Source organism: Protobothrops mucrosquamatus, unplaced genomic scaffold, assembly GCF_001527695.2.
Source record: "Protobothrops mucrosquamatus isolate PMUCROS unplaced genomic scaffold, P.Mucros_1.0 scaffold1018, whole genome shotgun sequence".
In the NCBI taxonomy this organism is placed as follows: Eukaryota; Metazoa; Chordata; class Lepidosauria; order Squamata; family Viperidae; genus Protobothrops; species Protobothrops mucrosquamatus.
The window spans coordinates 150,967-295,145 of record NW_015387254.1 but is presented as its reverse complement, the minus strand read 5'-3'; the positions used below and the strand labels follow the sequence as shown (position 1 = coordinate 295,145).

Below are 144,179 nucleotides of genomic sequence, written 5' to 3'. Positions count from 1 at the left end.
AATTCCTCAGCCAGTCATGCTGGCTGAGGAATTCTGCGAGTTGAAGTCCACAAGTCATAAAAGGGCCAAGTTTGAAGACCCCTGCCATAGATGCTTCTATCTTCATTGCCTACAGATAGGTTTGCCATCTTCAGATGCTTCATGTTATATGATCTTCTGGTCACCATCAGTTTCAAAATTGGATTGCAAATCTTTGCAATAATCCATAGTACCCTTACATATATTTTTACCTTTAGATATTGCAGCTATTTTTCTTACTTGAACTGGGATTTTGTTGCTTATTTGCCCATTTCCCTTTACTTATCAGTTTCCATCACTTCTCTCTCCCACCATCATGAAGTTGGAGATCTGGTTACCAAGCAGCTAGTTGGTTTCAATGTATTCATGCTACTGAACTTGGTTAGCTGCACAATCATGTCAGAGCTATGTCCTTCCTCTCTCGAGCTATTTCTAGTCTGGATTCTTCCCATGTGTCTCTTCTTTTCACATTATTTAATTTGGAAGACATCCATAAATGGTGTGGGATGACAAATCAGTCTGGAAAACCCCCAGAATTCCAAAATCACCTGTCCCTATTCCTTCTTTAGTATCCTGTTGAGTGAATGTTTTTTTCTGAATGGTGGTTTGCTTTGGGTTAGGACAGGGTGATATTGCAAAAAAATCCAAGAACACCAATTGCTTTGCCTGTAATAATTGGCACACTCACAGATCAAGATAACATTATTACCTAGTGACTTGAAACAAAGATGTAATAGAATCAAAATATGGATTGGCAATGCGGACAGCCAACGTTATGGTGGCAATATTTTGTGCCGATTCAAGAATGGATGCGTAGTACTTTAAGGCAGTGATGGGGAAAGGACCTGTAAAGGGTGAAACTGGCAAAAATCATTGTATAAACATTAAGCAAATGTCAAGGCTGGGAGAAATAGCCCAAAGTCCAGTCTTTAAAAAAAGCTGTGGTTAGCATGTACTTGATTTCTATGTGCTGCAGCAAGGAGATATTCTACATAAGGATGACTTTTTATTTTCTGCAACAAAGCATCTTATCTGGTTACACTGAGCCCGGGAAGCTCCTGCTGTTAGCTAGTTTCTGAATGAGCAGCTGAGTTTCTGGAGGGAGAAAGATTTATTGCAGTGCCTGTGTGAAAGCTAACAGGCCCTCAGAGCAATGACAGAGCAATAGCCAAAGTCAGGTTAAAACAATGCTATATCCCTGCTGGAACAGAGCTGTATTTTTATTGGAGACGATTTTATCAGTGATCATCACTATGTGAACCTGCTGCCTTTCCCCGCGTACTGTTTATATATGCAACTGCACAATGGATCCAGACCGCTTAATCCTTTTTCCGGGTCCCATGAATTGTGCTCAAACAAAAGCTGCCCTTTGTCTATTGCTGGCCTTACAGTTTACTTCGCCACTGAAACCCTTTTATATCAGATCTGCTAACGTTTGCTGACAGGGTGTTATTTGGAGGGGAAGTGAGTTCTTTTTGTTGAGCATGGGAACTATGCAAAATTAATTAAGGTCAGCCCCTTGTCTAGATCTGTTGGATATCAATACTTAAGAGACCAGTGGTGTAGTGGTTACGTGCCAGACCAGGTGTGGGAAGACCTTGATTCTAGTCCATCCTTAGTCAAGGAAGCTGACTGAATAACTTTGGATCAATCATTTTGTTTTAACCTGGCCTATCTCATAGGGCCAGGCTGTGGGGAAAAAATAGGAAGAAGGACTGGTGTGTCTGCTATTTTGAGTTCCAATACAAAAGGCGGGATTAAAATAAATTATGGAAATTGGTCTAACACAAAGATCCCCAATCTTTTGGGCACCAGGGACCGGTTCCGTGGAGAGAGGTTTTTTGTATGCTGCCTGCATCCTGTGGATGGGGCTTTGCTTGTTTGTGCGGACCGGTTGCTGGCATGCTGAGGCCCGGTACTGATCCACGGACCAGGGGTTGGGGGGTCTGGTCTAATAAATCTCTTAAAAGAGATCCAGATGATAAAAATATTTTAAAACCTACAAATGCGAGCATTGAAAAGTAGTGAGCATATACACATTTTCTTTTTCTTCTTGTGCCATATCCGTTATTGGACGTTGGCGATCATGTTGGCGATTCTGTTTTTAGCAGCAGCCGCACGAAAAAGTGCTGCAGAGTTTTATCCAAACCAGGCCTTTAGATTTTGAAGCCATGATGTTGTTCTTCTGCCTGGACCTGCATGTACAATTTCCTTAGATATACAAACATTAATATATTCAATATTTTTGCCCAGAAATACATTTTTATGAACAAACAGGACCAATTATGAACTTTCTTGATATAACTAGTCTTGAAAAACAGACACCGAATCACAATTAAGTAACCCTTAACTGAAAAATTCTCAAGAACCTTTTTCGTTCTAACTTTTCAATGATGTTTTCCCTTCATATGTAATAAGAATATTGTGCATTTGTTCTAGAAAGGGGATAGATCTTGATAGGGCTTTTTTTGTCATAGAACACCCAGAACGGAGTTCCGGCACCTTTTTTGGATGGAACCTTATAGGGTAGGCAAGGCAGGTTGTATGACGTGTGTGAGTTCCGGCACCTTTTTTTTTTTTTTTTTTTTTTTTACAAAAAAAGCACTGGACCTTGAAGTTCTATGGCCTCCACAGTACCACTAGGGATTACATAAATAAAATTATAGTTCTGGTTTACACAACAGTAACAAGACTAAAAAAAGAGCGATACACTAAAATTTTAGGGAGGCTGCTTATTCTTGTATTTCCAGATGAGGCTGAAATCTACTAAGTTCCCAGTCTGTTCTCGTTCTCTATGAGAAATTAAAGCTAAAGCCATTTGTTCTTGTACAACTGGGATCTGCTGCCCTTTCCCCTGAATTCCAGCGTGAAATATCACTATTAGCGAGGGCATGCTGCATAAAGGTGCTATGTGCCAGTTACCAAAAATAGGAGGAGGGATGAGTTTGAAAAACAAGACAGAGCTGAAGGAGAGGACAGCATGGCCAGAAAAATGTCAGCTGAAGTCAGAGGAGTTGGAGCAATGGAAATAGGACTGTTTCTCCAAGGATTTCATGCTTGAGCAGGAGGTTGGACTAGAAAACCTCCAAGGTCCCTTCCAACTCTGTTATTCTGTTATTCCGTTATTCCATGGTGGATTGCAATATGCTTCCATAAGGCATATCAGCCACTTTCTCCAGCTGTGCAAAACAGTGAACAGCTGGAATTATGTGCCTCATGAAGTTAATCAAGCCAAGAGCTATAACTGAAATTACTCTTTTGGCAAAGAAAAGGACAGTATAAAAAATTGTGCTCATTTAATAAGTTAACCATGTTACTGTTATTGTACATATTCAAAAGTGAAAAGCTTGCCATGAGCAAGATGGCAGCGCAACAGAAACAACAATAACAATGAATCCTCAAATATACAATATTTGCTTTAATTTCTAATTCTGTTCGAAGGCCCTGACAGTTTGAGAACAGTCAAAACTGTCAAGATGGGAGAAATCCTGAAACTGCTTAACATGCTGGCAACAGTATTCCCAAATTAAAATAATCTTCAATTCATCCTTTTCTAATGCTTTTATTCAATTTGACATCCTTTTACTTTTCTTATGCCAACTTATTAAATGTAATATACTTAACTACAAAAAAGAAACATTACTCCTAATTTTAAACAGTTATTTTGTCCGTTTCAGAAAATCTAATACAAATTATAGATTACCAAATAATTTTAATTTTAATTATTTAATTGTTTTATCACTTGCATCATTATGGGTGAGTCCTCAGCTAATGGCTGATAAAAATTCACTTAGCAACAGCAACAGGGTTTGCTGGAATTGTGGTCAGTAAGGAATGCTGTCACAAATTCTGATCTCAATTGTGGTCATAAGATGAAGACTACCTGTTCTTATTTTATAAATACTTAAGGACTTTATATTCCAGGAATGTTTATTTTCTCCTGGACTACGGTATGTTAAATGGTGATTACACAATCATGCAACATTTCCTCGACCCATCCCCAATTAGATGTAGGTTAAGACATTCTAATCTTAGCTGCATTGTTTGAATAACAGTCAAGAACACTCTTGCATAAAATATAATAGAAGGGAGGATGCTATGTACATCAGCCATTCACATGTTTTGTTAGCTATCTGAGGTTGGAACAATGTGGTTCAGATTCATGGGGTAGATGAGCTATATGTCCTACACCCAATATAATTGCATTAAGATGGTCTCTTTGATTAGACCAAACTATTGGTGGAGGCAAAGTAAGCTTGCCAATTTCACACACTTTCCTATGAGACAAAATAATCAGAACAATATAGTGTACAAAGAAGATGGTCTGTGCCAGGTTGTATGGTTTAATTATTAGGCAGATCAAAAGTTCTGAAACAAAAGACAACCTTTGCAGTAAGAGAGAGCTGATTTATCAAAACAATTAGATCAGATGTCTAGGAGCATCATTGTTTAAAAAAAAAGAAGATGAAAATCAGGATACTAGATAACTCTATTAAAGTTTATAGCAATAATGCATCAAGAATCAATGCTTTACATTTTTCTTAGATCACTCTCTTAATGCAAGACCAATTTTATGACTTGTGTTGTAATGACATGTAAAGAAAAAGATCAATCATACAATGCCTTTATTTTTAATATTCTGATTCTAGTGTTGTATACTGTAACTGTATTTTGCTCAGATAACTTGAGATAAAAATAATGATCAATAGTCTTTACATGTGCCCCGAAGAATTCAACTGCTATCCAGTTATATTTATATCTACTAGGTCTAAACTTTTTCTTTAAGAAAAAGGGTAGGCGTGTTTATATACCTTGTTATATACCTTTAAGAAAACCAGCCTGCAAGTTATATACCTCGTCCAATGACATGACCAGAGATTAAGGCTCTACTTAATGCAATTAAGAGTGCTAAACAGGAAATGAAATCTTTTTAGTTCATTTATAGACAACATTAATGAATTATAGTGTAATTCTATTTTGGTTGGTAGTGACAGATTTTATCTTCCTGGGCTCCAAGATCACCACAGGGGGGCTGCAGCCAAGAAATTAAAAAACGCTTGCTCCTGGGGAGGAAAGCTATGGCAAATATAGACAGCATACTAAAAAGCAGAGACATCACCTGCCAACAAAAGTACATATAGTCACAAGGCCATGGTTTTCCCAGTTGCAATATATGGCTGTGAAAGTTGGACCATAAGAAAGGCTGAGTGCCAAAGAATTCAGGCCTTTGAATTATGGTGCTGGAGATGGCTCCTGCAAGTCCCCTGGGCTGCAAGGCGATCAAACCGGTCAGTCCTAGAGGAGATCAACCCTGACTGCTCTTTAGAAGGCCAGATCCTGAAGTTGAAACTCAAGTACTTTGGCCACCTAATGAGAAGCAAGGACTCACTGGAGAAGAGCCTAATGCTGGGAAAGATTGAGGGCAATAGAAGAAGGAGACGACAGAGAATGAGGTGGCTGGATGGAGTCACTGAAGCAGTAGGCATGAGCTTAAATGGACTCCAGAAGATGGTAGAGGACAGGAAGGCCTGGAGGAACGTTGTCCATGGGGTCGCGATGGGTCGGACACGACTTCGCAACTAACAACAACATAAAATCATAGCATCATAGAGCTGGAAGGAACATTGGAGATCTTCTAGTCCACCCCTCTGCCCAAAGCAGACAAAAGGTTGTCCAATCAACCAGTCAACTATTAAACTATATTTAAATAAACCATGGCTTAGTATAATATGTGAACCTGGCCATATCATTCAACAATTTTCCTCTGAATTCAATTGGCTAATTCTCTGGCTGGATTCATATTTTACTCTAAGTCATGATTTTGCTGAACATCGTTTGTTGAATAAATCAGATTCATACATCCTATTAAGCCATAGCTCATAGCTCATAGTTTACATACCATAATGATTAGGTTCATTTAACAGGCAGAGATAAATTTAAACAACCTTATTATGGCTTAGTTGATATCTGAACACAATCTCTAATTTGTCCAAATGGGCTGAAAATTTTACTTATTAATCTGGAAGTAAGCCACATGGAATCTTCATTTTAAAATTATTATTTCCACTTTAGTTAATGTAGTCTCTTCTAGCTGCTATATAAGGATCCTGTGGATTAGATATTTTCTGAAAATACATGTTAATACAATAATTTCCATACACTATCAATAAAAAGTTATTTTCCAATTGAGGATCCGGATCAATTAACATCTATTTAACATTTTTTTTATAATTTAATGTCAAACTTATATCACTACAAACCACCAAGACTAACAATATGTCTGTTAACTCTGTAAGCGCCTTATATCTAATAAAATACTACTATAAATTATCAGCAAGTAGCTTTAAAGAACTTAAACAAGGTACAGACATCATGCAAAGAATGTCTTTCAGAATTCTTTAATAGCATCAGCTGAGCTCTAGGTCACATGACCTGGAAGGAGTGAGCTTAAGAAAAAAACAGTATGGGGTGCTGCCCACCTGACTTTCCCATAGGGATGCATTGGGTTTTGGGGTTTTTTTTGTCCTCAAAATTCCCTGACTAGATCTACCCATTTTTTTAAAATGCAATCTTTTTCTTAGAATTTCCTGATACACCTTCCTCCTCTATTTTAATTTCAATGGGTTAGAAAGAATAAAAAGAATAGAGCTATTTTAAATGAGCTGTAGAGATCTGGATGACCACTAGGTGGCAGGAATGAATGTAAGTTTTTCTGGATATGTTTGCTCTGCTATCTAGTGATAGTTTGGGATTTTGCAGCCTAGATCTGGCAGCTCTGAAAAAAGAAAACTTTAGTATAAAAGATCATGCAAAGAGTAAGGTCACCCTAGCTTAGTGAAGACCGAGCATGATCAGTGAGCATTGAATGCCAGCTATTGTGAGATTGGGGAAATGAAATGGAATTGAGTATCGTGGAAGAGGAATTAGGTAGTTTGTGTTAATCCTGAACACGAGCATATTATGCTACAGATGTCACTTGTTCTGTCATTTCCTATGATCTCAGGGGAATAGAAGTGAAACTTTGCAAAACGTTTAGATCACGGGTGATAAACTCGCCACGTCATGTGACGTGTTGCAACATATCATGACTTCTTTTGCATTGCTGGAACTGCGGTGGGTGTGGCCTCTGTATGATACAACCGGCCCGCAGGCCGGCATTTTGACACCCCTGGTTAGATCATTAAAGCTTGCTGCTAATAAAGCTTATTTTATGGCTCTATGCCACTGATTTTGATTATGTAATTTTACTAGATCTCAGCCAAGCAGCTTGTTGGAAACTGATAAATTTGGAAAGATACTAGATAATTTAAAAAACAAAGGCTGGGCTCAGAATGTAAGTTGCTAACCAACAACAGTTTGTTTACAATACAATGCATGTTTGCTTTTTATTGGTGGTGTTTACCTTTAAAGAAGCAGGGCCCCTAGTCAATCCTTGCATTATATCAATATTTTGAAGTATAAAAAGTAATACAGTTTTTTAGAAAAGAGACCTTGTTTTGAATTCACAACAATCGTATGCATGGCTATCTGGAAACAGAACTAGTTAGACTCTGAAAGAATGAAATTACATTTAAGGATAATGAATATATGCTAGCACATTTTTAGAAACGAGCAGATCTGAAACTGAATTTGGCAACAAATGTCATACGTATCCTTAGAGGGTGAGTTGAAACACGAGCACATGCTGTATGCATTGTCTCATATGCCACTCAACCTCTAAATCATGTTATCAATGAATACAAGCTACAAAAGCCTGTGGTCCAATTATTTCAATGTTGAGTTCATGCAGCATCCATGTGCCAGAGGGGTTTTTTTAATCATGGTTTATGGAATTAACGACACAGAGAGTTAGAGTCCATATAATATTCTAAATCAGAAATACATACTATGGTTTAGCACACTAGGTATGAATATCATCCCTATATTAAAACAGTGTATTTTAGCCATGATTTGATTTGAACAAACAAGCATGGCCTAGGCCAGGGGTAGGCAACCTTGGCTCTTTTATGACTGGCTGGCTGGCTCAGGAATTCTGGGAGTTGAAGTCCACGAGTCATAAAAGAGCCAAGGTTGCCTACCCCTGGCCTAGGTCTTATATAAACTATAGGAACTCCCTCTTTGTGCTGATTCTAGACTCCTATGCAAAAAGAAATTATCAAAAATTATTTATTTTATATCCCACCTTTATTATTTTTATAAATAACTCAAAATGATGAACCTATACAGTATTCTTTCTTCCTCCTATTTTTCCCACAACAACAATGCTGTGAGGAAAGTTGGGCTGAGACAGAGAGTGACTGGTCCAAAGTCACCCAGTTGGCTTTGATGTGTAAGGCAGGAGTAGAACTCATGGCCTCCTGACTTCTAGTGGTGGTGCCGTAACCAGTAGACCAAAGCAGATCTTAAGAGCTGATTCATTCTTCAAAGTGCTTTTTGTGGGCCTTCCTCACAATCTTCCACATGTAACATAAAAAGAAATGCAGGTAGTTCTCAACTTACAACCATTTGTTTAGTTACAATGGCACCGAAAGGAGTTATTTACTATATGACTGCTTTTCATGCTTATGGTCACCGCAGCATCCTTGCGGTCACATGATCAAAATTCGGACACCTGGAAACTGACTCGTATTTATGACGGTTGCAGTGCCCTGGGATCATGTGATCACCTTTTGCAATTTTCTGACAAACAAAGTCAATGGGGAAGCCAGATTCACTTAGCAATTGTGTTACTAACTTAATAACTGCAGTGATTCACTTAACAACTTTGACCAGAAAGATTGTAAAATGAAGCAAAGCTCACTCAACTGTCTTTGCCTAGCAATGGAAATTTTGGGCTCAATTGTAGTCGTATGGCAAAGATTACCTGTAATAGAGTTTACTATTTTCACAGGGAAGACCTCCTTCCCACTGGATCTTGCTTTCAAAAAAAAAGCACATACAACTTTGGTTAGAGGCCTCTTTGGACATTAATGGGCAATTTATCATAGTCATTTATTAAACCTTGTTCTCTCAAGCGTATCTTAACCAATGGAGTAGAATATCAAATGCTTATTTTACTCAAAGGAACTTTAAAAAAAATCCACCAAAACTATGCAAAAATTTGCAAGGTGTTGCCAACTGAATTAAATTGCACTCTCCATCCATCTAGTTCAGAGGTTTCCAACCTTGGCAACTTTAAGACTTGTGGACTTCAATTCCCAGAATTCCTCAGCCAGCTGAGGAATTCTGGGAATTGAAATCCACAAGTCTTAAAGTTGCCAGGGTTGGGGACCCCCAATCTAGTTACTCTTAGGTTTTTATCAGCAAGTTGAAACAAATAAAACTAAACTTGGAAAAGTGGAAAAATCTCCAATTGTCATTGCTAGGAAGAATAGCCACAGTGAAAATGAGTGTCCTGCCGAAATTACTCTTTTTATTCCAAACGATTCCTGTAAAACTGGGAAAGGGGTTTTTTGATGACCTAAATGCAACAATATTGAAATTTATTTGGCAAGGGAAGAAAGCACGAATTAAAGCGAAAATGTTACAAGAAGCTAAAGACAGTGGAGGATTTGGACTCCCAGACTGGAGACTATATTACCAAGCAGCTATTTTACCATGGCTTAAAGAATGGATAACGCTGAGAAATAAAAGGTTGCTGTACCTAGAGGGGCATGACCTACAAATGGGTTGGCATGCCTTCCTATGGTACGAGAAAAATAAAACACACAGATATTTCCAAAACCATGCTATAAGGAATGTACTGTTTCTAGAATGGGAAAGAATAAAACAAAACATTTATATTAAACTACCTGAGTGGCTTTCAACAATGGAAGCTTTTGCTTACCCAAATTTAATTAACTATGATAAAATCGTTACCTATAAAGATATTTTGGACAAGAATGGAAAACTGAAAGATAGGCAAGACTTACAACAACAAGGCATTGACTTAGCATGGTGGCCTTATTTGCAAATTCAAACAAGATATGAAAAAGATATAAAGACAATGGGATTTTATAAAGAACAGATAGAATTTGATCAAATACTTTTAAAAACAGATGAAAACTTGATTAAGAAACTTTATAGATTTCTTTTAAATTTGAAGATGGAAGAAGAACAAGTAAAAGAGACGATAATATAGGCAAAAAACTTTGGATATTCTATAGACTTAGAAGATTGGCAAAAGTTATGGGATAGAAACATTAAACTGACTAAAGCAGTTTCATATAAAGAAAATTTGTATAAAATGTTTTATAGATGGCATATGACACCAGTAAGAGTAGCGAAAATGTTTAAAAATGTTTCGAATAACTGTTGGAAATGCAAACAAAAACCAGGTACCTATTACCATATCTGGTGGGTATGCCCTAGTGCGAAAAATTTTTGGCTTAAGATTCATATATGGTTGGAAAAGATGACTAAAATACAGATAGAATTTAAACCAGAACTGTTTTTGTTAGGAATACTAGGAGCCAAGTATGAGAAGGAAAATGAGTATTTAATATTGCATATATTGACAGCAGCGAGAATAGCATTTGCCCAATATTGGAAGAATGAAAATCTACCATCTGAAGAGATCATAATCAAGAAAATTTTAGAATGTGCGGAAATGGACAGATTAACCTTAGAGATTAAAGAGAAACATGGGATGTTTAAAACATGGAATAACTTTTACCAATGGTTAGTAAAATGAGCTAGTGAGAAATGATTGATATTTAATGGCAAATATACTTTAATAAGATGAAGGATATCTATTGATTAATTGATATTGTTTATGATTATTGTGTCTCATATTTACTATAGCTATTCACTATTATATTAATTACTGTTATTGAATATATGTACCCGGACAATAGTCTGTTTGCTAAAGCTTGAAAATGTTAATGGGGGTAACCCCATTGTTCTTCCCACCTGTTCCAACCCCAACCCTGATTCCTACCCCGAACCCCAATTCCCATACTGATCCCACCCCTTCCCTAACTTTATAAAACTCAATAAAACTTTATATAAAAAAAGATTTATGGACTTCAACTCCCAGAATTCCTCAGCCAGCTTTGGCTGGCTGAGGAATTCTGGGAGTTGAAGTCCACAAGTCTTAAAGTTGCCAGGGTTGGGGACCCCCGATCTAGTTACTCTTAGGTTTTCATCAGCAAGTTATTTATTTATTTATTTATTTATTTAGTTATTTATTTATTTATTTATTCATTCATTCATTCATTCATTCATTCATTCATTCATTCACTCATTCATCTACCTACCTACCTACCTATCTATCTATCAAATTTGCTTGTCCCAATTTCAGTCATTGTCCTTCTAATAATAAATTGCATAAGCCTCATCTTATGCTGTTGTTAGTTATTACTTTTTTGCCCAAGTGAACCCCAAGTGGTGTGTGCATGTGATATAGTTTAAAATGTCAATAAAAAGAAAGATTGAAACGTGCAAAACCACCACAACCATGACACCAACTAGGAACTGTTTCTGCACTAACAGCCAGCAACGTAAAATCAGCTCCATAAATTTGCCTACATTCCATAATGTTTGTGGAAAGGTAAAGCCAGTGATAATTGCATCAGAACATGGAAGGAAGTGGTTTTAAGTTGTAAAGAAGTAAATGGACGTTTCCAAAAGACACCTGATTAACCTACCAAATAAGTATAGAGGAACAGTCTATGTGCTTGATTCATTGTATTGTCAAATTGTTATGCAGATAAAAGTAACTATTGTGCAAACACGCAATCAGTTCTTTTACACAGCTACTGAGAGGTATCAAAAAGGATATATAAGAGTAACATTCCCGCTGAAGCAAATACACAATGAACCCTGTCTGAATGTGGGATGTAAGATAACCTCCACCCTCTGCCACCACCCCAGAAGAAACTAGTATGCCAAAAAAACCCCCAACCGATCCATCTTTGCATTGGCTCATATATGAAGTCTGTTAGTGAATGTGTGGATATGCATGAAGGGTTCTGTCCATGGGACAAGAATTCTCTCTGAATAAATAGCCTTGGTACATGGGCTATCAGAAGAGCCAGTCTGGTTTTAGTAGTTAAGACACCAAGCTAAAAACTGGGAGACTCTGAGTTCTAGTTCCGCCTTAGGGATGAAAACCATCTGGGTGACTTTGGGCCAATCACTCTCTCTCAACCCATGATATCAATGGTCACAACCAATGGATCAACACTTGGTTGATCCCCCTCCCCAAAAAGCAGACCTCGTACTTGCAGGGAGAAAAAAAAAAGCTGTAAAAGTTCTCTGTCCATGGAGTACATTGTAACACTGACATTTATAATTTCTGGCACACCAAATAGAGGAAGAACAGGCACAGAGCATTATAGCCACTATGCAGTTCTAGATTACCTTCAAAAAACTGCACTGCATGCAGGGCGGCAAGAGGGTATCAACTCATTTCTCAAAACAAGCATCTTTATAGAAGGCAGAACCTTCCTGAAAGGATCTTTGTTAAAGCACCAAAAGAATTCTGATTTATTAAGTACTGTATACAGTAATAGCAAATGTGAAGGGAGAGCTCTCTATTCAGGGAAAACTGTTTTTGGGTTTGGGACATGAGCCTTAATCATTATTTAAATATGATTTAATTTAATGCATTAAATTAATAGAATTTATATAAATGTTTCTCAACTAAATTCCACATACTGTATCTTAAAGTTGCCAAGGGTGGGAAATACTGGTTTATATGCCTCTCAAACCAATAAGGCTCAATGTGATTGATATTTTTTTGGGGGGTGTCTTTGAACCAGTTAACTTCTAGTGGCTGCCCAAACTAGGACCTGCATTTTCTTGGCAAGGGTTTTCAGAAGTGGTTTGCTACTGCCTCCTTCCTAGGACTAAGGGAGAGTGACTGGCCCAAAGTCACCCAGCTGGCTTTGTGAGTTAAGTCAAGAGTAGAACACTACACTACCTTAAACACTACACCAGATTGGCTCTCCAATGTGAGTTACAAAGAAATAAAACCCAAAACATTAATAAAAACCATCACAAAGCATACGAAAAACAAAATAATGTCATGGCAGTTCTTCCTGTGGCTCAAAAAACAGCTACCCCATCCAGGCCTATAGTAGGTGGGTCCCTCTAATCATCTAGAAAGGGACAATTCTAGAATAGCCAACTTGACGCAGGACAATTCAACAAATACAAAAGTTAAATTAATTTTGACGGAACTGTACCAATAATAATAAAGAATATCAATCTAGAAGTACAAGAGTTACAATAATTTTGACAAAAACATGATCACCAATAATAAAAGTAACTGAATGAAACAATACAAAGCTGAATTGTCACGTGGCGAGTTGTCCTGTGGAATGCTGGCCGCAGTGAGTTGGCCACGGAGAGTTGTCCTAGACTCCAGTTTTTCTCCAAGGCTCTATGGCAGGGGTGTCAAACTCGCAACGTCACGTGACGTGTCACGACGTATCGTGACTTTTTTGCCATTGCCGGCAATGGGGTGGGCATGGTTTCACTATGATGCATCCGGCCCGTGGTTCGGCAGTTTGACACCCCTGCCCTATGGAAAAGCCAGTAGGGTGGGAGCTAATCTAATCTTAGGAAGAATCCTGTTCCAAAGAAGGGGACACTGAATAAGAAGTCCCTGAAGGAGACATTCCTTAGGTAAGGGACTCAAACCCACCCTTCCCAAACTTATTGGGTAGACAGAAACAACTAGAAAAAGTATATCCCGTAAATATCCAAGTACTAGACATGTAAACCTTTAAATATGTCAATCTTTAATTTAATTGCACTCAGAAGGAAACAGGTACACATAGTATTATGACAGTTTGTTTTACCACCATTTGCATTTGCAATGGCCTTGGAAGAGGTGCTTTATGGCCCGTAAAGCACTCTTGGCTATTGTCAATGGTTGCACTGCTGCTCCCTGTGGTCATGTGACCACATTTAGGGCACTTGGTGACCTGTTCAATTTTACAACCAGTAGCCAAGTGTCCTGCAGCCATGTGATCACCAATCTTCTCTGCTGGCTTTCTGAGAAAGTCAATGGGAAAGCTAGCAGGGAAGGTTGCAGGCAGAGAGCACAGAGTATTTGTGGTTCATTCCCCCAGTGCACCAAAGGATTATCGTGATGTCGTGGGGCTATCGCAACTTTTTCCCCATTGCCAGCAATGGGGTAGGTGCGGTTTCTTTGTGACACATCTGGCCCGTGGGCCGGCAGTTTGACATGCCTGCACTAGAGAAACAAACTTTAAATCTGGAGAAAATAATAACAAGCCTCCAGAGGCTTTCAGAAGGCTGGCATTTGCTATTGTTTTCTTCTCCCCAAATACTAGTGAAGGCCAGCTTTCTGAAAAGCCCAGAAAGCTGGGTTTTGTTAATGTCTGGGAGAAGAGGGAGGAGGAAAGTAAGCCATCCAGAGCACTGGCATTTACTAGTATTTTTGCCAGATTTTATTTCCATTCCTCCAGCAGGTGAATGGACCTCATATCTAGCAAAAAAAAATAAAATCCTAGCAAACACCACTGTTCTTGCTATTGCTTGGGAGGCCCCTTTTCCAAATTGCCTGAAGGAACCTTCCAAACCATTGTGAGAATGGGGCCCGCTTGGAGGATGGAGCAGGTGGCCTTGGTAGTCAGCAACTGCAGAACAATGCAAAAGTGGACCCGGGTGTGGTGGGGTGAACAGAGGGCCCGGCCCATCTTCCCAGTGCTCCGCTTAATGACTCACATGATCAGTTAACAACTGCAACTGGAAGAGCAGGTATTGCGGTTATTGAGCGAGACAGTGACATCACCCTTAGCTCAATACCGACATTTCGGGATCAATTGTGGTCATAAGAGGAGGACTAACTGTAACCAGTTAGGCTCTTGTACCATTATATGTATTGCTACATTAATCTTTCTACTGCCTTTCAGTATTTCATGAAGTTGAGTTCTTTAAAAAGTTTGAAGGGAAGTTTTTGTATAGTTCTGCCAAGCTCCATTCTATTGGTACCTCTCTCTTGTGCACAGTAGCAATGTAATAAGGAACTTTCTTCCTGTGAAGTTGGAAATGGAACATAAAAGGATAATAATAATACAATTTCTTTCACAGTATGCTTGACTAGTTATTGTTTTTGTACAATAAAAAAAATGACATTTTATAGAAACTTTTCAGTAGGAAATGATCTTTCTCCTACTTTGTTAACCAACCCACCTTGACTGCGTGATAGTAAAATCAAATAGTTTTGCTCATCATTTGTTCCTACCATCTTGCATTATTATAATGCTTAAACTTATTTCTATTTGTCTGTAGAATTTCTAAAAGGGCTTTCTGGTGGTGCTGGGTTATTGTTGATTTGGGTAAAATAAATTTTTTTGAACCTCAATTTGAATAAAAGTAGTGAGATAACGTATTTTTGAGGCTAAATCCGATAAATAATTTTGTTATGTTAACTCATGTTTTAAACAGTTACATTTAAGGTTCATCACATAAACATGATGCTTGGATCATTTCACATTCAGTGTGCAAGTTGTTCTTTTACAGATCTTTATCGTCTTTTGTTAAATATACCTAAATGTCTAACGGGTCATTCTGTCCTGTTGAATTTGCCTTTAAAATGTCCCTGGATATTTTTTATTCTTTTTTTGCTGCCTATTTCTTTTGGACCCTCTCTTATTTTTATAAAATAAATCTATATAATTAATAAGTATATTCAGTTCCAGTACAGAATGAGCTGCATTGGAAAGATGTATAAAATTACCCTCTGCACAAAGATTATGTTTATATTTTCTATTATTCTTTACATTCACTTTTTTCTTAAGCTTTAAGGGAGAGAGAAGAAGAGATAGAGATCAGTCATAAAAATTCAGACTAACTCTATAAAATTTGTACAAAGTTATAACTTAAAGGAAAATTGGTACAAAATGTTTCACAGATGGTATACAACTCTATCAATAATATCTGAAAGATAAATCATATAGTAATAAATGTTGGAAATGCCATGAAACAGAAAAAAGGTTTTATCACCTGTGATTAAGAAAAAACAAAAGAGGAAGGAAGGAAGGAAGGAAGGAAGGAAGGAAGGAAGGAAGGAAGGAAGGAAGGAAGGAAGGAAGGAAGGAAGGAAGACAATGCTCTAAAATTTCTAATTTATTTTTTTAAAAAATTGGAAATGAAACCACACATTTTCTTACTAGGTATGACATCAGAAAAAATCAACAAGAAACATCACAATTTAATGAAATTTATGCTTACTGCAAGAATAAATGTCACTCAATACTCACAGAAAGTTACAATATAAGATTTTTAAGATGTATAACAAAATAATTAAAAGGGGGAGGAGAATATTATTTACATGAATAAACATTTGTTTGAATATGGCTAAAAGAACAGAGAATTTCGAACATAAAGGCTTTATAACAAGAAAGATAATGAGATTTAAGTAATATAGTATGTTTTATAATATATTAAATGTTAAAATAGTAGGTTGATGTAACTTTTATTAATATATAAATAAAATATAAACTGATTAAAAAGGATGTTATATCTAGATACTATAAGACAGATAAAAAGTATACTATTTTTATAATGCATGACATAAAATATTGGGATGATGTACCTAAATAGGAAAATTTAGACAGTTAGATGACTAATATGAAGAAATTATGACTGATAAGAATTGGATTGAATATAAGGGAATTTAAGCAAACAAAAATTATAAAAATAGGATGTATGCTGAACTAATGAGATGATGGTTATGAGAATAATATAAGCTGAAAAAAATGTTATATAGAGAGATTATTATTATTATTTGTATAAATATAAAAAATGCCTATACCTAATCATTTATACATTGAAAATATTAAGAATTATATTTTGGCTAAGGTTGAAGAAGGAAAATACAAATGGGAGAAGGGAAGATCAAAGAAATGTATTATTAATTAATATAATAATTATGGCATTATCAAATTTAATCATTATTGATTGTTAATTAATTATTACCATCCTTTTTTTCTTGTTAAAATATAAACCAAGACAACACGCTGTACACCAGGCACTGGAGATTGTTATAGTTAAAAACCAATAAAATATCTATTAAAAAGGGGGGGGGGAGAAAGATAACACGATTAGTGACATTGTCTTTATAAAAAATGGACAGATGAAGTGAAACCTATTGAGCACTCAAGAACAATTTGGAGAATAAAATGGAATATTCCACACAGTTTATTAGTTCTCTAGAAACCAGTGGTTTTTTTTCCCTACAACTCAAATTTTAAAAAGGGTCAATTTTAATATTTTTAAGAAACATACATTCAGCAGAATCACAAGTGGAAAATAATGCAAATATTGAGTATTGTATGCCTTAAAACTATATGGAAATCAGAAGAGAAATATCTAGTGCAGAGTTTCCTAAATTGGAACTAATTTCTAATTAATTTCTTATTTAATTAATCTCTGAGGGAGATGGGCAGTTTGGAAACAGAAAATATAAATAAATACATTTTCTTTTAAAATGCAAAGTTGACAATTTCTTATAAAGTTATTAATAATAACAGCAAATAAAATAAAGGGACACACACTAAATAATGTTAGATTATATCTGCAACCTAGATTATATCTGGAATTGATCAAGTAATTTAAAAACTTCAAAAATATAATTTTGCCAAATAAGGAACATATACTAAAGGGGAAGTATTATATATTGAATGTAATCTTCAAAGAAGAACTAACAGTATGACACATTCATTCCTTAAATTTTTTTTAAAAAATGAAGAGAAAAAGAGAATTTTAAAAAGCCAGTTTACAAACAACATATTAATAAATGCAAGCATCTCAAAACATTCAAGAAAGCATCCAGGAAAAAATGCTACTTTTTATAAGCATTCTCTTTATCAAAAAGTTGCATTCAGCACATATAAATGCTGAACAATTCAACTTATTAATCAACAGTCTTACCAAGGACCTAGCAGCCTCTATTTCACTTTGCTGCTACCCATTCCTGGGCTGTCCTCTCCTTTTTTCATCTTATATAACACAGGATTTAGATCATAGGCTCCACCTCTTGTTCAACTGATGAAAACAAAATGAAATAACCTTTGGAGTTGGAGAAATCTTGCCAAACGTATGACTGCCTTATTGAATGGTGAAGTCAGGTGGATCCAAGCTGAGATTGAGCTGAAAGAACAAAAATCATAGTATGGGTATGATATGGACATGATGGAAACAAGGATATTTTGCAAAGATAGAAAGAAATGGAAGGTTATAGTAAATTATGTGGGTGTAAAGAAGATTTAGCTGTAATTCTTTTTTTTTTTTAATCTCATGCCTTGATTTCTTTGACTTACTGTTTTCTGAGCTTGGCATAATATTTGTTGCCATAAAAGGCAACCACACAATGGCTATTATCTGTAGGTAGTGATGTAATACTCAGGAAATTATTTTGATGTAAGGAGGTTATCACAAGTTTTAGAGTAGACTACTTTCTAGTTTCCCTTTTCAATTATATATTGTAGCTCACTCAACATGTAGTCCTTAATGGAACTGCATCTACATGGAGGGAAGTATGCAGTGGGGTACCCCAAGGCCTTGTCTTAGATCCAGCACTCTTCAATATTTTCATAAACGATTTAGACAAAAGGATAGAGAGCAAACTCATCAAATTTTCAGATGACATCAAGTTAGCAGGAATAGCCAACACTCCAGAAGATAGGCTCAAGTTACAGAAGGAACATGACAGACTTTAACGCTGAGCCCTATGTAACAAAATGAAATTCAGTGGTGAGAAAAGCAAGGTTCTGCATTTAGGCAAGAAAAACAAAATCCACAGATATAGAATACAGTATGTAGTATCTGGCTTAATAGTAATAACAGTGAGACGATTCTTGGAGTTGTAGTGGACAATCACTTAAATACGAGCCAGCAGTGTTCTACAGCTACCAAAAAAGCCAATGTAGTCCAAGGCTGCATTAACAGAGGGATAGAATCAAGATCATATGAAGTGTTAGTATCACTTTATAATGCCTTGGTAAGAGTACATTTGGAATATTCCATCCAGTTTTTGTTGCTATACAAGAAGTCCTTCGCTTACGACTACAATTGAGCCCAGAATTTATGTTGCTAAGTGAGAAATTTGTTAAGTGAATCACTGCAGTTGTTAAATTAGTAACCCGATTGTTAAGCAAACCTGGCTTCCCGATTGAGTTGTCAAGCATCCGAATGTAAATCACATGACCGTGAGGATGCTGCAATGTCATAAGTGTGAAAAAAGGTCATAAGTCACTTTTTTCAGTGCCATTGTAACTTCGAATGGTCACTAAATGAACTGTTGTAAGTCGAGGACTACATGTAGTATAAAAAAGACATTGAGACTCTAGAAAGAGTGCAGAGAAGACCAACAAAAATGATTAGGGGACTGGAGAATAAAACATACAAAGAACGGTTGCAGGAATATATCCAGTTTAATAAAAAGAAAGATAAGGGCTGACATGATAATAGTGTTTTAATATCTAATTGAGGGGTCTTTGGTGCTCTCTGAGCTTGCTTGTTTTCTTGCAAACATTTATTACTCTAACTAGTAACGTCATCAGAGGTAGTGACTAGCACTAATGATATTACCCAGTTAAGATAGTGAAATGTCTGCAAGAAAACAAGCAAGCTCAGAGAGCACCAAGGACCCCTCATTTCAACCGTGAGCTACAAATATTCTCCTTCATTAATATCCAAAGTGGCTGCCACAAAGAAGGGGTGGTGGTGTCAAGCTATTCTCCAAAGCACCTGAAGACAGAACAAGAAGCAATGGATGGAAACTAATCAAGGAGAGAACCAACATAGAAATAAGAAATTTCCTGACAGTTAAAACAATCAGTGGAACAACTTGTCTTCAGAAATTGTGAGTGCTCCATCACTGGAGGTATTTAAGAAGAGATTGGACAACCATTTGTCTGAAATCTTATGGGGTCTCCTGCTTGAGCAAGGGATTTGACTAGAAGATCTCCAAGGTCACTTCCAACTTTGTTATTCCTGTATATGTAAAATTTCATCCTAGCTTTTGGTCCAAAGCCACTTCAATGGTGGGCGAATCTTTTTCTTGACAATGATAGAAGGATGACATGATTCAATTCATCTTATTAGATTAACTCGTTGGAACATTTGGTGGTTATGGTGTGGAAGCAGGGCCTTTATGATTCCTCTGATATTATAAAATGAGATACTAGGTTGAGAAACCATTTTAACTGACACTTTCCCTATCATGCTGATTAAGGGTTATGACTTGATTTAGGTAATTTTGTACTCAATTGTTGCCTTTCATTATCATATACGTGTGTGTGTATGATATACGTATACATATACAATATACACACACAAATATGCAAACCACATGTAGTTTATCTGAAAGCAACCTATATTTGTTTTAAATAAACAAATAGTCCTGCATATTTGTAAGTGTTAAAAGTTTCCATATGGTGACATGAGCAATTAGCGCCCAAAGTAATCAGAGCCAATATAAAAACAATATCAAGTGAATAACTCTTTGTATCGGTAGCACTTCTGAAGCAAGCATTTCAAGTGCCAGATAATAATTATACCTCAGAAAATAGTGGTTTTATGGCTGTTTTTCCTGAAGATGGGGTTCTATGGGACATAATTATTCAACATACAACTGATAGATTTTTTTGTAGTTAAGATGTAATATCTTATGTTCATGACAGGTAAGTAAGGATGGACCCAAGCAACTGAGCCCAGAGGGTATACAATAATTTACAGCTTTTTTCATAATCATATGATGGATGTCTTCAATAACAGACAAGTTTTATCCTAATCACGTTTCAACAGATGAACTAATTCTGTCAAAATCTGACTGTAGATGTTGCTTGTCAAGAAAAAGAAGCACATTTTCTCTGGACATCCCCAGCTCCAAATTCTCAGTTCAGTGGATTTTATATTTGGGCTGCTACAAATGTTCCTTGTCCAAGCATTGTTAAAACCCATGTTTACAGGCTTCATTTTTATTATGTGATGATCTAATTAAACAGATCCCGACTCTATATTTCCTGGCTTTTTAGCCCAATGAGGGGTCAAAATATTCAACTAACTCCCTAGTAGATTTGTTCATACCTAGTGGGTTTACCAGTCATAATGTTAGAATATCTCCTCCTTCTTCATAGTTGTTTAAGATGGATGGTGAGTCTCAGCCAGTGGTAAAATTTAACTGGTCTTTGCTGATCTCAAAAGCTAAGATCATCAAAGAAGAAAAATAAAATCACACAATTTTTAAGTAAAGTAGTAGCATATCACAATTTAGAATAAAAAAAAATCAGGTCTCAAATTATTATTACTAGGAAATCTAGTTAATTTGAACTGAAGTTGAGTAGACCATTCTAATTCAGATTACAGTTCCTATAATCCCTGAGGCATGAAAACTATGATTTATGGAGGTAGTAGACCAGTCTACTTGGCTGGCTATCCCTAATTTACATTTGGGATTGCATGATATTTTTCATACAAAACAGTATTGAAACCGAGAATACTGAATGCTAGGAATTTTCACTTTTTTTGTTTTAGGTCACTATATCTCAGTTTGATGCCATTCAAACATTTAGTGCTACTATTTTTGTACTCCCCAGTAGTGTATGAGAGAGAGGATATAGCACAGAAATCTAAGGAACAGTATACAGATAACAGTATTTATATTTGTGGTTAATTTTGTTATTTTATTTGTTGTAACTGGTGATTTTATTGTACACTGCCCAAAGTCATGTTTGTGAGATAGATAGTTTTGTATATATATGTATGTGTGTGTCTATCTATCTATCTATCTATCTATCTATCTATCTATCTATCTATCTATCTATCTATCTATCTATCTATCTATCTATCTATCTATCTATCTATTTATCTATCTATCTATCTATCTATCTATCAGGGGGGAAGAGGGAGGTTGGGAAAACCTGATTTACATAAAACATATTTTTGTCCTGAGGAGTACATTCAGCCAGCCATGTACTCACAAAATAGCATGGCATACAGTGTTACATATTGTACTATGTACTGTACTGTACTAGTATCTAACAATGGCAATAACAAGCTCTGACAATGTATTTTTTTTCCAACCACACTGGTACCTTCATATCAGACAGGTTTAACTCATGTTTAACAGATTTTAAAAAGTGTTTAAAAAGGATTTTCTCCATTATCTGTGTACTGTTCAAGGATATCCTCATGATCTATGAAACTTATCATCCATTGTTTAGAGAGAAGTCAAGCAACTGTGATGAAAGGGAGTCGAAGTATCAAGAGAAGGATGGGTAATGAGAAGAGCAAAAGTTATGCTGGTATATGACTCATGATAGGTGGGTAGCACTTAAACTCCGTAGCAGGAAAAGGCTATAATTGAGAGGAGAGTTTTCCTATCTCAGTTGCAACATGGGTTGCAACTATCTAGGTTTAGATTTCTTGAGACTACTGGGACTTAATTAAGAACCCAAGAGGTACTAATGTGTGCCGTTGTGCCCACAGTAAAAAATGACAATAAAGGTTAAAAAAAGGATTTGAGTTAGGGTAACAACTATCATTCTTCCTTTTCTGTCTGAGGCCATGTCTCCACTTGTACCTAATTGTAGCAAAATCATTCCTTTCCCCCTTGCCTTCATGATATTGCCTTCATCTCATCCCATCTCAAGCCATCTATAAAACAGTCTTAAATTGTTGCTAGTTGTACTGTGCTAAAGTAGTATTTTCCACTTTATTGCAATATTCTCCACTGATAGTGTAGCTTCAAAACCAGCAATGTCCACAGAAAGGTGTGTCCAAAATCTACAAGATAGCTGGTACCTATTGTTCTGCCAAAATAATTGCAACAAGGTCAGGCTTAATATTGCTTCAGGTGATGGCTAAATGATGCAAGACACTATAAATCACTAGCAGGAAAATGGCCATTAATAAGCGGGTAGCATTTGAATTCAGTACTAGAGAAGATATTTTAGTTGAAATTTTTTTAACTGGTCAGCAAAATGATTAAAACACCACTGATTACACATGTAGAACTGTATATGATGAAAATGAAGGAAAAAGTCATATTTCTTTGGGCCTAGATAATACATGCATTATCTTAGCATGCATCTAAAAAAAGCATTTCTTCCTGTTTAGGAATTTTTCTTTTCTACGTGCAATTTTTATACATTCTTCATGTTGTTGTTTTTTTAAAAAAAAAACAGATTAATCGAGGATAGCTTTTAAATTAATGTAGAGTTTAAGTATTGCTGGATTTTTTTAAAAAAAATATTGTTTCTAATCTATTCTTGTTGTGGATATGGAAAAATCGAACCAGTCCCACACCTCTTGAGCTCATATGACACGTTATGTTGATTACAAAAGCAAATGATAGCAGTGGCTGTAGCTATCCTGTAGTAAATACTGCTAAGCATTTACACAAAGATAGTTGCAGTGCACTATGCTATATTCTAGATTCTTTTTAATTTCTCAGCATCTTGGAATAGAACATACTTCCTGTTTATCATATATATAATTTGAAATAAATAAATATTTGATAAAGAAAAAACGTCTTTGAAGTTTATTAAAAAAAAGAACACAGTGCCCAAAAACTCTCAAAATACGCATTTACTGAGGCAAAGTTGTTACAAATTCTTAATTTAAAAAGAGAGCCTTATTACACATTATAAAAGTTGAATACTGTGTATTGTGCCATTGTTTATTATCGTGTTTTCTTTAGTTTTTTTTGAATGAAGTGTGTTTACATTGATGGAACATCCAGTTCCAGAATGTCTAAAAATGAAGCTTACTTCCTTGCTTTTTCAGATTACTAATATCTATAGATATGTTTGCTATTAATATTGTGTTTTCTCATAGAAAGGTTATGCACACTTACATTAGCATCCCCTCCAAACATAGTGCTTAGATTGCCACATTTATCCTGTGTTTATCCCAACCTTTGACAACAAAGCAACTAACATAAATTCAACAGTAGTTTAATTTTCTTCCATATGTGCATTTTTTTCCTGAATTCTTAAGAACTCAATAAAGAAAATATGACAACTCTGTTAGAATACAGACAGTCTTCAAAACTGGGAGAATAAAACCCTTAATGTAATTTAAAAATAAACAAATGAAAATGTGATATGACTGACTGCTCTCGCAAATAAAACTTCAAAATTGTATGAAGCCAATGTTGCTGTTAAAAAAATTCCCTTCTTGCCCCTGTGCGTAGTATGTATCTTCCTCAATCCTGAGTCCTCTACCAGAGGCCTGGGACTTTGAGGGTTCTCCACCTATCTTAGCTGTTCCTAGCACTGCATCCTTCTAGACAAAGAGATCTGATGTTCCTGAAATCTGTTGGAGTCACTCTCTCAGTTTAGGAGTCACAGCTCCATGTGCTCCTACCACCATTGCAACCACTTTGATCTTTACTTTCTACATCCTCTCTACCGTGTTTCTCCGAAAGCCCTCCCCGAAAGTAAGCCCTAGCTGCAGTAGGATCGTCAGCCAGATGGGGGCCATGGCCAGCTGATGTTGGGAGCGCTTATGGGGGGGAGGAAGATTTCTTCACACACACCCCTTACCTTTTCCCCAAGCAATTCCACTTGGCTCTTAAGGGACCATAGAAGGGCTAAAAGGGAAGAAAGTAAGTCCATTCTTCCCTGGATTGATTTCAGAAGCTGCCGCTGCTGCCATCTCACCGGCGCCAAAGCTGGGCTGCTGGGCCTGCTGCACCTGCTGGTGCTGGGGGCTGGTGGTGCCCAGGCCAGGCTGCTCTTCAGCCAGGCCGACGGGCTGTTGCAGGAGTTGCTCCCTGTGTGGGCCATGTAGCTGCTGCGCGACCTGCCACTGCCCTACCTGACCTCAGCTCTGGTCGCAGCTCTGCTACTGTTCTAGCGGCACCTACTGGCCAAACACTTGGTGCGCCCCGGTCTCCATCCACCTTGCCTGCTGGCCCTTCTGCTCCTAGGATACTTATCAGCTGTGGCAGGTGCCAAGCGGCTGCCTGTGCTGCTTTTGGCCTCATGGGGGCTCTTTGCCCTCCTGGCTGCGCTGCTCTGGGTTGCCCTGCCTGGCGCAGGGTGAGTTGGCCCAGATTTTCTGGTCAACCTCCGCTGCCCTGCCAGGGCCCTTTCGCCAGTGGCCACTGGTGAAACCATGCCGCCCGTGCCTCTGCCTTTGGGCTGCTGAGTGCCAGCCTGCACATCTATTCATTGCTGCAGGCACTGGGCTATGAGCTGAACCTGGCGCTCTTCGGATCCTGGTGGGGGCTGAAGCTCTCATGCTGGCTGTGTGCTTTTGGCCTCTACCGGCTGCTGTTGCCGACTCACCTTCCGCCTGGTCGGCTGCTGCCACTGCTATGAGATGGCAGGGGGTGGAACTGCTTCCCTCGCCACGTGTTTGTGGGACTAAAAAAGTTCAATCAGACCTTCCAACTTCGCAAGATCTCGCCAGAGGTTGGAAGGTCTGATTGAACTTTTTTTTTTTAATTCCACAAACATGCGGCGAAGGCTGAGAAACGGAGATAGGCAATGCAGCTGAAAGGCAGGTTATGAAAAACATTTGGGGAAGGTGAGGGCATCTGGGCGGAGTGTGTGTGCGGCAATATTACCCTGTGCGGCTTCAGCAGCTGTCTGGCAGATGGAGGGAAGCAGCTCCACACCCCTGCCACCTGCTGTGCCTTATCTCATGGCGGCGGCAGCAGCTGGCTGGGCGGAAGGCGAGCTGGCGGCAGCAGCAGCCAGTAGAAGCCCAAAGCGCACAGCTCGCATGAGAGCTGCAGCGCCCACCAGGGCCCTAAGAGTGCCAGGTTCAGCCCATAGCCCAGCGCCTGCAGCACTGAGTAGGTGTGCAGGCTGGCGCTCAGCAGCCCAAAGGCAGAGTGCGGGTGGCATGGTTCCACCGGCGGCTGCTGGCGAAGGGGCTCTGGCAGGGCAGTGGGGGGAGGGCATTCCGGAGGTTGACTGGAAATTCTGGGCCAACTTGCCCCGTGCCAGGCATGAGCAGCTCAGCAGGGCAGCCCAGAGCAGCAAGGCCAGAAGGGCAAAAAGCCCCCGGGAGGCCAGAAACAGCAAGGGCAGCCACTCAGTAGCCACATAGTACCCGACATGGCCGAGAAATATCCCAGCAGCAGGAGGGCCATTAGGCAGGGCGGGCAGAGGCCGGGGCTCACTGAGGGCTTGGTTCATTTCGGCTGCAGCAAGCAGAAAGTGGGACGGAGAGAGTGGGGCTGGCAGTAGCAGCACTCCTACTCCCGTCAGGCCCCGCCTTCTCCGCCTCCTGTACATGAAAATAATACGCCCTACCCCGAAAGTAAGCCCTAGTGCTTATTTCAGAGTCCAAAAGAAAGTAAGACCAGGTCTTACTTCAGGGAAACATGGTAGTTCCTCCTTCTCCACTTCTCCAGTTTCTTATACTCTTGCTTCCGGATGTTGCTATCACTTGGCACTGCTATATCTATCGGCACTGCTATATTTATCACCACTGCTGTCTTCTGGTGCTTGGCTATTACCACATTACCTGGTTTATTGGCCAGTACTTGCCTGTCTATATGGATCTTGCAGTCTCAGAGGACTGTAGCCCCGTTATTCTCCATGACCTCCTGTAGAATCTTCCTTCTAGATTTGATAGGTCTACCCCACACAGTTCAGGTGTTAGCTGCAAATCTGGTTGTTCTTCCAGGTCTTTTTGAGTCCAGAATGTAATGTGTAGTTGGTCTACTTAAAACTGTGAGCGTAGCTGCTTCTTCACTATGTTGAGATATTGGGTAACTAGCTATTTCTCAGTGAGTGTGGATGTAGGTCTCCTGTCCATCCACAGTTCCCTCATATATTTCATATATCTCTTCTCATTAGGTCAACTGTTATACAGTAGTAGCATTCTATCAATCCTACTTCATTTTTGTAAACATGTGTGGTTTTTTCCAGTAGCTCGGTTATCCTCAGATTGTCCTAGTTCCCCAACATTTGATGCAGTCCTTGTTAATCTGGGTGATGTACAAGTGGGCATGACTCTTCTAGTTCATGTGAGTCTCGTATCTGAAGTAGACACTTGAAGCGTTAGGGGGTCTTTGCCCAAGGTTCGTTACTGGTAAGAAGGGTACCAGCCAGGATTTGAACCTTGGTTTCCCTCATCAAAGGCTAGTGCTCTAATGCTATGGATATCCAGTCACAAACAAACCAAACAGTCATTCTTACCAGGATTAGAGTCCTGTAGTAGGATGTCAAGCTATGGAAAGTGCTCAGAAAAATGGAAATCCAAGAACATCTCATTGTCCTCCTGAGAATCTTATATACAAATCAGGAAGCCACAGTAGGGGACAGAAGATGGTGAAACAGACTGGTTCCAGGTTGGCAAAGGAGTGAGACATGGCTTTATATAAAGCTAAAATGTTGGATTACAAACTGGAAAAGCAGCTTCCAACAATCAACTGTGAATGTTACCAAGTTTGTGTCAATCACAACATCTGTCTAAGTTACTTTACTAATGAAGAATCGGCACCTACTTGATGCCATTCAAGCAAACAAACAACCCGACCTCAAACAGATTAAATTAATTAAAGAAAATGGAGGTATCTCACCCCTACAACACGATGTCTGTCCATTAAGAGCCTTACATGAAACTTCCGGGAAGAGCGAAATTACCTTTAACAATAACACATTCAGTGGAACTTATTTTCCAGGTTTATTGGGGAAAAAATATCATTGATTACAGTTCACAACAGAAGGAAGATTAGTTCTTCTGGGGACAACAGGCCCACAACCTTCCGAGCAGTTAAACTGGAAAGCGGGGTGTCTCCGCGAGAAAACCGCGCTTCACCCAGGCCCTTCGGCGTGAGGCTAGGCGCTCTCCCAAGCTCTGCCCCTTTAAGAAGCGTCTCTTCTCGCTAAATTGCATCAGGCACGCGCGCGGCCTCCGAGCTCGGGCCGGTGGCCTTTCTCCCTCCTTCTTCGAGGCGCGCTCGCTGCCGAGACGAGCGTGCACGCTCTCAGCTTTTCTAAGGCGGAGCTGGGCTGAGGGGCGCGCGCTCTCGCTGGCCAGTCGCGTGGTCTCCTTGCTTCTCCATATTGCTGCGGCGGCATCAGAGGAGACGGGGGAGGGGGGACGTCGGGGTTGGGTTTCCAGGGTGGGGGGAGGAAGCCGGCGGCTCGACCCCCCCTCGCTTTGGGTGCAGACTTACCTGAGCCCAGACTAGCGGAGGAAAAAGGGGGGATAGGGCTGGGCTCGGCGGTTCGGGAAAGGGGGAGTCGGCAAAGTTTGGGGCGGGCGCGTGTTGTCCGGGAGAGCCTGGAGGCGGGCGAACGAGGCGGCTCTGCGGGGGTGCAGATGGCTACCCAGGTGGAAGCTCTACTGCCCGCCAACCCGCTCCTGCCTGCCGAGGAACACGGGCTGGTTATCAAGAAGCCTCAAGAGAAGGGCGAGCACCTCATGCACCAAGGAGAGAAGGCCAACGCCGATGAGGGCAAGGGGGACGGCCCCGACAGCTGCAGCAAGGAAGAAGGCGGCGGCGGCGGCGGCAACGTGGGAGACCATCTGCGCCGAAACGGGGCCCTGCTGAAGCCCCCCAGCATCAAACAGCAGAAGGAGGACAGCAACCATCAGGAAAAGGAGAACCTGCTGCACCAAAGGAGCGGTTGCATAGAGTCAAACCGACTGCCCGGAGAAGCCAGCAGCAGCAGTAGTGGCGGCGAGGAGGGCGGCGAGCAGGGAGGAGTTGGCCGCAAGGAATTCATCGAGGCCCCTCCACCCAAGGTGAACCCTTGGACTAAGAACGCCCCGGTGGCGTTAGTCACTCTCAACGGACAGTCCCCTCCAGGTGGGTAGGTAGGATGAGTCCTTTGGCGGCTGAGGTTGGTGGGGCGGGGGTGGGTTTGTGGGGTGATCGGCTTATTCTGATACGGCAAGCGGGAGTCAGTCATTCGAGGTGGGGAGTCCTCCCTCTGCAATATGGTGACATGCTCTCCCCCTCCTTAATAGAACTCCACCCTGTCTTTGTCCAATGTACGCCCACCCGGTGCTACTTCACCCGGCACTCGGTGAGCCTCTTGGCAAAAACTGATTTCGGGGGGGGGAAAAAGGGGGCTAATGGAGGTCGGTGAGAGTGTGCTACGGGGCATTCAAAACCAAGCATGAGATATCTTTAGACCTTGGTCGCTGCAAAACGCGCCCGGTGAACTGTTCCCCGCCCCTAGCAAACCCTTCTCCCTGACCGCATGCTTGATAGGAATTTGCTTTTCCCTTGTAAAGTTACGGCCGGGGGTGTATTGGATTCGTCCACATATTCACTTCCTTCCAGTTCACAGGCGAACTCTCGGTATTGCGATATGTCGGATTGTAAATGTTTAATGGGCTTGAGCGGGAGACCCCACGCCGCTTCCTTTCCTAAATAGGCCTAGTAGAGAATAACGCGGGGCTGGGTGAAGTCTAAGAATATCTGGCGATGAATGTAGACATGCCCGAGGTCTTTGGTCTCAGCGTGAGTGGAGAAGGGAGGGGGGAAAAGAGAAAAAAAAACTAAGGGGTGGTAACTGGAGCCATCCTTTATCCTGGGCACCGAGGACTTTAAACGCGTGCTGATATGTGTGTGTGTGTGTGTATTTAAAAATCCGTCGGCGTTTTGATTTGCTTGAACGGGGGGTGTGGTGGGGAGAAGCAACGAGCTACCGACAACTGAGCCCCCTTTGAAACGGAGGAGGGCATCCAAAGCGCGTGTAGTGGAGGAGGGCAGACCCGAGTGCTGACTTAAGCGAGGCCAAGGCGGCGGCGGCGGCGGCGGCGGGTCATGCGGCTCAACCGGGGCGGGGCACTGGGAAAAGTGCTGCATTTCGAAGGTTCCATGGCGTTGTTGCGGCGTTGTAGGCCCCAGCGCAAAACGTGCCTCTGGCGACGGTTTGAGCGTTCCGTCGCCCAACGCCTCGCCGCCCAATGGCTGGGCGTGTGTGTGTGTCGCCCATTCGGCGTTTCCTCCCTTTCCCAGCATTCCACTGCAGTAAAGGCAACGTGGTTTTCTTTGGGTGCGAGCATGTGATTTTCCCGAACTCGCTCCGAAGCCTTTGCTTTTGGACTCCCTTTCCGGCCGTGTCGTAGCACGTCTGTTTTTAGCTTGGGCTCTGGGGAGAGATTCTTATAAGGCCCCTTCGCGTAGTACTCGCGACAATGAAGCCTACGCCTAGGACGGAAGGCAGAAAAATAGGCCTCTCTGCACCTGTATGATTACTGTAGTGTAATGTATTGTCATTTATTTGCGAAAAGGGCACTTCCCCTCACGCCTAACTTGGTGCACGCTGATGGTGCAAGAAGGTCCCTAAAGTATGTGGGGCAAAGGTCTTTCAAATGTCCACGTGTGCTTATTCCTTTCTACTGTAGTTATATTGAGTGCAGATGGGCTTTTCTGTTGTAGTGATAGGCATTTAGGCCTTCAGTTTCCTAGCTGAAATGTGATCTAACATTTATCCTGGGAGGAGACTGAAAAAAAAGGAAAATCGTTCATTTCCTTAACTAAATTGACTTTGGGGATGACAACTTTGTCTCCCTCGTGTGATGTAAATATATAGCATTAACAAAATTAAAAACAGTACTGCATAGTTGGACAAAAGCTATGGAAAGCTATGTGGTACATTTTCTTTGCAAACATATGGTTTCGAGTGAGATAAAAGATTTAATGTAACTATAGGTTGGTACTTATGAATTTGAAATCTGATCTTTTCAGCTTTTTGAGTAGAGAGTAAAAGACTAGCAGACAAATAATTTGGAGTAAATGTCAAGCCCTCATGGTTGTTAAATAGCTTATGAATATTGACTATTGTTTATTGATGAATGTATGCATATGTAATCTTAACATGAATTATTCAGTTTCATTAATATATAGATTGCATACCATCTGGTTGGAAAAGTGCTTTCTTTCTCCCTCCAAAATTGGGGAAAATACATTTACATTTTATAACATAACAGCATAGTGTTAAAGTGGCTTTAAAATTACAGGAATCAGTGTACTTAAGTGTTTTATCTGATACAGTAAAACTGGAAGACATGTAATAGTGCTGAGGCAGTTTAATTTGTTCAACAGAGAGATCCAGGTTCAGGTCGACTTTAAGCCATAGAAATTAGATAATTCACTCTCAGTTCCACCTACCTCATAGGGTTGCTCTTTGGGGGAATAAAATGGAAATAATCTCCACAATAAGTTTTTGTAGCTTTTGGAGGAAAGGCAGAATATCAAGCAAACAAAGTAGACTGCTCTGTAACCTGTTTACAGGAACACAGGTAGGTAGGCAGGCATGTTGAGCAACTCATGTAAATCTTGGCTTTAATTGGGAATTATTTGTTTTACTTTTATCTCTCCTTTATTTTTTTCTTAAGTCAACCTAAATGTTCCTGTCTGTTTTCCCCACAACAACCTTGTAAGGTGAGTTGGCCTAAAGAGAGTAATGGCCCAAAGTCATTCAGTTGGCTTTCGGTCCTAAGAAAGGATTAGAATTCATAGTCTTCTGATTTTTAACTCAACATCTTAGTTCCTACAACAAATATTTAAGTTCTTTGTGGGCTTTTTGTTGAAAAGTACATGTTGCTGATTATGAGAGCGCATATTTAAACCAAAGTGCAATACTATTTATTGATAAACACTTTTCCTCTTTTTTCTATGCTAGGTTCTTTGGGATTCTAGAAGCAAAATCAGAAGAAATTTTGTTTCAAGATATTTTTTAGATTTGATTAGGCTTCAAACTTAAACTCGTGAAGGGTGATTCATAATGGAAACCTGTTCTATCATCACTGCTGTTGCCAGTTCATGTACCCATGGATAGTTACGGCAACACACTTTCCTTATTCCTTTCCTTCTTTGTCTCATACAGAGTACTCCCAATACAACTAATTTAACAATAGAGAGAAAAGAAACATGGGTGTGCTCATACATTCCCGGATTGGATTAAGCAATTGCAGATTACCAGCATGGATTAAGTGGATTGAATTGATATAGTTAACCAGAACTGTTTTTTTTTTTAAAAAAAGCTTGCTGTGTTATGCTATTTATTAGCCAAAGATGTACATGGGCAAATGTGATAGGAACATTTATATTTGTGTGATACTCAACATCTGTCTCTACAGCATTGAAAACCAAAAGTGCTTTTACTGCTTAAGAGTTTATTCTTAAACTACAAATGTGTGTGTTACAAGAAAGCATATAATATTGAAGTTTTACTTTATATGAGAAATGTTTACCAAAGTGGATTGTTGATAAAAGGGGGCATCCAATTAGACCCAATCTGATATCAGAGCTAAATCAGATACCTATTGTTGAAGTACAATGTTCTAATAGAATACTGGACTGAAAGTATTGGAAGTGATGATAGAGATCTCCTAAGTCCATTCCCCTGTCCAGGCAGGATTCTGTTACTGCAGCATCTGACATGGCCATCAAGCTTTTATTTAAATACCTGCTGTGAAGGAGAGTTCCCTACCTCCTGAGGCAGTTTGTTTTCTGTTGAAATTAAGAAATTAAAATATGATACAGTAGATGTTTATTCAATGTCTTTCAGAAAAACTGAAGTCACCTAAGGGGAAAAATTATCTTGAGATTTGTTTGATCATCTACTCCTAATGCCTTCACTAACTGCATTTATACCAGTGTATATAAAAACAGCTTAATTTCTCACTATATGTTACAGCAGTCTTTCATCAAGGCCCTGCTTAATTTCAACAACATTGTTGCTTCATTCTCAAGCTATGCCTTGGTTTAAGTGTCATATACTAAGCTTATGATTCTTTGACAAGGGGTGTCAATATTGTATGGATTCAGCCAATTAAAGAAACTGACTAAATATAATGCATGTACTCAGCCTATCTCCTAGTAAAATAAAACCAAATCAAGGTTTGATGCTGCATGTTTTTTTTATATATTTTCCCCCTGGTGCTTTATTCAGTACAGCTCTTCTTAAATTTAATGTCCCCTGTTAATACAAAACTAAAATAAATTTAGAAATTAATGAATACTAGGAAAGAATGAGTTTCCTAAAAGCCAGTATGATATAGTAGTCAAAGTACTTAACTTAGAAGTGGATTAGAAGCCAGATTCAGGTCCCATTCAGTTAATTGTTCACTGACAGATATTAAGTTCCTCTCTACCTTGACCTAAAATAGGTTGCATGGCTGTTGGGAAAATAATACAGATAGTCCTTGACTTACGACCACAATTGACCCCAAAATTTTCATTGCTAAACAAGACATTTGTTAAGCTAGTTGTTCCCCATTTTACGATGTTTTTTGCCATAGTTGTTAAGCGAATCACTGCAGTTGTTAGGTGAATCATGTAGTTTTTCATTGAGTGGCTTCCCCCATTGACTTGGCTTGTCGGAAGCCAGCTGGGAAGGTTAAAAGTAGTGATCACATGACTCCGGGACACTGCAACTGTCATAAATACACACGAGTTGCCAAGTGCCTGAATTTTGGCAAGGGCCGTAAGTGTGAAAACGGGTCATGAGGCACTTTTTTCAGTGCAGTTGTAACTTTGAATAGTCACTAAATATATGGTTGTTAAGTCGAGGAGCTGGAGGGTGGGAAGGGAAATTTTGTAGGATATCTGTTGTAACTGGAGAAAGGCTGGATATAAATATAATGGACATCTGTTTTTTGTTGTTGTTTTTTTCCTTCCGAAGCATTGATTTTTTTTCTGGTACCACAACACAATCTCCAATTCAGCCTTATACCTTTGCAGTATCACAACACAGTTACACCTGATCAAAGTTACATTAACAGATATTTTGCAATCAATTCCATTGGCTGAATAAGTAAGATTAGGGTGCATAATTTACAGTGCAAATACTGAAAGAAAGGTGGGTATCTCTGACAGGCCTGCACTAGAATATCCTTTGCCTTGCGTTACCTTTAAGGGAAATGTTAGATTAGGGCCCCCATAAAATATGAAAAAAAATAGATTTCTTCAATACAGGTTAATTGTGCCAATTGTTAAAATATCCTTGTGCACTGTTTTAAAAATAGTCCTGAACTTATGATGGTTCGTTCACTGATGTTTGATGTTACAATAATGCTGAAAAAAGTGACTTAGGATGTTCTTGCATTGATGACTGTTGCAGTATCTCTGTGGTCACATGATCAATTTTTGGGCAACTGGCATATCTTTATGATGACTACAGATTCCCAAGGTTCTATTATTGCCATTTATGACCTTCCTAGACATCTTCCCACAAGCAAAGTCAATGAGAAGCCAGATTTGCTTAATGACCGTGGCAAAAAAGATTGTGAAATTGCATGCAACTTAATGACTGCATTGCTTAGCAACAGAAGTGCTGGTCCAAATTGTTATAAATCAAGAGCTACCTGTATAATATTGACAAGATTTTGGGAAGTTAGGCCATATCTTGTCAAGTTAAATCTTAATCATTGCTGTTCTGCAAAATAACTTTTTGTGTAATTTAATTCTACAAAAGATTATGTGCAATATTTGGGATACTGTTGTTCTTGAAAGGAACCATTAGTTCACCTGGTAATATGTGGCACTGGATGTATGAGCCTGTAATACTTGCCTAATCAGTTAGATATTAATTTTAAGATCTCATTGTTCTAATATTGTTTTTCATCATGAAGAATATTATGGTACAATTATCGCTGAAAAGAAGCTAGGCCTTTTAATGCTTATAAAGCTCCAGGTGCTGAATACCTTTCCCCCACCCTCAGTAGTTTTATAGGATAAAGTTGTCTTTCATAAGATGTACACAGTGTTTCAATTTGCCTGAATCTGTTTGCTATGATTATGCAACAGAAAAATGAGAATTGAAGAATAGTTGATAGTCCTTGTTGCTCTCTGAGCTTGGTTAGCCTTGCACTGATAATGTTACCTAGTTTGGGTAATGAAACGTCTGCAAGAAAACAACCAACAAAGGAGAAAACTTATATATATATATATATATATCCTAAAAACCTACAAAAAACCTATTGTGCTTGTGTATTAAGAAGCTTTAGAAGTAGTAGCCAGAAAACTCTTTTCACTGTTCGGTTACTGTTTATGAGCTATTTGTATCTGTTGTTGCTGGGGTTAGTTTTATTCACTGCTGTTTGTGCAGTAGGGATGTTTATTACATTTAATTCCTTTTAAGGAATCATATTTAGGCTAGTTTTTCTGCAAGCTAGGTGATAAATATTTAGCATGTACTACTCCAGCTACTTAGAACAGAAAGTGAGGGAAAGAGGTTCCCATTGTTTTGATGATGGAACACTGAAAATATTTTGAATTATGTTTTGCTGGAAGAGAACCCTTTTGGAATGTTCTGATTGAGGGTTTTGTTCCAAGTTTGAAACTATAATCATTTTCCCCCTCTTCATATTTGTTAACTGCAGTTTCATTTGTACAAAAGGGATGATGCTTCCAAAAAAAAGAGTTTTATATTATTGTCTTTTTAATTCATCATTGTCCAAGCAAACAGTTTTTGACTTAAGGGAGATATATTTGGAGTGATTCATATAGAGTTTTTTTATATGTTGCTTTTATGCAAAGGCTTTTGAGGTATGTAACAAACTGATAAAACCTGTTTTACATTTTTCTTAATTCTTGTTTTATTAAATATAAAAGTATGTGTTTAAATTATTGAGTAACATTTAGTCTTCTGGAATATATGAGTAATAATATATAATAAGTAAGTCCCATATTTTAAATACTTCCCTAATTGAACCATGAAATGTTTATACAACTATTCTAATTCAAGCTTAATTTATTTTAAATGATTTTTTATGCAATCAACGGAAAGAATCAAATTGCATAATATTTGACACAAGTAAATTCAGAATCAAATGTCATTTCCCTTCCACTTTTCCCTTAACTTTCAGATTAATTTTAGGTATTTTCTTTGTGCATGAAAAATAAAGTAATATTGGATGAAAACATTAATAGGATATTGTTTGGGTTTCTTTTGTATTTTTTTTCAAATTATACAAAATTTCTTAACTTACATACACCCTTCTATTTCTGTTGTGTTCTTTGTTTTGTTTTTGTAGTAAAACTGCCTTAACATTTGTATGCCAAGTTAAAATGCAAATAAAAAGGAGAGAATGTGATTGCAGCTGATATATTGAAGTTGTGATTCTTATAAAAGAAAAGGCTTTAAGGACCTTCCATCCTTTCAGGAAGGATTTGATGACTGATTTTAAGAATTAAAAGGAAACAATAGGTAGTTGTAGAGAACTAGATATGTTTGGTAAAGTTGCAGGTATAAACAATTGGGTATAAGAAGAATATACTATGTTGGAATACTCAGTTTACTGTAGCATGATAAATTAGTCATTCTTACTGTCAAGCTGTCATTTTTATAAAAGTCTTCAATCTACAATCTTTCATTTAGTAACTGAAGCTAAAATGGCCCTGAAAAAAAAAGTGGCTTAATGACCATTGTAGCATCCCTGTGGTCACATAATCAAAATTTGGATACTTGGCAACTGAGATATATTTGGCAGTTGCAGTATCTCATGATCACGTGATCACTTCTGGAACCTTCTGACAAACAGTCAATGGGGAAGCCAGATTCACTTAACAACTGTGTTACTAATTTAACAAACTCATTTGGTAAAAAGCATCCATGTAAAATTGAAATAATGATGATGATGATGAAGAAGAAGAAGCTTGTTATTCTGTCTTCAACTTTATTTTTCCCTACTAGTTAAAACTGGGGAAAAAGCTTTCTTATTCTGTGGCAGCTTATTGGCTGATTTGTAATGAATATGCTTAAAGGTACTTTAAATCAGAAGACATTTTTTATTTAGTAATGCCTAACATTATAATGTTAATAAATAAAGCCAGGCATACATAATGCATTTTCTTGAGGTAGAAAATTAGTTTAGATCACTAAAGGGTTTTGTGGAAATCAATATTTAGCATGTTTAGTATAGTATTTCAGTTTTCAGATTTTTTTCTGAAAACCTCTTAAACATTCCCCCTGGGTTTTCAAATTCCTGGAAAGTTTACACTTGGATATTTTATTAGGCTTGATGGTGATGGAAGAAGGGACAGAACTTGCATTTTTATATTAAAGATGGAAATAAAGCCTTCCCACCACTAGCACACTGCTTGGGTTTAGGTATTCAGTGCAAGAGAGATTTTTGTCAGCCTTTTTTGAGCATCTTTTTGTTTTACATAGAATTCAATATTGCCTATGACCATGAAATCCACTATTTAAATATAAAACTGGACTAGCTGCACTTGAAAGGTTCATAATTGTGGATGCCACTCATTTTGTCTTCTCAAACTGGTTGCTAATTGGATCGTTGTATAGTATGTGGTAACTTGCAGATTTATAAATTAAAAGGTTACACACAAAATGTTCCCATACAAAACAGTTTGGAGTGGTTTCAACTAGAAGTGAAACTGAATGTTTTGTTTCAGATACAGACCAGAACACTATTGTTCTGAGAATAAATGTTTGTCTGTAGAAGAGCAGGAGAAAGGCAAATACATTGATGGTGATGGCAGTTGAAAAGAGAGAGGGAAGGGACGAGAAGGTGCTTGGAAGATTGGTGAAAAATGCAGACTGGTGAAACCTGGAATATCCAAAGCATTCCTCTTCTCCCAAACTGGAACCAATATTAAATGGCTCAGCAGAAATCCACTGTAGGATGGTTTGTTTAGAATTAAACCAATACATTTTCTGTTTCATGCAGAAACTGAAAATTGGTTATGCTAATTGTTTTGAGGAAATAGGAACATTTTGATCTGGTAGAATGGAAATGGCTGAAGATGCTAAATGAAGGGATTGATGTCTAACAATTGACTTTCTTTGCTTTCTGTGAAAAATTAGATATGTGATATGGCAAAGTGAATGAGTAGAATCTGATTTTTGTGTAGTTTATGAAATGTAAATCATTTCAGTTTATTCTGACTAGGTATTTTGTTTTTCCACTTATCCACTTCATGGTCACAAATAAAGTATTATTGCAGTTTAAAACTTCAGGAGATCATCAGACTGTATCTTTGGTCTCATTACTTATTTGAATTATTTTTGTAAGGTGGGATGACTCTTAAGAGTAGAATAAAAACAGAATTGAAAAACAGTTGGGTCAAGAAAAGAACAACAATTACCTTGGAGGGAATAGCCCACAAACAACAATCTCAAGGAACCCTCCACTCTCTAGTCCAAAGATTGGAGAAAACCAGGTCTTCAGGGCTCACTGGAAACAAGGCATTCGAATCTCTGGGGTCATTCGAATCTCTGGGGGTCATTCGAATCTCTGGGGGAATGCTGTTCGGTTGTCACTGGTTATATGATAATGAGAAATGTCATGTGGTTTCAGACATGTTTCTTTGAAAGCTCAATACAAACATAATGTTTATAGATTTTACATAACATTTTATATATGCAAGATGAATTCAAATATATCAACTCATGGCTTGCTTAACTGTAAACCTCAGGTCTGTTTCTTCACACCTCACTCTAAGCATAAGCCATATTACTAAGCACATGTTTTGAGTTCATACATGACACTAAGTCAAAGTCAGGACTTCTGGTAGAGGCGTGGCAATTAAACATGTATCCACTGAAAGTTAAGTTAACCATATCAAAACCCAAAGAACTTAAGTAGACCACTTCTTTGAAACCTCTCGAGACAAGAAAAGGATGGGAGATCATTAATATGTGCTCCAGATGACTGCTCTTCATGAGGAGATTGCAGTAAAGTGGTCTGTGGATTTCAGTGCTGGGAGATGAGATTAATAACCAAACAACAGTGGAGCCCTTTAAAGGACACTAAATTTGCTAGCTTTACTTTTAATACTTTTGGAAATGTATTAATGCTATTAGAGGTTTTTGAAATGACAAGTTTGAAAAGCTACCTGGTAAATCTATCTTCATTTCTGAATAAAAGAACAATTAATTACAGGGGACTTAAAATTAATTAAAGGGGTTTAAAAAATTCAAAAAGTGGCAAAGAGCTAAATAAAATTTTCAACCAAGAAAGTTGTAGAAGGCTCAGACAAATTTGGAATTTTGAAACTTTTACTGTAAGACGGGTGTCAAACTGCCAGCCCGTGGGCCGGATGCGACATGCCAAAACCGCGCCCATCCCATGGCTGGCAATGGAAAAATAGTCGTGATATGTTGCGACACATCACATGGCGTTGCGAGTTTGACATCCCTGCTATAAGATTTTGGAACTAACAACATAAAATGGCTTTTCATGGGAACCAGAATTATTTTGTCTACTGTATGTCCTAACAGTTTAGAGAGTATATGATTTCAGTAGGACCCTACAAGGGACTAAAGTCCAGAGTGGAAAAAAAACATGCCTTTAGTTTTGATTAGAATTTGGATGTATGACATGATATGCAAAACATTGCAACATTTGAAATACTAAAGATTTTGGAAGAATGGAGCCAGAAATTAGTTGCCCTTATAAAACAGCGTCTGTAATGATATCTGCTTCTATGGATTGACGCTGTTTAAAGGATGTTATGAAGAAATGACAGAGATGAAACAAAACTTGTTTGATGCAGAAAAAGTGGAATTAGAAACATTGGATTAAAATATGGATCATAAGACAGATGGTATTTAAAGTAGAAATAGAAGTAACAGGCCAAGAGAATGATTTGAATGGAACTTTTTTCTGGATATGCAAAAAAACTGGCTGAAGTTATAAAAATTAAAGGGGAAATGCAAGTGATAAATCAAAGGATAATATGTTTTATTGGATTTATAAAAGAGTCTTGTTAAAGGCTTGAAATCTATGCAAAGGACAAAAAGAATTTAAGGGATATTTTACAACAATATTTGAACTAAAGATTAAGGTTTTCAGAGATAAACAGAAGGAATATAAAGATGGCTTATTTGATGAAGGTTAAAATAAGATGTTTTTATGAAATTCTAGGAACCCTTTACAGACTAGCTGACACCAGGATTGAAAAATTAATGTCCTTTGGATTTGCTCATAGATAGGGGATAGATTATGGGAAGAAGAGAGATTTGTTGGTAGTCTTGAAGAGCTCCCAAACTTGTTTATGACTAAAACATGTTGGGTTTGGTTTCTGCTTACATAAGACTGATTCAGTATAGTTGAGTATAATTTTTGTAACACAGTGTATTGAGAAACCATGCTTTATGTTTTGTGCATGTTTCTAGAAAATTGGTTTAGAAGTTAATCCTCATTGAATGACCACTTTTCTAGTTACCTTGGTCAAACAACAACTATCTGTACTTAAATCTAACATTCTTCTGTGGGGAGAAATTCTGAAGTCAAGAGATCACTTACAAAAATGTTCTTTTCTTGGTTACATTTTCTAGATCAATACTTTTCAACCCGTGGTATGCGTACCACTGGTGGTACTTCAGCATCTTGCAGGTGATACGCATATGATGGGTTGAAAAATCACTGTAAAAAGTGAAAAGTGTAGCGGGGATGAGCTGAAGCGATGGCAGCACCACACAGGCCTGTGGGAGAGTCAGCTGCAGTTGCACCGAAGAGAAAAGGAGGAGGAGAGAGTAGAGGATATAAAAGGAAGAGGTTTTGGTGGGAGAGGGAGAGAAAAAAAAGATGACAGGGAAAGAGAAGGGGGAGGAGAAAGACGTAGAAGAGGAGAGAATTCTTTGAGACAGGCAGAGGGAGAAAAGGGGATAAAACAGTGCAAAGATTAATGTCAGAGAAACATGCACAAGTTTCCCATTAAAAGTGTGGCGAGTGGGTGTACAGATAGGACCACGATAGAGCCCAAAATTTAGGTTTGTGTCAGGATATTGATTTAAAGTAACCACCTGATGTAATGTAAGGTGAATGATGCAATGTTAGGAATGACTCAGCAGGAGTCTGTATCTCTTTAAGAGCTTGAGTATAAAAGGGAAGGCCTTGCTGGAGTCTTTCTCTCTTGTCCATTTCCTGCTGTAACTGCTGTGTGTTGGAGTTTGCTGTATTACCACATGTATGTATTTTGTTCCTAGTGTATATTTGTAGATAGTGTAATATAAACCACCATTTAAATACAAACCACTGTTTACTGTATTTTCTCCTGGGTTACCTCAGTGCAATAAGACTGCATGCTCTGACATGCTAAGTGAGACATTTGTCCCATTTTACGAATTTTCTTGCCACATTTTTTAAGTGAATCAATGCAGTTCTTAAATTAGTAACACGGTTGACTTTGCTTGTCAGAAGTTTGCAAAAGGGGATCACATGACCCTGAAACATTGCAACCATCATAAATATGAATCAGTTGCCAAGTTTCCGAATGTAAATCACATGACCCTGAAGATGCTGATGTCAACACTGCTAATATTGAATATTCTTGCTTTGACAAAATATGCAGAACTGGCTGGGACTTTTAGAGTTAACTCAGATGAGAATGAGAGAGGGGAGAAATAATGTAGAGAGAGAGAGAGCAATTTGTGCGGGCTTCAGAAGGAAGTGAACCTTTGCCCCCCAGGCTGGTTGGTGAACGTGACTCATGACCGCAAAAGAGGGAGGGAAAATGCTAGCAAAAATAACTGCTCTTGGGTGGAGACTTCAGATCCATGATGTGCCGTCAATCTGTAACACAGTTAATAAAGGCTTTTAGGATAAACAATGCCTGGAAGTTCTTTGAAGTGTTTCATTAGTTGGAACCATGACATCATGCCAAGATCTAAAATCCTTTTCAAACGACCTGGGGTCCTGAACTCCATCCGCTGTCTCTAGGCTTGAGAGGAGCTGATAAAGATTCAGGGAAGAAAAATCTATCATGGAAAAAGTGAGTTTGCTTGAAGACCCAGCAGCTGCTGATAACCCAGAGGGGGAAGCAACAGATAGCATGCTGTGGGAAGATGAATTCTAGCAGATCTCCCAGCTGGGAGCAAACGAATCGCCTGCTACTCAAACTTTGGGTGAGTCACTGGAAAGATTTCAAAACCCAGATGTGAAAAGCAGAAATCAGTTCCTGCAGAGAGGAGCCTATAGCCCTTCCCTTGCAAATCAGAAAGCCTTACAGATCCTGTCTTCCCCTGCCAGGGACTCCAGCCCTGAAGAGAGAGGGAATCCCAGTCTGAGGCCTCTGCAGCAATGGGCAGATTGGCACCCCTCACAGGTAGATGATCAGCAGCATCTGAGCTTGCCACAGCTAATAGAGGCCTTACAACAGCTTGGGGTGGTGCAGAAGCCAGGAGATCAGCAACTGGTGGGAGGACGACCACAGCAAGGAGATTGGTCACCGCCCTCGAACGTACAGCAACGGGGCATGGCCACAGCCCCTGAAAGTGCAACCCCTGTGCATGAACCAGCAACCAGGATGGGGCCAGCAGCAACAGCCACAGTGGGGACCCCAACAAGCTATAATTGCATCCCCTTTCAGAGCAACCTTCGATGGGGACCCGGAGAAACTGATTTTCTTCCTCAACCAAGTACGCTCTCATTTGAATTGCTGGGCCTATCTCTGCCCAGACCTAGGTGCCATGGTCAATGTGATAGCATCCAACCTAGAGGGAGAAGCATCCGAATGGCTAAACAATTTATACAATGAGCAAGCCCCCGAATTGGAGAACCCCCACCTCTTCCTCCTAGGGCTGAGAGAAAGATTTGAGGACCCATCTCTTGACCTAAAGGCAAGAGAACAAATCCACAAAATAAAAGAAGCCGGCAGGCCTGCCCTGGAGTACATGCGAGAATTTCGCAAGTTAGCAGGTCGAATAGAGGGGTGGCCAGAGCAATCCCTAATCCATCACTTCATAGAGGGATTAGACGATCAGCTCTCTCAAGCCTGCATCTATCAAGGAGTACCTGATCAGCTGCAAGAATGGTACCAGGCAGCAGTGAAGCTAGACGTTCAGCTCACCTGCTATAAGAAGCCTCCTCCACCTGAACCCGAACAGCAATCATCCCCACGGAAGACTCCAACTACTGCAATGGCTGGGAGACCCAGGCCACCTACAGGCCCATCAATTAAGTGTTTCCGATGCAGACAGGAGGGACATCGAGCAGCAAACTGTCCAGTCCCCTACCCCCGACTACAGAGCAGACCAGAACCAGTGGCAAGAAGGAAACCTGCCCAGTGGCTGACGAGAGAGAAATCCAACCGGGTCACACAGGAACCTGTTGCCCAGATTACACCCCCCACGCAGGAGAACGTCGGGACTCCGGGTGGACCCGCCCCTGCTCTACCCTTCTTTGACAGCGACGATGAAGGAGAGAACGACCCGATGGTGAGTTGATAAATCCTGCCTTTTTCACTGGCCGCCAAACTTATAATCCCTAAGTCTGGGGCACAAATGGGCTTAAACGTGCTAATTGACTCTGGATGCACCCGCTGCATTATTAGGCTGCCGTTTGCCATGAAAATGGGCACATGGGCAAAACAGCTTTCCAAACCTGTGAGGTTTGAGCAAGCCGATGGCTCCCTGATGGGAAGGACTCTTGTCACACAATTAACTGAGTCCTTAAGCCTAGAAATAGGTGCGCACTGGGAGTTTATTCGCTTCCTAGTGGCTCCAAAAATGACTGAGACTGTGATCCTAGGGCTAGCCTGGTTGGACAAATGGAAGCCATTTATCTGGTGGGAGAAAGGAATGAGAACTGTGAAACTACCTATAGGGCCTAAACCTCCCACTGATTCAATCGATGTTGCGGGACACCTTAGGCCAGGGCTTTTCAACCAGTGGTACGGGTACCACCTGTGGTACATTGGCACCTGCCAGGTGGTACACGACCATCCTAGAAAAGTAGCGGGGGAGGGGAATGAGCTGAACCGGTGGCAGGTCCGCATAAGCCTGAGCGAGACGATGGCTGGAGCTGCAGGGCTCAGCGGAAGCACAGGATCAGTGCCGCTTTCCAACTGATCGGCGCTTCTTCGGGGCTGTCAAATCTCAGCAGGAGCGCCAGGATCAGCTCCAGGCTCCAGCTGGAGCTCAGTGCTGATCGTGGTGCTTCTGCTGAGCCCAGAAGAAGCGCCAATCAGCTGGAATGTTGCAGCATCTCTAGGGTCTTGTGATTTACATTCAGATGTTTGGCCACTGATTCATATTTATGACGGTCACAGCGTTCCAGGGTCATGTGAAGTGACCAAAACCTGCTGCAACCACCCAACAGACGGAATAAAAACCAAACACCGCCCCACCCCACCCCCGCTGCCAATCTTCAACAGAAATGCTCACAACAATGAAAACCTCGGACAGGAGGAAGAAGGCCGCCGGGCGCTGTCTTGCTCGGCTATGGCTTGGGGGGCATTTTTTTCAGTGCCATTGTAACTTCGAACAGTCACTAAGTGAACTGTTGTAAGTCGAGGATTACCTGTACTTTATCACCTTTTTCCTTTTTTTTTGGTCATCATGTTTTTGACACCTTGCTAGGCGACTTGTGGTACTCGGATGTTGCTATATCCTAAAAGTGGTACAATGGGTGAAAAGGTTGAAAAGCCCTGCCTTAGGCCACCCAATGAGCGAGCGCACATGGCTGTCTCATCGCCGCCAGGCGAACCACCCATCCCCAATGAATACCGGGACCTGACGGAGGCATTTAGTGAAAAAGAATGTGATGCCCTGCCCCCTCACAGACCAAATGACTGCTCTATCAAACTGGTGCCAGGAGCCAAACTCCCACACCCGAGAATGTATGCTATGTCCCCCTCGAAATGGAGGAGATGCAGCGATACGTGAACAAAAACCTAGCGAGGGGGTTCATCGAACGGGCCAAATCTACCGTGGGAGTTTCTGTATTGTTCAAAGAGAAAAAAGATGGGTCGCTTTGTCTCTGTGTAGACTATAAGGGTCTCAACGCTGTGAGTGTGGAAAATAAATATCTCCTCCCCCTCCTAAAGGACTTATTAACCCATCTGGCTAAGGGGAGTGTTTTCACTAAATTAGACCTGAGAGAGGCTTATTACCAAGTGAGAATAAAAGAGGGAGACGAGTGGAAAACTGCCTTCAACTGTCCTATGGGGAGCTATCAGTTCAAAGTCATGCCATTTGGACTACAGGGGCCCCCAGCCGTATTTATGCAGTTGATTAATGAAGTCCTACATGATCACTTGTACAAGGGGGTTTTGGTGTATCTTGATGATATCCTGATTTTCAGCACGAATATGACTGATCACATAAAGCTAGTGAGAGAAGTGTTAAAGAAACTATTGAATGCCAAGCTTTATGCCAAATTGTCGAAATGTGAATTTCACTAGACCAGATTAGATTATCTTGGCTACAGAATTTCCAACGAGGGTATTGAAATGGATCCAACCAAGGTGAAAGCTATAATCGAATGGCAGCCCCCAAAACTCGCAAACAGCTCCAGAGCTTTCTGGGTTTTGCCAACTTTTATCGTCAATTCATCCCCTCTTTTGCCGAGATTGCCCTACCCCTTACAGAACTACTCAAAACAGGCAAAGGAGGAGGGAGGCCGCGACCGGGCCAACCACTAACATGGACGATGGGCTGTCAAACAGCTTTTGAGAATTTAAAGAGACTATTTGCTGCTGAACTGCTCCTAAAGTACCCCTGCCCAGGGGAGCCCTTTGTGATTCAAGCCGATGCCAGCGATGTGGCAGTTGGAGCTGTATTACTGCAAAAGAACAAAAGTGGGGTCCTGCAACCCTGCACCTACACTTCTAAGAAATTTACTGAAAGCGAGCGGAGATGGGCAATCTGGGAGAAAGAGGCCTTCGCGATCAGGTGGGCAATCTTAAACTGGTGACACTATCTAGAAGGGAGCAAGGTGCCATTTGAAGTATGGACAGATCACAAAAACCTAGAAGCACTGAAAACTCCCCGCAAATTATCCCCAAAGCAAGTGCGGTGGGCACAGTACTTTAACCGCTTCGACTTCACTCTAAAGTACATACCAGGAGGAAAAAACTTCCTAGCTGATGCGCTATCCCGGTTACCCCAATACAAAAGCGAACGGGAGGAAGTTAATGAAGCAATTATCCCCAATCCACAAACTGCCGCTCAACCTACGCCTCACAGGGTCCCCAATCCTGATGACCCTGGGGTAAAGAAAATAAAACGAGAGCTCCTCACCGATCAATGGTTCAAAGATAATCAAACCTCTCTAACGTGCAGGGATGGGGATGGCTTGGCTTACAAAGGGGGGAAACTATATTTGCCTGAAGCCCTCCGTCTTAATGCCCTCAAACACAAGCCATGATGTAAAACAGGCTGGACACTTTGGATATTTAAAAACTCTACACCTCACCTGCCGGCAATTTTGGTGGCCGGGGCTGAAAAAGGATGTGGAAAACTATGTAAAAAGTTGTACTGTATGTGCCACAATGAAAAGAATCCCACGGAAAACCCTTGGGTTACTGCAACCGGTGGCAGACCCTTCTCAACCATGGGAAGAAATAGCTATGGAGTTTATAGTAGACCTACGTGAAAGTAGAGGAAATACTGTCATCTGGACTGTGATAGACCTGTCCTCAAAACAGGCTCATTTCATTGCCTGCAAAGGACTCCCATCTGCCCAGTGGCTGACCAAACTGTTCCTGAAACATATCTACCGGCTGCATAGTGCCCCTAAGTGAATAATTTTGGACGGGGGTGCAGTTCACAGCGAAGTTTTGGCAGAGTTTTCTTAAATTAATTGGATCATCTCAAGGCTTATCATCTGCTTTTCATCCGGCCACCAATGGGGCTGCAGAATCTGCTAACAAAATGGTGGAGCAGTATTTTAGATGCTACGTCTCCTACCAACAGACAAACTGGACTGACCTCCTCCCTTTCACGGAGGTGGCGTACAATAATTCTGTGCACAGCAGCACCGGCTACATGCCTTTCAGAGTAGCCACAGGAAAAGAGTTCAGCCCAATACCTGAATACCCTCAGGTGCCCTCTGCTTCCCAGACACTTGACCAGTGGGTGAGGGGGTGGGAAGAAGTTTGGAGAAACACAAAAACTGCTTTGAAAAAGACTTTTGAAACCTATAAAAAGCAGGCTGATAAGAAGAGGGCTCCCCAAAGAACATTCCAAGTTGGGGAATAGGTTTATCTGTCAACTAAATATTTACACCTCAAATTGCCCAGCAAGAAATTGGGACCAAAATTCTTGGGGCCTTTCCCCATAGTAAGGATCATCAATCCAGTCACCGTAGAACTAAAACTCCCTAGACTTTTAGGGAGAATTCACCCAGTCTTCCATTGCAGCTTGTTGAAACCTTATCGGGGCTCCACTTTAAGACCTCCCCCTAAGGAGGCACTCGGGCCCCTCATAGTTGCGGGACAGACCCATTATGAAGTGAAACGTATTCTTGACTCTAGAATTTTTAAAGGGAAATTGCAGTACCTAGTACAATGGAAGGGATACCTGTTGTCTGAAGCCACCTGGGTGAAATCCAGTGAGGTGAAAGCTGACAGACTTGTCAAAAGGTTTCATGCAAAACACCTCAACAAACCAAGAAATAATCCCTGACCTATGCTTTTGTTCACATACAGGACCTATCCTTTTTGTAAGGGGGGCTGGATGTCAACGTTGCTAATATTGAATATTCTTGCTTTGACAAAATATGCAGAACTGGCTTGGACTTTTAGAGTTAACTCAGATGAGAATGGGAGAGGGGAGAAATAATGTAGAGAGAGCGAGCAATTTGCGCGGGCTTCAGAAGGAAGCGAACCTTTGCCCCCCCAGGCTGGTTGGTGAACATGACTCATGACAGCAAAAGAGGGAGGAAAAATGCTAGCAAAAATAACTGCTCTTGGGTGGAGACTTCAGATCTTGGCCTACATCCATGATGTGCCGTCAATCTGTAACACAGTTAATAAAGGCTTTTAGGATAAACAATGCCTGGAAGTTCTTTGAAGTGTTTCATTAGTCGGAACCATGACAGCTGTAATGGTTATAAGTAAGTTTTCAGAGCCGTTGTAACAATCACTAAGCAAATTGTTGTAAATCGAGGACTACTTGCACTTTTATCTCTTGTTTTTTGTTTTGGTCATGTTTTTGACACCTTGCTAGGCGACTGGTGCTATTCGAATATTGTCATATCCTAAAAGTGATACAATAGGTGAAAAGCCCTGTTCTAGATCACTGACTTGAAGACTGGAAGATGTTATCTTTCTGGCATTCCAGGCTGTATAGTCCACAAAATACCGTAGTTATATACTATGGGAGACTACTATTTTCTGAGTCTGCTACAGGTTCTAGATTATCTTCAAAAGTGGCTTTTGAGAGATTATTAAGTCTACAGCCTTATTTTCCAGGAACAGAAATCAATTGTACTAGATTAATCTAATAAAATAAAAGGAATTCCAGAAGGATGGTCTTGTTTTAATTAAACATTATGCCCTGCAGACACTGTTGGCTGCCTTCTGTAGCGATTCTGTATTTGCAAAGAAAAGGTTGCTGTTAAATCTCTGTAGTTTACTTTGGTGTAAACTTTTATTTAATTAAAATTATTTACTTAATAGTAAGCGTTGGTAAGTTACCGTGAAGTAAGATGTGTTCCTAATACATTTTACAAGTAAATCAGCTATATAGCTTCTATAAAACTGGTAAGTATGATTTGTTAGCAAAAATGGCTGATTTTGAGCAAAACATTTTTAGGGACAAGGGGATAAATAAGTGTATTAAACCACTGCAAAACATAAGCTTTCAGCAAAATAATTTTGCAGTCTCCATGTTCCACAAAAGAGTAAATTGTTTTGACCTTAACCAGCCATGCTTCATGTGGTCTTTCAAGGTAAATTCTTTTGACTGCATCCCTGTTGGAAAAAGGTTCCCCCTTACCAAACATTTCCATTGTGTGGGAGTGAATTTTTCCTGGGTACTCAGTTTATCAATTTTATGATAGACTAAATGTCCTCAGGGTATTTGTTATCCTGTTAATATGAGAAGAAAAAGCATCTGGTGGAACTAGTACTTGGTACAGCAATATCTAGGAACATACGGTACACTTCGTGTGCATCCAGTATAAAGTTTGGATAGCATTGGCACTGAATGAGCTACTGTGCTTGTTCCTTTTCTTTTGCCTTATGATATTTTTATAATGAGAAGAACATGAATACAAGACAAAACACTGGAAGGCTTGTGAGCTGGCACAGTCATGAAAGAAAATAATGTTTCTTCTTTGTAACTGAAGCTCTTAAAATAAGCAATGCAAAAATAATTTCTCTTGTTTGAATTCATTGCATTTTTTCACTATAATACTATCGGTAGGTTTAGTTTAAACTCTTTGACAAGCTTGTTGTCTTTTTGTATCTTACAGTATCTATGTTTGATAGGCAAGCAGTGGCAGTATTTAGTTCTGGCAGAGTGGGTGTACTCCAGTTCCCCCTTCTCTGGAACAGCATCTCCCCAGAGATAAGACTTTGCCCTTTTTCCTAGAGTTACAGAAAGCTTTGAAAACAAGGCCTTGGTCCCAGGCTTGGGATTGATATTTCATTATTTGGCTACGGGTTTTTGTTTTAATTTTGCTGTTTATAAGATTATTTGAATCTGGACTGTCTGTCTTATTTGATGTTTTTATGTTTTTTCTAGTTTTGTATGCTGCCCAAAGTCCATTGGACTTGGACAGCTAATAAATTCAAATGAATAAATAAAAGAAAATTTGTACTTTTAATGTAATAGTTGGAAACCATTACATGCCAATAGCTATCTTGTATTTTTTAAATGATTATTCATAATATAGTTTAACTTTTGAACTATTTCCCTAGCTATCTTAATTTCCTGGAATTTTTTAGCTGGTTTTTAAACTGTAGTGTTTTTCTTCTTCTTTATCAAATTCTGACATGTACGTATTATAATGCATAATATTTAAGCCGTGTGGTAAGATGGGTGGCTAAATTTTACAAATAAAAATATGTGATATGGGTTAGATCATTGGGACATTCTCTGTAGACTCTGGATATTGAAATCAATGGGTAAATAATGTAACAGTTAGGAAAGAACAAAACTGCTTATCAAGTGGTATTCATTTAAACAGATCTTGACCGAAGAAGATTGAAATCACAGTCAAGGTATTTTATTAAAAATTGTTAAAAAAATTAAAAATTATTCCTATCAAAATAATTTCCTGATGATTGTGGCAGTGACATCCAAAATGATACCATGCTTCCAATTTAATATTGTCTTCTAAATCGTGTCTATCTTGCCATATTTAATGTTTAAGCATGAATAATAATATTGTAGAAAAGCAGGCAGAGCTGAGGGGTAGAGTTAAATACATCATTAGCTTAGAGCAAGGGTATCAAACTCAATTTCATTGAGGGCCACATCAGCATTGCGGTTGCCCTCGGGGGGCGGGGTGTGTGGCCAGGTTGGGTATGGCCTACTGGGTGGGCGTGGATGGAATGGGTGTGGCCTACTGGGTTGGCATGGCCAGCTCTACATCGTTCGCATCAAGGGTACCTGTGTGGGCCTGGGCAGGAGTGGGACAAATCTGAGAGTCTCTGGCAGAAGGGGGTGGGACCAGGGCAAGTGCCAAGGCATGGTCCACTGGAGGAGCCTTACTGTTCCTCTCAGGCCATACAGGGGGGGCTGGATGGTGGTGCGGGCTGCCTGGAGCCCTGTGCAACAGAGATCAAACGCCCAGCCTGGCCCTCGAGCATCTGTGGCACCCGTGGCACCAAGCCCAGCCCCAGTTCCCCAGTGGGGCGCCCAGCTGCACTTACCTCCTCTTCAAGGCTGCTGTTGCTGTGCTTGTTCTCCTTAGCCAGGTTGCTCATGATGGGTATGAGGGCAAAGTCAGAGGGAGGCCCATTCCCTCTCCATGGGAGGAGACCCGGCTTTGTATCCAAAGCTTCCTTAGCAATAGGATGGGAGACCCCCAGGATAGGTCAGGAGGAGGGGGCAAGGGGATGATGAAAGGGCAGCAGGGCAGGACTTCCCTCAGACCCTTCCTCTTCTTTCCTTCTTTCCTTCCTTCCTAAGTACAGAGTGGTGGGAAAATATTTGAGATGAGGGAGGGAGAAAAACAGGCAAGAAACGCAGCTGGGGAGGTGTCACCTTTCGTGAGGAATGAAGAAATGCACCATCGCCTGGAAGTGGCCAGCACATGGCCCTCACCTACTTCACATATCTGGCTTGGTTGGCTCTAGGGGAAGGGATGCCATCAGCAATGTGAGAGTCGACGTTACCTGCGCAATACCGCCCAGCCTCCAGCCTGCCCGGTTTCGGCAGGCAGCAAGGCGCTGTCCTCACAGCGTCGAGAGGCTGAGCCAGGTGGCGCAAATTTGGAAAGAAGCGCGATGCCGCCCAGCCCCCAGCCTGCCTGGTTTCGGCAGGCAGTGGGGCATTCTCCTCACAGCACCGAGAGGTTGAACTGGGTGGCGCAAATCCAAAAAGAAGCGTGATGCCACCCAGCCTGCCCGGTTTCGGCTTGAGCCGGGCGATGTGAAGCTCGCCAGCTTTGCACCTTGCTGCCTGCTGAAACTGAACAGGCTGGGGACTAGGCAGCATTGCACTTCTCATCAGATTCGCGCCATCCGGCTCAGCTCTTGGCGCTGTGAGGAGAGCGCCCTGCTGCCTGCCGAAACTGGGCAGGCTGGAAGCTCGGCGGCCTCGCACTTCTTTTTGGATTCACACCGCCCAGCGCTGTGAGGAGAGCGCCCTGCTGCCTGCCAAAACCCCTCCCCCAGACCCCATCAAGCCAGATATGTGAAGTAGGCGAGAGCCATTTGCTGGCCACTTCCAGGCAATGGTGCATTTCTTCATTCCTCACAAAGGGTGACACTTCCCCAGCATGCACCCAGGGGGCAGGGCCGACGCGGCAGGGGCTGGTTCCTTGCTTTTTCTAGACGGCCTTGTGGAGCTAAGACTGAATGCATTTCAGCATAGATGGCCACCACAAAATTGTACATTGGCTCCTGGCTGGCCTAGGCCAGGGCCCAGGCAGCAGGGGCCGTTCCCTCACTGTTTCCAGGATGCCTTCGTGGGCCACATGAAACCACTTCGCGGGCCACATCTGGCCCCCGGGCCTTGTTTTTGACATGTCTGGCTTAGAGTCATTATATTCCAACAAACAGTCCAAGTCCATCCATCCCTGAATTCTGTTGATCCTTATCTGGTGCCAATTCAATGTTAAAGCTTAGTTGACTAGATTATTGTGTATAGCAGGCATGTCAAACTGCCGCCCCGCAGGCTGGATGTGTCACGCCGAAACCGCGCCCACCCCATTGTCAGCAATTGGGGGAAAAGTCATGATACATCGCGCGACGTCATGTGACGTCGCGAGTTTGACATGCCTGGTTTATAGGGTTGAATAAATCTGTGCTACAACTTAATAGATGGTCCTGATCCTTTGCGCTTGACAATTATAGTTTTTAAATAACAAATTTTCTCTCTGCATTGTTTCAAATATTGTAGTTCTTAAATGCCTGATTTTATATATTTCTCCTACAGTAGATAATCTCATGAGCCTCTAATGTTAACCTATTAAGTTTTAAAATCTATCCCCTTCCAAAAAAAGGAAAATCCATAAAGTTGCAGTTTATTTTGTGTAATTTCAAAGTTTAATTAGCACATTCCTTTCCTCCATCAGCTCCGTTGCATGATGAAATTCTTAGTGACCTATGGCTAGGTTAGTTAGTATTAGCCTTGGACCTCTGTAGGATTATTAAACAATAAACCTTATTAGAGCTATTTTGTATTGTTAATCATACATGAGCTAGAATTACTTGGCATCTTGTAATTTGTGTTGTGTTTTCCTGTGCTATTTTCATCTGTTTCCAAAGACTTCTCTCTTGTTTTCTTTCATAAGTGTCAGACCCGTTTTTCTTGTTTTTCACAATCGATTATTGAACAAGGTAACACTGACATTAATATATTACCTTGTTGTATTGGTTGGTTGGTTGCCATGTTCTTCATTGCAATATACTTCTTTTCTACAGTCAGTTTCACTGCAAGTGGCAAACAATATGATATGTTAAATATGTAGAAGGCAGTTTGTTAATATAAATGCGATCTGGATAGTAAAAGACATGTTTGCTACATTGAAATAACAGAAGTAGAATGAGGCTTGATGCTGAATTAATTTTTTCTTTTCTGGTTGTGTGTAATCAAGCTGTGTAATGAATTTGGTATTACTGGGAGTATTTGTCTGATTATATACATTTATGTTTTAAAATGGAGCAGTTGTAATTGAAAATTATTCCTATTGTGAATGTTATGGGGGAGGTCCAAAATGAAAAAAAAAGTTTAATTAATAAACAAAAAGAAAAAAAATCAGATTAGTTTATACTGAATTCCAAAAGCAAGAGAAATGGGATTCTGGGATAATAATACACGTAGTCCTCAAGTTATGATCACATTTGAGCCCAACATTTCCATTGCTAAGTAAGTCAGTTTTTAAACGAATCATGCCCCATTTTATGATCTTTTTTGCCACAGTGTTAAGCGAATCACTGCAGTTGTTAAGTGAATCATGTGGTTAATCTAGCTCCCTCATTGACTTGGTTTATCAGAAGCTGGCTGGGAAGATTGCTATTGGTGATCACATGATCCTAGGACAGTACAACCATCATAAATACATATTAGTTGTCAAGTGCCTGAATTTTGATCATGTGACCATGGGAATGCTACAATGATTGTAAATGTGTGAACCATTCATAAGTCACTTTTTTCAATGCTGTTTTAACTTTGAATGGTCACTAAATGAATGGTTGTAAGTAGAGGACTACTTATAAGTAAATTCCTCCAAAAAATTTTACTTACATCATTTCAGGGATTGTTCCAGATTTTCCCTCTGTTTGCTTTTCTATTTTTCCTTTAGTTATGATAGATCTAAGAGAAAGTGCTATCTCATATAGAATATTGCAGTTGTTGGTACTTAGGAAACTAATTTTATAATCTTACCCTTGCAGGGGTTTTGTGAAGGTGTGTCCTAGTTTTTGAACAAGAAAAAACTGTTCGGGCTATATTTATTTATGAAGTGGAAGTATCTTATTAACTTAAACTTAATATCACTGTTTTCTTGACTTGGACTTGTTTATTTCTGTAGCATTTTCAAGACTCCTAATCAGAGTATTTTAATTTCTCTTTTGGAACTGGGAAAAAAGTTCTGGGAAGAATTTAGAGTTACTAGGAATGAACTGAGAAATAGGAATGCTGTATGATGTAGAATTGATATTTGTATCTCCTTTATCTTTGTTTTTGCAAATGTAATAACTTACTAACGTGTTCTTTTAATTCTTCATCTCAGATGGTGTGAAAATTAAAACTGTACTAGCCTTGTTAAAAATATGAATATTTGATTTCCCAGTTGTTAAGAAGAGAAAGAAATATAGGTCAAAATACAAACTAGAAATTCACACCAGAGTGATCTTGAAATAATCTAGTTTACATTTCTTTGCCAGTTATGTCAAAGCTTTTACTTCGAAGTAAGATACTAGGCTAAATAGCATGGCTGCAATGGCAAGTTTATTCTAATAAGAAGTCATTGTAGGTCATATTGGCTGCTACTGTTAAGAATCAGAGTTAAAAATAATCACTAGGGTACAGATTTGCATTTAGCAATTCAAATATAAAATGGAACAGTATTTTAAATTCTAAGTACTATTTAATTCTGGACATCCAATATACATAAAATAATTATCCTTATTCTAGAGCAGGTCATGAATGTACAGATAGTCTTCGGGATACAACAGCAGTTGGCACTGGAAACTCCATCTCTAAGTGACATGAGCAAAAACTATGATGTCGCATGACTTTGTTACTTACCAATGGCAATTCCATCAGTCCCAGTTGCTGCTGTTAAATGAGGACCAGACAGGTTGTTAAGGCCTCCTGTGATCATGGCTTTCTTATTAATTTTGCTTGTGGGAAGTCAAGCAGGGAATGTCAGAAATCGCAATTACATGACCACAGACATTAATGGCAGGAATTATGAGGATCTATTGTAAGTGCTCCTTGTTCAATGCCATGATAACATTGAATAGTCACCGAAAGCATGGTTATAACCTGTGGGCCGCCTACAAAGTGATTGAAATTCCCATGGAAATTCCCATGAATCCCCCTGAAGAGAAAAGGGGTTCTCATTAATAGGCTCTATCACTTGTGTTATCCTATCCCAAATTGGCTGAAATATTACAAGGTTGAAAAGTTCTGCAAGATTTCATTGCAAAGAATTGCAAATTCTTGACAAGAATTACAAATGTTTAAGTGATTTGTGCCATTATTATGATGCCAATTCTTATTTAAAATTAGAGTGCAGTAGATGCTTTTGCATTTTTGGTGATAGGCTGTTGATTGTTTCCGACAAGAATACTTTTAGTGCTCTATACGTGAGTTTGTTACAAGGGATCAGAACATTGCATAACTCCTTTCTCTAGCACGATGAGTGGAGAATCCACAGATGGGTTGATCTTGTCTTCCTGCCCTAGAGACTAAGTCAATCAACCTTTGCCACGCCTCTCTCCTTAGGCTAGGAAACCCCAGTCATGACTTAGTCTCGCCCGAGAGAGACGTGGTAAACTTGGCTCTTAGTCTCTAGTGCAGAAGCCCATTGTGGATCAGGTTGTATTTTTCCTTTTCTTTCAATTCCCCTCGCTGCGTTGAATTCAGCGCGGCGCTAAACCGCTCGGATTCCCAGCGTCTCTACAGGCTTTGGCTGAAGCCTCCAGCCCCTTGCGATGTTCGGCAAGCTAAACAAACAGAGGTCGCGATTTTGGACACCACGTGGGACTCCCTCAGCCTGGGGGGGGGGAATCCTCTCTTAGCAGGCCATCCAGCAAATTTTCAGCAAAAATTTCAGCCTTTTCGGCAATTGCAGTGGTGGCAGAGCTAGGCTGGCCACAACAACACAGGCCGGCAAATTAAACTGATCTTGCGGCCACCATTTTTGTAGGCCGGGAAATTCAAATGGATCAGGCAGAAGCAGCGATCGCTTTGGGCCGCTCAGTCAGCTGGCCACATAGGAATAACCACACCTGCCCTAACGCCAGTATCAGCCTCGGGAACATCTCGCTGCACATCAGTCGGAGCAATTTCATTGTTCCTGGCTGTGACTCTGAGTGAGTTGTAGGCCTTTGTGCAGGATCTTAAATGGCGGCTGTTGGAATGGGCCTAGTCACGGCCGGGGGTGACTGGGGTTTCTTAGCCTAAGGAGAGAGGCGTGGGAAAGGTTGATTGACTTAGTCTCTAGGGCAGGAAGACGAGATCAACCCATCTGTGGATTCTCCATCATCATGCTGAGAAAAGGCGTTCAGGTAAGACAACACCCCTTTTCTTTCATGTTAAGTTCTGATTAGTTCTTACTATAATTCTAGTATAGTATCTGTCTGTATATTATACCCAAGAGAGAGAAAATGAACATTGTTATTGCTTTTNTTTTAATCTCACATATTGTGAACAGATAACTTTTTGGCTCCAATATTATACAAATTAGTGGAGGGGGAAATTACATGTATATATAGCTTTAGCTTGATTGAAATAAAATACATAGCTAGAATCACAAATATTTAACAAAAAAACCAAAACACGAGGTATATTTTAATATAGGAAAGTATGGTTTTACCTTGTGCCAAGCCATGATATGGCTTCTTTCATTTTGTTTTAGATTTGTGAAATCAGCCAGTGACTTATAAAGTATAATTTACGACATCACAAGTTGGCAATTCAGCCAATTGCAGCTTATTCAACATCTATTGCTTAGCATAATTGGTAAATCATAATATTTGAACATTTGTAATTAGCCATTATATTATTTTGATGCATCACTATATTTGTTGTGCCAGTTTGTTTTTCCACAGATAACGTGCTGCAAGCAACAGTATAATGGAAACATTTTTTCAAGTTACAAATTGCAATTTGAAAAAAAAAATAGCTATGCAATAACAGTGGAAGCATAATAAAGATTAAGGAAGTGAAGTTTCACTCCCCTGTAATTCTATCATGAACAATATTAATTTAACTTTCCATTTTTGACTACTGTAAATGATAAGAACTGATCAACTCTCAGATAGTCAAGTTCAACAGTCGAGTAATGCTTTTAAATTTTTCCTTCATACATGCGCCCAAATGCCTTCACACTTAAATTTTTTTTTCCTTCCCAGTGACCCATTGTAGATTATTGGACTTTACTGTCAGTTGAAACAGAAAGCTAGTATCTTGCCATCTAGCTGAACAGGTTCTTTGTATTCAAGCATAAATTTTCTGCTAAACATCTGATTTTGCTGATAAGCGAGCAGGGGAGATTACCAACATGCGTTGTTTACGAAAAATCTAAATGTGTTCTACTATTTAAAAGTTTAGAAAATGCAGTGTATAAGAAAATTTGATCTAGTACTTTGCACAAAAGGATCTTCATCTTTACATGTTCCATTCTTTATGGACAACTTGGGCTGCTTATAAATTCAAATAAAATTGTTCTCATAAAGAGATTCTGTTACTATTGTTAAAAAGATGTAAGAGATGATCAGGCTGATGTGTCAAGTGTATCATCAATTTGAAGTCCCTTTGCACCCACAAGAGATACAAATCCAGCCCCCTTGAATTCTTTGACTCTTAATCTACCGCCAATTTGCCTTGACTGCTAGTAGTTTAGATTCTTGTTTAAAGGTAGCCTGGAAGGATCATTTGAATAACCCTGGTTCTTGATTTCTTGTGCCTGACAAAAGTAATGACAATATATTCCATATGGTTTTAGCAATAATAACATATTTTCTCCAGCAGAGGGTGGTGTAGAGTCCACAGAATGGGTTAATATAGCTTTCCTGCTTAACAGACTAAGATGAAAAAAAGGTTGCCATGCCTCTCTCTGGCTGTGTCTCCCCAGTTTTCATCTTAGTCTTGAGCTTAGCAGACCTTTTTTGGCAAGGCTCCAGGATTAGGCCAAATTGTCCTATTTGTATTACTTCTTTTCAAATTTCATAAAATAATCGCATTCGGCTAATTGGCTATTTAAAAAAAATAATAATAAAGAGAAGGGTTTTTTTTCCTTTCTGGGTAAAAAGAAAAGTTTTTTCTTTTTTCCCTGCTGCCCCTCGGGGCTCGCGAAAGAGAGGCTGCAGGTCCGTTTGAGGCCTGCCGGACGGCAAGCCTCCACGATCTGAGGCCTGTCTGGGCACCGAGATCAGCCAGGACCAGGAAGGCATTTCCCCTCCCGTGCGGACGCGCGGGGGGAATTATCCGGCCTCCGGATCGTTGTTTCGGCCTCTTCTTCGACGCTGGGGATCCTCGGCCGTCGTTTCAGCTTCTTTCAATCGCAGCGGCTGCTGCGCTCCTAAATGCAGTTTCCTGGGAACGGGGGAGGAAAGCAAGGAGGTGCCCTTGCCAGCCCCTAGATCTCTTCCCAGGGCCTTCATTTTCTTCAGGACCGTCGGGGCCAGACTGAGCTCTTGCGGTCGGCCATTTTGAAGCGCGTGCTTCAGAGAGGGCCCTCTTCACCAGACCACATGGCGGACGCCATTTTGTGGGCCTGGTTCTCTTTGCCCGTATTGCATTAATTAATCACGGAAGGTCATTTTACAACGGGACATAAAATTAGAAGTAATAATCAATAATACACAAAAATACAAATATAAAGGATATTTTACTGTGCTATTTCGGATCGCTGGACTAAGGCCACGTGGCGGACGCCATTTTGAAGGCCTATTTGATTTGTACCTGTGTGCTGCCTGAGTGCCTTGGCCTGTTAGCAGGTCCGTTTGGGGGGAACAATGCCTCTTTCAGACGCTGTAAAATTAGAGTGTTGTTCACAATTGGGACTTGACTGCCTTGTCCAGTTCAAGGTTTGTCTTTTGACTTATATCTAAGGAGAGGATTGAAGAGTTTTCCTCAGCTCTCCCTACTTTGGTGGACTTCATCCGCCTTATCCAAAGGTACTTTATTCAAGGAACCAACCAGGGTTACTTTGACCACAGACGCCAGTCTGTTCGGCTGGGGGGCTCATATTCACAATCACCTGGCTTAGGGCCGGTGGTCCCAGTTAGAACTGACCCACAACATCAATTGGCTAGAGCTGAGGGCCATTCATCTGGCCCTTCAGAAGTTTTCTCCTCTGGTCACGGGGAGACATGTACTGGTCCTGACGGACAACGTTACGGCCAAGGCTCACATAAACAAGCAGGGAGGGACCAACTCTTGGTCCCTCATGCAGGAAGCCATGGCGTTGGGACTCTGGGAGGAATCCACCCTGAAATCCATAAGAGCAGAACACATTTCGGGGGAAGACAATCAACAGGCGGACTCCCTGAGCAGAGCCACCATAGACCATTCAGAATGGAAACTGGATCCAACCTTGTTCCGGGAGGCAGCCCTCAGGTTCGGACAGCCAGTCCTGGACCTCTTTGCCTCCCCGGCGAACGCACAGACCCCAAGGTTTTTTTCCAGGTTCCGATCGGAGGGGGCGGAAGGGATAGATGCCCTTCGGAGCACTTGGCCCAGGGGCGTGCTCTATGCCTTCCCTCCTCTCCCACTGCTCCCAGCAACTATTCGCAAGCTCCTGCAGGAGCGAGCGGAGATAATCTTAATTGCTCCATTCTGGCCACGTCGGCCGTGGTTTGCAGATCTGGTGGATCTATCGCTCTCTCCACCGTGGAGAATCCCTCCGGACCAAATAGCTCTCAGCCAAGGGAATCTCCGGCATCCGGACCCTCAGTGGCTCCAACTAGCCGCTTGGCACTTGAGCGGGAGGGTCTATCTAGATTAGCATATTCCTCTGGGGTGATATCTGTTATGCAGGCTTCTAGACGCCCTTCTACCAACAGGATTTACGATGCCACCTGGAGAAATTTCTGCTCCTGGTGTAAGACACAGGATTTATCCCCGCTGTCTGTCACTATTCCGCACATATTGGAATATTTGCTGGAAGGACTCAACGGGTTTGTCAGTCAGCACAATACGTAGACAGGTAGCGGCATTGTCAACTGTTTTCACTTGTGAGAACCATGACTCCCTGTCTCACCATCCAGCGGTCGGTGCCTTTCTGAAGGGCGCCGCAAACACAGGTCCTCCCACGACTCATCGTTACCCGTCCTGGGATTTGCCCTTGGTTTTACAAGCGTTAACTTCTTCTCCCTTTGAACCTTTAGGTTCATGTTCTCTACATTTCCTCACCCTGAAAGTTGCCTTTTTGGTGGCTATTACATCGGCCAGGAGGATTTCAGAGCTAGCCGCTCTATCTGTCAGGAAGGATCTCTGTTTGTTCCACGAGGACAGGGTGGTCCTCCGGTTAGATCCGACATTTATTCCAAAGGTTAACACAGGTTTTCATCGTTCTCAAGAACTAGTACTACCGAACTTCTGTCCCAACCCTTCCCACCGTCTGGAGAGAGGGTGGCACACCTTGGACGTGCGCAGGGCTCTGCGTTACTACCTCAAACGTACCTCGGCCTTCCGCAAATCGGAAGCCCTGTTCATCTCCTTCCATCCTTCTACTATGGGGAGGAAGGTTTCTTCTTCCACCATCGGACGATGGATAAGGGCCTGTATCACAAGGGCTTATGCCTCGCAGTCACTTCCAGTCCCTTCTCATGTTACTGCTCATTCTACACGCAGTGCTGCGGTTTCTGCAGCCTGGTCCACCCAGGCTTCGCTTGAGGAGGTTTGCAGGGCAGTGACTTGGTCGTCCCCCTCATCCTTCATTAAACATTACAAAATTGACCGTTTTGCTGCTGCAGATGCAGCCTTCGGGAGGCGGGTACTGCAGCAAGTAGTCGTCCCTCCTGTCGAGCATGCCTAGACTCCCTCCCTTCAGGGACATGAGCGGCTTTGGTATGTCCCATTCTGCGGACTCTACACCACCCTCTGCTGGAGAAAGCGGCGTTGTTCTTACCTGAACGCCTTTTCTCAGCAGGGTGGTGTAGAGTCCACATCCCCCCCTGCTATCTTTGTCTAGGCATGAGTTTTTTTGTACCTTTCTTTTTTTTCCTTCTTACCTTTGTTTGGAGCCTTGCGTCTGCCTTTTCGCCTCGACATGTGCCAAAAACTGGGGAAACACACCCAGAGAGAGGCGTGGCAACCTTTTTTTCATCTTAGTCTGTTAAGCAGGAAAGCTATATTAACCCATTCTGTGGACTCTACACCACCCTGCTGAGAAAAGGCGTTCAGGTAAGAACAACGCCGCTTTCTTGTTATAGTGTCTTTAAACATTCCTAGTAAATATTTGATATAGAATGTGAAATAGAAATGCATTAACCCTAGTTCAGGGGTCGGCAACCTGAAACAGTGAAACAGCTACTTGGACCTGTTTCCCTCACACATGCACACGCGCAAAACAAGGGGCTTGATTGCAGAATGGAGCTTAAGGCGAGACAAGGGGCTTGATTGCAGAGTGGAGCTTAAGGCCCTGTCCCCCCCATCCAGCTCTGGTATGGACGGCTGTGCCGTCCTGGCTTCTCCTCCTCCTCTCGGAAAAGACTGCTCTCCCCCGCCCCGCGCTCTCCCTCTCTGGGACTTTCTTCTTTCCGCCTTTTGGCACGAAGGTTCCCAGGGAGCGGAGGAGGAGGCCGACGGGGGGAAGGAGCTGCTGCCGCAAATCTTCCGAGGCGGCAGCAAACGGCTACTTGGGCTCGCCTATCTCAGCCTGCTGTGGGAGGCTGGAGTTGAGGCTTCTGGCTCGCTCTGGGAGGGGGCTTGGAAAAGAGAGGACGAGAAGCGGAAAGTGGGAAAAAGGATTTCTTCTAGCTCTCTGGGGTTCTTTCGCTGGGAGGGCGAGGAAGCAGCAATTCTGCTCCATGGGAGGTGGGAGCAGGGGGCCTCTCCTTCAAACTTCGCCAAGTGACTCCAGGAGCGAAGTGAGCTCCGGGTCCCCGGAATGTCAACTTTGCAAAAGAGGGAGGCGGTGGTGGGATTAAAATAAAACGGGGGGGAGGTTGAGGAAACCCAGCAGACGCCTCTATCAGAGGGCGAGCAAGAAAGGCAAGATCAGGGAGAGGAAGAAAGCTTTCAGGCTTGTGCACAGACATAGCTGACTCCTCGTCTCCTGCCCTTGCTGCATCTCCCGTGGAGACGCGTTTACGTCTCTCTGTGTCTCTCTCTCCCATTCAAAGCCATCCTGCAGCTTGATCCTTGAAGCAATTTCAATCGGCCCCTTCATTGCCAAGCGTCCCCATGGAAGTCAATGGAGGTCCGCGGCAACTTGAAAGGCCAGCCACGGCGCTTCCAAGTCCATTGGTTTTATCGGCGAGCCACCCCCTTTGCCTCCTCGGCTTTGGCATCAACACAGATCACTGAGCAGGAGGATTGATTAGTGCGGGTCTCTCCTGGCCAAAGTAGCAATGGTTGGAACAGGGCCTTGCCAGATCTTTTGTCCAAACTCAGCCAGGTGGGTCCCCTGGCCTTTCGAGTCGCCGCGGACCTCCATTGACCTCCATGGGGACGCTTGGCAATGAAGGGGCCGATTGAAACCGCTTCAAGGATCGAGCTGCAGGATGGCTTTGAGTGGCAGAGACACACAGAGAGAGCCGCAAACGCGTCTCCACAGGAGATGCAGCACAGGCAGGAGACGAGGCGGCGGTGGCTCGCTGGTAAACCAACGGATTTGGAGGCGTCGTGGCTTTCTGGGACACCCAGCCCGGGGTCTTACAGGAGACCCAGCCCAGGCCCAATTCCCTGCCTTCCCATCTGGAGACCCCACCAGAATCCCCCCTGCAAACCAGCCTGCAGGATACTCGGGGAGGGGGAAAGCCCAGCACCGGGCCGTGGGGGGAGCCGGGCTCCCAGGATCCCCTGCGCCAAGGAGAGGAACTCCTCCGGTCAACATGCGGGCTCTGGGGCTCTACAGCGCCTGGCTTCCTCTCCACCCCAGCCTCGAGCCAGGCTCCCCAGGAAGCCGCGGGGCCTCGGCAGGTGTGGGGATGGGCTGGGGAGGGGTCCTCCCGCTCCAGTTGGGTATCCCCCTCTTCAGAAACAGCACCCGAAAGGAAAGGAAGGACGGAGCAAACTTCCCCCACTGGGATCTGGCACTCGTTGCCTACCTTCCTTTCCCGGGCGGGGATTGCCAGCCCCAGCAGATCCACCTGGCTGGCGAGAGGTCCCTTTAGAGAGCAGCTGCTGTCGCCTCCCCTCCCATCTCCCGGTGGGTTTCAGGGGAAGTGCGGGACTTCGGGGGGCTGTTCCTGTTGAAAGCGAGCTGTGCGCCTTCAGGGCTTGGGACCCCTTTCCTGGGGCTGCAGCTTGCGGGAGGGCTGGCCTGCTCAGTGGAGGCTCCAGCGGGCTGTTCCCAGGGGGGATCCCGGGGCTGCCCTGCGCGTCTCCCTGGCCACGTGCGCCTCGGACAGGGCCAGCCCAGGAAAGGGACTTCCTGGCTGCACTTCTCCCAGGGGGCGGGGTGCCCAGGCACAGGGCCAATCACTAGCCCCACGAGGGGGCAAGTCCACATGAGACAGAGAGAGAAGGGAAGCACAAGTGCCTCTCTGTCTCTGTCTCTCTCTCTGCAAATGGTGGAGGAAGCTCCGGAGCCACAGGAGAAGGCCCAAAGAGCCGCGTGCGGCTCCGGAGCCGTGTGTTGCCGACCCGTGCCCTAGTTGATTATGCATTTTGACTGTTAATGAAAAGCCTGAAACTGTTTTGACTTCAAGTGGCCACTGAGTTACATGAAGGAAAATTGAAGGGGGGGGGAGTTAAATATGGCTATAAGTTTTTTGTTATGTGATAAAAATCCAGGTGTAAGTAATGATGATCCTTCGACCAAATACTGTTTAATGCACTCAATAATACTTAATATTGGGAGTTTGCTTTGAGGTCAGAAAGAGTTGACCAAACCCATTGAGATTAAAACAACTCTTTAAAATAAGTTTTATGCATTTACATTTCATATGCATTTTAGTTCTAAGAATGAATAGAATGAGTAACATGGGACAAATAAATCATAAATAATGTCACATCTCATTCCTGCAGTCCTGGAATTGGTTGGCCTTCATCTACTTGCTTGCAAGAAGCACTGTGATGGAGAAACATTGTGATGTTTCACAATGCCAGAAAGAAAATCACCATCTTCCAAGGATGAAATACTTTCTCTGTCATGTACACAGAAAAATATGCTGGCCTTTTTGTCTGACAAAAAAAATATCTTTCAATTATTTTAAATCCTGAGGAAGAATTGGAGAAGGAACAGATGAATACCAAAAGAATGCTGGGGTTTATCATCTCCTCAGTAGGTTCAAAATTGAAGCATACTGGAATTCTCTGGAAGCAGGAAGCCCAGGAAAAGTGAAGCAGGGGACAGATGCTTCAGGTAGATTTTTTGAAGAAGTTGGTAAAATACAAAGTCTAGTAAGAATTTATGTTAGGTGGTCTAGTCTTGCAATTAGGTTTTGATCTTTTAACTGCCAGAAAGGCTGGGCAGACTACTAGAGACTTGTCTCTCGCACATTGCAGGGGTAAATGAAGGAGCCAAATCAAGTGTCCCCTAGAAAATAGGTTGTGGCAACAGGAACTGCTGAGTTGTTGGTGACAGCCAAGACCAGGGTATAAAGACCCAAAATTTGACAGGGAGGGCTATCCTGCAAAATAGTAGTTACTTATTAAATGAAATGTACTATTCTCTTTATCATTTTCACTGGATTTGTAAAAAAATCTGCTTCTCTAACAATTGGCATTTGCAGGGCTCTATATATCCTGGAATCCAGCTATATAAATTTCATCCACTCCAGGGTACTTCCTTAATTATTACTCAGAACCATTGACTCAGATCAGAAAAGTAAATGTAATCCACATACTTTATTAAATCACTTTTTTTACTAAATCTTTCTGTGTTCATCTGTACCTATGGCTTATTTAAATTTTGCAATTTCCTATCTTTTTGGCTGCTCCTTAAGCTGAAGTTTTTTTGTGGCTACATCCATATGACCAGCTTTATTATGATGTGGAATAACTAGCTTAAATAATCTGATGTCAATTTTAAATACATTTCTGATATTCCAGTTTATGTATTTAACATAGATTTGTGTAATAGGCTGTTTTAAATCAGCTAACAAGGTGTTAACTAAATATAGTGAGAAATACTTCATTTACACTGTAAGAATAAATTATTTTTGTCATGGCTTTGTGCCAGTGTGAAATTATTAAAAGTTTTTTGTATTTTATATCATCTGAAAGACAATTGTAATTTAAAATAATGTGTTTCAGACTGTACTCTAGCTGGAATTTGTTTGTTTTGCTGAAATTTAGCCTCTGAACAATTCTTTGTTGTATTTATATGAGAAAATATTTCTTCCTTACTTTTATGCAAGGAATATGCTGTGTAATATGCAAAGTAGATGTGCCCCTTGTCATTTTTCTTTCCCAGAAAACAGAACAGTGCCAATACCAGCTTAACTAATAACTGGTTTAAATATACTTTTAGTTCTCTGGGAAAAAGCACCTTGTTTATACAGGTGGGCTGATCAATCAATTATATTAGAATTGGATTTTAAAATATCACACACCTTCTTATTTCTAGATCTTTTTTTCTCCATTCTTCTTAGCATGCATCAATATTAACCTGAACTTTGTATTGTATGCTTCAATAACTGACACTTTTGAGTTTTGTTTGGTCAGAATTTTTGAAAATCAATTAACACTGAAAGAAAAGACCGGTTAAAAAATGCAAGTTTATAATAGTTGCAGCGTACTGTTTTTCTACAGCTAGTCTTATTAAGCAGTATTTTGAAAGCTCACAATAAATGGATTCTGGTTAATACCACCCTTAAAATTATTTCTGTCACTTTGTAGAGCAATTTTTCTGCTGTCTTGTAAACTAGCTCAGTGTGGTGATTAACTTGGATTGGGACAATGTTCAAGTTTTTATTGCAACTACAAAACTCGCCTGGAGACTTTGGCCCAATGGTGCTCTCTCAACCCAACTTAATTTACAAGATTCACAAAGTATGGTATAATAATTTATTGTAGTTAATTAGTAAAAATAATAATGAAAATAGTTTAGGTTTTGTTGTGTTAAATCCCAATCCAAGCTTCAATTTGAATACTGCCTGAATAACTGTAAGAAAGTAAACATTAATGGGCTTTGAATTTCCTTTTAATTTAAGGAAAAAATATTCTAATTTGGATTATGAGAAAAATATATTGTGGGTTGTTGTTGTTTTTTGCTTCTTTTAAAAGGGGGCTTTTTTTGTCTTGAGGAAATTAAATTTCCAGTGGAAAACAGCCTAATTAGGACACCTTGTTGCCAAGTCAGATCCAAATGGTTGGAAAACTTTAGAAAATGATCTTTTCTCCAGCATGAGGATGGAGAATCCACGAATGGGTTTACTTCATCTTCCTGCTCAATAGACTAAGTCTGACAAATTTGCCACGCCTCCTGCTGGGCCGGTATTATTACCCAGTTACGACTTAGTCTCTTGCCCAGCAGGACGCATAGTTGTTGGCTCCATTGTCGGACTCCGCAGGTTGTATGAACTTTCCCACTCGTGGACTTTCCAAACCTTTTCATTGCAGCGCTACAATCAGCGCTGCGATAATCTTCCCAGCTGCATTCTTCCCCTCCCCACACATTGCAGACATAGCTGCCTCAGGCTGTTGTCAGCGGCTAAAATTCAAGCCGCTCTGATGAAGATTTCTAACCGACTGACTTCAGAACCGCTGACTTGAGAAAAGGCTTAGGGAGGGCCGTCCGCAGCACAGCTGAGCGGCGGGAGTCGCGACCGCCATTTTGCGTGCCATGACGACAGCCGCCCCCCCCCTTCGATTTAAAGCGTGTTTCTCTGTTCCCTTTCGCTTCACCGGCAGATCAGTTAAGGCCAAGGCTCCTACTGCCTATTGCATCAGGTATCCTATTATTATTTAAGCCGGCCTGTCTCTGGAATTCTTGTCCTGACTGAGACCACATTTCTGAGGAGGCAGGGCGCTCCCAAAAGCCCTCAGTAGGCGGATGCCATTTTAGATCGTTGGCTTGCTGGGTGATTTGACAATGGAGGGATTCAATTTCCCTGCCAGGCCACAGCAAGCCTTATTCCTCAGGGAGTCTAGGCCTACGGTTGCCTCAAAGGAATACATGAGAAATTAAGTCAGAGGCCTTTCCTTTGTCTTTTATCCTTTTGCCTTGTACAGCAACCCTCAGCCTAGGTCTGCATTACTGTACTGGTTGAGATCAGAGTCTAACAAAAATTATTAAACCTCTTTTAAATCACACCACACGAAGTGGCTAGCCCGCCTTTGGCACTGCCGCCACCACCTAGGCCAGTGCGCAGGCACTTATCGCTCAGGTGATTTGCTGCCACTAACAGTGACATGTGTGCTGGCGCTTGCCAATTGTTTTGGCCGCCACCGTCAGCCTGACCACTGCGCCATCAGTGCGCTCTCAGGCATTGATAGCCATCAGGAGCATTCTGGTGTGCAAGAGGCCAATATTTGGTCCAGCGGCCACCATTGTCTGGAGCAATTACTGGCTCTTTCCAGTATCTGGGATAATAACCACCCAGTGCTCAGCTCCTATACCTTGAGATCCTTCTCAGAACAGCACTGAGGGATCTCTACCGTGATGGCAGACAACGCAGCTCCTCAGACTGTGCACGGTGCTTCTGGCACTCCTGCCAAAAAGAAGCGTAAGTCCTCCAAACTAGAGGCTGCAGAGAAGCTTAAGGCCAAAGCCAAGGCTATCTCGAGCAAAACACCCTCTAAGGCGGCTGAGAAGGAGGCCAGTAGGAGGCACCTTGCCTTGGAAAGACAATTCTCCAAGGCTCAAAAACAAAACGCAAGCGGTACGGTCCAGGCCCGGAACGAGCATGGTCCCCGGAAGGGGAGACCAGACGGGGAGGTGAGACCCCTTAACCAGGGACCATGCCCTCAATGGGTGGCTCCTTCGCCTAGGACTCAGGGCCGGAAGCCACATTTATGCCCACAGCGCCTGGACTCCGTCCCTTTGACTCTCACGGGGTGTGGCCAGAGCAGTTTCAAGCCTTAATTGCCCAAGCTTTTGCCCAGGGCATGACCTCCTCATTTCACCAGAGGCCCGGGCCCGAATCTGCGCCACCAATGACAACATCTTACTACCAAATAGACCCCATTCCAGAATATCCGGGTTCTGTTTCCTCCGACCGGTCTTCTCAGGACAAAGAGTCATACTCGGGGGAAGAAGTATCAAGGGACATACAATTGATGGAGGATGAAGAATCATCTCTGGACCCTTCCCCCTTCGTAGGCTTATTTGACCCAACGCTGTTTAGGTCGCTATTGCTCAAAGCAACCATTTCAGCCAAGATTAGCCCTGATCAGGAGCCTCCACCAGTTCCTTCCATCAGCCAAGACCCAAAACCACTGTTCTCCGAGCCTACGGTCACCCAGAGGCATATCCCTTGCCCCCCCTTTTTTCTAAATACCATTAAGAAACAATGGGGATCTCTTGGCACCCCCCCACACCAGAGGAAACGGACACGAATCTCTTTAATGTCGCCTCTGCCTTATCCGAAATCCTGGAGGTTCCAGCTGTGGATGAATTCCTAACCGCTCTTTTCCTCCTCCACCGTATCAGGGGACATGGCTGAAACCTTAAGAGCTGAGGACAGAAAATCCGAGTTTTCCCTACACAGGTCTCACCAAGCCTTGGCATGGTCAGTAAAGGCATCCACATCCACCTCCTTCGCCAGAACCTCCATCATATGGCTCCGAGAGCTCCAGGCCATGATTCCCCAGGAACAGGTACGCGCCCACCAGAACCTGGGTAAGTTACTGGCGACATCGGAATACATGGCAGATGCATCACTACACGCTGCCAGGTTCTCATCCCGAGCCATAGCCTCCAATGTAACAGCCCGCAGGCTCCTATGGCTTAAGCAATGGCGAGTGGACTTAAAATCAAAATGGCGCTTATCTACCGCCCCTTACACTGGCGGACAATTGTTCGGAGAGGCCCTCAACCCTTATCTGGTGGAGAACTGAGACAAGCGCAAGGTGATGTCCCACCTTTCCAGACAGGCTGACAGAAAGTCTAATCTGTACTTCTGCAGACAGCCATTTCGTTCGGGATCAGGATCGGAGTGGGCGCAGCCTCCCCGTTCCTTTCCTCCCAGGCCTGACCACCAATTGGAATGTTCTGGTCCCAGGCCCAGGCAACAGTTCCAGTCCATGCGCCCTTTCGAGGCACGGGAGGCCGTCCCTTTAGAAGAAATAAGTGACTTCAGGGAGGGGCTCCCCATAGGTGGCAGACTTTCCCTCTTCATCCACAAATGGGAGGCCACCACCACAGATACTTGGGTACTCAGCACCATCAGGGGCGGCTTGTCCCTGGAATTCTTGTCCAGACCCCCAGACCGCTTTATTCCTTGCCCAGCTCCGCGGAATCTGGCCAAGAGGAGCCTCATGAACGAGGCCATACGTCACCTCTTAGAGATAAGGGCCATAGAACCAGTGCTGGCTGGACAGTTAAAAGAAGGCTTTTACTCCATCCTCTTCATGGTACCAAAGGCCTCAGGAGGATGGAGAGCCATACTCGATCTGAAGGCATTAAATTCCCATTTAATCTACAAAAAATTCAAGATGCAGACGCTCCAATCCATTTTGGCCGGCATCAGGAGGGACAACTTCCTGACGTCCATCGACCTCACGGAAGCATACTTGCATGTCCCCGTCCTTCCCGACCATCGCAGGTTCCTCAGATTCTGCTACACAAACCATCACTATCAGTATAGGGCCCTACCATTCAGCCTTTCACAAAGATCTTGGCAGCCCTGGCCACCCACTTAAGATTAGTTCCGATTCGGATCCAGTGCTATCTGGATGACATCCTCATCCAGTCCACCTCCATTCAGACAGCTCAATCAGACCTGACCTTGTCCATTGGGGTCCTCCAGGACCACGGGTTCTCGGTCAACTTTCTGAAGAGCCAGATAGCTCCCTCCACTCGCCTCCTCCACCTGGGCGCGATCATAGATACGAGGCAGTGCATGGTCTATGTGTCGCAGGAGCGCCAGGACAGCATCCGAACCCTGATACTTCAAGTCCAAAGGGAGCGTGTCGTTTCTCTCTCCATCCTTTCCCAATTGTTAGGAAAGATGGTATCTTGCATGTCCATAGTGCCATGGTCCAGACTGCACTCCAGGAGCCTGCAATGGTTCTTGCTCCCATTTCAGAGACTGGGCACCAGCTCCTCCAACCAGAAGGTCAAGGTTCCACTTCAATCCCTGAAATCTCTTTGCTGGTAGACCTCCCGAGCGGTAGCCAGAGGCTCATTATTCAAGGAGCCAGTCCGGCTCACTCTGACTACCGATGCCAGTCTGTTCAGCTGGGGACCTCATCTACAATCACAATTGGCTCAGGGCCGGTGGTCCCGACCGGACCTGAAGCACAACATAAACTTGTTGGAGCTCAGAGCCATACATCTCGCCCTACACCACTTCAAAAACAAGGTAGCGGGACAACACGTCCTAGTCCTTACGGACAATGTAGCGGCCAAAGCCCATATGAACTGGCAAGGGCGTACCCGGTCCAGGCCCCTCATGACCGAGGCCCAGTTGTTGGGTTCCTGGGCAGAGGCCAACCTCTCCTCAAGGCGGAGCACATTTCGGGAGAGACAAATCGACAGGCGGACTTTTTAAGCAGGTCGACAGTAGATCACTCAAAGTGGTGCCTGCATCCCGAATTATTCACGGAGATAGCGAAGAGGTTCGGTCACCTGACATTAGACTTGTTCACCTCTCCAGCGAATTCCCAGCTCCCTCGGTTCTTCTCCCGGTTCCCTGCACCAGGGGCAGAGAGAGCTGACGCTCTCCGCAGTCCATGGCCCAGGGAACTGTTATATGCCTTTCCTCCTCTCCCTCTGATCCCGGTAGTCATCCGCAAGATACTACAAGAACGGGCAGAGGTCATACTAGTTGCTCCACACTGGCTGAGACGGCCGTGGTTTGCTGACCTTGTGGTCTTTCCATCTCTCCCCCGTGGAGAATCTCTCCAGGTCGCATTGCTCTCAGCCAGGGAGCCCTGCAGCACCCAGAACCCCAGTGGCTCCAACTAACCGTCTGGCACTTGAACGGCGACTCTTGACCAGGGAGTCCTATTCGATGGGCATAATCTCCATGATTCAGGCATCCAGACGCCTCTCTACGAACAGGATCTACGATGCCACATGGAAAAACCTCTGCCTCTAGTGCACAAAAAAACAGTTCGGTCTCTCCTCCATCACCATCCCGGGAATCCTGGAATATTTGTTGGAGGGGCTCAACAAGGGCTTAGCGCCCAATACCATCCACAGGCAGGTGGCGGCTCTGTCAACGGTGCTTGCATGCAACAGTTCAATTCCTTTAGCTGAGCACCCCATGGTGCGCTCCTTCATCAAGGGAGTGACCAACACCAAACCACCTGCGGTCCATAGATATCCCTCTTGGGACTTGTCACAGGTCTTACAGGCCCTTACCTCACCACCGTTTGAGCCCATTAAGACCTGTACACTGCAGCTCCTAACCATGAAAATAGCCTTCCTAATAGCCGTCACATCAGCCAGACTATCGGAATTGGCAGCTCTCTCAGTCAGAGAGAACCTATGTGTTTTCCACAATGACAGGATGGTCCTTCGATTGGATCTGTCATTTGTTCCCAAAGTAAATACCCTGTTCCATAGGTCACAGGAAGTGATACTACCAGACTTTTGCCCTCGTCCGTCTCACAGCTTAAAACGCCAGTGGCACACTCTGGACATATGCAGGGCACTACGCCAGTACATCAAGCGGACCTCTGCCTTTCGCAAGTCAGAGGCACTATTTATCTCCTTTCAACCCTCTTCCATGGGGCAGAAGGTTTCATCATCAACTATAGGCAGGTGGATCAAAGCTTGCATTGCAAGGGCATACCAATTGCACTCCCTATCCATTCCAAGCCTTATCACTGCTCATTCCACCTGCAGCGCTGCAACTTCGGCAGCTTGGGCAACACAGGCGTCCATTGGAGAGATCTGTAGGGCGGCGACTTGGGCTTCACCTTCCCCATTCGTAAGGCACTACAAGATAGACAAGTTTGCCTCCGCGGATGCCTCATTTGGCCGGAGGATGCTACAGCAAATAGTGTCATCAAGTGGGACACAGGCCCAGACTGGTTCCCTCCCATAGGGACAGGGCAGCTTTGGTATGTCCCATTCGTGGATTCTCCATCCTCATGCTGGAGAAGGGGCGTTGCTTACCTGAACGCCTTTTCTCAGCATGATGATGGAGAATCCACACCCACCCCTTCAGTGTCCGTCAGGTCCTGTGTCGGGGGTAGGAGGAGCCAACACGTCAGACTTTCGTCTGTTGCTTCGCCTTCATCGTAACTGGGTAATACTGGCCCAGCAGGAGGCGTGGTAACTTTGTCAGACTTAGTCTATTGGGCAGGAAGATGAAGTAAAACCATTTGTGGATTCTCCATCATCATGCTGAGAAAAGGCGTTCAGGTAAGACAATGCCCCTTTTCATTCAACAAGCTATGGAGCTACTTAGGAAAGAAAGATACCTGAAGCACGTAATCATCCCTAGCCAAAGTAAAATATCCAGAGATGTTGCATTTTGACATAGAGAAATTTTGATATTTTAATTTTTTTCAAGGATTTTACTCGAAAAAAGTGGAAAAATTGCACCTTTGTAGAATGACAGCAATCTGTATATGCATATTGCTTTAATGCAATTTTTAGCGTTTAGTTTTTAATCAGAGATACAATACAACTTAAGTGGAGTTGATCATTTAATTGCTGTTCTGACACAGACATGGTCATTTCTATTTAGTTACACCTATAAGAGTTACATGGGAAAAAGGATCAAGAAAAGTATTACTCTAATTTTGCTTTTATTCTAATTTCTGTATTGTTCCTGTTGATTAAATTGATACAATTTAATATTGCACTTATTTTTTCAACTGTTTGAACTGTTCTGAAACAAATATGCCATACTTCTCAGACAAGGCTAAATGCAGTAATTATTATTCAAGGAATTGCATGGCCTTGGTTCTCTAAATTTCAGCATTATTAAAATCCTAATAGTGTAGTAATTGATACTTTTCACCTAACATCTTACAGAAAGTTTCTTATGAAATACAATCTACATTGGCTTGTGTATATTTTTTTCTGAGAATTGATTTTACTTGGTTGAAGATATTGGGATTCTGATTCTGCATGCTTCACATGATGTTTGCGCGCAGTATTGTTGAATCTGAATATTTTCCTTGGCATGGAATGGTTGTGCATTATAACTTAGGTCTGTAAGGATAGAAACATTTCCCTTCATTTTAATTTTCCCTTTTAAAAGTATTGTTTAGAAATATGTAACAAACAGATCTTCTAAATGCCCCCAAATAAAATATTAAATTTATTGATACAATGGTGAAACAATATGTATACTTGGCCTTGAATTAGGTATTTGAATATAGTGTTTACTTACAGATGATTCATTATCCAACTAGGTAAGGGCATGATGTCACACTGATATTATGTAATTGGAGAACAGCAAACAACCAAGCTCAGAGAGCACCAAGGACGCCACAATTCAGGCCCGAGTTACAGTGCATTTAGAAAGTATTCAGACCCCCTTCACTTTTGTCAATTTTGTTATGCTGCAGCCTGATTCTACAGTTACTGAAATTCATTTTTTCTCATTAATCTACACTTAGTACTGCGTAATAACAAAGTGAAAACAGAATTTTAAAAATGTCTGTAAATTTATTAAAAAGAAAAAAATTGAAATATCACATAGGCATAAGTATTCAGACCCTTCACTCAGTACTTCGTTGAAGCAACAAACTTTGAATACTGGATTGGGGGATTTTCTGCCATTCTTCCTTGCAAATCCTCTCAAGCTCAATCAGGTTGGGTGATGACTGTTGATGAACAGCCATTTTTATGTCCCTCCAAAGATCTTCAATAGGGTTCACTAGGGCTGGGCCCTAGTGAATGGCTGGGCCATTCAAGGATATTCACAGAGTTGTCCTTAAGCCACTCCTGTGTTGTCTTGCCTGTGTGTTTAGGATAGTTATCATGTTGAAAAGTGAACCTTTGGTCCAGTCTGAGATCCTGAGCGCTGTGGAATGGATTTTCATTGAGGATATCCCTATACTTTGCTCCATTCCGCTTTCCCCCAGCCCTGACCAGTCTCTCAGTCCTTGCTGCTAAAAAATCACCATGCTTCACTGTTGGTATGATATTGGGCAGGTGATGAGTGGTACCTGGCTTCCTCTAGACATAGCTTTTAGAAATGAGGCCAAACAGTTCAATCTTAGTTTCATCAGACCAGAGAATCTTGTTCCTCACAGTCCGAGAGTCCTTCACATGCTTTTCTACAAACTCCAAGTGGACTTTCATGTATTTTGCACTGAGAAGCTTCTGTCTAGCCGCTCTGCCATATAGCCCAGATTGGTGGAGGGCTGCAGTGATGGTTGTCCTTCTGGAACTCTGTCCCATTGCCACACATGATGTCTGGATATCAGTGAGTTCTTGGTCACCTCTATTACTAAGACCCTACTTATCTGATTGCTCTGTTTGAATGGGCAACCAGCTTTTGGAAGAGTCCTGGTTGCGCCCAGCATTTGAGAATTATGTGCTCTTAGGAACCTTCAGTGCAGCAGAAATTGTATTGTAGTCTTCTCCAGATCTGTGCTTTATAATAATCCTGTCTCTGAGTTCTTCAGGCAGTTCCTTTGGCTTCATGGCTTTTGCCCTGCTTCATTGTGCATTGTCTGCTGTGAGGCCATCCACAAAGAGGTGTGTGCCTTTCCAAATCGTGTCCAATCAATTTAATTTAATTGACTCCAATCATGGTATGGAAACATGTCAGCAACTATCAAGAGAAATGGGAGGCACCTGAGCTAAATTTCAAGTCTTGTTGCAAAGGGTCTGAATATTTGTGCCAATGTGATGTTTCCGTTTTTTTCTTTTTAATAAATTTACAGACCTTTCTTAAATTCTGTTTTCACTTTGTCATTATGGGGTACTGAATGTAGATTAATGAGAAAAAAACAAATTTCAACAACTGTAGAATCAGGCTGCAGCATAACAAAATTGATAAAAGTGAAGGGGGTCTGAATACTGAATGCACTGTATATACATTCTCTTCTATTGAAAAATAAAATCATCACCTTTTTCAGTCTATTTGAAATTCCTAGAAACCATGGCCATTTATCTATATTGATTGAAATTGAAGCCCAAAACATCTGGAGAGCACTAGATAAACATGGGTATCAAATTATTATGTACAGATAGTCCTCAACTTACAGTATGACCATGGGTTGTTGCAAACATCTGTAAATTTGGGTCACTTCGCTGAGTGCCCAAAATGTGATCATGTGACTGGGGAGGCGGCTGCCAGAACTTCAAATCGAGGTCATAAGTACCTTTTGGAGGGTCCATCAGTACTTTGAATGGTTGCTAAGTGACATTCAAAAGTTGAAGATTGCCGTATTTAACTTTCATGGCTGTTCAACTCAGATTGATTCAGGACAACATGCAATGTCCAAATGAAAAGTTACTAAAATACATATCAAAATCATAGAATAAATTTGGGTTCTGAACAGAATTTTTATAAATGAAATTTTGGTGTATTCACCTCTACTTACAGGCACATCCACCCACCCACAAATATACATACTAATCTGCATGTTGCTCTCAATATGGCCTCCTGCAGATCACATTGCTCTGATTTCCATTGTGGTTTGTCACTCAATTGAAACTTTGCATTTTCTGCACAGTTGTGCCGTTGCACCTTAGTAGAGATGCAAGATGCAAAAGGAAGATTTCTCCGGTAGAGATTGGTGGTTGTCATGGAAGAAAGAGCAGAAATGAAGCATTATTAGCATTGTGATATAGTTGACTCTGCTTTAATAGAGAAAGATCGTTCTTGGCTTTCCTTGACTGCCAGTCTGTTCAGAGATCATGTATTTGAATAGGTAATAATTAACTGTTAACAAGTTTTTCATTAGAGGCCAAGCTGCATATGTGCACGAAAACAGCCAGGATTGTAGGAAGAGATTTTGTTCACTTTTTTTTCTTAAAAAATAGTGTTCTTAGGCAATAGTAATTTCTTTTGAATATTTTAGACTTTATTCTATCACCAAATAGTATTGATTCAGTTATTCCTGTATTGCAGCATTGTTTGAAGTACTGTACTTGTATAGCAATTAATGAGACTTTTTTTTTTTTCTTATCAGTACAGTAGCCTGTGAGGGGAAAATACTAACGTGCATGGTTTGCATGCAGAATGCTTCAGTCCCACATTGTTTCAGATAACACAGGGATTGCAAACACAATGTGCCTAAACCTGTAGAAATGCTGTCAATTATTTTGCAGAGTATTAAACTAGATGAAACAATAAGTCTGATTCTATAGAAGTTAAGTTTTTATGGCTTTATGTGATACTTAAATTGAGGCATTGCTCAACTTACATATAAAGAAAATTTTTGACAATTATTTTAGGTACTTTTCAGGGTGACAAGGTAGTACAACTATTAGCGTTCTCTGTATTTCTCTGCATGGTACCAAGGAAAGATGTTTCTTTAAAAGGTACAACATTTATATTTCTGCATGCTCTGAAATGAATTGCACAGCTCAACTTCCATTTTTGCTTAAAGTTCTGGACAGATGGTCCCATAAGGTTAAATTTTCAGAAGGTGGTTTGCTTTATGTTCCTGGAAGTGCCTTGTGACAGCTGAAAAAAAATATGTAGATTTTCTCAAGAGTTCTAATCCAAGGTTATGATAGACAAACACAGGTGGAAGGATTAATATGGCTTTCAGCTGGGAACTCTCTTCAAAAACCAGCCCACTCCTGAGTGTACTTTTCCTCCTCCCCCTTTCTTCTGTTAATAATTCTTTTACTTTTGACTGTATGCTTGAGATTGGATTAGAAACTTGGACACTCAAAAGCTAAGTGTTCATCTGAGCTGCCAACTGATTATTTTTGACATATAACTTTCTTAAAAGGCAGTCAACTTTTGGATTTTCCCGAGAATCCTTTTCTTCAGTTTCACATACTGCAAATGAGGAGGTACAGTTAAGATTTCTTTTTTTCTCTCTCTTCTCTTGTCTTTGGAGTGGTTGGAAAGACAGAGTGACCTAGCTGTTTGTGTTTCTTTAAAACAGGGACTGGGATGCCCTTTGAATTAGAATGAGAAGTATAATCTTTTGAACAAATGACCTTGAATATGTAAATCATTACCTTGCACTTTTCCCTATCCAGCACAAAAAGCATTTATACGTATACAACATTAGATGCATTCTGTACTATTTATACTAATACCAAATTTATAGAGAGAATTATGACCATTCTTAGTCTTTTTTTTTTAAAGTGACATGTTAACATGGGATTTATGCAGAAATAAGAAGGGTAATAGCAGATATTTTTCTGTTAGTTGATAAATCCTTTATTGAAAGATTGTATTTTAACTGCGTGCTAAAGTTTTAGAATGGTGGTAATACTGCAATACTTAAAAAAAAAGAATTCTCATTTTGCAGAAACCTGATTGTAGAATTACTTATATTGCAGGATAAAGAACTTTCAACTTCTTTCATAAAATGCCCTCTTATTTACAGTTTTAGCACACTATAAATACTCTGTATGTGTATTCTTCTGTACTAGAATTCTGTAAGTTTTGATCCTCCAAACAGGTCAGCAGTGGGATTCTGAGACTGGAACAAAATAGGAATCTTAAATTATAATTAACTCTATGTCTTGTTTCCATTTGTGGTTGCATCTGATATCTTATGAAGCATCTTGTTTTTATATTTTTATGTAATTACATGTATTATACACTATATCTTGAGGCTTGATTTTTTTAAAAAATGAATACTTTTTCATGGGAACAAGCAAATGAAATTTACTCTTACACGAAAATGTATTCTATGGGTTAGAAGATAAATTGCAATTAAAAGGATAAAAACTAACGCAAATTAACAAAAATGAATATATGTCACCTTCTCTTAAAACAACAATCTGTCCTTCCCATACTTCATCTTGTATCTAAACAAGCAATCTTGATGCCTTAGAACTTGATTTCATTTCATTTTATCTTTGTATCTTCTCACAAATTCCTCAAAGCTTTAACAAGTCTTTTTTTGTAAATGCAATAATGGAAAGTTATCCAGGTCACTCTTTGCTAAAAAAAGTTGTAACATGGGACAAACCTCACTTAACAACAGTTTCGCTTGCCAACAAAAAATTTGGGCTCAATTGTGGTTGTAAGTTGAAGACTGCCTGTATTATTATGTTGATTGACCTCTTCCAACTTCTGGGCCACTGTACTGTTCTCCAGCATGACAGTGGAGAATCCACCAATGGGTTTTGCTTTGTCTTCTGCCCATAGACTAAGTCAGCCAAATTGCCATGCCCTCTCTTCCTGGGGCCTCCTCCCAGTCTCGACTTAGTCTAGCCCAAGAGGACACACATTCAATTTGGCTCCAGATCAGATCGTATTTTTCTGTATTTTTCTTGCTGCTTTTAAGGGGGGGGGTTGCAAAATGAACAGCTGTGCTGATCTGTCCTCTGTTACTAGAGGTTCTTGTAAGTAGTATCTTGGATGTTGACATTTCTATAGTAAAGAATGTTAATATGCTGTTTAATCTTTGTTTGATCTTCTTTGAATCTGTTTTATTGGTGTTGATGTGCTTTAGCATATCAGTTTGAGGCTGGAAGCTCCTTCTGAGTTCAGAGTTCTTTTAGAAGAGTTTTCTTTTTTCTTTTTCTATATCTATTTTCATCTTCAGTGTTCTAACAGTGATCTCTGAAATTCTTTGTTAAGTTCCTTCCTGCAATCTTTGTCTTTCTTGGCTTTGTCTTCTGTTCTCTTCTTGGCAATTTCTGTAGTTTAGTCTGACACCCAATTTGCTTTTTTCTGTTTTGTGCTCTTTGGCAGTCCCCTTTCACATTTATCCTTAACAGTTTCTTTGAGTTCATTCCACAATTTCTCTAATTCCCTGTAATGAAGTTTAGTACTTCAAAACAATTCCTGCGGTTCTCCATGAAAATGAGTATATGTTCAAGATCATATTGTAGAAGGCTGTTGACATTCTTCATCTTTAGCTCAACTTGGAAGTTGCACATGAGCAATTTGAGATCTGTTCTGCAATCAGCCCCCGGTTAGGTCTTTGCTATTATAACTGAGCTTTTTTCCCCCTTGTACATAATATAGTTAGTTTGACTTTTGTGTACTCCATATGGTGATCTTATATGGCCATCATATTAGTTTTTGAAGGTTGTTAAAGTGGGGAAATCATTTAATTGGCAGAAAGTAATGTCATTATCCTGCTTCACTTGGTTTCCATACAATTTAACTACATTTTTCTCCTTAATATTTCCAACTTTTGCATTTCAATCTCCAACCTCAAGTAGCACATCTTGATTGCAGTTCTGTTGATTTCAAATTGCATTTGATCATTTCTAAATGTGATATATGAATAAATAAATTATAAAATGCAACCACCTCCTCCTCTTCTACATCAATAATTGGAACATAAACTTGGATATTTTTATTATTAAAAGGTTGTCCACAAAATCTAATTCATATCATTTGGTCATTAAATGCATAAAGTATTGTTTTTGTTATCCTTCCTAACTAAAGAAAGCAGTGTTGTTCCTTTTTTTTGTTTTGTTTTCCATATTTTAAGCAATAGACAATATGATCTTTAACTGAAAGTGACAAATTTCAGTCTGCTGAATTTGCTAATGCCTATTATGCCAGTGTCTGGTTGGTTCAGTTCTTCTTCCAATATGTTGAACTTTCCAACATTCATATTTCATAGGTTCCACTTTCTCATTATAATTGTCTTGGCAGCTTCAAATTTTCTTTTCCTGCATAATAACAGAAGCAAATTAGATGTTCAGAGGCTTTATCTACTTTTGTAATAAACACTAAGACAGTGATGGAGAACCTTTTAGAGACTGAGTGCTCAAACTGCAACCCAAAACCCACTTATGCATCGTTGGGTGCCGGGTGGGTGTGGCCCATTGGCTGGGTGTGGCCAATTGGGGTGTATGGCCCATTGGGTGGGCATGGCTGCGGTGGTAATGGCAGACTGGGTGGGACTAAAAAGTTCAATCAATCAATTCCAACTTTGCAAGATCTTTTTTCCCCCGTGAAGTTGAAATTGACTGATTGATTGAACCTTTTTTTTTTTTGCACACGGCAGCGGAGGCCTAAAGTGAAAAGGTTTTATAAAACCCAGCTGAAGGCCTAGGACTGGGGCGATGGCACGCGTGCCCACAGAGAGGGCTCTGAGTGCCGCCTCTGGCACCCGTGCCATAGGTTCGCCACCACTGCATTAAGATTTTCCTCAGTAGCATGTTGAGTGACTTCTAACCTGGGAGACCCTTCATCTGCAATGTATCGTCAGTCATATTATGCTTTCTATCCAGCAGCTTTCTTGGTAAAATACAGGAGTGGTTTACTGTTACCTTCTCCCATGTAAAATGAAATTATGGCTTTGTCATTGTTGCTAAAGTGACTGTCCACCTCAAGCATCTTCCTGTATCACTGATAAATACCTGGTTGTTTTAGCTGATGTCATCTGAGATGACCTTCTTGCCTTGGGTGACCCTGCTGTGATTAAATATTCTTGGCATACACTCCCAGTGTTCTTTGTCTCTCCTCCCCCCCACTCACACCATGATGAGGTAGCAAGCAGGACTGGGGGAGGGGAAGCAGATCTGTTATTAATATTAGACCAGCTATTATTTTTTATTGTCTTACATAGAGTTTCCTTCCTTTATGGTATTAATCCAAAATTGGGACGGCACTAATGGTATTTAGTCTTCTACTTATAAATGCCTTTTTTAGTGAGAAATGTTTTATTGATTGGCCCCAAATTAGACAGTCATCAACAAAACTTAGCAAATAAACATTCAGAGGAACCACCGGGAAGATAGCAACAACCACTGCCTGTTGTTTCAACACATAAATAAAAGGTTTTTGCTTTTCTGGAATCCTAGAGAGAGTTGCATGCTTATAACAAACTTGGGTTGTTGTCCTGTGTTGCTAGATAAATAATTTATGTATTGTCCATATCAGCAAAAAGTACTCCTGTAATGTAGACATTCTATGGCAATTCTGTTTTTTAGTTGCACATTCTTTGCTATTGTTACTATAGTTCTAGATTTATCATATTAGTTTGCTCTTTTCTGCAGTTTGATCTCTTTTGGGTGTTGATGTTATCTTACTAGCCTTTTTTAAAAAAAATACATAATTGTAAGCATTTAGCAGAAGATTCTGACACATACTGAGTGTGTTTATGGAGTACATGGTGACAAAAAATTATATCGCAGATTGTTAGGACTGCAGAAAAATCCTGATTAGATTTATTAATATTCATTATATGATCATCCTAAACAGAAGTAAGACAGCATGTAGTATCTATAGTGTGGAACAGCTTAACACTCTGTCCAGAATTGCTGAAGTGCAATGGGCAGACTTGTGACCCAGAATTGGATTGGGTTATATTTTAAGATGCACAGTTGCCTGCTGCAAAGCAGATTTTAGACATGCTTCATATCAAGGAGCTGTCCTTAGCTTCTGCCATTTGGATACAGAAAAGTTTCCTACATCTCTTCTGAGAGAAAATCTTTTGTAATATGGTTCCATGGTGGTGCAAAACTTAAAGGGATGCATATAAAGTTGTGAAGTTGTGAGTGAAAAGGTTGGGAGAAGAGAGATTGAAGTAATTTACATGTGAGAAAACTAGACAATTTTGGAGATTGTGTGTGTGTGTGTGTGTATATATATATATACCTACCTACCTACACACACTTTCTGTTTTCAGATTCCGCTTTTTTTTAACCTCACCTCATAGTGTCATCCATAATATTATTTAAATAATTCTCAGTTTATTGGAAATAACTTCTTCCCAAACTTGAAGCAAATAAATCCCCCATATGTCATTATTCCACTTTTAACCATCCCTTCAAAACTGCATGGCACTTCTATAATGCACAAAATAGATTGTGTGTTGGGCATATTCCTTTTTGGCACACCGTTTCATTAAAAGAAGACAGAGAAAGTTCATGAACTATTGAATAAAATGAATTCAAGTACTCCTTTAGCAGCACTTGAAGTTCTGTTATTTTGACAGAGCATTTACTATTTGATTCCATCAGGAATTTTTCTTCAGAATTCTGGTGAATGCAGTGTGTACTTGCTTTGGGTTTTGAACATTGTGAGGCTTAAGTCTAACCTTTGGAACATGAGCAACTGACAGGGAGAGGCGAGATAATATTAGCAATGAACATGTTAGTGTGTTTTGAGATACTGTATGTGCATGTGCTAAGTGGCATTTGAGTTTTTATCTGAAGTCCATATAAATAAGCAGTACAAGAAAATTACTGCTAAACTTATATGATCTGTTGAGAATGTTACAGTATAAATGCCTTAATTACATAGGCTTAAACTGACAAGCTTTGCAGTTAAAAACAAGCTCTCTCTGGAAACGAGTAAATTTCTCTTAGTTATGGCTTTGAATATAGCTGTTCTAGATCTGTAAGTAGAGGTTACTAATTTGAATGTGTTACTTTAGCTATCTGGCTGGAATTGATGGAAAAATAGAAATGTTTCAAATATATTACTATAGGCGATGCAAACATATTGAAATGCAGTTAAAGTTGAATAGTCTGCTTTTTCTATGCCAACTGCACATTAGTTCAGGTACAGTGTACTTGAGATTCTTACGATCAGTACAGAGAAGTTAGGAAGAAAATAATATCTTGTAGATGACATTCTACATCAAGAAATCTATGAAAAATATTATGGGTGTTCTCTTTTTTTTAAACCCTACTATTTGTGACATTATGAATAGCTGTAGCATTGTAATTTATAAGCTATTTCATAATGATCATATCTTATCTAGCAAGATTGTTAGAACAATTATTATTCTAAACTGATAGCCAGTTTAGGATATTTAACTGGTTGTGTGTTATCATGCCTGAAACCATGTGATAGCTGTTTTACAATTTTATTAACAGTTGTGAACCCTGTTCAGAACCTTCTATTCTTTTCTGTTGGTGAACAAAGTATATTGTTCAACTTTTCCTTGCATAGTCCAGAGTATACTGTAACAGGATGCTTTTGAAACAGAGAAGAAAACTAAGAAAATATTCTGAAGTTTGCAGCATGATTTGATTTTGGATTTTGCCTTAGGTTGATGGATACTGGATTAGATCTAGATATATATTACATTCTAAAACTGTTTCTGTATTTAGTATCTGTAGAGGCTCAAATTATCAACTTCACTGGCAGTTTCTGCAAAGAAAAGATGGTAGATAAGGATGATTCTATCACCTCCCATGGATTCAGACATTAGAGCAGGGGTCTTCAAACTTGGCCCTTTTATGACTCATGGACTTCAACTCCCAGAATTCCTCAGCCAGCGTGCCTGGCTGCGGAATTCTGGGAGTTGAAGTCCATGAGTCATAAAAGGGCTGAGTTTGAAGACCCCTGCATTAAAGTATCTCTCCCCCCCCCCCAATCTACCAGAAGACACACTTTTTGGAGAAAGACTTTAATGAGCCTAAATTCAAAAAGCATGCTAACTCTTCAGAAACAGTCCTGCTCTTTTTTTTTTCAGTGAACAGATGCAATTTATAGCCTGGACTGTATATCCAATCCCAGTGGATATGCAGTTGTACACATTCACTTTGGTAGGAATTGAAGCATGACATTTAAGTTTTCTTATTTTGGGGTGGACTAAAGAAGAGATATAAACCTTGCATCTTGTATAATGTGATTGGGTACATGATTCAATCAGAAATGGAAACTGCATTTTCTGTACATAAATCTATATTATTTCAGTAATGAAATTGGTGTTCTAATGTTTGACTTTTCTCCATTTTTATTAGAACATTCAACTCCAGCCAAAGTGGTGAAAGCAGCAAACCTAAGGCAGCGGAAAGGAACCAAGGTATGTACTAACATGTTCTTTTATGCAATGATACGTACATTTGGGGGGGTGGGGGTAGGCATGGTATATTTGAATGAACCTAGTTAGTTCCAGACAGCTCAGAAGCTAATTTGACATCAGGATTTTTAATACATCACTTTACATTTGCTTAAATTGAATCACTTTCTTAAAGAACATTTGCAATTTAACAGTCACTTTTAGTTTTCAAAATCTTAGCTATTTTAGTATAATCCATAAAGACCAGCTGTCTGCTTTACCCCTGAGTCATTTATCAAAAGCTTAAAAACACTGCTGTGACTTGGTTCTTTAAGGGACTCCACTTTTTTCTTCCTTTCATTGATAAAATTGCCCATTCTTATTCTTGTGCTTTCTGTCTTTTTAACTATTTAGGAATTGGTATTAGGAAAGATCTTATCACATGCTCACCATTTATTCAAAGGTAGAGAAAAAATAACTTTGTCAAAAACTCTTTAAAAATTCAAGTATGCAATGTCAGCAGGCTCTTCTTGATCCATGTTGATACTCTCAAAAATCTCTAGAAGATTGGTGAGACAGTATTTACCCTTCCAGAATCTGTGCTAATTTCTATCGTGTGTTTTAATATTAGTTTTTTTAAATTACTATTTCTAACAACTTATTTGGAGCAGATATTGATGACTGACATATAACTTCATGAATCTCCCCAAGTCCTTTGTAAAAGTTGGTGTTGCATTTACTACTACTACTACTACTACTACTACTACTACTACTACTACTACCATCATCATCATCATCATCATCATCATCATCATCATCATCATCATCATCATCATCTTTGGGATTCACAATTTAATTCTAATAACTCTGGTAAATACTGCCCAGAGCCCCTCTCTGAGGGAGATGGGCAGTTAAAAAATCTGAAATATAAATAAATCAGATGAGCGTCTGGAGATTTGTCTCTCGAGATGTCCAAAAACCTCTTGTTACAGTTTTCTTAGTTGATTGGGTTCCTTCCCTGAGAAGAGTCAGTATGGGTACATACATTTATCCCAGATCTTTTATAATGAAGACCAAATGGAAAAAAATTCACTTACTTCCTCTGTAATCTCTGTATCATGCTTGAATATTTCTTACACTTTGGGATATCCAACAACCCAACCTGGCCAGATTTTTGCTCCAATTAATTTTTAAATACATTCTTACTGCTTCCCGTTATTTTTTCCTTTGCTTTCCTCAAAAGATCATGATGATGTTCCTTTTCCTTCTGCATTGCTTGTTAAACTTTGACATCTCTTAGGCCAAAGTTTGTGCCTTTGCATTCTCCTTCAAGATTTTTATTTTTTGAAGAAAGTTTTGCCACAGTCTGGCTACGGTAGTGATAGAGAGCATTGCTGGCTTCTTTCTTTACTTAATTGACCTTTTCTGACATTGTGAGTTACTTTCCAATTAAAACAAGCCATTGTGCTTTTGAAGAACATCCAAACATTATGAAAAGATATAATCTTCTTGGCTCTTCCTTTCAATGTCTCTTTTCAATGTTCCCCTAATTTAGAAGTTTCTCCTTTCATACTCATACTTGACTGTTGGATGCTGTTTCCTATTTGCATTTATGCTAAATGTAATAGTTCTTTGGTTATTTCCAATTACCTTCTGTTTCCTCAAAAATTTTGAATCAGATAATGGAATTAAATCATAGATTTAGATTAAATGAAATTGTTCTCCCCTCTAGTTCCTCCAGGACCGTCTGAAATATCTAGGAATTTGGACTTGTGGCCTGAACATGAATTATTATAAAAACATAGCCTTTGTTATTATAAAAACGTATCCTTTTGCATTATTTATTTATTTTTCATCATCTCACAGTTAGCTAAGAGTGACGAAATTATTTTCATTAGCTTCATTCTACTAGTTTCTTTTTAAATACCTGCTGAAAAGTTGACACACTTGTTAGTTTCTTCAAATCCTATCCTTTTCTGCTAGTTATTTCATGATAAGTATAGCACATGGTTTCTTTTAAGGACCTGGTAAATAATTAGAGTTGCTCTGGGAGTAAGATGAACGGTCTCTAAATATGATATATAAATAAAATAATACAGCATTAAAATAAAGGCAGGGAATCCTGTAGGACCAAAGGTCTGCTTTTTGTGTCAGAGAGACATTAGAACTAGATTGATAAATCCTAAATTTCCCAGCAACTGTATCTGATAATACCACAGTGTTCCCATATTTAGCCAAAGTTGTACAACTGTACTTCTGTTATTTTGACTGTGCCCATTCAGCTTCCCTCTCCACTTCTAATCACTAATTCTGTAAAATCAGTTCCCTCTTCAGCACAGCAGGACCTGTATTTATGCTGAAGTCACCGTTTAGAGATACTACCTACTATGGATCCAGTTTTTAGTCAGGAGGACTTCCGGTCTTCTAAAGAATTATTATTTTTTCACCTGATGAAGAGAACAGTGATTAAAATTTACAGAGAGCATAGTGCCTTACCTCCTATATATTTATTAATTATATAGATTTATATGGCCTCCCAATCAAAATGCAACTCTAGGTGATTAATATCAATTAAAATAAATTGAAAAAAGAATAAAAGAAAATACATTGTACTTTCCACCCAGTCCCTTAAAAAAAGTAATAATCACACTGAGATGAGTTCAGTGCTCAAGGAAAAATTTGGCTCTTTAAACACTGCACAAAAGGGCATCAAGGTCAGGGCCATCCAAATTTTGTAGGATATGCTGTTCCCTAAGCCAGGTACTATGACAGAAAAAGTACACTCCCATTAAATGACATGGTTTAATAGATGGGACTGGATTATGGCCACATTGCTAGATAGAGCTTGCCAGATGAGGGAAGACATTGGAGACTGGTCTTGCAAATACAATGACAATTTGCTGTGAAAAGAGATATATATAATAAGATGTTAACCAGCACCTTGAATTGTACCTGGAAGTCCACTAAGAGCCAGCGTAGCTCACAGAAGAGAGGTGATATTTGGGTAAACTGACTCACACCTATAATTCGGAATTCTGGACTAGTTGCCGCTTTGGAATGGTCTTTAAAGGCAATCCCATACATTGCAGTAGTCCAGATGGAAACAATCAATCAAAATATGAGTGATAGTAAATAGGGCCTCCTAATTTAAGAGGAGCAATTGGCACAAAGATGTATCTGTGCAAAAGTTCTCTTAGCCATAGCTGTTACTATTTCTTGAAAGAGAGTAAGATGACCCCCAAGAGCATAGGAGGACTAGCTCTGTTAAGGGGTACTACCCTGCTCAGAGCTAAAGATGTTAAGTTCTTAATTCAGTTTTACCAGAGCTCAAGTTGTAACTATTCCTTTTCATCCAGGCTCCCACAACCTCCAGACACTGAAAAAGCATTTTGATACATCACTTTGTTGAGCCAGGGTGGAGATGTATAGTTGAGTCTCATCAGTATATGGATAGTATCTGGCCCCTTGATGTTGGATGACCTCACCCAACAATTTACAGATAGTGTTGAAAGCTGCTGGGAGATCAAGAAGCACTTATTTGAAACAAACACGTTCAAATTCAGTTTTATTTGACAGATGCCTAAAAGTTCCTCGCAGCAGTCTTGCAGGTGTTTATCCAGGCTCTCTCTCCTCAAGATGGGTTAATTCACCTTAAACAGAGCCACTGTTTGGCAATTTGCAGATATGATGCAAGCAAATGAGCAGTTACATTTTGTCACTCTTAGCACCCTTGGGTAATCTTTAATAAAACCCATGTTCAATTGGATTTACTCCTTACCTTCCTCCAACAGTAGGCGTTTCTTTTGTTTTATTTCCAAAACCCAAAGGGCTATCTAGGTTCTAAAAGCAGCTACACAGTACAATCTGATCCAAAGCCCATTGTTTTGTTCCAGGTTATGAATAAGTTGTTCCAGGTTCTAAGACCTCAGTCATCTGAAGTACTAGAATGTTAGGGAAACCCCAGTGCAATGGACTGAGGAAATGGATCCTACCTGCTTGAGTTAGGAGACAGCCCAGAAGTACTCCGACAAATAAAGTGATCTCACTATGACAAGGAATTATATACATTTACTCCATAATCAGATTGTATCACATTGTTTCTGCCCTGAGACAAAAAAAAATAGATTCATGATCAGAGCTGTGGGTCAGGCCTATTGTCATGATGGTCATGAATGCTGAACCATGTTCAATTTCATACCTAGAGAAGCCAAGTTGAAGTGTCCCAAGTCTATGAATTTAGAAAATTCCACTGCCAACCTGGCCGCAGAATCAAGCAGCTGCATCAGGGAAGCAATAATCCCAAGTTGATCCTTCAGGCCCAATTTTACAAGTAGGGTTTTTCATCCAGATGATGCAGCATCCCTGAAGCCACAGGGTTCTCCCTGATAACTGATAGCCACTCTTCCATCCATACCATGGGATCACATCTGATGCCACACTTGAATCCCACAGGGCCTAATTTCTGAGTTGGGAGGATTCCACCTCCATGCTTAACCAGGTTTTGGTTATACATGCTAGCTTGGCTCTTTCACTCATGATTGAATTTTTATTACAGGCATTATTAATGGTGCAAGCTTTTTGCCTATATGAGAAACTGCTTACCCACCAATACTTAACTGTGATTACCATTGTTGTGCTCTTGCATTCTTTGCCACAATTTTTCCCTGCATTCTCATTTCCTGATGCACTGGAAACTTTTGCAGTGTTCTGTAGGACAAGGTTCATTCTCTTCAGTGGTTTTTTTTTTTTATGGTGATGCTGTCATGTTAAGGATCTACTTAATTCTTTGCATTTTTGAAAATTTTTCTTTTCCTCCTGATGCAAGTCATGAAATATTTGTAAATAAACTGGTGGCTCCCATTAAACCCTCCCCACCCAGCTGTATGTGTAAGAAATATTCAGAGAGGGAAAAATAAACAAATCAGGCAGGAAAACATACCGAAGTTAAACTATTCTATATATTCAGGAAGCTGGTCTCAGTTTTGCGGTCTGCTGCATTGGTTTTGAGTACTGAACAGGAACAGTGGGATCTTTTTTCCTTGTGTATAAGCAATAATGATACAGAATCTGTGTCACTAAGGATTCTGTCAGATAACTTATAATTACATAAAAGCCATCTGATTTTTCCTAATCTCTGGAAAATAATTAAGCCTTTCTTGTTTTGCAATGTAACTCAAAATGACTTGGAAGATTCTCTATTGCTTTTGTGTAAATTTCATCATGCTCACCAGATGGCACTGTGTATGAAAAAAATATGTTGAATTTATTAAATGTATTTTATGATGTTTCCCATGGAGTCATCGGTAAGTTGTGCACAAATACTAGAATAAAAAATTAAAATACAGCATTACAATAACATAAAAAAGCTTTTAATAAAAAAAAATCTGCAATAAAATAGAAACACCCCTACACACAGAAACATAGGCATATACAGAATCATCCATAAGGTTCATAAAGGAGAAACCAGTTTTGGCTTCACTCACTTTTTCAAAATAATCGGCTAAGTGACATCTCACAGAAAAGGAAATTAAAATTAGAAACCAATGAAGGAGAAGTTACATACGTTTCAGGTAACTTTCAAGTTGAAAAATAGATAAGCTCTACGTGAAGCAGAAGTGTAAGTAAAGTCGATGTGCTTGACTTACTACCAGCCCTGAAGTGGAAAGACATTTGTGGAGGAGCTGGGGTCTTGCGAAGGGATGGGGAATTATCTTTCATAATTTTAAAATTAAAAACTCTGACATTCTGTGTCACAGAATACCAAATAAAGCATATATACCACAAAGGTGTCTACCTGGTTGGAATGTTCTGTTATGGTATTACGCATCTGAACTGCCACTAGAAGGAATAGAAATACTTAAATCTGGACTTGTATAGAGGGTCAAAAGTTGAACTTGATTTTGTATTATCTGTTTGCTGTATCAGGTTGGTGACTTTGGGGATGCCACAAATTGGCCAACGCCAGGAGAAATAGCTCACAAGAGTATACAGGTAAGAATATATTCTGACTCGGGGGAAAAAATCACATCTGTTTGGCCTATTTGTGAATTAATGGAGTTGCTGAATGAAGAATATTCTCCAACTCAATAAATTCTGTTTAGCAGGAGTGTTCCTTATCCACGAAGCGGCTTGTTATAATAATATTAGCAAAGTACTATTTCATTTTCATGTTTTTGTGTTTATTGGTTGATGCTACTTGATTTGGACGAGGGGATAGATGGGGAAATCATCAAATTTGCAGACGACACCAAGCTGGCAGGAATAGCCAACACTCCAGAAGACAGGCTTAGGATACAGGAGGATCTGGACAGACTTGAACACTGGGCGCTATCTAATAAAATGAAATTCAATGGTGAAAAAAGTAAGGTTCTACATTTAGGCAAGAAAAACCAAATGTACAGGTATAGTATAGGGGGGTACCTTGCTCAATAGTAGTAACTGTGAGAGGGACCTCGGAGTCCTAGTGGACAATCACTTAAATATGAACCAGCAGTGTGCTGCAGCTGCCAAAAAGGCCAACACAGTGCTGGGCTGCATTAACAGAGGGATAGAATCAAGATCACGTGAAGTATTAATACCACTTTACAATGCCTTGGTAAGGCCACACTTTGAATACTGCATCCAGTTTTGGCCACCACGATGTAAAAAAGACGTTGAGACTCTAGAAAGAGTACAGTGAAGAGCAACAAAGATGATTAGGTGACTGGAGTCTAAAGCATATAAGGAAAGGCTGCTGGAATTGGGTATGTCTAGTTTAATGAAGAGAAGGACGAGGGGGGACATGATAGCAGTGTTCCAATATCTCAGGGGCTGCCACAAAGAAGATGGAGTCAAGCTATTTTCCAAAGCGCCTGAAGGCAGGACAAGAAGCAACGGATGGAAACTAATCAAGGAGAGAAATAACATAGAACTAAGGAGAAACTTCCTGACAGTTAGAACAATTAACCAGTGGAACAACCTGCCTCCAGAAGTGGTGAATGCTCCAACACTGGAAGTTTTTAAGAAGAGACTGGACAGCCATTTGTCTGAAATGGTATAGGGTTTCCTGCCTGAGCAGGGAGTTGGACTAGATGACCTCCAAGGTCCCTTCCAACATCATCATCATCATCATCATCATCATCATCATCATCATCATCATCATCATCATCATCATCATTATTATTATTATTATTATTATTATTATTATTATTATTATTATTATTATATCTGAGTATGTTCTAGAAGGAAGGTATTACTCTATTATTTTCTATTATATTGGATGTGTGGATTTTTTTTTGTTGATTTCCGTTATTATTGTAACATCTATTACTACAGATACTTAATTGGCTATCAAACAACTCTTCAAAACAGCAAATATTCCAAAAAGTACAATAAAATAATCTTCAAGTAGTTGAATTGACTGCTTCTGTTGTTCCTACATCATATTCTTCAGTATAGCTTATATCCAATAGTGGATATTTTTCATTTCATTCTAGGAGAGAAGATGCTCAAAACTGGCTATTGTTCTTGGGGCTTTTGCTGTTAGGTGTATATATGGGTAAATTATAAGTGTCGATAGAGACATGCAGATGTTCTGTCCCAGCCTACGTGAGTCCTTGCTATGCTCACAAGGAGAAACCCCTCTTCCAAGAAACAGGCAGGAACCGCAAGAAAAAACCAACCCCTTTTATTCTCACAGACAAGAGTCAATGTCCAAGGCAAACAAACACAGTCCACAGAAACTCGATCCTCAACACTAACGGTTGCCTTCAGCAACCAGTACCTCCCACACCTTCCCTTTTATAATTCAGCCAAAGCGTGGCTTCCTAATGCCTTCTTCTTTGCCTTTGGAGTCGCCCCATTGCATTCCTCTGTCCTACTCGCTTCTCTTGCCTGCGCTTTCGTGCATCCTGGATTTGTCCCAACTGTTCTTCATCACTGTCCAACTCAGGCTCCCAGCACAGCTGTATCTCAGCCTGCGAGTGAGTAGAGGGGCCAGGCTTCTCATCCGACTGTAAGTCTTGGAGCTCCTCAGAACCTTCCTCTGACTCTAATGTCACTCCAGGCCCCTCCTCCTCATCTGATTCCTCAGACTCAGCTGCCGGATCCACTGGCTGGCGAGGAATCACAACAGCAGATAGAAAAATGTGCAAATACATATATATATATACATATATATACACACACATACAATACATGTATGTATGTATTTAAGAGGTTTATATGGCAACCGTGGGCAGTTAATATCAATCAAATGCCTATAATAACGTAAACACCTCTCTTCACACATACCCAAATTAAAAACATCATACTCTAATCAGGCGCCATAACAATCTCACAGCACTACACAGGTGCTGAACTCAATCCTTTCTGGGTTGACTCTTGGGTGAAGCACAAGATCTTTATGGCTTTCTGGAAGGCTAAGAGGCTTCTACAGTCGCTAAGTAAAAAAAAAAGGCTCACACAACATAGAGCTTAAGATGAAATGAAGAGGCCTATCATCCTGTGTACCATTCTTTTTTCAACATTCTTTTGTTTGTTCTTCCCTTAATTGTTTTTTCTTTAAAATAAATAATACTTTTTACTTTGACTTTCCTGTTTTTTATTGTAAACTATTTTGTGATGCCCGTGCTAAGTCTGTTTTTCTTGTATATGTGTATATGTAAGTGCTTGTCACTCATACATCCAAAAAAGAAACCACCACTAGGGGTCCTCACTGCTTGAATAACTTTTTTTATTCAACATGTTTTTTTGTTCATATAATTTGGATATAATTGATCATATTCCAACCTTTCATTTGCATATTTCCTATATGGAACTTCTTTGGGATATAAAAGCCTTCAATGTTCTTTTAGAGAATTTCCAAATATTATGTCACAAAAGAAAGATACCAGTTGAACTTTAAAAAAAACACCCTTTTATTCCTATTAAAATCAATTTGCAGAAAGTTGGGGTTTAGAAAACTGTGCATGTATGAGTGCATATATATGTATTGACGGAAGAGAGGAACACAATAGCTACATTCCACATTTTACTGACCTAGATTCTTGCTGATCTTCATGTATGTATCATTGTTATATCAAAAGTAGCATAATTAGATAATTTCAAAAATTATCCATTTAAATATAGTCAGAGATTACCCGGGCATGGGTGTGGAGGAAGGAGAGAATGAACAGAAACTGCAGGAATCTCTCTTCATGCTTTCAATATAGACACTATTTTTTCCCCATTACAGAACTTAGTCTGAGCAACACTTTTGGGGGGGTGCTAGCTCTATGCTTAGGAGAAGGCCAGGAATAGCTCATTACAGGTTCCAGGCAGAGGATTTCCTTTTAGGGTTTCCCTGCCCACCATCATCCCTAGCTCAGCAATGCTATTCTGGGACAGAAGCCTGGAACTCATTCTAAAACCTAGCCAAAGTGAAGAGAAGATGATGTACTTAACGATGTGGCAATGTTAAGATTGCGGTCAAAAAAGTGGTAATAATACAACAGTGGTTAAGAAATTGTCTTAAACTGTCAATATGCTCTTAGCTTATTCTCTCTTCAGTGTGGATGCGACAAATACCCAGAAGTAGAACATGAATACAAAAATGCTTAAAGCATATTTCTGATTTGGACTTCCCTCTGTTTTGGCAGCGGAGTGTCAGCTTTACAACTTTGTAAAATGCCTTTCTTTGTCTTCGTCTCCTGCCCCTGTTTTCATTCACGAAATGTGACTGTTACTAGGTTTCAAAACGATTCAGAAACTGGGGAAAGCCTGCTGCTACGTTATTTGCAATTATCTTTTCCTCCACCTCAAATGTCTCATCTATCATTTTCAGCAGCTGTCACAAAAGCCCCAATCTCTACGGAAACTTCACATTAAGAAAAACATGAGGGAGCAGGAAAAAGGGGAAGGAAGTGATGGTAAAGAGAACATGAAAACTCGATCCGATGAATCAGGAGAAGAGAAAAATGGAGATGATGACAACCAGAAATCGGCTCAGAAGAAAAAGGGTGAGAAAAGGCTGTCCAGGGGTCTTAGCAGGTGTGCTAGTATGGCAACTTTGGACTTTTCTATCAGCATTGCTGTTGGCAGGGCTCTGTATTGATAAAGAGGACTGTACTTCCAGTGAATTAGGAATTAATGACTATATAATTCAGGGGTCTTCAAACTTGGCCCTTTTAAGGCCCTTTTGGTTCCAGGCACGTTGGCTGAGGGCCAAGTTTGAAGACTCCTGGGCTGGAACTTTGAGGACCAGTCTCAAGCACCATTCATTCAGTGCTATTGTAAGTTCAGCCAGTCACTGAATAAGTGGGTTATTAATCGAGGACCCCCTTAGTATAGAGAAACAGTTTTCTATTATCTTGAAACAATATAATTTAAAATCTTATCAGAGAATGTTCCAAGTACAGTCTATTAGAAATATATAACTTTGCCATTCCCCCCCATGCTGATCCATTATCTTGTAGCTTAGTCAATATCAGTGTACTATAGCAAACATTTTTTCTCATTGTAAGCAAAGGCACAAGACAAAAGTAAATCTCTGCCCTCAGAAAAGACATGAATTTATGAACTGAAGCTTGAACAATATTCTGGTTCAGTCTTTCATTTTAATATATTCCTCAGCAGGCACTTTTTCAGGACTCACAAAGTAGAACAGGAGTAACAGATTGTGTTATTTCTAGGCCAGCATTCTTATTTCCTTATCATAACTGTTTTTTGAAATCTCAAGTTATTCATTGCTGTTCTGGGAGTCTGAAATATTTTGATAGTTGGTGTCGCAGGTTGTTTAGAATTATGTTGCTTTGGTGTAGAATAATACATTCCTTTGAAGATTAATCAGGCAGTAATTTCTGTATTGTAGGCAGCAGACACAAATGGGTACCCCTGCAAATAGATATGAAGTCTGAAGTGCCAAGGGATAAAACCGCTTCTCGTAACAACAGACAGAATGAGCAGCATCGGCATCCTTCCAACAACCGAAGTGAATCAAAAGGTATGAGTTGAATATCTTTGAAAGCAGTAAAATTAACACACACACACACACACACAAAGACACACAGAGTTGTGTTTTGTATTGTTTATATTATAACATCCTTTTACACAAATGAGCAAAACATTTCTATTTTGAAATAGGCGACTTTGAGTATTCTGACAAAAATAAGTTTTCTCTTTAGTAGTGGTGACCTGGTAAAGTCATTAGAGCTAGTCCTTGCTTACCAACTGCCTTTTTAAATGACCATTCAAAGTTACAATGGTTAGAAAAACCAGGTCTCATATTTACAGCCATCATAGCATCCCACGGGCATGTGATCACCATTTGCAACCTTCACAACCAGCTATGAACAAGCAGAATTAATAGAGAATGTGATTGCAGTCCCATGATGTCTCATTTATTACTGTGATGATTCACTTAATGACAGAAATGGAAGTGTAAGGCTAACAGTCACATGATTTTCTCATTTACTGACTGTGTTGATTCACTTAACAACAGAAATGGAAATGATATTGTAAGATTGGCACTATCAGGAGTTTTGGCTTAGTGACAGAATTGCCAGTCCCAGTTCTAGTTGGTAAGCAAAGATTACCTATAGCCAGTAAAGTAGCAGATACGGGTTTTTATTTTACTCCCATTGCTGAAATTAGTTGAAGGGAAATAGGTTTTGAGGTATAGTTGATTAAGCGTATGCTAGAGTCAATTTTGATCCAAAAACCTATAAGACTGTTTGATAAGTGAGCTTTATTGCTGGCTTTAAAGTGCTGTGGAGAGAAGTAATAGCAATGTTGCTGTCTTTGTGTTTTAAGATTTCAGATTGTAAATCAAAGTGTATTGGTTTCTTCGTTGAGCCTTACAGGCATATTGCCTAATGCAGTCATACATTTTGCTTATCCATTAAACAGAAGCTTTAAGCTAATAAGTAGCTACTTGAATTTTTATGCTTGTTTTTCCTGGTAATGAGGATTTTATAGGGAAAATCAGTTGTTGATCTGTTGGTTGTTCAACTCGGTTCAGTGGATATTTTCATGAAGACCAAGCTACAAAAGTTTTGTTAAATTGCTGATTCCATGATTTGCTATGGGCATTATAAACATGTTTTAACTGTGGGTTAATTTTTTTAAAATCATTCTTTTGAACATGGATTCCTACTTCCATGTTTTTGTAAACCTGTTCCCTATTGCAAACCAATTGAAATGTTTTGGCTTTTTAGTCTTTTGGAATACAGAACATCAAGACACTTTTGAATTTTGTTCTGACTTTGAGGACATTTCCCCCCCCCCCCCAATTTGGCATACCCCTGCACCCATTGATTATTCTAAACTGACACATGGTTTATAGTATAGTCTAAAATAGGGGTTTTCAAACTTGGTCCTTTTATGACTTGTGGACTTCAACTCCCAGAATTCCTCAGCCAGGCATGCTGGCTGAAGAATTCTGGGAGTTGAAGTCCACAAGTCATAAAAAGGCCAAGTTTGAAGACCCCTTGTCTAAAAGCTAGCTAATTAGGATATTTCTTTTTATATGGCAAAGTTTCTGTTTTGTGGCTAGCAGTGAGAATAACAAGTAAGAAATTTGGGGTTTTCAATGTTGCTGTGTCTAGTTTAGCCCCCTTCAAATAGTGTTGCTATGTCTAGCTAAGCCTCCTTAATCTGTATGTAATGATAGAAGTAGATTGATTCTTTTAACCTACTTGATTGTTTAAAGATGCCTGAACATGCCAGTTCATAGTCATTTTAGTGTTTTAATCTCAGTCATGTTTTCTCTTTCTATTTATTTTGTTGCAGGATGGCATTTAGATAACAAGCATGAGCGGAATTGGCCTGACCATGATGAAACTTCTAGTGTTAAAAGCGACGGGGCAACTGTTCGTGGTGCTTTCAGGGGCAGAGGACGTGGCCGGGGACGAGGGAGAGGGAGAGGAAGAGGAGGTACTCGCTGTACGTATAATATATTCATAACCATTCTCCCATCTATAGAATATTGGTGATGCTGCAGATAAAGAACTGGCAAGCAACATTTTATTTCCACTATGAATGTCAGTAATTGAGGATAGCTGATTTGTTTGTGCTAAACTATAATTGACTATAGTTGGAATCAAGGTGAAAGAATTTAAAAACTTTTCCAAAACTAATGTCTTGTTTTTATTGATTGTTAGTTCCTTTTTAAACCAAAGAATAATAGAAGTAAAAATAATACACAAATATTAATACACAGTAAAAACACAATTACACGAAATGTAATTAAAAATTAAATAATTGATACAATGCGGTGATTAAGTATTAGAGTAGGGTTGGGGAGACCCAGGTTCAATTCTACTGTCCTATCTAGAAGCTCACTAGGTATTTTTGGGCTAGTCATTAATATCAGTGTCTATTAATTACAAAAAGAAAGCTTAAAATGATTGATTCTTGCATACCCTTTTGAAAAATCAAGACAAGTAGGCAGTTCTAAAATATCCTGTGTTGGGGGGGGAGAAGTTTTTTTTACAGTATCTTAAGTGTTTCAGTCTTTAATGTGCTTCAAGAGTCTTTCAGTTTTATTTGCAAATGATTAATAATTAAAAGTAAAGTGGCATTAAAAGGGTGGCATTAAAAAAAAACCATACTGTAAAAGGACTTTGCAAATTGAGAATTGTAATAAAGAGAGATTCTTCTGCAGATAGAAAACCTTTGATCCTCAGACAACAAATGTTTGATCCATGACGTTAGAAAAATTGTGAAGTAGATAAGATAGCTTTGTTTGGGTGTGATGTGGCACTGGTTCACGGCTTATCTGCCATGTTTTGTATCACTTGGCATCCCCCGGTACCTTTCAAGAATTTCCACAGATTGAGTGCATTGACATTTGACCAAGACATCTGGGACTGTTAGCAGATACAGCTGATTCAGAAGCAGTCATAGCTGGCACACTGAACATAAATGTGCAAATTTGCTTATTATTGCATTATTGAATTTGGGAGTGCAGGCATTCCCAAAGAATACATCAGATTTTTCAGAGGTTTAGGGGAATCCTCTTTATTCTGGAACAGGCTGAATCTCAATTCTTGTGTCTTTAACTTTCTACTGACTAGCAGCACATTTGTCATTTTTCATTTTCAGCCTCCTCCTTCACACCTTACTATTATTGAATTCTGGTAACATTATGAGTATGTACCATATTCTTGGGAGTTATGTGATAAGCTATCAGCAGAATATCATATTGGTGACACCTTATTCCAACCTCAAGGTGACCTTTCCCAACATTTTAGTTTCGATGAAGAAATGAATGTGGGAGAAAATATAGAACCACGTAGGTCAAGACAGGTCAGTGGCTATGGTATCAAACAGTAGTCCCTGCCTGGCTATTATATTTCATCTTGATTGTGTTTGACCAGTGCAATACAGATTTTGTTTGAGAAGGAAAGGTTTTAAAAAGGATTTTTTCTCTTTTTCCTTGTACAGCTCACTTTGATTATCATTATGGGTATCGGAAATTCGATGCTTCTGATGGCACACGTGCACAGAAATATACTAGTAATATCACTTACTACTTTGACAACATCAGTAGCACTGAACTCTACAGTGTTGACCAAGAATTGCTCAAAGACTACATCAAACGACAGATGTATGTATTAGTTTTGATTCTAGGAATAGTTTTTCAGTATTTCAAAAACCATGTCAGATATTTGACAAAGCATTTTATTTCTTTGACAGAAAACTAATTTTATTCGTTAAGAAATTGCTAAATAGTCTCTTATTTATTTCTTTGTTCCTAGATATACTGTGCTGCCCTTTCCAAAACGAGTAAAATGGCAATTATTGCAGCAGCACCATAGCCTATAATAATAAGCCCTACTTATCAAATTGTTTAGGAGTAGGCAACTGAAAACATTCAAAATAATGACTGGTTCTTAAAGTGGTGGCGGCAGCAGAAGACAAGGTTATGCCCAACAGCCACTTGAGAATATAGAAGGAAAAATAATATATTTAAATGTAAGACTGTCTTAGATTGGGACCAGTTTCAAAAATGATGGATATGATAGAGTAATAGTTATTATGCTTGAGAGAAACTTTTCTGAAGTGATATTACTGTAATTTGGCATATGACACGAATAACTACTTCAGTTTCCATTACTTGCTGTTTTCAGAGAATACTACTTCAGTGTTGACAACTTGGAAAGAGACTTTTTCTTGAGGCGGAAAATGGACACTGAAGGCTTCCTTCCCATCACTCTCATTGCCAGTTTCCATCGGGTACAGGCCCTAACCACAGATGTTGGCCTTATCATTAAGGTAAGGGATAATCTGTTCACCTGGCTACCTACCGTGTTTTCCCGAAAATAAGACCCGGTGTTATATATTTTTTTGCCTCCAAAAGAGGCACCAGTTCTTAATTTTGGGGGATGTCTTACCCGCTTACCTTAGGACTGCCGCAGTCAGGTCTCCCATGTCCTGACACCTGTCATGCTGCTGCTCGAATTCTTCTGTGGCCGCTTGTGGCTGGACGCCATGTGGCGCATTGTGCTGGTGCCGCCGCTCACAGCCGATTTATGTGTGGCTCATTGCAGTGATGCCACCGCTCACAGCAACAGGCTGCATTAAAACTCTGGCAGCGACGCGACAGGTGTCGGAGTGTGGGGGGCCTGGCTGCAGTGGTCCTAAGGTAAGCTGGTGCGGGGTGCGTGGGGCAGCTCCACACCCCCGCCCTGGCTTGATTTTTACCAGTGGGCCTCGCTCTAACACTAGGGCTTATTTTGGGGGGTAGGGCTTATATTAGGCGCACACGTAAAAATCAAACTAAGTCTTATTTTTGGGATAGGTCTTATTTTTGGGGAAACATGGTATGTATTAGAGTGTGTTCTCATTTCACTTTTGGTTATACCATACTATCTCATTCAAACTTGCACTAAAAATCTCTTCCATTGTGATGAATTGGGCACCTGCAGGAGCATTGAGGGAGGATTTTACTAACACAGAGCTTTCTCAGAAAAATGCCTGGATTGAGAGACTGCATAGTCCCAAGCTGTGCTTAGTAAAAGGTTCAGGGTAGCCTCACCTTAACATCTCTCAGGATATATGTAGTAAGATATTGGCCATTGGAATGAGTGGGAGAACATTTAAGGAGGACAGGAAAGGCCAAAGCTGTTTAGAGAAAAAAAAGCGATGATTTCCTCAATTTCAGCTATGTTAGTGTGGCACGGTAAAATATAATTTCTTCATATGAAAATAATTTTATATACTTCCTGACTCCTAAATGACTGCAATATATTGGATTATTTTTTAAATTATTTAATGTTCAATATTCTTTTAGATGTGTTTAAAACTCTCATTTCACTATCAGATAATAGGTATCTGCAGGATACCTTTTTTTGGCAGCACCCCTCCTTGACTTGTTTTGATATATTGATGCTGAAAATGAGGGCTTGTTTTCCAGGCATTAAAAGACAGCAAAGTGGTGGAGATTATAGACCAGAAAATCAGGAGAAAAGAAGAACCAGAGAAGTGGCCTTTGCCTGGCCCTCCCATGACAGACTATACACAAACAGACTTCTCTCAGCTAATCAACTGCCCAGAATTTGTGCCCAGGCAGAGCTTCCAAAAAGAGACAGGTCAGTACAGATGGAAAAATATGAAAATCAAATATGTTCCACCAAATATGTTGATTTTTGTTGTTGCTACATAATTTGAGATCAAGCCAAACATTTATTTTACAAAACAGCAGCATTACCAAATGACATTTCAGTATTTTATCCAGAGTCTCTGGGTTATTAAAGATAATAATTTAACGTTTAGTGTTGCTCAAGGTCAGCCTCTAATAATATGGGATTTGATCCTGTATGATAAGGGTGTCAAACTCGCAACGTCATGTGACGTGTTGCAACGTATCGAGACTTTTTTTTGCCATTGCCAGCAATGGGGTGGGTGCGGTTTCGCTATGATGCATCCGGCCCGCAGGCCGGCAGTTTGACACCCCTGCTGTATGAGAAGGCAAACCTGGCATATATTACTGAGACCCCGCCGAGCAAAGAAGAGGAAATGCCTCTCTTGGAAATATGCCCAGTGGGATTTTGCAGGTGGCATTAGCCACAACTTCGTGTATGTGTATGTGCTATTGTCTGTCGGGATTCTGAAGGTTGCCAGAGGCACTGCCTCTCAGATAACCACATGTGAGACCCTACTTGCAAGGTTGGGCCTGAAAATCAGTTGGAGTTCAGCTTTGGACCAGCCTCCCTGCTGCATAACAGCTTCTTTGCCTACTATGTTTGAGGCTGTCTTTGGCCTGGCAGTGGAACTTCCAAGATTTATGATTCTAGAGGAACTTCAATCTGCTATCTTACGGGGGCAGACCCAAAGACTGCATGGAAGTTCATGGCCACCATGAACCTGACCCTTTGTTGCAGGTCTGATCTGAGGGAGTGGGGGGCACATGATAGACCTGACCTTTGTTTTGGGGCACTGGCTGTGTGATTTGGACTTGGGCAAAGTTATATCCCTTGTCATGCACAGCCCACCACCTTGTGATCCTGTAGTTAGTCTTAGCTCTGAAAGAAGTGGTGGTGTGCCCTCTCTCAAACAACCTGGAGGTGTTCCTGCTCAAAGAGCTGGGGGCAGCTATGGCCAGAAGACTTTTTATGCCTATTCCCAGGCTGGGAGGTCCTGCTCTTAGTTACTTATCCTTGGTCACCTCCCAATTGGACTATTACACACAGTTGTACAGGGGGCTGCCCTTGAAAATCATCTGGAAGTTTCCATTGGTCCAGAATGCAGCAGCATGGATATCTGTCAATATATATCATTGTGCCCATGTAACACCGCCGCTCTGCAAGCTGATAGACTTCCAATTGTAGTTCAAGTTGCTGATGATTGTCTTTAAAATCCTACAATACATAGTACTAGGTTACTTGGGGAACCACCTTCTCCCAAGATTGACTACCTGCTCCACATGCTCCCACAGGGTTAGGGTTAGTTCCTGTAAGTTGTTGTAAGTTTCTTTTATTTATTTATTTAGGACCTTTTCTGTGGTTGCCTATGCTGTCTGGAATAATTTCCCCTCCCTGACATATGTCAGGCCCCAATGAGCATCCCTATAAACTTTTGAAATAAATAAACTTTGATTATTTCATAGCAGCAGATTTAACTGAACATTCTATGAAACCTCTTAGAATAAAATTTTGTGCATTGAGTTAGAATAGGATAGAATAGAATAGAATAGAATAGAATAGAATAGAATAGAATAGAATAGAATAGAATAGAATAGAATAGAGCTGGAAGGGACCTTGGAGGTCTTCTAGTTCAGCCCCCTGCTCAAGCAGGAGAACCTATACCATCTCAGTCTAGTCTCTTCTTAAAAATCTCCAGTGATGGAGCATCCATGATTTCTGGGGGTTCCACTGGTTGATTGTCCTCACTGTCAGGAAGTTTCTCCTTAATTCTAGATTGCTTCTCTCTTTGATCAGTTTCCAACCATTGTTTCTTGTCCTTCCCTCTGATGCTCTGGTGAACAAAGTGACCCCCTCTTCCTTGTGGCAGCCCCTCAAGTACTGGACTTGAGGGGCTCCTCTATTTCTTCTTTTCTTTAGACTAGCCAAACCCAAGTCCCACAACCGTTCTTTGTATGTTTTAGTCTCCAGGCCTTTGATTATCTTAGTTGCTCTTCTCTAAATTTTTCCAAACTCTCAACATCTTTTTTTGTGATATGGTGACCAAAATTGGCTGCAGTATTCCAGGTGTGGTCTTACTAGGGTTTTATAAAGCGGTACTAATACTTTGCCTCTGTTTATACAACCCTGAATTATATTAGCTTTTTTGGTTGCTGCTGGCTCCTGTGATCGTCCAAGGTCCTGGCTCAAGTGATCGTCCAAGGTCCCTTTCACAGTTACTGTTTGTAAGCCAGGTTTTGCCCAATCTGTACTTGTAACTTTGATTTTTCCTGCCTAAATGTAAAACTTTGCTTTTCTCCACATTGAAACTCATTTTGTTTGATGGGGCCCATTGTTCAAGTTTATCTAGATCTTTTTGGACCCTGAGTTTGTCTTCTGGGTTGTTGGCTACTCCTGTCAGTTTGGTGTCATCTGCAAATTAAATGAGTTCCCCTTCAATTCCCTCATCTAAGTCACTGATGAAGATATTGGGCCTAAGACGGAACCTTGTGGTACCCCACTGCTTACTTCTCTCCATGTGGATGTAGTGCCATTGAGGACTACTCGTTGAGTATGGTTTGTCAGCCAGCTACAGATCCGTCTTGATATGCAGGTCATCAGTCTGGTGGTGATGTTGTCTATTCCACCTTTTTCTAGTTTACCAAGGAGTAGGTTGTGGTCTACTTTATCAAATGCCTTACTGAAATCTAAGTATACTACGTCCACAGCATTTCGGCGGTCTACTAGTTTAGTCACTTTATCAAAGAATGAAGTAAGATTGGTTTGGCATGATTTGTTTTTAACAAACCCATGCTGGCTACTGGTTATGACTTTGTTTGCTTCTAGTTGTTCGCAGGTCTGTTTTTTATTATCTTTTCTAGGATCTAATAGATTGTGAGTACAACTAGATTGCCTTGCTCATGCAAGTTATTGTTCCATTTGGCTTCAATTATCTGTTGCCATCACCTAAGCATGTATTCTGGATAAAGAATATTTCAAGTGCATTTTTGTTTGTCTTTGAAAGCTCCCCATTTTGAAATCCTGACATTGGGAATGTACAAACCTGCTCCCTATGCTCATGTTATGAGTATGTTGTTAGCAAATTTTGTAGTGATCAAACAGGTTTGTCTGTTTCATAATATGTCTTCCAGTTGTATTTTTCTGATGGTAAAAGCATTAAGATAGGGTTGGACTGGTGCTGTATGATGTGTCTGGGGATTATATTAGAAAAGTGGATAAGAAAAAAGGTTAAGTAACCAAGAGCGGTAGAAATCGAGAAAAAATAAATAAAATATTAAATTTATAAAAATGAAAGGCCAAGTAAAACTCTTGACAAAAATTACATGATATAACCTATATGTTTTATACATAGTTAATGCAAATTAGAATTAAAATATGTAAATGACATCTTCTTGTCCATTTGTCTTAAAACTAAAAGTTGGCTCTCCCGTAGGAGTGCTACATCTTTATTTCCTTTTCATCCAAGGCTAATTTATATTATAGAGTTATTTTTGTTGATATTTTGTAAAACAAGTATTTTGCCTGTACAGATACTTTATTTAAATACATGTTACAGAATCTGCTCCTGGTTCTCCCCGCTCTGCCAGTCCCATGCCAAGCAAGACAGAGGAAGTTTCTAATTTGAAGACAATGCCTAAAGGTCTTTCTGCCAGCCTGCCTGACTTGGACTCTGAGGCATGGATTGAAGTGAAGAAGAGGCCTAGGCCATCTCCTATCAGACCCAAGGTAACCAGTGAATTGCATTGGAGGCCAGTCTTTCTACAGGATTTAATAACATATAGAAGATACAGAAGACGGGCTTAAAAGTCAGTCACGACTAGCGGGATAAAACCTGCAGGGATACCTTTATCTTTTTTTTTAACCTTATAGAAGACAGAACATTGTCAAGAGACTGACTAATGTAATATTCTAACTTTAATTGCAATTAAATGTGCTAGATAGGGATATACTCTGCCCTTGGAGATCAGGGTTGAATTCAAAACTGAATAAGTCTATGTTTGAAATTGGAACCATTTTGTGCAACTCCAATGGTGGATATTTTTTTTTTTAACTTCAGACAGAAAAACTCTGACAAAGACACAACAATAAAAAAGGGATGACAAATAGTCCACAGTGTTGTTGATGTGTTTTACAAGGGTATGGGTTGGTTGGCTTGTTTTAATGCAACTTTTGACTGCCAAAAGTACATACAAGTCACCCTTGGTTAATGATGGTAAGTGGGACTGAAATTTCTATCACTAAGTGATGCTGTAGCAAAATGTGATGACATGGGACCTCATCATTTAGCAATGGCAATCCCTGGTGCTGTCATTCACTGAATTCCACCAGTCATTAGGAAGAACCCACCTGAATCCAAGCCATTCCTGGCTTGATCCCTCCGAGCCTTGGTAAGATAAGGGACTGCCTCCTCTGCCCTTTTGGCTACTTGCTGCCCCTAATGCCTAGCCCTGCCTGCCTTCATACCTTCCACATTGCATTACTACTTACTGGTCAGGGCCTTCTTTCATACCACCTTCTTCCATGGCAGTGCACCTGGGGCGCTTCCCTCACACCTTGCCCTGGGCTTCTGTTTGTTCACCAACGAGAGCCTCTGTTCCTGCCCCACCCAGGGCCTTCTTTCGTGCAAACAAGGGCCATGTATAAGGCACAAAAGAAGGCCCCTGCCAGGTGATGGGGGCAACTAGTGGCAGTCGGCAAGTGAGTGGCCAAAGACGTTCATAAACCTGAATGGGCCTGAAATTTGTTCGTGAGACCACAAGGGCACTGCAATGATCAGAATTTTGAAGAGCAGTCACAAGGTCCCTTCATTCACTACTGTCCTCACTTTAAATATTTGTTGAATGGATGGACATTAAGCAAGGACTACCTGTATAGTTCTGCCCTTCTCTTAGTCTTCCTCTGTGGGCAGGTGTGTAATGTGATGCAGGATTAAATGAAATGAACTTTGTTTTCAAGCCGCGTATTGCAGATGAAGCTTTAAGTTATTTATCTTGAGGATGAAACTGAGAATTCATTGTAATTTTCCTGTGAGTGTTGTAGTATAGCTTAGTCCTCCACAGCTCCAATCTTAATAACATTATCTCACTTTTTATCAGAAAACAGAAGAGTCTAGAACACCACTGAAGCAGAAGGATCAGGATGAACCAGAGGAGTTGGACTTTCTTTTTGATGAGGAAATGGAACAGATGGATGGTCGTAAAAACACCTTCACTGATTGGTCAGATGAGGATTCAGACTATGAGATTGATGACAGGGACGTAAATAAAATTTTGATTGTAACACAGACACCCCCCTATCTGCGCCGTCATCCAGGGGGAGACAGAACAGGCAACCACACTTCCAGGGCAAAGATGAGCTCAGAATTGGCCAAAGTGATCAATGATGGACTATATTATTATGAACAAGACTTATGGACAGAACAGTTTGAACCAGAATATTCTCAGATAAAGGTGAGAATCAGGTTTTATTATCCTATTCCACATGAAATGAATGTAGATGGGACTAAGCAAAGGTCCTGAGTGTATTACTATAACTTGAACCAATATACTAATACAAAATCATTTTGCTCACCCACCTGTGTGAACATGTGCATCAAGAAAACTTAACCAAATGGTAGATTCAGAAAGCAGATGTTTAACCTGAGTCCATAACTGACTTCGGGCATTTCCTTTGGTGGGGCTCCTTTAAACATCTATTAACTTCCTCACATATATCTTAATACCTTGCAATGCCTTACCTTTTATCTTATCAGATACCATGAGTCAGGAATTGATTATAAATGGATTTATGAATATCAAATTATCTGCAGTTATGCTTATATTTTGGGTGCAATTCCCTTTTGATTAGAGCTGTTTTATGTAAAAGCCAATATATCTCAGATGGTGCAATGGCTCAGTGGTTAAAGATGCTGGCTTTGTCAGCTGGAAAGCTGACAGTCCCGGTTCGAGACCTGAATGCTACGCAACGAGGTGAGCTTCTGTCCTTGTCCCAGCTGCTGCCCATCTAGCAGTTCGAAAGCATGCAAATGCGATTAGATAGTTCGGAACTGAAGAAGCTTCTTGGATGAGAAGCGAAACGTCTTCAGGGAAAACAAAGTCCAGTTGCCTTTTGAAAAAGCACCTTTGGGAAAACCTTGACCTGAATGATTGAGAATCTCCATGGACAGATAAATAGGTACCACTTCAATGGGAAGGTAACAGTGTTCTGTGTGACTCAGCGTGTAGTTATGCTGGCCTCATGACCATGGAAGTGTCTTTGCACAACACTGGCTCCCTTGTCTAAAAAATGGAAATGAGCACTGCCTCCTACAGCAGTGGCCAAAATTGTGGAAACTGTTTGGGAAAAAGTGTATTTTTGAGGTTTGATGGCTAATAACACCACTTTTTTAGGGAGGAGTAGTGCCATAAAATTATATATCAATGGAAATATAATTTAATCAAGAATGTAATGCAACGTAGTTTATTCAGTTATCTGTACTGTAGTTTGTGAAAAGTTATAGCCACATAACCAGAAAAAGGAAGCACAACTTGCTTAGGTTGATATCAGGTAGCTTTCCTTCATCTGATTGTAGCCAATGAGCATGAATGTTTAGAGAGCCAATCAGGTGTCATCTTGTTTTGGCAGTGAGCCAATAAGATCACAGTAGGATTCAGTTATTGATGTCATGTATTGAAGCTGAGAGGAGGACATTTGTCAGTGTGTTATGTGATCGCTATCAAGTTGGTTGGGGATTTTTTGTGTTCTTTCATTTAGTGAGCTTGTAAAATGTAACAAAATTAAAGTAATGGTGCAAAGAGTTGACTGGTTGCCCAGAAAGCGATGTAAAATAGTATTATTAAGTGAACAAGGCTACAGTTATAAAGAAATTAGAAGAAAAATTGGTGGAAACTTAACCAACGGTGGCATTTCGTAACCAACGGTGGCATTTCTACTGTACACTTTCCCCAAAAGGTTTCCACAATTTTGGCCACTACTGTAGAGTTGGAAAAGACGGGAAACCTTTACCTTTATACTCTTAGATATGTGCATGTATTTTTTGGGATATAGTGTCTGACAAGCCAGCAGTTAATTGTATTTGCAGAGTGCTTTGGAGAGGAAGTTCTACCAATTGTTTCCTACTACCATATAGATTATGATCTCAAGCACACACTAGCCACCTGATCACTCTTGGTTACAGAATATTTTCCTTATCTTTTCTAGGCACGAATGAGAATTAAACGCCTTTTATCACCACTGCATATTAGTGAACAAATATTTCTTTGGGTTTGTTACGGTGCCTTCTTTCATGTAGTTATTAGGCTGTTATTTCGGCTTATATATTGACTTTATTGTACACCTAGCATCGATAGGATGTGAGGTGTTAGAAATAGTATAGATAGTAGGCTGAGTTGAGGAAGATTCTATATTCTGATCCAGAAAATGTGAGGACAGTGTTGCTACATTTATCTCATGTCACTGGGGATAAAATCAGCCAGCTTCTGGTTATAAATTTTAAATAACAAAAGTTACCATAACTTATGCTCTATAACAGAATGCTATTACCTTAAATTGATCCCTTTTAACAAGGGAGCATGTCAAACACATATCTTGCCTTTTTGTCACTTAGACCTTTTAAATGTGATGTTTAGTTTGCATTTGTTGAAGGATTGGTATAAATCATCTTCACCTATTCCCTACAACCTAGACTGATGACATTTGTTCTTGTATATATCAGCATTCTAATATATGTTCGAGCAAAGGTGATTTTTTTATACAGTGCATTCAGAAAGTATTCAAATCCCCTTCACTTTTGTCAGTTTTGTTATGCTGCAGCCTGATTTTGCAGTTGTTGAAATTCATTTTTTTCTTCATTAATCTACACTCAGTACCCTATAATGACAAGGAGAAAACAGAATTTTAAAAATGTCTGTAAATTTAATAAAAAGAAAAAATGAAAACATTACATTGGCATAAGTATTCAGACCCTTCACTCAGTACTTTGTTGAAGCACCTTTGGCAGCAATTACAGCCTCGAGTTTTTTTGAGTATGACGTGACAAGCTTTGCACACCTGGATTGGGGGATTTTCTGCCACTCTTCCTTGCAAATCCTCTCAAGCTCATTCAGGTTGGATGGCGACAGTTGGTGGAGAGCCATTTTTAGGTTCCTCCAGAGATGTTGAGTAGGGTTCAAGTCAAGGCTCTGGCTGGGCCACTCGAGGACATTCACAGAATTGTCCTTAAGCCACTCCTGTGTTGTCTTGCCTGTGTGTTTAGAATCATTGTCATGTTGGAAAAGGAACCTTTGGCCCAGTCTGAGATCCTGAGTGCTGTGGAATGGGTTTTCATTGAGGATATCCTTATACTTGGCTCCATTCAGCTTTCCCTCAACCCTGACCAGTCTCCCAATCCCTGCTGCTGAAAAACATCCTCACAGCATGATACTGCCACCATCATGCTTCACTGTTGGGATTATATGGGGCAGGTTATGACAGTGCCTGGTTTCTTCCAGCACATAACATTTAGAATTGAGGGCAAACAGTTCATTCTTGATTTCATCAGACAAAACAGTTCAATCTTGATTTCATCAGACAAACAGTTCAATCTTGATTTCATCAGACCAAAGAATCTTGTTCCTCACAGTCTGAGAGTCCTTTACATGCTTTTTTTTTTCCAAACTCCAAGCGGGCTTTCATGTGTTTTGCACTGAGGAGAAGCCTAGATCTGTGGAGGGCTGCACTAATGATTGTCTTTCTGGAACTCTGTCCCATGACCACACAGGATCTCTGGAGCTCAGATTGAGTTCTTGGTCACCTCTATTACTAAGGCCCTGCTACCCGATTGCTCTGTGTGACTGGGTGTCCAGCTTTTGAGTCCTGGTTGCGCCAAACATCTTCCATTTGAGAATTATGGAGGCCACTGTGCTCTTAGGAACCTTCAGTGCAGCAGAAATTGTATTGTAGCCTTCCCCAGATCTGTTCCTTGCAATAATCCTGTCTGAGTTCTGCACACAGTTCCTTTGACTTCATGGCTTTTGCTCTGCTTCATTGTGCATTGTCCTCCGCCGTGAGGCCATCCACAAAGAGGTGTGTGCCTTTCCAAATCATCAATTTAATTTAATTGACTCCAATCAAGGTGTAGAAACATGTCAGCAACTATCATGAGAAATGGGAGGCACCTGAGCTAAATTTCAAGTGTTGTTGCAAAGGGTCTGAATATTTGTGCCAATGTGATATTTCCATTTTTTCTTTTTAATAAATTTACAGACCTTTCTAAAATTCTGTTTTCACTTTGTCCATTACTTCTATCTTGACAAAAGAAAATTCAGTGGCGAATACAGGAAGATTTGTACAGTACTTTGTGACATATTATCTGACGATGTTATATTAAAATGTAATACAGAATCAGTAGATAGCTGTGGGCTCAATAAAACATAATTGGATAATTGTATTTAATCCATTTTGGATGTCATCTCCCCATAGTCAGTTGCTCCTGAAATTTCTCAGTTCTTGAATGTGACTAAAAATAAGCTGTCTGAGCATGGGGAAAAAAAAGTTAAAATAATGTGAACAGGAAGTCAGAATGTTACTTTCATGAGCTCCTTTTATTGACTTTGTAACCTGTCTCTGTTGAATGTGAATGGGAGACAGACATAGAGAAAAGAGCATTTGTCACAATTACATTGATTTTAGTCTTCTGCGGAATTCCTAACTAAACTGTACACAAAAGCTTTGTTTTGTAATTCTGATGATTTGTCTTACACTGAGATGGCGAGGTATATCACTGTATTTTGAAACAGTTATTCTTGATAAGTCACCTGTTTAGGGACCCACTTTCTATGTCCCCAATTTACTGAGATTCTTGTGAGGTTTTGGTGCTGCCCTGACATGATAGACATAAAGTGTAAATCTCTTCTAGTCATGTATTTTAATTTTCATTTGTGATCTTTTGAAATGTAGCAAGAAGTAGAAAACTTCAAGAAGGTGAATATGATCAGCAGGGAGCAGTTTGACACACTTACCCCTGAGCCTCCTGTTGATCCAAATCAAGAGGTTCCCCCAGGACCACCCAGGTTCCAGCAAGGTAAGGGTTTTCAGAGATTCAGTAGGAGTCTTCCACATAGGATCTTTTGACCATTCAGTCTGCACTGTTGTATTTTTAATCTGCTGTTCTCTGGTCTTCTGGGGTTATTTTTTCTTGCATGTAAAGCATCTAGAAGTTCTTCCTGTTTTATTTTATTATTTATCAAATTGATATGCCCGCCCATCTTACACAAAGTGACCCTGAGCACCATATATTAAAAATCTTATATTTATTTCAGTGCCCAAATCCATCATTTTATGCTTGCTTTTTAAAACTTTGTTGCTTTCACTTCTTTTTATTTTTAATATTTTATTGATTTTTAACAATTACAATCTTTAGTGCTTAGTAAACAACGTGTTATCTGGGTTCACATATTTAACAGTGACTTCTTCAATGTCAATCTGTTCAGTACTGCACAATCCAGTGTTTTTCCCCGATCCTCCTTTCTTCCCCATATTTTTTCCATTTTCCCTTCATTACAAATCAGTTATGTTGATGCATACAAAGTTACATATAAACATCCTCATCATATTTTACTAATATTATACAAATAACAATATCAATTCATAAATCAATATCCTGTTTTTCATGCTCTTGTTAAAGTTTTGTTTCCCATATTTATTTGAAATATCTTTGTCAATTATGATTTTCTCAGTATTAATTACATTTGTATAGCTAAGAATTTTATTCATACCAGCTATCCTCTTATTTTCATATTTTCCATATCAAAAAAAGAAAAAATGCTATTTTAATTCTAAATCATATTTTTCATTATGAAAGTCTAATTATATCTAAGGGTCATCCATTCTTTTAATCATATTCAAACATATTTATTCATATAATGCCCCCTCTAAATAGGTCAAATCTTCTATTTTTTTAAGTCTAACTTGCTTGCTTTCTTTGCCAAGTAGCTTTCCAGGCCAAGGGAATTAAATCGCCTAGGAATTTTCTTTCTATTTTTGTAAAAGTTGCTTGGAATGTGGAAGACAATTTAGGTAGGGTATTTTTTGGGGGGGGGGAGAGAATTCCGCCCATTTATATTCCTAAAGCAATTCCCATTTTCCTTCCCCCTCAATTTCTCTTTTCATTTTTTGTCTCCCAAGTTGTGACATTTCCCCTGACAGTTCTATATTCCATTTTTTAAAATCTTCTTCCTTATCATCAAGTATATTTTGCAGACCTAAGGGATAAAGCGCCTTTTCCATTTTTGTTGTTATGACTAAGTCTTGCAGTATTTTATTTATATATAGTAGTTTATATTTCTCTTCTTTTATCTCTTCCGCCTCTGGGTCAATGTTCTCTGCTTCAACTTCTAATTCCTGGTTTATTTGTTCATACTTTGTAGTAATTGTCTGGGAATTTTCTAGTTGTAGATTTAATTTGGAGAATTGCTCATTTATATTATCTAAATTGTTTTTAGTCTCATGGTTTCTTTCTGTGTCCTCTTTGTGTGTGACAATTGTTTGATGAATTAGTTGTGGCATAGAGTATATTTCCTTCTGAAAAATGTTTATTTTTTCTTGAGGCATCATTCCTGGAGATCCTTGATTATTAGTCTGGGTGGGGGCTTCAAATGGAGGTGCAAGGTATATTTTCTTACCACTTTTAGCTGGGTGTAAAACATCCATTTTGTTTCCTCCCTCCAGATAATCTGTCAAAACTTTTATGTTCTCCAAATACAAGTCTTGTCTAGCATCACCAATCTTAATAAGAGTAGAACAAAGTTTCATCTAATTTTCTAGTCTTTATGTGTAGCTTTTATAATCCAATAGGTTCCAGAATGTGAGTCCAGTCCTAAAAGCAACATTTTGAAATGATCCTTTCATTTCATCCAAGAATTGGATGGTCAGGCAAGGTTGTAATCCACAATGTTCAAAGTGTTCAAAATGTTCAACCACCCTGAAAACAGTTCAAAAGTTTCTCCTAGCCAGACGTAGTCAAAAGTCAAATTTTTCTTTCTTTCCCAGTAGTTCTTGAGAATAGAGGTCCAAGCTCAATAGGTGTTTGTAATCCAAGAAGATCAGGTTGATAAGTATGCCAAAATATTTTTCTTTATTGCCAGCTGTTCTCCATTAAGTTAGGAGTCACCGAGCAGCCTGGAAGCTAGTTGTAGTGCTATACTCAAATCCACCACTAGATGTCATTCAAAACCCACTTTCCACTCTTAAGACAAAGGGCTGGTTTCTTATATTTCACCTGAATGGGTTTTTTTCCCCCAAAGAGAAAATCTTAACAATTATCTCAGTTCTCAAATTTATTCAAACTGTAGCTTTATGTTATTTCCACTTCAGTATTATGTATTTCTGTTCCCCATAAAAGAAATTAAAATGCTGCTGGAAGGGTGGGGCTACAATCCCCTTCCTTCTCATGTTTGGAGGTTTTTAGCTTCTTGGGAGTCATTCCCAGGAAATTCAATTGTGAAATAGTAAAGAAAAGATCAATATTCTTACCCAGTTCCAAACATGCTGTTTACAATCTGCTAATTGGTGCTTTTCTTCGGTTGTCAGTGGCTAATGGCTGGCTACAGGAATGTAACCAGTCTTTCCCCTACCAGTTTGGAGGGCTTTCCTCGGATCCAATGGAAAGACCGCTGTCTCTCCGTGATCGACGAGACACCCCTCCTTCATCGCCTCTTTGGGGCGACTTTAGGCCCCTTTAGGGCCCCCAGCAGGGAGAAATCTGGCCCGGAAGGCAGAGCCCTGATTTCCTGCGTCCGTCTCACCTCAGCGCCAAACCAGAAGTTAGCTGTTTTCATTTCTTTTCCTTAAAGGGAATTGGAAAACACAGTTTCTGAGCATGGATGTTGATGTTTTTATTTTTTGTGTATAAACAGCATAGTTTAATTGCTACTATTTTTTTTTCATTGTAGTTCCAACTGATGCTCTGGCAAATAAACTCTTTGGTGTGCCTGAACCGTCAACCATTGCCCGATCTCTACCAACAACTGTGCCAGAATCCCCAAACTACCGCAATGCAAGAACTCCTCGGACCCCTCGTACACCTCAGCTGAAAGACCCCACACAGACGCCCCGGTTTTACCCAGTGGTTAAGGAAGGCAGATTGATAGATGCCAAGGTAAGGCCTGCGCATCAGCTCCTTCTATGTGCCTATAGATATTGGGTATCTCTTGACTCAGCTAGAATTCTTTGTGAACCTTTAATGTTCATAGAGAACCTCTTATATGTTCCTTCTGTTTCTTATAGACACCCCGGAAAAGGAAAACACGGCACAGTTCAAATCCCCCAATGGAATGTCACGTTGGTTGGGTGATGGATTCTCGGGAGCATAGACCTCGAACAGCATCCATCAGGTACTAGAAGGCATAATGATTTCTATGAAGTTAAAGAACAAAAGATTGAGAGACCCTATTGAAGAAACTGTATGAGTTCTCTTCTTCTCATAAGTCAATGCCCTTTTTACTCAAAATAGTTCCTTAATTAACATTTAAGACTTTCTCAGAAAAAGCTTGTCAGATTAAAATCTAATTTACTGTAATGTGTTTGTATCTACTTCTGAACATTTGAGCAATTGGTTCCTATATTGACATATTTTTTTAAAATTTATCTAGTTCCAGTCCTTCAGAAGGCACCCCGGCTATAGGCAGCTATGGCTGCACCCCACAGTCATTGCCTAAGTTCCAGCATCCTTCCCACGAACTCCTGAAAGAAAATGGCTTCACACAACATGTCTACCACAAGTATCGCCGGCGCTGCCTTAATGGTGAATTGTATAGATACTGCTGAAGTTGTCATGTATTTGATTTTTGTGCAGGCTATAGTGAATGGAGCAGGTAGTTTGCCTAATATTTTGGCCAGATTTACCTTCTTGGAAGTGATATTCTTTGCAAACCTTCATTATTGTTTGAAGTAGTAATGTGTAGACTAGATCTGCATGTAGTGCAATGAACTACTTATTGTGAATTGGACAAAAAAACTGCTCTGTTCTGCTTGGTTATCTGTTCAGTTGTATAAAGCTATATGTGAGGTTGTAGTTGAATCACTTCTAATTGGTGTGGGCAGTTTTGAAGATAAAGTTTCCTTTCATTTAAAGCCAGTCTTTTTCCATTCATTATATGATATCATTTAAGATTGCAATCCTTTGGCTGCTCTATAAATGACATTGCTACAGAAATCTCTCTATCTGGTTTCAAGATCCAAAGGCCCAGGCATTCAGCAGATTCTTAATTCTGTGTATAACAGAAACATAATGAAGGGGATTGTGTGTATTTTGTCATGAGGATGAAGTGAAGTATTTTTAATTGGCATGCACTTTTAAAATAGTTCTTAAGAGTTTTTCCTCTTTGTTTTTATCCAGAACGGAAACGACTGGGCATAGGCCAGTCCCAGGAAATGAATACTCTCTTTAGATTCTGGTCATTTTTCCTTCGGGATCACTTTAATAAGAAAATGTATGAGGAATTTAAGCAACTGGCTCTGGAGGATGGAAAGGAAGGGTACAGGTAGGTCCAAACCTATTTATTGCATCATCATAGTTGGCATTTTAAATACGGAAAGGGGGACACATGGATTGATCTTGGCTTTAGTAACAAATAAGGTGATAGCCCTTAAAGAGGTATTATACGGATAGTTTGTCTGACTTGATCAAATAAGCTCTTGTAAGAAAAATTAGAGCGTCTGAAATTACAGATGTATGGTCTTGCAGGTATGGACTGGAGTGCCTCTTCAGATATTACAGTTATGGACTGGAGAAAAAATTCCGACCTGACATATTTAAAGATTTCCAAGAAGAAACTATAAAAGATTTTGAGGCTGGTAAGTGATTTTTTTCCTGTAGCACATATAGCGGCTGATATTTCGGGGAATAATTATGTAATCTTTCTTTAGAATAAATAGTTGGAGTTTTGATTACCCTCTGATTCCAAAACTATAGTATGAAAGGATGTTTTGAGTACTGCGCATAGGAAAAACTCAAAAAGACATGAATACTGGGAGAAGCTCCTGCGTTCTGAGGCCAAGATTACCTTTAGCTTTATGCTGTTTTCTCTTCTGCAAAGAGAGAGACAGCTGCTTTCTTGTCCCCTCCGTCTCTTACCTCCTCCAATGTGTGTGCAGCTAATTAAAAGTCTGTTCACATAAGTTGCCAATTTTTTGTCACTATTGGCTGAAATGAAATTGTTATGGCTTCCTACATCTATGTTAAATGAGACTTATTTTTCGTTTTTTGTCTCTTGTTAATAGGCCAGCTTTATGGGCTTGAAAAGTTTTGGGCCTTCTTAAAATATTCCAAAGCCAAACATTTGGACATTGACTGCAAATTGCAAGAATACCTCAGCAAATTCCGCCGCCTTGAAGACTTCAGAGTTGATGTGGGTACAAATAACTGTTTCTTCCTTGTAATACAAATATTTCTAATGGTTGCGTTTTCTCCAACTTTTATGGCTATATCAGGCAGAGTCAGTTAATAATAATGTGTTTGAAATAATATGAAATGATAGGGAAATTCTGCTTGCAAATTAATTGCAAACACTGGCTGGGTGACTTTGGTCCTGACACATTCTCTCAGCCACTTTAAGATGGTTGCTCTGAGGAAAAAAGGTGAAATTAGATTTTACTGCTAGCTGGCAGGGAAGGTAACAAGTCATGGATACATGATGTCTGCCTTAACAGTGATTCACTTAATGAGTGGCAAAAATTTGTAAAATCATGTGTGGTCGCATGATATCTCACTTAACTGTCATGAAAAAAAGCCAACCCTTCACTTGCATGAAAATGCTAAGCAGAAAAAAATAATAAAAATAATATGCTATTTAAAAAGAAAAATAGCCCAGTCATATATGAAAATCTTCAGATAATTGTGAATGAAGGTATGGATATCAAGACTTGGGAACTAGAATTGAAAGCCATATTTTGAAGTGGACTACCACTCCTAAGGGCTCATTCTAGTTTGTCCAGTTCAGACATGGCAAAGTTGAATGCTGCAAGTCACCATCCTCTTTGATTTTCTCTTAAAGTTTTTTGCTAAATGACTATAAAATCTTCCCCTTAATATTTCAAATGAAAAGACTTTTAAGATCTCAGTTTTGAAAGTGTGGGCCAAGCAGCAAAGTACTAAAGAAAGGAGGGACTTTGAGGTACTATTACTTTTAAAAAATACTGTAACAAAGAAAAGCTCTGTATATTTCTCTTCCCCCCCCCCTCTCTGTGTAAGTGCGTAAATTATGCTTGAAACAGTATTGAGATGCTATATAAATCGGTCTAATGGCTTTTTTCTCGTTTCAGCCTCCTATAGGGGAAGAAGGTAGCCACAAGAGATATGCAGCAACCATAGGAGTAGATGGAAGGAAGCGATACCCATCTCAGTCTTCTAGCAAGACTGTCAGCCATACTCCATCCAATCAAATGTCTGCCTCATCCAGCCAAGTCCCCAACTCACCAAGCCAGGAAGATGCCAAAAACCTGAGCCAGCCACATGCAGTTTCCACAGCCACAGTGGAAACCCAAACAATGGGGAAGTAGACAGGCTAGAACCACCAGTGGAAAAGGGGGCAGGGAGTTGGAATGTAGAAGCCCAAGGCCAGGCTGCTTTCGGGAGGTGGGGCTATACAGCGCATATGATTTTTCTTGTTGGCTGGAAAAACAAGATGATCCAAGCTGAATGCATCTTTTTCCTCGCTGTGATTAAGTCATTGATTGGAGCCAGACCTTCACATTTTCATGTCTTAGCGCCTTTCAGGGGTTAGGTTGGGTTGGGAAAGGGGAGATTTTTATAAATATAAATATATTATATATATATATATTATATATATATATATATCAAGTTTTAAATTATTGATAGAAGTTTGTTTGGATAAACCAAAATTACTCTGCATCATGCAGCCTCACAATCCAGCTCCTTCTCCTCCCTCTGAACACTTAACAACTATGCAGCCCACTTGGTAAGCTGGAAGTTTGGACCGAACAATGTAGTGTTATTTGGAGAACTAGCCTTTGGCTTTCCAAGTTCAGCAGGCATCGCCCCCTCTGGATATAGCAATGCACAAGAGGAGTCTCTGCTACTATCACGTGTACCACCACTACTTCTGTCGTGGCTCCCTCTATGCTGCTCATTTTTTTCCATCAGACACCTACGACTGGAAATGAACCAAAGGACCCTGGCTGAAAGTGGGCCCACTTGCATTGGGCTTGCCCAGTTCTTTTGCGTGATGGGTAGAACATAAACTTGCACAGTGTCTCCCCTCGCATAGGAATGCTAAGACTTGGCTAAAACAGCTTTCACTTAAAAAAAAAAAACACAAAACACAAAAAAACTTGTTTAAAAAAAATCTGTTTCTTTTGCTTCCTTCCTTCAAAATAATAAGTTGCCTTATTGTGGAGTTGGGAACTTGTAGGCATCCCTGACTTGAGCATTTTGGGAAAATGGCATCTCTTTGGGAATCAGCCAGACTGTGATATATTTCTGTTTCCTGTTCAGTGACTCTTGTCTGCAGTAGCTGATGACTGTCTTCCCTTTAACCCAGCTGTGATCCGCATCAACTGGAACAATACTGTTGAGACCTAGCTGAATGTTGGTTCACACCACACGAACAGCTTCTCTCCAGAGCAGGGGGATACTGGGGCACTTCAGCCTGCAACTTCTGCTATTGTGTAGTTGATGCTGATGTATGTGTATCAACTGTTTTAGTGTCCTTTCTGCTACAACTGCATCTGCCATTGCTTCACTTAGACTTCCAGGTGCGCCACCATTTTTTTCCTCTCACCAGGACAGGCCAGGAACTCATTTGTTCTTTCATGAAATCTTCCTATTCCAGGATAGGCAGGCAGTTGCGCCAGGAAAAGAGTAAAACACAGACTGTGGATCTAAAGGCATACACCCTTGCTTTTCATCCATGTGGTTGAAGAATATGTGCACAGGAAAACAGCTTTATCCTAAGCAAAGTAGGATTTTTATGTCCAATCATTTCTGAATTTGAGGTAGCTTTCTAGTACTGATTACTTGCACAGGATTCCCTTTTTGTATTCTTTCTAATAATAGCTATGATAATCTGCCTCCCTTCCCTGAAATGACCATGTAGCCAAGGATGCTGCTGCTTAGACTGTTGGCTAGTTGCAGGCATCACTTTGATGTTCTTGTATCACACGTACAGACAAAAAAAAATAAATAAATCACTTCATGAATTGGAACCACATCGGCTGTGTCACACCACTTTATACAAAGCACCAAGCTTATCTTGGCTGCTATTGGGCTAATTGCTGGAATTTTCAGAGGCTATTCGCATGGCTGAAATTAGGTAGAAAACAACTGTCCTGAACTATAGGGGTAAATAGCAGAAAAGGAAATACATGCTACATTATGTTTCCGACAACCTTTTGTTAACTTTCCTAATGTGCTGTGTTCTGCAGGAAAATCAGCAGGGGGAGGAAGTTCGTCATGCCATCCTTGCTTACCATATAGCTCCAAAGGGGATAAATGGTAGTAAAAGGGTGCAATGCTGTTTATGTAGTCCTATGTACTATGGCTTAAGTTAAAACAGTCCTCTTCTTCCTCCTCCTCAGTAAAGCATTTGCAGAGGGCCCTTCTGTAATGCTCAGAATTGATTCCTCCATTTCCTGCACCTCATACCCCTTAGAAAAAGTGGGGCAAGGCATACTACATCTTTTTTTTTTGGCCGATTCTTCTTCTAGAACTGTCAGATGTCTTGGCTACTTCCACATTTTAGAGTTCATGTTTCAGGTGCATCCTTGATATTAACATGCTGGAAAGTACTTTTGTGAGACAATAACACATTAAGTCCCGCAGTTAGTCATTTGGAGCAGATAAGTGTTAATTTAGTGTTTCAGGGAGTGTGATATTAGGGCGGTTCATTGATTTATAACCTCTTGTGGATGGTTTGGTACTAAATACATAGATAATTTAAGGAGATGGGACTTTCTGCCCAGGGTTAGTGCTGCCTGATGCTACCGTTTTTAGCTGTATCAAGCTTGCTTTAATGGGAGTTTGCCACAAGAGTATTCACGAGTGATAGTGCAATGATCATACAAAGCACACCCTATAGTTCTAGCATGGCTGAAGAGCATCAGGGTATTGCTTGCTTTCTTTGCTGTGTCACTTGTTATAACAAAACTTCATCTTGTCATTAAAGCATGATAAATGAAATCGAGCATTCCACTGTTTCACCAGGCTCAATTACATTGTGTTATTGCGGAGTATGCTGCATTAGGAGAACTATTCTAAAATGGAACTTTGGGGAATATCGTGGCCATTTTATGAATTGGCTGAAATCCTTATTATCCCAGGATTTCAATTAGTAGTTAGGCAAATGGACTGGAATGCCTATATTTTTATTAGAACTACTGCAACTACAAGATATGCTGCCATGTAGTGGTCATTGGTATTTTTTTGCCATGCAAACCTTGCAAACCTAAATATCATAGTTGCAACATGAAATAAAGCATACATTTGGGAACCATGAGATAGAAGCGAGTGCTTATGTGTTTAAAATCAATGGACACTTGTTCAAACGCATTCTTAGAAGCAATTCTGGAAATTTGTTCTACCTAACCCTGAAGAATTGGGCTTTTCTGAATGCGAACGCTGCTATGTGTCATACAAATGTCATTTTTGCAAATTTAAGATGAGCACTAAGAAGGCAGTAGTAGATTGTAGGAGAAGAAGATAACTGATTAAAAACCTGCGATACCTGTAACAATGCCATTGATTTTTATCAATCTGACAATGTTGCAGGATTGGACTGTATAAAGGTTTACTGGTTGAGAGAAGTTACTTGCCACTGAAAGAAGGTTTGGAAGGATTTACTGATGACTCTTGCACCAGCTTAGAAAGACATTGGTAGAATATGTTATAGGCATGTAATTATAGGCTAGCCGTAATCAGAAGGCATCACACCAATCCTATAAATAGAAGAGATTTCTTTGGCAAAAATAGGCTTGAATGCCTTGTTGGGGAAGCGAGTGCATGTTAATAAAATTGTGAGTATCCTATGCTCTGATAATATGTGAAAGTACTTTCTGGGAACAGAGGCTTTCAGTTGGGATTTAGAAGTTTTCTGTGGTTCCCTAATGTCTGAGATTACTAAATCAGAGAAAGTTTCTGTTCTCCAGTACAAAGCAAAAGGTATTTTAAAAACAACTTTGGTCATTCTGGATAGGTCTAAACTTTTATGGCCGAGCAGAAGGGGAAGTTGAAATCTGGTTTAGATTAGACAGGAAAGTAAGTGACCTTTATTACGTGTTGGTGCTGTCATGTCTCTACCCCTTTTTGTTCCTCCTCACAATTTTCCAGTTATAGTGCGAAGATTTGTATTTGCCTTTCTTGCTCCTGGTAGCTTGATTGTACTATTAATACACAACACCATAACCTTAGAGTGCTGCCATGCATTTTTTTTGTTTGTTTACTTGTTTAAACAGGGCTGGGATGGGAGTTATTTATGCCTTGCTTATTTTCTTTTGTTAAGCAATCAAATCTGTTAATACAACAAATTCTGGTCTCTTGTCTATCCATATCAACCTTCTAAAACTTGGATTTGTCTAACGATTAGAAAGGCTTAAGAGGGAATGTATAGTTAACATTGTTAGATGCCTCCATTTTTAAAAAAAATCAGTTTCAAATGAGTGGTTTATTGAGGGTGGGAGAGTTCATCTCAGCAACATGGGTTCGGACACTTTTTTAAGAAAATCTACAGATACCTTTTCTGCTAGTTTACATTTTCACTTTCTGAAGACACTTGAACATAGGACCGACTTATCTGTGATGAGCATATTCTATGACTGGATACATGAAAAGGGCATGGGCTTAACCATTCCTGTTTGGTTTTACAGATTTTGTTCTTCCAAGTCTGGCCCTCTAAAACCCTCCTTTTCTCTGGTGACATTATTTTTGCATGTATTCATCTTCACAGAAATGAGTCATATTTTTTGGGTTACTGCTATTCTCTTTTCCACATTCTGCATCATGGTACAAGAAAATGGCTTGGGCCACTGAGATCCCACAGTTAAGGATATGATGTTCTTGGTAGGAGCTTTTGCCCTCCAAGACCACTTTCTGATAACAGCATTTATGTGGCATGCCTGCAACAGGCATATGGCCAAATCTTTCCCCTCAAAATTGTTAGCTTGGTTCCTGCAGTAGTGCACAACTATGATGTTTGGAGTTTCATTGGTGTGAAATCTGTATTAAGCTGCTGGAAATGTTGGATGAACAATCTGGAAAATGCGCCATGATTGTTTTGTACACAGGTGAAACTGTCACAGTAGAAAAGAAAGTCTGGTATACCTGCTTTCCATGAGCAGGATGTGTACGTGTGCGCGCTTGCTGCTAAAGACAAACCAAATAAGTTTGTATTCACTTTCAGCTATATTTATTCTTGGGAAAAAAAAACCTTTAAAAACAACTGTTACCATATATCACCTGGGAGGAAAAGATCTTAATATAGCCTACCATGCACAATCCCATCTCCTGTTAATAGTATATAATTCTTGACCCATGTGCTAGGATCATCACATTGGGGAGGGGGGAAAGGAAGAGGAAAAATTGTAAAATACTTGAATGAGAGCCTGTATTATAAACAGTAATATTATTCAGAGTATCCGCTTTATAGGCTGATGTGACTCATTATTCTAGTAGTGCTTTTAGTCCTTTGTAATTTGTGGTAATTATGCTTTTTCCTTTTTAATACAAAAATGTATAAAAATAAAAAGCTCAAAAGACCATGTAGTTTCATTTTCATTGCTTTGCCTGCATTCACCGTTCTGTGCCCATTGTGGAAATCCAATCCTTTCTTCCATCCTTCTGATTATATCTTTCATAGGCTAGGGACCACTTGATACGGTGTTATCAGGTAAGAAATTACAATTTGATTTTAGTAGTTCTTGGTTGAATGTCCCTATGTACCCTTGCTGCAGAATGAATCTTGACTGCCAGAAGTTATTTCAATTATTTTCAAAATGGCCAAAATTTATGGCCAGCCAGAGACTCTCAAAACTTTTTTAAAATGGTGGAGAGTACTAAGAAAGAGCATATCTTCAGATAATTCAGAATAAAAGAAATCTCAGTATATCGGGTTCTCTATAAAGATGACAACAAGTCCTAGTAACACACAGCTACTCCAGATTTGACTGTCCAATAAGCAAAAATAATTTCTACCAGGGTCCATGAGTTGCCTGGAGTATGCCAATCTAATAGGCCAGGGGTGTGAAACTGGATGCATCATAGCGAAACAGCGCCCACCCCATTGCCAGCAATGGCAAAAAAGTTGTGATATGTCATGACATGTCACGTGACGTTGCGAGTTTGACACCTTTGTAATAGGCCCAAATTCTCTGCAAAAAAATGACAGCATTAGCTGAAAAGCAATTTCAGCAATCTGACCATAAGAAAGGACTGATGGTAATTTTCAGGTTAGTCATTTGCTCTGAGACAAAGAACAGATCTAATGTCTGACCCCAAGTATGGGTCAGGCCCTCAACACAGGTAGTCCTCAATTTACAAGCATTCATTTAGTGACCATTAGAAATGACAAAATTTCTAAAGGCTTAACGATACTTTTCCAGAGGATTTGCAGCATTCTCATGGTCATGTGATCAAAATTCAGATTCTTGGCAACTGGCATGTGTTTATGACTAGCAATGTCTTGGGGTCATGTGATCACCTTTTGCAACCTGACAATTTCCATGGGGAAGCAAGATTAACAACTGTGTTACTAAATTAATTGCACTGATTCATTTAACAGCTAGCAAGAAAAGTCGTAACACAGGACAAAGCTGTCTTGCTTCGGCTCAATTGTGGTCATAAATTGAAGACTACGAAATACAAGGTTGCCATGAAATGAGCCACTCCAGATTTACATCTCCAAAATCTAGCAGCCTTGCAGCAATGGAATCAAGCAATTCAGGTAGGGATGTCCTTGAGCAGCAGGGAAGCCAATGCAACAATTAACTTACCCTAGAGACCAGCTTCAACCACAGGGTCTCCTATCCAATTATCTTATTGTCTATTAACATGTACTTGTTGAGTACAATTGTTTAATCCGCTCTGATTCCATCTAAAACAGCATAGCCCAGTTCGTATTTTCCCATCTTTTTACTGAACTCTCATAGGAGGATTTATTAATGTCAAGGTACACTGTATTCACTGCATTCCTGTGGTCAACTAAATTGATCAATCTGTCACTATCAAACTGGTTTGACAAGATTTACTGTTCATAAATCATGCTGGCTGTTACAAGCAATCTATTATTTTTTAAATGCTTATAAGCCAAATGTATAACAAGGTATTCTGCTGATGTGCTGTGGATAATGAGTTGATTGGTACTTAGTTACCCAATTCCTCCTCCCCTTTTAAAAATAATATTTGCTTTTCTCAATCATCTGGTAGTCCACCTGGATTATCCCACTTGCAGATCAGGGATGAAGTTGAAAGGGTTACTATAAATTGTTTACATTGATTGTAAGTATTTATAATAGGCTGAGAGCTATGTTGATTTTAGCTTATAAAAATAGTATCTGCTGCTGCAGCTAACAGTTATTTTCTTGGGAAGAAGGCCCTTGCTCGAGGAATTTATTATTTTCTATAAATTTCTTTTCCTCCCTGAGGTGGTTTGTTTACACACAAGCTACGTTCTGAAACATTTTCACCTTTGAGCACTGCAAAGCACTGCATGAGTCTATCTGTATCAGTTATTTGAAAGTGTACCCATATACAAAGTAAACTGGAATTATACAGAGTGACTGAGGTGGGGGAAACAGAGGGGACAGCAGGTTACTCTCTTCAACTTGGTGTTCTGTAACAGCACACTCCCCAGTACACCTACTTTATGACCAGCAAGGTGCACCACCCAGACGCCATTTTGTGAGCATGACCACACTACGTTCTCAAAATTGCTGATCATCAGCCCCCAAAATCTGTGGGCTCTGGGTAGAAATTCTATTTTTCCCAATAATTTTATTAAAAATTACATTAAACAATACAAGAACCTAATAAAAATGTTAAGTGTGGAAGAACCCTCCAGAAGGATATAGTAAGAAAAAGAATCTTTCCCCTTCATTCACAGCAAGTATATTTAACATTAACTTGTTGCTGTCTCTTAAAATACAAATACACCTTCATTCCATGCCATACCACATTTGCTTTAAACTGATCGCTAAATCTTCAGCTCTCATTAACCAGCAAAGGTCCAGTAAAAATGAACAGAAATACCTACAGTGCATTCAGAAAGTGTTCGGACTCCCTTCACTTTTGTCAATTTTGTTATGCTGCAGCCTGATTCTGCAGTTGTTGAAATTCATTTTTTTCTCATTAATCTACACTCAGTGCCTCATAATGACAAAATGAAAATTTTAGAAATGTCTGTAAATTTATTAAAAATAAAAATGAAATACCACATTGGCATAAGTACTCAGACCCTTCACTCAGTACTTTGTTGAAGCACCTACAGCAATTACAACCTTCTTGGGTATGACGCAACAAGCTTTGCACACCTGGATTGGGGGATTTTCTGCCATTCTTCCTTGCAAATCCTCTCACGCTCACTCAGATTGGATGGCGACCATCGGTGGACAGCCACCATCAGGTTCCTCCAGAGATGTTCAATAGGGTTCAAGTCAGGGCTCTGGCTGGGCATTCACAGAGTTGTCCCTAAGCCACTCCTGTGTTGTCTTGCCTGTGTGCTTAGGATAGGTGTCATGTTGGAAAGAGAACCTTTGGCCCAGTCTGAGATCCTGAGTGCTGTGGAATGGGTTTTCATTGAGGATATTCCTACACTTTGCTCCATTCAGTTTCCCTTCAACCCTGCCCAGTCTTCCAGCCCCTGCTGCTGAAAAACATCCTCACAGCATGGTGCTGCCACCACACTTCACTGTTGGGATGATATGGGGCAGGTTATGAACAGTGCCTGGTTTCTTTGAGACATAACATTTAGAATTGAGGCCAAACAATTCAATCTTGATTTTATCAGATAGAGAATCTTGTTCCTCACAGTCTGACAGTCCTTTACGTGTTTTTTTTTTTTTTTCAAACTCCAAGTGAGCTTTCATGTGTTTTGCACTCAGAAGAGGCTTCCATCTAGTCCAGTGGTTCTCAACCTTCCTAATGCCGCGACCCATTAATACAGTTCCTCATGTTGTGGTGACCCCCAACCATAAAATTATTTTCGTTGCTACTTCATAACTGTAATTTTGCTACTGTTATGAATCGTAATGTAAATATCTGATATGCAGGATGTATTTTCATTGTTACAAATTGAACATAATTAAAGCATAGTGATTAATCACAAAAACAATATGTAATTATATATTGTGAAATATATATTTATTTCTAGCAAAGTTAGTGGGGAAACCAGATTCACTTAAGAACTATGTTACTAATTTAATCTCTCTCTCCCTCTTTCTTTTTCTCTCCCTCTCTTTGTCTCTCCCTCTTTCTCTCTCTCCCTCTATTTCTCTCTCCTCTTTTTCTCTCTCTTGCTCTCTCCCTTCCTCTCTCTCTCTTTCTCCCTCTTTCTCCCTCTCTCTCTCCCTCTCTCTTTCTCTCTCCCTCTCTCTTTCTCTCTCTCTCTTCCTCCCTCACACTCCCTCTCTGTCCGATCGGGGATCGATTCGGAGGTGCGGAACTTTTAACCAGTTCCGACCCTCTGTTGTGGAGGTTATTGACTGGATACAAACAGTCTGGGAGGCTTGGGTGGCCCAGCCAGCCTACAAAGGTTGGAGGAGAACCTGGGACGGAAGTCCACGAAAGCCCCGAGCCTCTCTAGCTGCCAAGTAAAGCAAGGGCAACTGGCTGGTGCAAGCGAGCAAACGGGTGGCCCACCTGTCTCTTAAGCGCACTGGCTTCCCCGGGCGAGCGGCGGCTCTCACCTGCCGCTTTCTTCAGTCGGTGGCAATAAAGGTGGGGCGGGGGTTGGTCCCTCTCCCCAAGTGGCATTAAAAGGCAGAATCGTCGCCGGGGGAGCGAAAAGGGCGAGGCTGGCTCGCCAAGCTCGGCGGGAAGGAGGCTCCCTCGCTTGCTCCGCAGAGCCCCGTCGCCCTCTCAGCCCAGCATGAGTGGAAGCGACAAGGCGAAGTAGCGGGCGTCGCGAAGTAGCGGGAGGGTGCGGACGGCAGGCAGGCCGAGGTGGCAGCAGGCGTTGCGGGCCAGGCGCTCCAGGGCGGCCATGTAGGCACACAGGGTGAGGCAGCGATGGCGCAGGTCCAGCACTGGCTAGGCCACCAGCTGGCCTGGCCCAAGGAAGGTCAGCCACCCGCCGCGCCCCACACGAGCAACCTTTGCACCCAGCGCCCGCCGCTGCCCCACCAGCACCACCTCCACCGCCGCCTGTCCCGCGCAACCCCACTGTGTCAAGCGGGCCCTGCGACTCCCACAGCACCAGCTACACACCACACCGATGGTGCAGAGCTTGCAGTTGCCGAGCCAGACGCCAGTGCAGGGCGGCGGGAGGGTGCGGACGGCAGGCAGGCCGAGGCGGAAGCAGGCATTGCGGGCCAGGCGCTCCAGGGCGGCCATGTAGGCACACAGGGTGAGGCAGCGGTGGCACCGGTCCAGCACCGGCTAGACCAGCTGGCCCGGCCCAAGGAAGGTCAGCCACCCGCCACACCCCACGCGTGCCACCTTTGCACCCAGCGCCCGCCGCTGCCCCGCCAGTACCACCTCTGCCACCGCCTGTCCCGCGCAGCCCCGCTGTGTCAAGCGGGCTCCGCGGCTCCCACAGCAGCAGCCGCAATGCACACAGATGGTGCTCGAGGTGAACACGAGGTAGGCGTGCACATGTTTTCCGTGCTTCAGTGCCAGGCTCTCCATGCTGCAGTGCGACACAGAGAGCCTGACTGACACGGGTGAGCACGAGGCAGGAGTGCACATGGACTCTGCTTTTTCGGCAGGGCAGAATTAAGTGCTGCTCCCCACCTCCCACCCCTGGTCCTCTTTTACTTACAAGTAGGAGATGGCGTACTTGCTCAGCAGGGAGGGGTGCAAAGTTCCTGCAAACTCGCCTTTGCTGCAGACAACTTGCATGTGGGTCTTTTGGCGCGCTCAGCAGTGCAGAGACAGCCGTTAATGACCAGGTCTGGACAATTCCTATTGGCTTTCAAAAGCCAATAGAATAGACTCTATTCTAATAGATTAAGAGTCTATTCAATAGAGTCTATTCTATTGGCTTTCGAAAGCCAGTAGAATAGAGGGAGTAGCACAGCTCATGGAAAAGTTGAAAAAAATCCATCAAAAAAGGTGCCGGAACTCCATTCTGAGCGTTCTATGAGAAAAAAAGCCCTGGTCTTAGGCGACCCCTGTGAAACGGTCGTTCGACCCCCAAAGGGGTCGTGACCCACAGGTTGAGAACCGCTAATCTAGTCACTCTGCCATATAGCCGACTGGTGGAGGCTGCAATGATGGTTGTCCTTCTGGAACTGTCCCATCTCCACATAGGATCTGGAGCCCAATAAGAGTGACCATTGGGTTCATGGTTACCTTTCTTACTGAGGCCCTTCTTTCCCAATTGCTGTTTGACTGGGTGACCAGCCTTTGGAAGAATCCTGGTTGCACCAACTTTTTCCATTTGAGAATTATGGAAGCCATAGTGTTCTTAGGAACTTTCAGTGGAGCAGAAATTTTATTGTAGCCTACCCCGGATCTGTTGCCTTGCAATAATCCTGTCTCTGAGCTCTGCAGGCAGTTCCTTTGACCTCATGGTTTTTTTTCTGCTACAGTATGCAGTCAGCTGTGAGGCCTTCTATAGAGAGATGTGTGCCTTTCTAAATCAATCAATCAAAATAGAGCTGGAAGGGACCTTGGAGACTTCTAATCCAGCCCCCAGCTCAAGCAGGAGTCCCTATATCACAGTGATGGTGAACCTTTTAGAGACCGAGTGCCCCAAAACTGGCCCCGCCCCTGCTCCGCCCCATCCCCTACCCCGCCTGCCCGCAGGGCCACTCACCACCTCCAGGGCCCGCCGAAGATCGCCCAGGCAGCCCAGCAGCGCTATCGCGGTCACGGCCTCTGCCCGCACCCTGCAGCATCAACTGTGCACGATGGGGTGTGAGGGCAGAGTCTTGTCTACGCTGCCTGGCTGCCATGTCCTTGGCTGTGCTGCTCCGCGTGGGCCATGCTCAGGGGTGACTCTCCTTCAGGGGGGCTGCTGGAGAGGAGGAGGTCATGGGGGGAGGCGAGGCTGGGGCAATGGCACGTGTGCCCACAGAGAAGGCTCCGAGTGTCGCCTCTGGCACCCGTGCCATAGGTTCGCCACCACTGCTATATCATTTCAGACCAATGGTTGTCCAGTCTCTTCTTAAAAACCTTGAGTGATGAAGCACCCACAACGTCTGAAGGCAAGCTGTTCCACTGGTTAGTTGTCCTCACTGTTAGGAAGTTTCTCCTTAATTCCAGATTGCTTCTCCCCTTGATTAGTTTCCATCTGTTATTTCCTGTCTTGCCTTCTGGTGCTTTGGAAAATAAATGGACCTCCTCCTCCTCCTCCTGGCAGCCTCTCAAATACTGGAATACTAGTATCATGTTCCCCTCAGTCCTTCTTTTCTCTAGACTGGCCATTCCCAAATCCTGCAACCATTCTTCATATGTTTTAGTCTCCAGGCCTTTAATCATCTTAGTTGCTCTTCTTTACACTTTTTCCAAAGTCTCAACATTATGTCCAATCAATTTACCACAGGTCAACTCCAATCAAGGTGTAGAAACATGTCAGCAAAGGTAAAAAAAAATGGGAAGTACCTGAGCTAAATTTCAAGTGTTGTTGCAAGGGGTCTGAATACTTATGCCAGTGTGATATTTCAGTGTTTTCTTTTTAATAAATTTACAGACCTTTTTAAAATTCTGTTTTCACTGAGTGTAGATTAATGAGAGAAAAAAAATGAATTTCAACAACTGTAGAATGAGGCTGCAGAATAACAAAATTGACAAAAGTGAAGGGGCTCTGAATATTTTCTGAATGCATTGTAAGTATATAACCCCTCTCTCCATTTAATCTACATCCTACTCATCCTTCCCTTTATTAATTAATGGGTAGAATTTCCAGGAACCTGAAATAAAGTCCATCAGATTTCCAAAAGGGCTTGTTTCATAGTACGGTTGATAACTTTTTTGCACGCTTTCAAGTCAGATTTTTCGGAAGTGTATTGCCACTGCGGGCTTCGCAGAGCTAATAGAGTGACTGGCCCAAAATCGCCCAGCTGACTTCGTGCCTAAAGCAGAGCTGGAACTTTTTAACTTGATACCTTAAGCCAGTGGTTCTCAACCTTTTTAATGCCGCGACCCCAACCGGTCGTAAGTCGAGGACTCAACCGGTCGTAAGTCGAGGACTAAACCGGTCATAAGTCGAGGACTAAACCGGTCGTAAGTCGAGGACTACCCAACCGGTCGTAAGTCAAGGACTTTCCCTGCCAGGGAACACCGTGCATGCGTGGTTCCGCCCCCTGTGCCGGCCGAGGCATAGCTGGCAAGCGGCAGAGACAGAGCAGGTCGACCACCAGCTGGCCCAGCCCAAGGAAGGTAAGGCACCCGCCAGAAAAGGGGAAAAAAATGGCAGACAAAAAAAATGGCGGACAGCCTTGCTTGGCGACCCCCATGAAATGGTCAATCAACCCCAAATGGGGTCCCTACCCACAGGTCGAGAACCGCTGCCTTAAGCGCCATACCAAATTGGCTTTCAGGGCTGACATAATTCTATGCAATTACTTCTAGCCTAGATAGGATTTGTTCCTAAGTCAGAGTTTTAAATAGACTTTAATTTACTAGGGTTTACAATTAAGGAAACATGGAATGATAGCTAGATACAGAATCCAGTTGCAAGTGTGTTAAATATGGGCACAGAGCACAACCCTCTCTTCCCCGGGATATTCCTCCGCGCAATTAAATGGATCTTGTGCATTTCTTATCTGCTGCCCTAATATAATAGAAGAGGACACCGCTCACTTCTGTGGATTTCCGGGATGCGAAATAGTCTGCCTTCATTGCTGCGGCGTACTAATTTAAGGTTACCAGGCACACGTAAACAAAACTCGAGGTCGACTGAGTGCAAAGCCCTACTAGCTTTGCATTGCCGTATATGAGACTCACGCAACATGCAAACGTGACCATAATTGGCGCTTTTCACTGGTTAATAAAGACAAGTCAGAACAGCTCGCGCAGTAGTCGCTGGGAGGCCACGCTGGCCACGCGCATGAGCAAAACTACAGTCTTTTCGTCTTTCCGGGATCTTCCGAGGCGCCCGGAAGTTTTCTTGCCTGAGAAGGGTCAGCAGGCTCTACGCAAGGCGCATGCGTGCAGGGAAGGTGGAAAGCGGGAAAAAAAAATAATCCCTCAAACCATTGAGTAATGTAAAAGGGCCAGGCTAGAGCGGCTTCTAACTAAGACCACGAAGGCGGCGGGAAAGAGCGATAACGGTCCGGCGCTCGATTCTGCTGCGCTCTCGGTGAGGCGGCGCGCGCGGGGCTTCCTTTTCGAGCGCAGGCCCGGAGAAAGAGGCTCCAGGCAGGGCGGGAGGGCCCGAGAGTCCGGGGCGGAGCAGATCTTTTGTTTGCAGACCGGATGTCCTGGGTCTTTGGGGGGAAGGCGTTTCGGTTTGCTCGCTCTCGTGGCCGACTTCCCAGAGGCAGCGGGGGCTGCTGAGGGGGAGCAAGCCCCGTCATCACCGGGAGCCGATCATCCCGGCTGCCCTCCTACCTACTGAGCCCTCCAGCTTCAGCAAACCAGGGCAGACACTCAGCTCCCAGATCCTCTGAGTTAACGCTGGGCAGCGTTAAAATGGACGGCTCCGTTTCTGAAAGGCGGAAACGAAACGGCCTGGCAAAATGCCTTCTTGCTTGAGGAGAAATAAACAGCGCCTCGCAGGGTCATGTTCCGTCGGACACATCACTTGCTGAGGTGACGGGGGGATACAGTGCTACGGCAGTAACGCCGATCTTTCGGAGCGTGGCCTCCGGTTGAGTCCCCCAGTCTCTCCCCTCCCTGGATGACTCCCGCAAAGAGAAGAAGAGAAAGGCTGGAAAACGGAGACATACGCAGGGCAGGGACTGGGGTGATCTTTGGAGAGGCGGAGTTTCCTGAGCCCCAGTCATGTCGGCATCGATAGAAGAAGCAGGCTTCGTTGTTGAGCTAGTGGCCGATTGCCAAGGGGAAAGGGAAGGTGGATTCAGAGCACAACCTAAAAGCTTTGCCGGTTGTGTTGGGAGGTCTGGATGTGCGGACACGCTCAGAAATAGGAGATGAAATGCTTGGGAGGGGGAGAAAAAGTTGCCCCCAGTTTTAAGGAATTCCGCAAGAGTGTCTGCTGAAAACGTGTGTGTGTGTGTGTGTACAGGTATGTGTTTTTAACAGGACAAATAGTTTGAGGAGAAACAAATACGTCTTTATTCATTTCCTCAGTTTACATCCCGTTTTTCTGCTCAGAAGAGCATGGGCAGAGTAACACAATTAAAAAAAATACTGAAGATTAAAATTAAGATAAATGTATGTTGGTGAAAGATGCATCTTTATTATTTTAATTTATTAAAATTTTAATCTGCACAGCTTTCATATTTTAATTACTTCTATTTATCTTTTTTATCATCTGTAAGCCTTCCGTAGTCACCCTATAGAGGAAATGGGTGGAATGAAAATAAAATAAACAACATATAGTAATTTAATGTTGAGAGGCACCTCTAGAGAAGTTGTATTCTAATGCCTGGGAGCAATACAGGAAAGGCCTATCAGATACATGACATTTCCTATCAGATACATGACATTCTTAGGGAGAGAACATCTTCAAAATGAGTGTTCTCCCTGATACTCAGGCTCCATGTTATTTAAAATTTAAAGATTAATGCCAGCCACTTACCGTAGTTTCTTCCAGTTAAACATTTATCATCTGGTCTTTGGTGCTTTCTGAGCTTGCTTGTTTTCTTGCAGAGGTTTCATTACCAAAACTTGGTAACATCATCAGTGCTAGTAAGAAGTGCGGTTTGCTGTCAGTTTATATTGGTTTGCCTTGTCAGTGTTGATGGGAGTGGTCTTAGAGATTCTTTGGTAGGGCTGTTTACTGTGGGGCTTCTTTGGCAGTTTCTTGATTGGGGCATTGTTTACTTGATTGTTGGTCTGATGTTAATCTTGGAGTTAATTTATGCTGATCTGGGTACTGATTGCTGGTGGAGAGGTGGTTGGGTCTTTTTGTTCCTTTGGGGCTAGTTGATTGCATAGATATTGTTAATGTCTATGTGTCTATTGATGGCTAATTTGTCAGAGTGGCAGGTTTCTAGAAATTCCCTGGAGTTTTTGGATTTCTTTGGAATACAGAATACTTGATTTTGTAAACCTGAGTAGACAGGCGAATGCAAACATCTTATGACCAAAGATTAACCTCTCCAAAGCATGGATTTATGCTCAAAACCAATATTTGATATCTTCAGAAGAATTGGCCTTTTTAAATAAATGTATAGAGAAAATGCTTGCTAAATATTTTTTTTCCATGTTGGCTCAGTAGCATTGTTTTTAAGAATTAAAATGTCTATGATAGTGGCGCACAATTTCAAATTTTGAACTTTAACTATTAGTGAGCTTCCACCTTCTGAATTTTTGTTATATCTGCTGCCTCCCCCGCCCAATTTTTTTTTATCAAGTTAGAACTCAGGGGAGCTTATCACATGATCTACACCAAGGAGGAGCATGAATACATTATTTTTGTCATGTGCTTGGAATATTTTAAGTCCACAGTCATGCCTTATGGTTTGGTAAATGCTTCTTCAATGTTTATTAGATTTTAAAGATGAGATTTTTTTTTGTAATAGTTTGGACTTTAATTTCATTATCTATTTAGATTCAGCTTCCCACATGAACATGTCCAGACTGTGTTTGAACAGCTTTGCCAACACAACTTAAGCTTTAGATGAGAAATGTGTTGTAGATCTATCTGTTTTAGGATCTTGCAGCTTTATGAGGGCCTCCAAGAGAGTTCACTTGTGCTGGCAAAGCTTTCGGTAATTTTTAACTTTCATCAGTACTTAGTATCTGATTTTGCAGCTTGCAGAAGAATGTTAAAGGCCCTGACTGAGAAGTGAGTCCTTTTCAAGAGTAATTCTTGATCAGTTTTTCTGTTAAAACAGGCTTTTGCCTCCCAGCTCCTCTTTGCCATCCAGATCCCACCTGCCCTTTTGTTGTGGAAGTGGTTCTTGTCCAGGCAGCTGAGGGTTTTTGACAAGAATTTTTGCCTTGCTCCATTTATTCTGGATAACTGCTAGCTTTTGAGAGGTGTTTTTAAACAGGAATTCTTGATAAAAGAAAAATATTTTTCTGATCCTGTCTTTTATATCAGACAAAAACATATTGCTGTCCAACATTGTCAGAAGGGCTCTCCCTTATTTGGGGGGATGAAGTAGAGAAATTGGGCACCAAATTTATTGGGCCATTCCCTGGATCAGCTCAGATTAACTCAATTCATTTTGTTGAGTTATGCTAACAAATGATTTACTACCCTTGTTGCCTAAACCTTTTGCTTCGTAACATACGGTTGTTTACTGCTTTATTCCTCATTTTGAGATTGATAGACACCATTATTTCTCCCATCTCCCCCTGTTGCAAGTCCATTTTCATATCTAATTTGAAGTGATAATTGGCTTGAGGAATTTAAATGTTGTGGTGCAAAGTTTTAAAATAAACCTAGAGTCTTATACCTACCCCTCAAAATGAGGGGAAGGTTATAGTAAATCAGTTACATTTCAGTTGTGAAATACTTTCCCTCAAATATTTTCCTCATATCCTTGTTTTGTCTTTTTTGGTAATTACATATAGAAGTCTTTATATGTTTTCATCATAATTCATTGCTCTTTTTTATATTTACTTATATGATGCTTAGAGCAATCTAATACTTGCATTGTTAAGGATTTATTTGTTCATTCTAAGTGTTGCTGAGTGTGATATTCTTGTCAGTATTGGATATTATATTGCCTTTTTTTCTTTATCAACAATTGTTAGATAATTTGAGATATTGGAATACCGGGTTTCCATTGTAATTGTATACAAATCCTTCAAGATGCCAGCAGCACTTGCTGAAAATAGTCAAGTGATCTGTGAAGTATGGGCAAACAATCTAGAAGAAGAGATGAGAAAAATTCGGGAAATTGTTCTCAGCTACAGCTACATTGCGATGGTAAATTTATGCTCTCGGTACAGCTTTTATTCTGGCATAATATTTTAAGATAAGTAAAATTATTCTAGTTTAAATCAGTGTATTCAGTCTGGAATCCACTTGATATTTTAAAGAAACTTCTTTCAACATTTTAGTTCTATTAAATATTTCATTTAAGCGAGTTATGGAATTCAGATCTGCAAATTTTGCATTACTAATACTATTCCTGTATAATCCCTATTTTATTTAAAAGTAGATTTTTGTATAAACATTGATACATTTGAAGTTTCTGTAGTAACATTCTGGGCTTCATTGTATAAAGCTTATTTGTAAAACCTTGGTCTATTTGGCTGGATGTTTTTAGAGAGTGCTGGATTACATAGATTTGCCATTCTCAGACAAATCAATTTTATACAGTGGTACCTCAGTACTCATTGTAAATTAGTTCCAGGAGGTGTGATGAGTACCAATTTTTTTCCATAAGGAGTAATGTAGTGAGTCACAAGGCAGCTGACATGACAAGTTCTAGCTTGTGCATTGAATACCAAACAAGCCAAAATTTCCATGTCAAAATGTGTTGTGTAGCAACTTCAGTGTGTTTCAAAGCAGTTGAGTTCTAAGGTACCATTGTATCAGAATGAGTTCTGACATATTACATCAATAAATTCTGGATTAATCTTCCATTTGTTTTTATTCTGTGTTATTAGCATATATGCTTTTCTGAAACACATAAAATATGTGCAAAAATATTGTAAGCCTAAACCTTAAAACACCTTGTTCCAAATTCATCAGAAATATTTCAACACATGAATAAACTATTCCTTATTGCCTTTAAAGCAATTGCATGATCTCGGTAAAATAAATTGAATGCACTGAGAATGGGTTACTGAAGTGTCTGTGGTAAATAAGAAGGGACCCATGCATATACATTCCTTTTGGGAGATCAAAATACAAAGTAACATTAAAGGAAAAAGGGTAAGGAAATAACAAGACAAATTATAGTATAAAGTGACAAAAATACATCAAATGAATATATAACAAAAATGACTTCTGATTTTTTTTATAGTACAGAGGTAATAATAAAATACAGGAACCTCTTTCTAGGTTTAAATAACTAATACCAGTATTTACAATACCTTAAATTACTAAAATCAAGATTCTACAAAAATATTTATAATATATTTTTCTTTTAGTTTAATACATAATAAAGTATCAATTATGAATAATCGTATAATTGCAAAACCACAATATTTCTATAGAGATAATATCCAGATTTTATTGTTGCTTCGGTTTAATGTTTTCTTATGTTTCTTTATAGGACACAGAATTTCCTGGGGTTGTTGTTCGACCAATTGGTGAATTTCGCAGTTCTATAGATTATCAATATCAACTGCTCCGATGTAATGTTGACCTGCTTAAAATTATTCAGTTAGGCCTGACCTTCACAAATGAAAAAGGAGAATATCCTGTAGGAATCAACACCTGGCAGTTTAATTTCAAGTTCAATCTTACGTAAGTCTGAATAACTGGCAGAATAGTTTCTCTAATTTGAGTTGTGGCCACAGAGAACCAAGATATTTTTGTCAGTTTTCCATTCTCTTGTAAAATAATTATTGTATTCTTTTATTTTTATTTATTTTATTCTATTTCAAAATCTGCACAGTAGAAGCTGTTAATCTCTTTAAAAGATGTGTTACTTTGTAATAGAATATTTTTGAAAATAACCTGTTGATTTCAAATACAACAGGCCGTTTTCAGATAAGAAAAATAAGGTATGTTCCCACACTTTAAGTGTAATAAAAAGATAATATAAACTGTTGACCTTTTTTCTGTGTCAGACAGAAGGGTTCTACAAACCATGTCATGGTAAATAATGAATTTGAAGTAGTAACATAAATAAATGATAACCAGTGATTGTTTAGGAAAAATCAAACTAGTTTTAACATTTATTTGTCTTTCTCATTAGGGAAGATATGTATTCTCAGGATTCAATAGACCTCCTTGCAAGCTCAGGATTACAATTTCAGAAACATGAGGAAGAAGGAATTGATACTTTACATTTTGCAGAACTTCTAATGACCTCTGGTGTAGTGCTCAGTGACAGTGTCAAATGGCTTTCATTTCATAGGTTAGTCTGTTTTTTTCAATATGTCAATAAACTTTATTTGCCTTCTTCATTTGATCCAGCATAAAATGGGTAGATTGTATGTTGGAATTGTTTGAAAAAAAAGTGAACGATTTGGCGAATGGCCTTGGTGTACAGTTGGTGTATATGAATCTGAGAATGATCCTCAGTGGCAGAAAAAAATGCAATTCTAAATATTTAATGGTTTGTAGATCATCAGTGCTTTGCCTCCAAACTTTTGGAAATTTTTAGCCTTCTAGGGTTGTTTCATTGTGAATGATAATTTTATAGAAGTGTTTGTTATTTTATCAATATTTTAAACTGTTCCATAATGAATCTCACCTATCTCCAAATCTAGTAAATATCAAATGATGATGAAGGCAGTTAATATTTTACTGGTTCAACTTTTTTTACTTTTTGCAGGCATCAACTTTCAGGTCTTTTTTTGTTGCTGGAATTGAACATATGACTCAGATTATATGAGTTCCAGCTTTTTTCCTTCTGTTTTGTTACATTTTCCACCCATTTTGTTCTTACTAAATCCCTGTAATCATTGTGGTGCATTGAACAAGTATTTTTTGTTCTCAGCATTCATTTGTATATTCCACTAATTCTACTTGCTGAGGAGCTATCTCCAGTTCAGTTTCCACTGTCAAGTTATAAGCTGAACTGGAAAAGATTGAATTAAAATAGATAATAGTAAATTCTGCTGTATCCAGTCACATTGCTGTTAACTAACATGTGCCATTGTACTATTACTTCATCAGTGGCTATGACTTTGGCTATATGGTGAAACTGCTGACAGATTCTAGACTTCCAGAAGAAGAACACGAGTTCTTTCATATTCTGAACCTTTTCTTTCCATCTATATATGATGTTAAGTATTTAATGAAGAGCTGCAAAAACCTGAAGGTACATTTTATCATTGTTAATTGCAAATCATGAAGTGTAAAAGAAAACAAGGAATTGTAGTAGATATAATTTAAAAGGTAGTAAATTTAACATAAATTATATATTTATTAAATGCATGAGGGCTTTATTCAACAGTTGCTTTTAATTTTATTATAGCTACAAATTCCCTGAAAATTAAATGCCATTTGGGAAAGCAGGATCCAACTTTTGTATTATGGCACCATATAATTGCTTGGCAAGAATTTATCAATCACATTTATATGACCGTCCATCTCACAAAAATCTATTCTGGGCAGTATACAACAGTCCAAACATCAAATATATTCAAATACATAAAACTCCCCATTTATAAAAATAGAAAAGTCATGTACTTTCAGGAGGATTGCTTATTCAAAACAATCATTTGTAACCACCAAATTATTGCTGGAGATTAATTTTATATATACAAGTTCAAAGTGTAGCATTGGCAATTTCAAAATTCCTTTAAAATTCTAGTCTGCTTACTTTTGTAGCTCCCATTAACCAGTCAAAGGAGGTCAGGTGGAACATTGACTCTTGTGTTTCAGTCTTCTTCCTTTATTGCAGGGAGGGCTTCAGGAAGTTGCTGACCAGCTGGATTTGCAGCGTATTGGCCGGCAGCACCAAGCGGGGTCAGATTCTTTACTTACAGGGATGGCATTCTTCAGAATGAAAGAGGTAGGCTCATTTGGCCTCTTTCCAAATCTTTGGCTTGTAGTCTGATATTGTTCTTGATACCCTCTTCAATACCTTTTGCAGTGCTATACTATTCTCGATTTCTTTGGGTTATGCAAGTGTCAGCCGCTGTTGAAATGACTGTTTTAAATCTAAAGATATACCCCAAAATGTGTTAGATGAAATGTATAACCACTTATATATTTTTTTCCTAGTTGTTCTTTGAGGATACAATTGATGATGCAAAGTACTGTGGGAGACTATATGGCCTTGGCACAGGAGTAGCTCAGAAACAGACCGAAGACGTAGAAACAGCCCAAGAGAAAATGAGTATTTTGGCTATTATCAACAATATGCCCCAGTGACAGATTGCTACTTTAGGATATTAACATGCGTCCACAGAGGTAAACTTCCTTCTTGAAATTGTTTCACATCTTTCCAAGAAATGGTGAAAGCACGAGTGTTTTTTTGAAGAGGAAAAAGCATCTTTTCTTTGAATCTTGGTAGATTCCAATTAAGTGATTTCATAATGGCTGGAGAGTTTGTCTTGTATGTAAAAAAAAATCAGACTTGAGCTGCATACTATGTATATAACTCCTTTTTATTTTAAACTTTACTGGATTTGCAAGTAGTTCTTTCAGAATTTTCAGCAGAGCTGAAGTTCTTTCATGCACTTGCAGATTTAGTTTTGACAGCTTATTTTAAAATTTCTTTTGCTCTCTGTGAGGGTGATGTGTTTCTAAGCCCTCTGCTAGTTTTTATCTTTTGTGTCAGTCTGTGAAAGTGATCCATTCAGCCCTGGTGGTGGAGACTGCATGAACATAATGTAACTATATGCTAGAAGTCACCATAATGGTGATCCTGGATGGTATTATCACTAGTTCTTCCTTCCTTTAGCTTGCTGGGCCATGATATCATATTGGCAATTTTCATCTTAATAACTTTAGAATAGAATAAAACTGTCAGCATGCTTGAGACTGCAGTAATAATTGGGACCAAAAATAGTTTCATGTTGAGTGAAATACTTTAACCCTTCTGTGAATAGGATGCTCAGTAATTGAGTAAAATCACATATATCTAGTAATAATGGGCTATTAAAACTTTTAGATTACCATTTTATACTACTTTGAAGAGGAATCCTAGATTGTTCAATAGATGTAGACTAAAAGTTCATTTAATAGTTTTGCAGATGTCATCATCCTGAAAACAAAAATCCTGTTTGGGATGGAGGGGATCTTGACAGTGTGAAATTTTAACTCCCCATTATGTAAAGTATTACAAGCTGCTGTTAAATGCATCTGTATATATAATTGGTTCTTAATTTTGTAAAATAAAGACTTTTCTTAAAGCATGAGACTTGGAGTTCTATTTATTTTTTTAAAAAAAATGATAATTGTTTTCGTGTCAAAAGTACTGTCAGCAAAAGGAACTTAGTCACTAGAGATAAAAACTCTCAGATGCAAATTTTATAGACTTGAAAAGTGAGGTTTTTAGCACAATTCAAATTGTAACAATTACTAATTCTACTCTAAAAACCTTTTCATCTCCACGAGTTTTCCTCTCCTCCTCCTCTTTATGTACAAGAAGATACCTTAAATACTGTTGCAACAGGAAGTCTTGTTCCTGCCTTTAACTTTAATTCGTATGCAAGTCAGAATTCATACAGGTAGTCTTCGACTTAACAGTTCGTTTAGTGACCCAAGTTACAACTGCACTGGAAAAAAGTGACTTATGACCGTTTTCCATTTTTGGAAAATGGGACAAAACTTACAACTGTCTCATTTAGCAACCAAAATTTGGGCTCAATTGTTGTATGTATGTCAAGGACTACCTGTACTGTACTTACAAACAGGCTGCCTACTACTAAAATTGGTGGATGACATGCAATATTTTTATGAACCTCTGAAAATTTGCAACTTCAGTGGTTCATCAAAACATTGTGTAGCTTCAGCAGTTCATCAATTCAAGGAAAAGCAATGCTGTGTACCATGTTTATAAGTGTGTACCTGTTCATAAGTGTAGGTTGTCCCTCAGTCAGATGTATTTAACCTGGGGACTTCTATAGATGCTACTAATATTTCTTTAGATCTTCCATAATTTTATTAAAAATGAGTCTCTTCAAAAATTGGAAGAATTTTAGATCAGGAAGAGTATTTCAATGGGTTTAGAATGTATATGTATATATGTTTAGAAGATGTTCATAGAGCACCTATCTTTTAAAAAGAGAGATAACCAGATCATATAGCATGTTTATTAGAGAGGTGCAATGCAGTTTCCTTTTGAAGTAGAAAAAAAATTTGGTAGTGCTTTTAAAAAGTAGGTATTTATTTTTTCCACATTATTTTATTACACTCGATAATTGTCCAGTATGACTGTATAACAGTAGTCTTCTAATCATTCATTCTAGAATGAAACATATTTCATAACCATCCTTAACCCTGGGAAGAAAAAGATAAGAATTTCATATAAAGAATTTCTTGGAAGCTTCTTTATATATGTGATTTCTTCCGTATTTCCTAAGTAGATTTAATGACTGCTCTTGTAATTCTGGAATCAGATCCACTTGGCACTGTGCACCCATGTGTAGCACAATAAGGCAGCATTCTAATACATCAGGGAAAGGGGAATCCTATAAATAAATAAATAAATAATAAATAAAACTAGAAGTTCTAAGTTAGGTATATTAGGTATATTATTTTAGAAGCTCTAAGTTAGGTATATTATTCTTCAGTTCATATTTAAATTAGTAATGCTGTAACATACTTCACATATATGAGTAAAAAGAAATTAAAATTAGCCTTATACCATTCAAACAGCATCAGTTCTAACAATTTAAAAAATTATTAATGATCAAATTAGAATTAGTGAAACACATCATCCCCATCAGCTATTTAAAATTAGAAAGTTATCACACCGAGTCTCCCTAGGCACCAGGCCTTCACTATTCATCCTGCGAAGATCGAGATACTTTGCTTTCTTGGCTGCTCCAGGCCTTTGGTGCGTTTGCAGAAAATGGAGGCCTAAAGTAATGCAAGATCACGTGAGATCAGTGGGGCGAGATCTCATGCTACTGATCTCACATGATCTCATGGTACTTTAGGCCTTTGTTCTCTGCAACAGAACGGAACTGAAGCCGAGGGATGCTTCCACCTGCCTCTGTATGCTGGATCGGGACATCGGAGGCAGCCGAAAAAGAATCTAAGTCTTACCTTCATGCTTTCTGGAAATTCTGCTAGTTTCTGATTTGTTTCTGTAAGTTGCTTTGTCAGATCTGGCAGAGAAGCCGGTTCCTTCCTTTGTTCTTTACTGTAAAGAGATTAAATTTAAAAGATCTCATTTCCAATATTATAGTCACAATGAATTATTTACAATATATATATATTGGCAGTGAAACTAGAAGAAATTAAATAGTTCTGTCATACAAGTTACTTTCAAAATTGCTTATAACAATTCCTACAGAAGCAATCCAAATGGTAAGGTTATGTTTGAAATTGTGCACTTGTATGTTCTCTAAAGCTTTTTGATAAAGATTAAGAATTTTAGAGACTTTTTTGGAGTTAGAATAGTACCTGTATAAAGCTAAAGCTCCCCTTGAAAATGTATGAGTTCAGGACCACAGCAGTTCAGGTATCAACCATTAATATTAACATCTTCCTAGCATTATTCCTCTGCTATGGCAAGGTCTGCTTTAAAAAGTTCCGTATCCCTTAATTTAGGGGGAGAGTTAGGGCAATTGATAGAGCTGAGCATTTATTGGCTGAATGCCCTTCCTGACACCATGTGGAGTTTGCAGCTGTTGTTTTTTCTTTGTGCCCTAGGAGAGAAACATCTGCCACTACCTAGGATTCTGAAAGGGAGGTGAGCGTCTTCACCACTAGGTCACCACACCACTCATTAATGCATGTTCCCTATATCTATCTCAATTAAATTCACCCCTACGGTGAAAGAGGCAGATAGATAGATAGATAGATAGATAGATAGATAGATAGATAGATAGATAGATAGATAGATAGATAGATAGATGATAGATAGATAGATAGATAGATGATAGATAGATAGATGATAGATAGATAGATAGATAGATAGATAGATAGATAGATAGATAGATAGATAGATAGATGATAGATAGATGATAGACAGACAGACAAAAGAATATCAGCCATGCCAAAAGCTAATGTGCTCTAAGTTATAAGGTACAAGTCAAATCCAACACAGTGAGCTGCTGCTTTTGAACGTGATTAGCATATACACTATTCTTTCTACAGAAATTATTTAGCAAATCTTACTTCAGATTCTGGTTTATTGCAGACTTAGCCTCCAATTCCTGCCCCTCAGCACTTTGATGGAAGTTGGTTTTCTGATGCTCATGAATCATTTCTGCAAAAAAATGTTGAACTCTAGAAATATTCCTCTGTAAACTCTGGACTTCAGCGTGTTCTTCTGAAAGGAGCACCTTACATGCCCTTAGTTTCATCTGTCTGTCTTCTAAAAAGCTTAAATGGTCTGCTAAATCAGTTTCTGAGGCAACTCCACTGGAATCCACATAAGAAGGATCTTCGGTCTTGGTGGGCTTGATTACAGTTTCTTCAGTCAAACAAACTGTATTAATGCTGTTACTCGGTTCAAGAGTAGCAGGAGAATAAGCTTCAGAGGTTTGTTTCAGGGATTCTAAGCCAGCATTCTGAGGGGAATTCCACCACAAGTTGTATAGCTGTCCATAAGCCACAAATGCTTCTAAACTTCTGAAAGCTGCCATGCTTTCAGGATTTCTGCTGTCCATCTGGTCTCTCACATGATTGCAGCCTACTGAACAAGACAAACATCATTGGGAATGTTGTGCTTTTCAATCTTTTTCCAAAACCCAATATTTAGAATTGCACTGTTATACATTTTTGCCACTATAAGGAAAGGAAAATAGATCAGAGTATAAAGTTTTAGTTTATAAAATAGATTCAGATATTAAATATATACAGGTAGTCCTTAACTTAACAACAGTTCATTTAGTGACCATTCAAAGTTATAATGGCACTGAAAAAAGTGATTTATGACCGTTTCTCACACTAACGACCATTGCAACATCCCCACGGTCACATGATCAAAATTCACGTGCTTGGCAACTGACTCATATTTATGACGGCTGCAGGTTCCCAGAGCTACGTGATCCCCTTTTGTGACATTTTGACAAGCAAAGTCCATGGGGAAGCCAGATTCACTTAATCGTGTCACTAATCTAACAATTCTAGTGGTTCACTTAACAACTGTGGCAAGAAAGGTGGTAAAATCGGGCAAAATTCACTTAAATATCTCATTTAGCAACAGAAATTTTGGGCTCAATTATGCTTGTAAGTCGAGGACTACCTGTAATTTCCTGTGAAATTCATTACTACAAGAAATGGCAGGCATAACTGGAATGAATCTAGAAAAGGTTTGGGTACATTCATGGAAGACAGGTTCCTGAAGGCCTATTGATCATGAAGTTTCAAACATTTTCTTTTGGTTGGGGGCAGCATGCTGAATGCCAGTGGCAGGAGAACAACAAAGGCGGGGGGGGGNGTACTGTGGGCCAGGCTCCACTCCAGGGAATTGCAGTGGTTCCTACTCCCCTTCCAGAGGCAGAACACCAGTGCCTCTCAGAGAAGGGTGAGGCTTCCATCTCAGACCTCGCTTTCCCTCAAAGGGTTGCTGTCCCCAGCCGTCCTCAAAGGGTCGTTGTTCAAGGAGCCGGAGCGGTTCCTCCTTACGACCGATGCCAATTCCCACTGGGCGCAGGGCCATTGGTCTCATTCAGACCTCCGCCACGACATCAACTGGTTGGAACTGAGGGCCGTACATCTAGCTCTCCTTCACTTCCACAGCCAGGTCCGGAGGCGTCATGTACTTGTTCTCACGGACAACATGACTGCCAAGGCTCATGTAAACAGGCAGGGGGGCACTCATTCTCGAATCCTTCTGAACGAGGCATTACTATTGGGGACCTGGGCAGAGCACAATCTCGTGTCCATCAAGGCCGAGCACATCTCGGGGAAGGACAATACCCAGGCAGATGTCTTGAGCAGAGCGACAATAGACCACTCAGAGTGGTGGATTCACCCGATGGTCTTCAAAGAGATTTGCCACCGCTTTGGGCTACCTTTAGTGGACCTATTTGCCTCACCGGACAACACCCAGCTTC

The 144,179-nt window shown here is 40.4% G+C and overlaps 3 protein-coding genes across 3 annotated transcripts in view; 2 read left to right on the top strand and 1 right to left on the bottom strand.

Moving 5' to 3' along the window:
- The first annotated feature begins 63,970 nt into the window (after window positions 1-63,970).
- Window positions 63,971-117,469, top strand: LARP1 (La ribonucleoprotein domain family member 1). The gene is made up of 19 exons (XM_029284847.1): window positions 63,971-63,984; window positions 83,506-83,567; window positions 89,469-89,534; window positions 93,346-93,520; window positions 94,372-94,503; window positions 96,291-96,443; window positions 97,947-98,109; window positions 98,633-98,777; window positions 99,919-100,093; window positions 103,701-103,870; window positions 105,241-105,594; window positions 110,081-110,204; window positions 113,074-113,279; window positions 113,408-113,514; window positions 113,773-113,924; window positions 114,519-114,663; window positions 114,867-114,976; window positions 115,403-115,530; window positions 116,444-117,469. The coding sequence occupies exons 4-19, from the start codon at window positions 93,397-93,399 to the stop codon at window positions 116,678-116,680; spliced, it is 2,625 nt and encodes an 874-aa protein (XP_029140680.1). The 5' UTR covers window positions 63,971-63,984; window positions 83,506-83,567; window positions 89,469-89,534; window positions 93,346-93,396; the 3' UTR covers window positions 116,681-117,469.
- Window positions 117,470-130,707: 13,238 nt separating this feature from the next.
- Window positions 130,708-139,351, top strand: CNOT8 (CCR4-NOT transcription complex subunit 8). Its single transcript, XM_015819915.1, has 7 exons — window positions 130,708-131,042; window positions 134,124-134,298; window positions 135,596-135,789; window positions 136,244-136,405; window positions 137,170-137,314; window positions 137,900-138,010; window positions 138,223-139,351. The coding sequence occupies exons 2-7, from the start codon at window positions 134,182-134,184 to the stop codon at window positions 138,370-138,372; spliced, it is 879 nt and encodes a 292-aa protein (XP_015675401.1). The 5' UTR covers window positions 130,708-131,042; window positions 134,124-134,181; the 3' UTR covers window positions 138,373-139,351.
- Window positions 139,352-140,255: 904 nt separating this feature from the next.
- GEMIN5 (gem nuclear organelle associated protein 5) overlaps window positions 140,256-144,179 on the bottom strand; it is a 31,722-nt gene continuing 27,798 nt past the window's right edge. The window contains exons 25-27 of the mRNA XM_029284846.1: window positions 142,294-142,810; window positions 141,217-141,313; window positions 140,256-140,636 (exon numbers count right to left, since the gene is read on the bottom strand). Coding sequence (XP_029140679.1) covers window positions 140,469-140,636; window positions 141,217-141,313; window positions 142,294-142,810 — 782 coding nt within the window. The 3' untranslated portion in view covers window positions 140,256-140,468. The remainder of the gene's footprint in view (window positions 140,637-141,216; window positions 141,314-142,293; window positions 142,811-144,179) is intronic.

Coding starts and splice junctions, on each gene's coding strand:
- CNOT8 (XM_015819915.1), top strand. CDS start 134,182: ATGCCAGCAGCACTTGCTGAAAATAGTCAAGTGATCTGTGAAGTATGG. Junction 134,299..135,595: donor GCTACAGCTACATTGCGATG/GTAAATTTATGC, acceptor GTTTCTTTATAG/GACACAGAATTTCCTGGGGT. Junction 135,790..136,243: donor AATTTCAAGTTCAATCTTAC/GTAAGTCTGAAT, acceptor CTTTCTCATTAG/GGAAGATATGTATTCTCAGG.
- LARP1 (XM_029284847.1), top strand. CDS start 93,397: ATGAGGGAGCAGGAAAAAGGGGAAGGAAGTGATGGTAAAGAGAACATG. Junction 100,094..103,700: donor GAGCTTCCAAAAAGAGACAG/GTCAGTACAGAT, acceptor TACATGTTACAG/AATCTGCTCCTGGTTCTCCC. Junction 114,977..115,402: donor TATAAAAGATTTTGAGGCTG/GTAAGTGATTTT, acceptor TCTTGTTAATAG/GCCAGCTTTATGGGCTTGAA.